Consider the following 144,179-nt stretch of genomic DNA (forward strand, 5'->3'; position numbering starts at 1 on the left):
GGACAAGGGGACCTGCCACTTCACTCACACTAGGAGACTGAGGGAGCAGTGATGTCCGGGGTCTCCCCTGGGCGGGGTCCGCCTGGCCGGCCCTCCTCCTCCAGCACCCTTGGCTTTGTCTCTCATTCTTGCACACTCACGCCACCAAGGAAGGTAATGAGGCAGCTGTTCACCCACTTGGGGAACCAGTGGCCACACCACTGTCTCCACTGGTTCATGCTGGTCTCCCCATGAAACAGCGAACTGGCAAACCTGAAGGACACCCTTCCGTCTGTTGTCCCCTCCCTGGCCCTGATGGCCACCTCTCCCCTCTGCTGTCCATGCCCCATGCCCCGCTCCATGGGGCCCCCTTGCTCTCCCCACCCCCACCTGCCCACCAGCTGCCCTCAGTCTGCACACTCCCAGGGGCCTCTGGACCTTCAGTGACCAGCTCACTGGGAACACTGCAATCACGGTGACTCCAGCTTGGGTCCCCCGCACTTCTGTCTCACCCAGTCAAGGACACCTCCTGTTCCATGGGTCCAACACAGAGCCAGCCAGCTCCCCTGGAGGAATGGATCCCCTCGACCCAGCCCTGGACACCCGAGCCGCACTCTGGGCAGGCCCTTGCCTCACCTCAACGCCCATTGGGTCCCTGAGTCCTTGATCTCGCCTCCTGCCTGCCTCCCCTTCCCCCACTGTGGCCGACTCAAGGGACTTTGACACCTGGCCTTGATCACCAGAAGCCTCCTGGCCGACCTCTGCCTCCCCCTGCCCGTCGTCCTTGAGTGCAGCCTCAGGACCTTCCAGAAGCACAGTCTGACCCCGTGGGCCCCCCACCAGTCTAACCTATTGGTGGCTCCACACCACACAAGGGCCCAGTTGAAGCTCCTGGGCATGTCTGTCACCCTCTGAGCTGGGCCTGCTTTCCCGGCCTCTCCTCTTATACCCACACCCTGCCTCCCAGCAGGGGGACCAACCATCCCATTTGGGCTTGGTTTTCTGGCCCGTGGGATTTTTATTGCTAAAACTAGGGAAGTCCTGGTCAGAGGGACGAGCTTTTCACTTTGCCCACCGTGTCCCTCACCTCCAGTCTTGTGCTGGCTGTCGCCTCAGCCTGGATCACCCTCTCCCCCTCGAGGTCAGCTCCTCCCTCTCTAGGGCTTACTTGGGGAGCCTGTCGCCCCCTGACCCCGATCCTGTGTGCTCCTGAAGTCCCCCAAGAACTTAATGCCTTAACCTCATAGGCTTTGGCTCCTGGAGAGAAGGGGCCACAGTTTTTAACTCTGCGTCCCCCATCCAGTTGGTGCCTGCAGGCATGGGCACGTATTCACTTACAGCTTGTTTAATAAGCATGAAAGATGGATTTGGTGTGTCTCTGACCTCAGCCCTCGGTCTCTCTTGGGGGAAGCAGAACCATGGAGAACATGGTAAGGCTCAGTGCCTGATTCTCATGACTCACATACACCTACAGGGAGAGGGGGACGTGGCAGGAGGGACAACAGGGATGCCCACGGAGGCATCTCTTAGGCTGGGCTGTGAATGCGATGGCGATCCCTTAGAGCCCAGAAAGGGGCGAGGCTACAGGGAGGGGCCCCAAATGCCTTAAGGGTTAGCCCTGGGTCCCTGGGTGTGGGGCAGACACACGGAGAGCCCTTGGTGACTAAGAGCTCCAGGAGGGAGGTGTAGGTGGCACAGGAAGGCCAGGCCGACTCCAGATCTCACTGTCCTCTGACATGAGCACGCCTCTGGCCTTGCGTCTCTGGCATAGCCCCATCCACCCCCGTTTCCAGCTGCCCAAGGGGCACTTCCAGCTGTCGCCACTTATGTAGTAACAGGGGTGGGGGCAGCGAGCAAAAGCTGCCCCACGAACCTGCCAGGAGTGACTGTGGGTGAGGCGTGGTCCAGTTCCCATGTGATGCTCACCAAGGTGGCGGAAGGGGCTCATCTCCAGGTACCATGCCAGCACCAGGGACTCTCAGCTCCCCATTGGCTGAGGCCATCCATCACTTACCAGGCCCTGTGCCATGCTCCTGACTCCTGCTAGGGGCCAGGAAGACTGCAGGTAACGCTGTGGAAAGACCAGGTGAAGGAGCGTGACAGGCCCTCTGAGCCTGGGCAGGAAGCATGACACTGTCACAAGGAGAGGAAAATAGAAGATGCCCCAGGGAGGGAGGCTGGAGCGGGATGCTCCAGATCCTCAGAGCCCAGCAAGGGCTGCGGCTCACGCCTCCCCTGCCCTGGGCAGTCTCTGCCTCAGTGCCTCCTGTAGGATGTAATGAAGACTGAAGATGCAGTCCGTCAGCCTGGCCAAGTGCCAGCTGCCTTGTCTGGGGTGGCTCCTGTGGGGGTTGGCAGCTCCCCAAGCCCCATGCTGCTCCACGGACCTGCTAAGCTTCTCCCACCTTCGCACCCGCACCCCCCCATGAGGCGGGTGGTGCCCACAGTGCTCTGTCCTCTACAGAGGCTGGCCATCCTCATGCGTCCCCCCAGCATTGCCATGGCCCTGCCGCTGCCGGCACAGGGTCCACCCTCTGCGCCTCTCTACTCATTCGCCAAGAACTCAAGCTCCATGAGGACAGACAGGCAGCTTGTCCATCCCTGGTTTCCTAGACCAGGGCCCAGCACAGTGTTTTTTGGATGAAGAAAAGGGAGCAATTCGTGCTTGGAAAGTTTTCCTACTTAATTCCAACAGGGATATTTCGTCTGTTTTGTTTTGTTTTTCATGGCTGGCTGGGCTGTTTTGATCGCCTTCATATCTATGTTAGTCAGGGTTCTTCAGAAAAAACAGAACTAATAGGAAATGATAGATAGATAGATTAGATAGAGAGAGAGATGACAGATGATAGGTAGAGAGAGAGATGGTAGATAGATAGATAGATAGATGATAGAGGATGATAGAGAGAGATAGATGATAGATAGATAGGTAGAGAGAGAGATGATAGATAGATAGAGAGATAGAGAGAGAGAGAGAGATAAGTGACTGACTTATTATGAGGAATTGGCTCCTGTGGCTATGGAGGCTAAGAAGCCCCAGGATCTGCAAGCTGGAGACTCAAGAGAGCCAGTGCTGTAATTCCAGCCTGAGTCCAAAGGCCTGAGAACTGGGGAGCTGATGATGTTAGCCCAAGTCCAAGGACAGGAGAAGACTGGTGTCCCAGCTCAATCAGACAGGCAGGAAGGGAACAAATCCCCCCTCCACTTTTTGTTCTATTCAGACCTTCAACTGATTATATGAGGCCCACCCACATGGGAGGGCAATCTGCTTTACTCAGTCTAATCTCATCCATAAACAGCCTCACAGACACACCCAGGAATCATGTTTAATCTGGGAGCCCCATCATCCAGTCAAGTTGACCCATAAAATTAGCCACAATATCTTAGTTATCCATACCTCACGCCTCATGGCTAGTGGAGTGTCCTGGTGCTGTCTTTGTCCTGTTGACAGAGGCTGCCAGAACTTCAGGAACATTGTCAAGCAAAAGGACCCCCATCCATCAGCATAAATGCCAGTCACAGCACCTCATGTTCCAGGCTCACGTGGCCCAAGGAGGACAGTGTTGAGAGGGTAGGCCACACAACTCACTAGTGCAGAGCTGCAATTTGAATGCTGGTCCAGCAGGCCTCAAAGCCAAAGCTCCCAACCATTGGTCCACTGACTATCAAGGGTCCTGCAACTCCGTGCTTCCACTGCAGGGGGCACGGGTTCAATCCCTGGTTGGGGAACTAAGATTCCCCCATGCCGTGATGCAGCCAAAAAAAGAAAAATAATTGAACATCACAGCTAGACAATGGTTGTGTGTGTGTGTGTTTATGGAACTGTATCATACAAATACCGATTTGTTGGCTCATGCAGGCACACGTGTGTGTATCATCCACAAGCCCACATGCATGCGGGTCTGCCTATTCTAGAAATGGAGCAGGCACAGCCTTCCGACCATCAGCAGCGGACTCGCCTTGCATTTGGAAAATGTATTTGATGGGAAAATCCAGGAAAAGAAAATGGCAGTGTGAGGCTGCAGTGATTTCTTAAGGACATGTTGCTAAATGATTTAATCCCTTCCTGAGACACTGCCCATGAACTGATGACCTCTGCTTTTCCTTTCTCCAGTCTGATGAGCGATGGCTTTTCTGACAGGCCAGTAAATTTCTCCCATTGCTTCTGTTAAGAAAAATTTTTTAAAAGATGATGAGGGGGAAGTGCTTTATTGCAAAGCACTCTGCACCCTGCCCCCATTTTTCACAGAAGCATAAAGCTACAGTAGAAGGAAGGACAAACCAGTGGCCGTGCTCCCAGAATGAGCCGAGTCCCGTTAAATTAAAACAAATGAGGGCGACTTCCAGATGGTGACTCATACACAAAGGAGGCCGGAGACAGGGGGAAGTCTGGCTGCCTTCCGGAACTGCGCCCAGGCTCTGCCGTGAGGCAGAAAAGGAGCACCTCCCAGCCTCCCACTCCACCCAGAGCACCCTGAACTCCACACTCCCATCTTAAGGGGCTGAGGGGATCCCACAGGGACCTGAAGGGAACCTCACTTGCCTGCCAGAACCTACCATCCAACAAACACATTAGTCTGATAACCACCTACTGTGCCTAGCTGTGGGCTGTGTACACTGCCAGCCTGTGCCTGCAGGGACACCTCTACCAGGAAGTCCTCCAGGATGCCACACCAAGGAAGTGCTGCACAGAGGCCTGGGGATCAACTGCAGCAGCCGGCAAGGGAAGGGTCGTGGGGAGAGGACAGTACGTGATCAGCGAGACTGTCTGCCAAGGAACCCCAAGGGAGGGCGAGGTGGGCAGGAGGCTGAGGAGATGCTGGGTCTGCAGAACGAGAAGAGCTAGGAGGGGTCTTGCTCAGTGCCTGTGACTCAGCCCCTCCCTGTTTCTGACTCTGCCGCACAAAACCATCCACTAGGGGTGCTCCCCACCCCACCCCTAGAGTGTCCTCCAGGGCTCATCCAGCACAGACCAGCATGGAGGGCCATGTGGCCCCTGAGGGTCATGGGACCTCCCTTCTCAGGTAGGGGTGGAGAGCCACACAGCGCAGGGAAGAATTCCTTTTCAGGGGCTTCCCTGATGGTGCAGTGGTTAAGCATCCGCCTGCCAATGCAGGGGACGCAGGTTCGAGCCCTGGTCTGGGAAGATCCCACATGCCGCAGAGCAACTAAGCCCGTGTGCCACAACTACTGAGCCTGAGCTCTAGAGCCTGCAAGCCACAACTACTAAGCCCACATGTCACAGCTACTAAAGCCTGTGCGCCTAGAGCCCGTGCTCCGCAACAAGAGAAGCCACTGCGTTGAGAAGCCCGCGCACCGCAACGAAGAGTAGCCCCCGCTCGCTGCAACTAGAGAAAGCTCGCGCACAGAAACGAAGACCCAACGCAGCCAAAAATTAATTAATTAATTAAAAAAAAAAAAAAAAAAAGAACTCCTGGGATTCCTTGGTGGCACAGTGGTTGGGAGTCCGCCTGCTGATGCAGGGGACGCGGGTTCATGCCCCGGTCCGGGAGGATCCCACATGCCGCGGAGCGGCTGGACCCGTGAGCCATGGCCGCTGAGCCTGCGCGTCCGGAGCCTGTGCTTCTCAACGGCAGAGGCCACAACAGTGAGAGGCCCGTGTATCACACACAAAAAAATAAAGAATTCCTTTGCAACCGCCCTCCCGGGGCTGAGTGAGGAGCTTACCCACCCTGGTCCTTCAGGAGGCACCGTGTGCCCCCAACCCCTGTCCGGGTGTCCACCTTGCCCCAGGTCCCAGGCCTCTGGGGCCCGAGTGGGAATAAAGGACGATGTGTCCAGGCCTCAGTTCCACAGGATGTGCCCCCCAAGACCTCTCCCAGCCAGGCTCAGTTGGCCCCCAGACTCGGGATGGGGAACTGCATCGGGACAGGGACGGTCCCCTCTCACCAGCAAAATCAGGGCCTTGACTTGAGTAGAAAACAATCTGAATTTCTAAGAAAAAACCTAAAATTGGAAGGAAACCAGCCTAGAAATGGTCTCTATCAAATATGACTGACCTATAGCTAGTTTTACAAAATATTCACTCAAATTTTAATGAATTCAGCAAGTCCTTGATTGATAAAGGTGTGATGGGTCTGAACAGATAGTTTGTGAGAATGAAAAACAAATAGAAAAAAAAAATCGCACGAGAACAAAAACTAGAGCAAACTGTCCAACCACATAGCAGCCAAAGAAATTCAGATTCAGTGCTACACCAAATTAGTGTCTTAATGCCAAACCCAGCAGTGACAAGTGTGGGGCACAAGAGCAAGCATCTGGGGGGGCGTGGCCTGGGAACTGGCCCCGTCCTTCAGGCTGGTCCCACACATTGCATGCATTCAAATGCTCCTCCTCGGGCACACTAATTCCACATTTGGGCGATTACCCCCAGAAATGACTGAAGAGAAGGGAAATGCTCTAGGCTCCAGCAGGCTCACTGTAGCACCATCTACATCAGGGGGAAAAAAATAGGGAAAATCTGGGTCTCAGCAAGACGTAAGAAGGCCACTGCCAGACACGAGCTGGTGTAAAGCCTGAGGCTTCTCTTTCTGCAACAAGGTTAGTGAGCAAAGCACAACACAGACACAGGCAATGTCGCCACAAGTACGAGCCAAGACAGTCAAGAAACAGGAAAGTAGTGACCACTGTGACCCAGTTTTCCCTCCTGTGCACAGTGAGTTTCAGTCATGCTCATTTGGAACACTTCTGTGTAACTCTAGTGTCCATGTCACATGACATGCCACAACGCCCCTGTAGGTGTGTGCTCCTTGACACCTGTTCCCGGGTTACCACCCCTGAGGCCTTCGGTCCCACTCCTTCCCAGCCCATAAGCCATAACCCATCTTGGGCAGAGAGCCCTTCAAGGACAAAGTCACCTGCTGTCATTTCTTACTCACTCTTTATGCCTGACCTCCTTCCAGAAAAGATGTCCCACAATCCGCAATAATGGGGGAAAATGTACGAAAATCGAGCAACAGCCTCATTCGATAGAGAGAGACCAGGGGCCGTACCAGAGAACCAGGCCAAGGAAAGTCGGTCTGGAGCTGAGCATAAAACTTGGCGCTGAGCTTCCTAGAAGCCAAGGTAAAAAGGAAAACAGGATATATTATAATTCTCATTACCCAGGACAAGCAGCCATAGTCATTTGTTCGGAAAGATCAGTATTTTCCCAACCCAGTGCAGGAGACCTGTCACTGCGTGTTTGCTCATACAAAGGCCTGAAGACATCGGAGGGTCCCCAGTGGTTGCCTGACTAATACAGGGGCGTTCTTCGTGTGACCAGATCTCACTCCAACCTCCTCAGAATGCCATGTTTTAAGTTCTGCTTCTGGACACATTTCTGTGGGAACTCAGTCATGTAATCAATGTAGGTCACTTTCCGAATTGATCCAAAAGTGAGTACTGTCAGAAACCAGTGGCAGGCAGAAAGCCAAACCATGGGGCTTTCCAGAGGGAAAAAAAAAAAAAAAATGAAATGGGTGGCAGTCTTGGCCACTGCCCCTGGTTCCCTGACACAGCCTTGCTTTTTGTTCTGTGACAGGCACGAACATTAAGGAGGAAGAAATGGCAGAGCAGCAAGTAGTGCTCGGGCTCCTGGGCCAGGAGATGGGAGGACGCCCGCCTCTCAGGGGTCCTGGTCCCCTTGGGGGCACAGAAAAGCTCGCCGCCATGTGGCCCGAAGGCACCCAGAGGACTCAGGCAGAAAGTAGGAAGGAGGGAGTGCCCGCCCTCCAAGCTCTCCCGCGGAGCCCAGCATGCGGTGGCTGGCAGGTCGTGGGGACCCAGCTCTCCCAAGGGAGCCAAGCCCACCGTCCACTGACACCCTTTCCTCTCACAGCGCTGCCTGTGGAGGGAGGGCCAGGGACCTGGACAAACCTGCCTCCAATCCCAGCCTCACTTCCACGTCGGCACTGTCATCTGGGCCAGGTTACCTGGACCCTCAGGGGAGGGTCACTGAGCCTCCAGGAGCCCCATTTCCTCCTGTGTCGCCAGGAGGATGATGGAGCATAACCTGCAAGATTGTTTTAGGGAATCTTAAAGCTCCTGGCATGTAGTAGGGTCTCAACACATGGTAACGGTACTTTTTTCTAATTTCCTGGGTTCCATCCTGACCCACAGAAAGAGCAACCATCCCAGCTCTCACTTCAGGCCTGGAGCCCTCAGAACTGTTAAACAGGAAAGGGAGAGAAATCACAGGTGGGACTGGATCAGGCTGGTGTGGAAATCAACGACGACGTGGCCGTGTCACCATCACCATCCTGTCCATGATTGCCTCCAGGTCCAAGGCCCCGTCTGTTCTCTGTCCAACCGGCAGCTACTCTGCGTGGTCAGAAAGCGGGGCCGTGGAGTGGGCTCGTGGGGACCTCTGCTGAAGCCAGCGGCATCTGTCGGGGGACCCTCAGCCCATGTGCAGATCCGGGCCCAGAGCCCAGGGCTAAGTAACCCCCAGGGGACAGCTAACATCACACCTCCTTCCTGACAGCTCCACCTCAGAAGCCACAGCGCGCTGCAGAGGTTGCAAGGAGTGAGGAGGCCAGGCCAGAGGGAATTCCACTCAGGTCACATGGAGAGGGCACATGGGACAGGCAGCACGTGCCCCTGGAGCCGGGCCCCGGCCACCCGATGCACCTGGAGAAGTGGCTCTTCCGGCCACCTCTTGGGAAACCTCCGCTGGTCCTGCATCATCCTCACCTTCATCCTCTAGTTCCTGCCGGGCTGGGAAAACCCAGACCCTCAACTCAGCCCCAGACCCTGACCACCACCTACCCTGCACTGCCCCCAAGGCCCCCGCTTGCCCAGCTGCAGCGCATACTCATCCCTGGAGGCTCTGTCCCCACGTTTTCAGATGGCACGACAGCGAGTTGCCTCTGAGGTCAGTCCTGGGTGCAGACTGGAGTGAGGAGGTAAGGGCACAGGGAAACCAAGAGCAAGGTGTGCCCCAGCCCTCCCCGTATCTGCTTCCTGGAATGTTTCACCCCATCAGTGCCCTCTCACCCCGACTCCCCGTGTCTGCTGACGCCACTCTGGGCCATCCCAGGAAGAGAACCCACGGGAATTAACACATCTCTTTGGTTCTGATTACAGATTATACTGGAGAGAATTTCTGGACTCTCCCCAATTTTCCTCTCTTCTTAAAATCTTCAATTAAGAGCCTAACCTTGATGGAAAATGGCCATTGCCTGGAAGGTCTAAGGTACTGATTCCTCATTGCTGAGTGCTTTCTCTAAACAGATAAAGACTCTCCATGATTCTGAATAAAACCAGAGCCAAGGACCTCAAAGGGTGGGAGGAGAGAGGAAAGCAACAACAAGACACTCTGGCGAGGCCGTGCCCCAGAGCCAGCCCCTCCCTGTGGGCACTGGTGTGGATGGTGGAGGGTCTCTTAGGCCCATCCAGCCTGGAGAGAAGCCGTGAGCCAAGGAGCAGCGTGGTCATCCAGGGAGCCAGGCCCGGCTGCCGGCAAAGCAGCTGAAGTCTTGAGGAAACTTCCTGATTGCATTAGCGAGGTGGCACCACCAGGACATAATCAAATCTCCCTGGAGGACATGGTTTCTAGAAGGGCTACTGCTCACGCGGGGCCGATTTAGGGCAACCAGTGCCAGAGAGAGCAGAAGGAGGGAAGGCCGGGGCTTGGGACCCAGGGCAGGAAGTTGGAGGGGCCGCCCCACCTGGGATCAGGGCCATCACAGGGCCAGCGGGTAGCGTTGGTTGCCAAGCCCCAGGCACCCTCCCCAGCGATCACGTGTGCAGACACCTGTCAGGCGAAGGCCCAGTTACCTGCCCAGCGGGCCCACATCCTAGGCCCTCCTAGTTTTACAGGTAAGGAGGGCTGCCTAGAAAACTTGTGTGCAGCAGGTAGGCGTGGATCTGAGTCCACCCCCTCACATCAGGGCCCCCTACTCAGGGGAACGAGCTCTGGACTCTCTTTCCAGCTCCACCATCCTCGCTCCAGCCTGCCTGCGCCTCAGTGGGGCAGGACCAATCACATCTGCTTGTCAAGACTGCTGTGAAGAGCCTGGCACAGAGATAATACGATGCGGCTTTGTGGGTATAAGCCCCGGAGCTCCGGGGGTGAAGCCAACTGTAGTGCTGCCACCTACTGGCTAAGAGACCTTGGGGGAATCTACTTAACCTCAATGGGGCTCAATATCCTTATCTGTGAAATGGGTATAAGTATAGGGTTGTTTTGAGGTTCAAAACAACAGAATATATATAAAGCACTAAACACAGAGCCCGGCCCAGAGAGCTTACTCAGTAGATGATAGTGGCTGTCTTTAGTTGATTGTTATTAGAAAGAGAAGACAGGGCCATCCCCCATGGAGTTAATGGCTGGGGTGGGATGGGGTGGGGGGGAGGGGATGATCTCAAAGTCTGCTTCTTCATTTTTGCAGTTCGGTATCCTGGGGACACAACTATTAACACAACCACAGAAGACTAAGGGATACACCCAAGGCCAACATCCTATAACGCCACCTCCTGGTTTCTTCTCTAAGAATACTTTATGTTAGCTGCCCAGAATAGCTAACTCTATAGTCCTATGTCCTGACCATGGTGAGAAAGTACATATGAGAGTTTCTCAACGTCAATTTGTTGAATAAATGTACAAATGCAGGCATGAAGGAACACACCTAGAGACTAGGACACAGACCTGCTGATGCACAAGGGGCAGCCCACCGTGGGACTCTAACATCGCACCTCCTTCCTGACAGCTCCACCCTCAGAAGCCACAGCGCACTGCAGAGGCTGCAAGGAGTGAGGAGGCCAGGCCAGGCCAAAGGAGCCTGGGCTCGGCACACAGATTGCACTTGGTAGCTGCACCTGACACAGGAGGGCCCGGCATTCACTAAGCACCTAATGAATGTTTGGTGACAGAGGACAGCATCACTTCTTCTATGAGGAAGGGAAGAAAAGAGAACCAGAGATGGTTGAGATGGGGTTTTGAGGGTGGTCCTGAAGGATGGGCAAGAATGGGCAAGGGAGGGTACAATTCAAGGTTCAGAGACAAGAGGGCATGGGGGTGCGTGTGTACATATGTGTGTACATGTGTGTGTGCACACGTGCAGGGTGGGGGGCTCATAGAACAAGATCTCTCCGGGACCCCATGCCAGGCCCTGTGGAGACCCTGATGGCAAGACGCGCACCTTCCCAGAGCTGGGAGAGACCAGTCAGCTCTGTACCTCAGGGAAGCTCAGGGACTGAGGGGCTGATGGAGCCCCCAGAGCCCCCTGACTGGACCCAGTGAGGCTCCTGATGGTATCTCTGTTAAGGTGGGAAGGGACGTGGACACAGGGAGGAGGGCTGGGCTGGTGGCAAACCAGATGGAAACAGTGATGCCCTTGGTCTTGTCACTTAACCTCTGCAAGCTCCAGCACATCGTCAGTAAAGGGAGTGACGACCGTGCCTCTGCTTCTAGTACAAGGGCTGAGAGAAAATTCCTGTAAAGCACCTGAAACTGGGCTTGGTGCATGGAAAGCTGTCCACCAGTGCTGGCAGTGATGGTGAGGATGGGGACAGCAACGCAGTGCAGAGCGTGGTCCACCCTGGAAAGTCCACGCCAGCTGGCCTCAGGGAAGCCCCGAGGCGGGAGAGCAGAATGCTGACGACAACCAGAGTGCCCAGCCACAGGGAGGTCTCAGCAACAGCAACAGCCGGACTAAGCAGTATCATAAGAGAGAGATCCAAGTCCTAAAATTAAGTGGACTGGGACTTCCCTGGCGGTCCAGTGGTTGGGGCTCTGCACTCTCACTGCAGGGGGGCTGGGTTCAATCCCTGGTTGGGGAACTAGAATCCCACAAGCTCTGTGGCCAAAAAATAAAAACTAAAAATAATAAAATAAAGTGGATAAGTCAAGACTGCTTAGCAGCGTACCTTTCCATGATTGCAACCATGGAAAAATATGTGGACCTAAAAAAGGCGTGGAAGGGTCTAAGCAAGTTCAAATAGGTCCTCAAGCCGCAGTCTCCAGGGTCGGGACTTTTCTCTCCTCCCCAAACCTACGGCAGCGGGTGCCCAGGACACTCTCCGCGGCCCCTGACTTCAGATGCTGCATCTCACCTAACGCTTCTCTTACCTGACTAAGGGAGACTGTGTGTGCGAGGCATCCAGACCTCAGAAGAACTTCTGGGGGGAGCAGTGGCAGGAGGAAGCCCGATGAAGCTGTCAGCCTCAAAGTCCCACAGTCAGTATCTGACCCACCTCCGCCCGTCTCCACTCGCTCACTCCTGCTTCCTGGGATAATCCCCCAATTAACCACCTTCTCACAAGTCTCTTCCTTTCAGTTTTCCTCTTTTTTTTACATTTAAAGTTTTAATCTATCTGGAATTTATGTTAACCATAGTGTAAGGAGTGACTTTATGTTTTTTCAGTGGATTAACTAGTTGTCCCAACCACACCTGTGGAATAACCCATCTCTCTCCTGCTTGTGGCACCGTCACTGCCTTATGCCCACTCGGCCATACTTCATGGGCCTCCTTCTAGGGCTTCTGTTCCAACCGGTGAGCACAGTCCCTACCGCAGCCTCCTTCCCAAGGGACAGCGTCAGCCCAGGTGCCGAGATGCCCTCCCGGCAGCCTGTGCATTTCTCCATGCCCCCTATTTCCACTCCCTTCTCTGACCACTCTCTCCATCTTCTCAGGCATGCTCTCCACCTCCCCTGAAGCACAGGACTGCCCTGGTCCAGCCCCCAGCACCCCTCTTTCCTTACTGTAAGCAGGCTCTGAGCCTCTCTCCCCAGAACACCACCCGCAGGATGCATGGGGATCGCTGCTTCTCTCCTGGGCACCAAATGCCTGGTGTCAACTGCCTTCCTGGCATGTCCTCTAGACTCCTCAAACTCCAACTCCAGGGTCTTTAATGTACACGTGCAAACACACACACACAGACACATCCATGAAAACACATGTGTGCATGCACACACGCACACACTTGCACACACCTGTGTGTATGTACACACACACAGGCAAAAAAAAATCTATTTTATGTAGAAGGATCTCAGGCTCAAACACGTGTCCAAAGTCACACAACTACTGAGTGGCAGAACTCGGGTCTCTATACTTTTAGCTCAACTCTGGGAGCTTTTTAATAACAGATTTACAAAAATACAGGGTTCCAAATATTGGCGAAATAACGCACGTTATGCAGTCAGCCCGGTGCCTGGGAGCATAAGCGCTAAATAAGCAGTAACTGTCGTGATTGATAATTATTATTCCCACTGTCAGCGGTAGGCAAGGATCCGAGTCGTGCGTTACCCCCTCCCTGGCAATCAGGCGGAGGCCCACCTGCCGTCGCCCTGCATTTGCTTGTCTGGGGCGCCCCCTCCCGGCCTCTGCGTGTAGCTCCCCGCGGAGCCCAAGCAGAGCGAGCGGCGAGCTTACTCACCGAAGACTTCGGAAACGGCCCCCCTCCTCTACGCTCCAGGGTCTGGAGAGGAAGAAAGCCTCCCGCTCTGCTGGGAGCTGGGGCCTTCCTCCGTCTGAACACACAAATATGCATATTTGCCCGCACGTACACGCGGCGCACTCGCACCCACGCACACGCACGCACACGTGTGCACGTACAATCTCTCTCACCTGGGTGGCCCCGCTAAACTTACACGGGCTTGACACCGCTCCCTGTCAGAAAGGCACACGGTATCAGAGCTACGATGACCTCGTTGGTTTAAATCACCGACGGGGAAAGTGAGGCCCCCAGAAGGGGACCAGTCCAGCCCACAGCATTTGCTGACGGGCAGCAGGGCCGGGTGTTAGGGCAGCAAAGAACGCGATATCTTGGTCAGTTCCCGGGAGGGGGCCGCACTGCCGAGCCCGGTAGGCAGGCAGGCTGCGGTAGCGGAGGACCCAAGAGGACCCCGCGGCCTCCGTCAATCATAGCCGAGCACCTTGTCCAGGACGTTAACGGCCAGTGGGGGAAGCAGGTGTCTCAACAAACAGATGCAATAAAGTGTTGGGAGAAATCAGATGGACGCCTGCGCCGAGCCCACGGGGAACCGAGACGCCAATGGTCAGGGGCTGGTGCCTGTCACTCTAGAGCTGAGCATGAACGAGATGTTATTAGAGGTCAATGAACAAGTAGGGCACGATGGGCAGGGGTGCTGAGGCTTGGGTGGGAGGAGAAGCATGGCCAAGCCCTCCTGGAAGAAGGCTGGGGATGAACAAGATGGTAAAAAGAGCTCCTTTCTCGCAATCCCAGCCCCATGGAGGCACCCCAGGGAAGGTGGCTGCAGTTGTCCCTAACACTGGGCCAGGCCGCTTTAACGACTCTGCCAGTGTTACCCACCAGAGCCACGCTTTAAACGCTAGGATTCCCATGTTACAGATGAGGAATGAGGAACAAGGAGATTTAGCAACCTGCTTAATGCCCAGCGACTTAATGGCCGAGGCAGGATTTGATACAGGCAGACTGGCTCCAAAATCCATGCGGTTTTTTTTTTAATTGTGATAAAATATGTATAAAACTTACATTTTAACGATTTTTAAGTATCCAGTTCAGTGGTATTAATTACATTCACAATGTTGTGCAAACGTCCCCACCATCCATCTCCAGAAAATTTTCACCTTCCCAACCTGAAACTCCAAACCCATGAAACAATTCCCCGTTCTCCCTCCCCCCAGCCCCTGTTCTATTTTCTATCCCTTCGAATTTGTCTTTTCTGGGTACCAATATAAGTGGCATCACATCGTTTTTGCCGTTTTGTGTCTGGCTTATTTTACTAAGCATATCTTCAAGGTTCATCCACCTCGTAGCATATGTCGGAATTTCCTTCCCTTTTTAAGGCTGAATAATAGTCCATTGTGTGGATACACCACATTTTGTTTATCCATTCATCCACTGACGGACAATTAGGTTGCTTCTAAGTTTTGGCTATTGGGAATAATGCTGCCTGGAACATGGGTGTGCAAATATCTGTTTGAGTCCCTGATTTCAGAAAGTCCAACTCTTAGCACCCTGCTAGAGCACCATGCTAGAGCTGTTTCTCATAAACCTCAGGGAAGACGTGAGTCAGTTTGGGAGAGCAGAGGATAAGGAGGTGACGGAGTGGGGTAAGACGGAGTGCAAGGCAGACAGCTGCAGGCTGAGGGGGGCACCCTGAGAATCACCACAGGAGGAGGACGGCCCGCTGGGGAAGACGTGTGAGGCTTCCCAGACACGCTGGTGTCAGAGCAGCTGTGGCCCTGGGAGGCCCTGATACTCTCCCAGGAGCCTGCATTCCTCTCCATCCCTGCGGGGACCATCTCCACACAGTGGGCCGGCCAGGAGCCCAGGCCAGGTGGGAGCCATCTGACCAACAATATCTGTCACGAGGCAAGGAAGTGGGCAGTGTCTCCCCTACAACAGCAGAGATGGCACACACACCCCCAACCCAGGAGAAATGCACCCCACCCTGCAACTCCTGCCTACTGTGCTCACTACGCTCTGAGACAGGGGAGCACTTACCTGGCAATACGCAAGGAGAGCAAATGAGAAGGTGCCAGTCCTGGACAACAGGTATCTGGCCTCTCTCCACTCTACCCCTTCAGCCTAAGCAGAGAAACATCCAGGATATGTTAAAAGATTCACCAGCGCCAGAGATTTCAGCAAACAAAACAAGTGAGGCTATTACAAAACAGTAAAATAGATCAGAATATCTGTAACTCGCTTTTTACAGAAAGATTTGAACCCAACAGAGAACATATGTTCCTGTCAGGCTCCCGTAGAGCATTTGGAAACATTGAGCAAGGAGCCCTCAGCACCTTTCACAGATCACATTCTGTCCCCAGGTTGCAATACAATTAGGGACAATAAGAATGTTAAAAATGCATTTTGGAAACAAAATTAATTTCCACAATGGGAATTATAAAATGTTTGGATCTCAATAGCCGTAAGGTATTCATGTAAAAATATGGAATTCAACAAAACTGGCATTTAGAGGGAAATCTATATCCTCAAATGAATTTGTAATAAACAGAATAAAAGGGGAAAAAAGAGAAAGGCAACTTATGTTAAAGAGAAAATGAAAAACTCTTTAGAAACAGACTATACAGATGGTCCCTGACTTAAAATGTTTTGACTTAACGATTTTTCAACATCACAATAGTGTGAAAGCAATGTGCATTCAGTAGGACTTACTTCAGATTTTGAATTTTGGTCTTTTCCTGCGCTAGCGAAATGCAATATGGTACCCTCTCGCAATGCTGGGCCACAGCTCCCAGTCAGCCACATGATCAAAAGGATAAACAACTGATAACTTTCAACCATTCTGTACCCAGACAACTGTTCTGTGTTTTACTTTCAGTACAGTACTCAATAAATTACATGAGCTGTTCAACACTTTATTATAAAATAGGCTTTGTGTTAACGTGATTTTGCCCAACTATAGGCTAATGTGAGTGTTCTAAGCGTGTTTAAGGTAGGCCAGGCTAAGCTATGACGTTTGGTAGATTAGGTATACTAAATACATTTTCAACTTATGATATTTTTTACTTACAATGGGTTTGTCAGGATGTAACCCTATTGTAAGTTGAGGAAGAGATGTACAATAAGAGCATGACCTATCAAAACCTATGGCATATGTCCAAAGGGACATTTTATAGCCTTGATATACACATGTATACTTAAATATAAGAAAGCTATAACTAAGCTTTTTTAAAAAGGATGAAATAAGAAGTAAGTTAATTTAATTTGAAAACAACAGTAATAAAAGTAGATTTGATAAATAAAACCAAAAACCAGTTCTTTGAAAAGACCATTAAAATAAGCAAACCTCTGGGAAGTCAAGCAAAAGAAAAAAGGGGAAAGGTACGAAACTGAAAATGTGAGGTTAAACAAAGGGACACGACTGCAGATATGAAGGAGATGATTTAAACCACAAGAAGATGGTAGGCACAGCTTCACTCTGGTCGGTTTTGTTGTATCTGGATGAAATGGAAGATTTTCCTGCAATATATAAATCACCAAAATAGGCTTAACAAGAGGCAGAAAACCTGAAAAGAACAATAAACATAGAATGAAAAAGGTAAAAAGGGATTAGAGGGGATCCATCAGCCTCCAGGGACAGGGGATGCTGTTATGGATGTCACCAAAACACAGGGGAAAACGCAAAGCTCCCAGTTCTCTACAGGATTAGCAAACCAAACAAGGATCACACACACACACACACACACACACACACACACACACACACACACACACTGCAATGATATAGAAAGATCCTCTGAGACACATACAGTAGTTAAAAATAGAAAGCTTCCAAAAGGAGTAAAATTGGGTCATTTGTAGACACGTGGATGGACCTAGAGACTGTCATACAGAGTGAAGTTAAGTCAGAAAGAGAAAAACAAATATTGTGTATTAATGCATTTATGTGGAATCTAGAAAAATGGTACAGATGAACCAGTTTGCAAGGCAGAGACAGAGACACAGATGTAGAGAACAAATGTATGGACACCAAGGGGGGAAGGGAGGATGGGATGAACTGGGAGATTGGGATTGACATATATACACTAATATGTATAAAACAGGTAACTAATGAGAATCTGCTGTATAGCACAGGGAACTCCACTTCGCTGTACAGTAGAAACTAACACAACATTGTAAAACAACTCTACCCCAATTAAAAAAAAAAAAAGTAGAAAGCTTCCAAACAAGACAATCCTATTTGTATTTTTTTTTAAAGATAACACATGGAGGAAAATAAATATACATGAATATAAGTGTCCAGAAAAGATCTGGAATATACACATCAATCAGATCACTGTGGCTAGCTGTGAAGCAGAGAGTTTGGAAGGAAGTTAAAGAGAAAAGCATTCTTTTTACACTATTCCTGTAACGCTGGAATGTTTACAAACTAAGTATGTGCATATATTACTTCAAAATAAACTAAATGAAAAACAAATCAATGAAAGTAAATTAAACCAATAATTAATAGCTTGATAATATTAATTTGAAGAGAAAAGTAATACTTTAATAATTGCGAGTTAAATATTTTAAGCTAAAAATAAAAAATTTAGAAAACAAATGGAAAGTTTTTTTTACAATAGGAGGATATTTAAAATAGAGGGTCATTTTTGTAATTAAATAGGTAGAAATGACTCACCCTGACAAGACACAAAACCTCAAAGCCATAAAGGAAAATACCAGATTTGATTGTTATGGACACTTAAAACCTCTATACAAAGAAAGGCATCATGGACTTGTCAAAAGACAAGTGTCAGGGCTTCCCTGGTGGCATAGTGGTTAAGAATCCGCCTGCCAATGCAGGGGACACGGGTTCAAGCCCTGGCCCGGGAAGATCCCACATGCTGTGGAGCAACTAAGCACGTGAGCCACAACTACTGAGCCTGTGCTCTAGAGCCCACGAGCCACAACTACTGAGCCCATGAGCCACAGCTACTGAGCCCATGCGCCTAGAGCCCGTGCTCTGCAACAGGAGAAGCCACCGCGATGAGAAGCCCGCACATCACAATGAAGACCCAACGCAACCAAAAATAAATAAATAATATATATGTGTGTGTGTATAAAAATCTTTAAAAAAACCCCAAAAGACAAGTGTCATATTAGGGAAAAAATACTTATAAGGTTTGTAAACAGCCACAGGGTTTACATCCAGAATATATAAGGAGATTTTGCAAGGTCACTAATGGCCAAGAACCCAACAGAAAAATGAGCAAAGGAGATGCACAAATTACAGAAGATATGAGAATGGCCGATAAACACTTGAAGAGATGCTAAAGCCCTCTAGTTATCTGATAAAAATGCAAATTTAAACAATAATGAAATATGTCTTGTACCCAGCAGACTGGCAAAAATTAAAAGCATTGAGCACATGCATCACTGGCAGGAATCGGAAATGGGAAAATTCTGTTACTTTACAAATATTTCCTCTTATCTGTTGATCTTTTCCTCCCCCTCTGGCACTCATAGGAGATGAATGTGAACAAGCTTTCCCTTCCCACCTCCGCCCCTCCTTAGCTCTCCATCTGGAGCCCTCAACCCCTTCATGTTCATTCGTTTGTTCTTCTGCCCTTTAACCTTCCCATTGAGTTAACCATTTCAGCACGTCCATTGTTCACAGCTATTTAAACCCAGCTGGTTCTTCTTCATAACTGCATCATCTAGCCTCGTATTTCCAACATCCTCCTGAGGATATGTATCATGCACATGTAAATGCTTTTCCTGTCTTGTTTACCTGTTCCCTCTGGTGTTCAGTTTGCTTGTGGTCTTTGTCTCTCGGAGTTTACTCTTCTCACAGTCTCGTTTTTCCCTACAGCGGCTCACTTGCCCTGAGGAAGGTGAGCCACCTTAGCTGGTCACTTGGGAGGAGAAGCCGGCAGCCTTAGCCCCAGGCAGCACCTTCCAGGGACGGCTAGGGAAGGTGGGCAGGATGCTCCTCAGGGCAGAGAGTAGGGTGAGATTACCTGGCTCAGTCTCCCCTATTTTACTCATTCCCAAGGGGCTAGTCTGGGCCTCAGGGAACTTCCCTGTCTTCCAGCCTGGGTGCTGTCTTTGTCCAGCGGCTGTCAACCTGCATCATAGCTGACTATCCGCTCAGGTGGGGACGTGCCATGGGGCAGCCCGCTAACCTGCCAAGGTGGTGTGGCACTCACTCCAGGTAGGTTCCGGGCTACTCTGGTATTGCCTAGATGCCTGTGTCTGGCACAGGATCTCCTCCTCACAAGAGCAGTGCTGGGCAGGCAGGGACCCCAGGGAGCGGGTAGGAAAGAAGCTGTCCCAGCCTGGCCCTGGTTAGCTAAGCAGCAGCTTCCAAACTGGAATGTGCCTCCCCTCCCCTCCCTCACCCCACTGCGCTCTGCCTCCACGGGATTTCTCCTGGGTTTTCATCTTCGTTCTGGGCTCTATCAATTAATTATCCCCCTTGTGGCATCTCCAAGGTTTGGATTCATAGACTAGAGCCAGCAGCCCATATTAATTAATCATCTTATTAGGGACAAGAAGCAAAATTTAAAAACAAAATCAGCATCAGATGCTTTTTCATGGAAGAAGAAAATGGATGCATGCAGACATTGCCAGTGGGAGTATGAATTGTTACACCTTTCCCAAGGGACAGACATTGTGACGATACGTTCCAAACCCTTGAAAGATTGACTGGGCATTCCACGACAAGATGGTGTACACCACTCACCACTCACTCCTTCTCTCTAAATATGACTAAATGCGCTGGAAATAATCTAAGAGACGATCGTAAAAGGAATCTGTAAGGTGGAAAGAGAAACTAACACAACCTTGTAAAGCAACTATACCCCAATAAAAATTAATAGATAAAAAATAAATAAATAAAATATAAGGTGGAAAGAGGAAAGCAGACTGGCTGGGAAGCAGAGGACTTGAGGGATGACACTGCACTGAACTCCTGGGTTTGCTTTTTATCTCCCATTGTCTTAGCCCATTTGGGCTCCTAGACCAAAAACACCATTCATCTGGGTGGCTTAAACAACCAAAGTTTCTCTCTTACAGTTCTGGAGGCTGAGAAGTCCAAGATCAAGGCGCTGGCAGAAGGGGAGGGGAAAGGAGAGACTAGGCAAAGAGTTCTTAGACTTGACACCAAAAGTATAATCCATAAAAGAAAAAGTTGATAAATCTGGACCACACTCCATCAAAATTAAAATTGTTTTTGCTCTGCAAAAGATCCTAAGATGATGAAAAGAGAAATTACAGGTGGGATAAAATACCTGCAAATCACATACCTAACAAAGAACTTGTGTCTAGAATTTATAAAGAACTCTCAGGAGTCAACATTAAATGAACAAAATAGAAAATGTACAAAAGATTTGAACAGATATTTGACCAAAGAGGCTATATAGATGGCAAATAAGCACATGAAGGGATGGCCAACATAATTAGTCATTAAGAAAGTTCAAATTAGAACCACAATGAATTATGACTACACACCTATTAGAATGGCTTTTAAAAAGCAATAACACTAAATGTTTGCAAGGATGCAGAGAGCTGGAGCATTCATACGTTCCTGGTGAGAATGTAAAATGGTACAGCCACTCTGGAAAATTGTTTGGAAGTTCCTTTCTTTTTCATTTTTTTTTTTGCGGTACGCGGGCCTCTCACTGTTGTGGCCTCTCCCGCTGGCGGAGCACAGGCTCCGGACGCGCAGGCCCAGCAGCCATGGCTCACGGGCCCAGCCGCTCCATGGCATGTGGGATCTTCCCGGACCGGGGCACGAACCTGCATCCCCTGCATCGGCAGGCGGACTCTCAACCACTGCGCCACCTGGGAAGCCCTCCACTATTTTCTTTTTAATTTTTGGCCACACTGTGCCACATGAGGGATCTTAGTTCCCCGACCAGGGATCAAACCTGTGGCCCTGGCAATGGAGGCACAGAGTCTTAACCACTGGACCACCAGGGAAGTCCCTGGAAGTACCTTTTAAAATTAAAAATGGACTTTCCAGTTGACCCAGAAAATACAATCTTGGGCGTTTTTACAGGAGAAATGGAAACTTACTTTTACAGAGAATCTTATACGGGTATATTCAATCATAGCAGCTTTGTTTGTAATAGCCCCAAACGGGAAACTACTCAAATGTCCTTCAATGGTGAATGCTGAACTGCAGAACATAATAGACATTATGGAATACTATCCAGCATTAAACAGGAAGAGACTATTAATACTAGCAACAACTTGGATGAACTCAAGGAAATTATGCTTAGTGAAATAAGCCAGTTTTAAAAGGACACAAACTACATGATTCCATAAAGTTGTGAAGTAACATAAATACAGAGATACAATACAGACTAATAGTTGTTAGAGGTTAGGGATGCGGTGAGGGTGTGTGGCTCTAAAGTGGTAGCATGAGGAAGCCTTGTAGTGATGGCGCAGTTTTGTATCACGATTGTGATCATCAAAGCTACACACATACAAAGCTACACGCATGATAATACCACAGAGTAACACACACACACAAATTAGTACATGAACAACTCATGAGATCTGAATAAGCTCTGTGGATTGTACCAAGGTCAATTTCCTGATTTTGATATTGTATTACAGTTATGCTAGATGATAGCATTGGAGGAATGGCACAAGGAACCTCCCTGTAATTTTTTGGCAACTTCCTGTGAATCTTTAATTATTTCAAAATAAAAAGGATTTTTTAAAAAATGGCCTCAGAATCTTACTTGTAGGAATTTAAGGAGAAAAACAAAGAGGATTTCAGATCAGGGAAAAACAGAGTAAGTAAGTAAGTACATTTTGCTCTGTTTCCCACCGAAACGCAAGTGTAAAAGCTGAATAGAATGCACGGAGAAGCTATTTGAGGACTTTTAAAGTCAAATAACAGCAGGAGAATTGGGACACGAGACCATAATTCAAAGTAACACTGAGCTGGTGGTGAGTTGTACCATTTTCCCTTCCCTAGTATCTCACAGTTATCCTCACTCTAGGCAGCCTGAACTCGGAGGTGGACGTAGGTGCAAACAGAGCGCTCAGGAAAGCACTCTGGTTCTGGCTGAGGAGCAGAAAAGTGTCTCCTAACACCCAGAGAGAGTGCAAGAAATACCCCCTCTTCTCTACTCCATTTTCTCCTGCCCCAGCCCCCTGCAGCCCACAGGCACACCCTTTTTTTTTGATCCAAGTAGGGTGGGTTTGTTTTTTTCTTTTAACCATTGTTTTCTTACTCTCTGTCCTTTGACTGCTTGACCCTGGATGTGGGCACAGTCATGGTAAGGAAGCTGCAGTGTCTTGGATGGAGGGCTAAAAAGGAGAGCCCAGGTGACTGGAAAGTACCAGGAAATCATGGAACGGGAGGAGTTCAGGACAGTGACCCCCCCATATTTGTTAATGATCTCCTGGGCTCCCTCCTGAGCTGTGCATGCATAGATCTGACTCTAAAGAGCGTATCATTGACTCTGAGAATGGGCCTAAGAGATAGATCAATGTCCCGGTCCTACCCAGGCTATGGGTAATCCACACGTGGGACTGACCCAAATAACACTGCAAGGACTTTGTAAAGGGAACTGACACTGTGACCACAGGCCACAGAAGTCTGGTTGGGACGTGCAGCTACACAGTGCTTACAGGGACATGTATGGCATTGAATGCTTATATTAAAAAAGAAGAAAGGTCTCAAATCATTAATCTAAGCTTCAACCTTAAGACATTAGGAAAAAAGAACAGAAAAAAATCAAGGCAAGTGCAAGAGAAGAAATAAAGAGCAGACACCAATGAAATTGAAAACAGCAAAAGAACAGAGAAAATCAATGAAACCCAAAGCTCATTCTTTGAAAATAAATCAATAAAATTAATAAACTTCTAGGAAGACTAAACAAAAGAACAAAAGTAGAGAAGACACAAATTACCGATATCAGAAACGAAAGAGGTGGTATCACTACAGACCCAAAAGATAGTAAGAGGGTAGTAAGGGAATCCTTCCTACAAATAACTTTATACTTATAAATTTGACAACTTAGGTGAAATAAATCAATTCCATTTCATAACCTACCATAATTCACTCAAGATAAAATAATCTGAATAGCCCTGTAACTATTAAAGATATTAAATTCATTGTTAAAAAAAATTTTTTTAATGTCCAAGCCTAGATGGTTTCATTGACAAATTGTTTTGTTTTGTTTTGTTTTTTTGGCTGTACCACGCAGCTTGCGGGATCTTATTTCCCTGACTAGGGATCAAACCCATACCCCCTGCAGTGGAAGCACAGAGTCCTAACCACTGGACCACCAGGGAATTCCCTCATTGACAAATTCTATCAAACATTTAATGAAGAAATAACAACAATTCTACCCAATCAATTCCAGAATATAAAAGGGGAGGGAACATTTCCCAAATCATCTTATAAGGTCAGCATTACCCTGATACCATCATCAGATAAAAGACAAAAGAACTCTACAGAACCATATCCCTTATAAATATAGATGCAAAAATCCTCAACAAAACATTAGTGCATGAAATCTAGCAAAATATTAAAATAATAATACACCATCCAGGGATACAATATTGGGATAAACGTCACTCAATTGTAAATATTATTTTTTAATATTTTGTTTGCTACACTTGATGCAATATCTATGTAGGTTCATCTATGTAGGTTCAAATATGGTTTGAAAAATAAATCAATGTAATCATCATATTAACAGTCGAAAGATGAAAAACCACATGATTATATAAATTGATGAAGAAAAAGCATTTGGCAAAATTCAACATTCATTCACGATAAAGATTCCCAGCTAACCAGGCACAGAAAGGAAATTCCTCAAACTGAGAAGGAGCATCTACAAAAAAATTGGGACCAAAGCAAGGATGCCCACATTGAACAGTCCAATTTCCCATTATACTGGAAGTCCTATCCAGTGTAACACATAAGAAAAAAAGGCATACAGTTGGAAAGGAAGGAATAAAAACTGTCTCTGCTTGCAGACAACATGATAGTCTAAGTATAAAATCCCAAGGAGTGTGTTCCCCTTCCCCACAAGAAAGATCTAGAACTAATAAATGGGCCTAGTAACGTCACAGAATGTAAGCTCAACATACAAAAATTAATCGTTTTTCTAAAAACTAGCAGTAAACAGTTTGAAGCCAAAAACAGTCCTAAATAAATGGGGAGATATGTCATGGACTGGAGGACCCAACAGAGTGAAAATGTCAGTGCTCTCCAAGTTGATCTACAGATTTAATGCAATCAAAATCACAGCAGGATATTTTGGTAAATGTAGGCAAGCTTATTAAAATTTATACCAAAAGGGAAAGGCCCTAGAACAGCTGAAACAATTTTGAAAAAGAGAAATAAATTTATTTAGAGGAATCACACTTCCCAATTTTAAGACTTACTGTAAAGCTACAATAATCAAGATCTTGCAGCAACGGTATAGACGCATCAATCAACGAACGGAACAGAACAGAGAGCCCAGGATATACCCTCACAAATATGCCCAAGTGATTTTTGACAAGGATGCAAATGTATCTCAATGGAGAAAGGATAGCCTTTCAACAAATGGTATTAGAACAATTTGTTGTCTGTAAGTTAAAAAAAAATACCCCAATCTAAATCTCACACCTTATACAAAAGTTAACTCAAAATGAAAATCGTAAAGCTATAAAGCTTTTAGAAGAAAACATAGAAAATCTTCACAATCTGTGGTTAGGAAAAGAGTTCTGAGCCATGACACCAAATGCACGATTCATAAAAGAAAAAAAGTAATAAATTAGTCTTGACAAATATTTTAAATTTTGCAAAAGACACGTTAAGAGAACGAAAAGACAGCAATAGACTAGGAGAAAGTATTTGCAAATCACATATGTGACAAAGGACTGCTTCCAAAATATATTAAAAACTCTCAAAATCAATAAGAAAACGATCCAGGGCTTCCCTGGTGGCGCAGTGGTTGAGAGTCCGCCTGCCGATGCAGGGGACACGGATTCGTGCCCCGGTCTGGGAAGATCCCGCATGCCGCAGAGCAGCTGGGCCCGTGAGCCATGGCCGCTGAGCCTGCGCATCCGGGGCCTGTGCTCCACAACAGGAGAGGCCACAACGGTGAGAGGCCCACATACCGCAAAAAAAAAAAAAAAAAGATCCAAATAAAAAGTAGGCAAAAGACTTGAACATAAACTTCACCAAAGAGAACATAGTATATGAAAGGCAAGTAAGCATATGCAAAGATGCTCAATATTATTGGTCATTAGGGAAATGCAAATTAAAACCAGTGAGATGGAATGCAAAATGGTACAGCCCCTCCAGAAGACAGTCTGACAGTTCTTTTAAACCATATGACCCAGAAGTGCTACTCCTGGGTATTTTTACCCTGGAGTAATGAAAACTTATGTTCACACGAAAACCTCTACACAGATATTTACAGCAGCCACATTCATAACTGCCCAAAACTAGAAACAACCACAATGCTCTTCCACTGGAGAATGGATAACCAACTGTGGCCTGCCTGTACAGCTGGTAACTAGTAATCAAAAGGAACGCACCATTGATACACAGGACAATTGGGATGAATCTCAAAGATATGATCCCAATTTCAAAAGATTACATACCGTATTGTTCCACTTACATGATATTCTTGAAATGACAAAGTTGTAGTGATGAAAAACACATCAGTTTTTTGGTAGTGGGGAGTGGGGAAGGCTTGGGTTGCATGGCATGAGGAAGTGCTTTGGAAAGATGGGACTGTTTGGTATCTTGATAGTCATGTTGATTACATGAATATATAGGTATGTTTTAAAACCTATATAAGTGTTCAAATTCACAGACCTATACAGCTCTTTAAAATGGGACCAGAAGGAGAAACAAAAAATTTAAAAATCTGTTCTGTACCAGTCACTTTGCATTTTGTCTCATTAAATCCTCACAGACTGCAAGATTAGTTTATCATCCCCATATTACTTGGGGATGATAAACTAATCCCCATAAGAAACTTGAAACTCCAAGATACTCAGGAACTTACCCAGTCACACCATGAAGAGTGGCAGAGCCTGGAGCCCTACCCAGACCCTCCTTGCACCTAGCACTGGGATGGTCAAGTCTGCAGGAAGTAGTTTAAGACACTGGGAAAGACAGGCTGTCCTCTTTGTTCATGTCAGTTACGTGTCTGGCTTCTGTGCACAGCCTTGCTAAGCTGGACCTGCTCAGCTTTTAGTCAAATGGACATCTCGGCAAGATCATCTGGGCTTCTTGGGCGCTGGCCTGCATATGCGGATTGGACTTGGTGATGTTCTTTGAGGTAGTGAAGATACTGAGGAAAGAACGCTGGACTAAGACCTGACTGTTTCATCTTGATCCCTTCCTATTCCTAAATGATTCTACCCACTCCCAGCAAGGTGTTGATGGCTCTCAAGCATGCATTTTAGACCCAGAGGGTATATCAACATGAACTTCAGAGAGAATGCTAACTACCTCCACAGATGTCATCCCTAGTCTAAAAGCATTAAAACAGTATTTAGTGTTAACTAGCTAGTATACTAACTTGAAAAACATGTGAAATAAGATGTAAAATGTCCATTAGGGTCAATAATCAAAGAATATAACATGTGACAGACAAAAAATTAAAGATAACTATATATCCTTCCCTAAAATTTTACCTTAATGCTGAGGATTCAAGTTAATATTTTTTCCCTTCTGGAAGACTCATCATGAAGGTGGTAGAGTAAGCAATTATCAAGCATTCATTCCCTAATGAAAACTACTAAGCCAAATTAACAAGAAAATATTTTAATGATACTTTTGTAGCACAAAATTAAACTGAGACAGGTAAGAGGAATGTGAGGGAATCTAGAAAACCATCAATTATATCGCTTTATTGTGACATAACCCAGGTGTTGAGAATGAACAGGTGTCCTATCGGCAGTCTCCATGTCTCCTCTCAAAGGCACAGTCTAGGCAATATATCCAACAAAGAGGTTGTGCTTAGGCTCCAGTCCCCTGACCTGTTATTTAAAAGTACTACAATATATGAAACCATTTATCACTGCAGATTCAAATGACTGTCTGTCTGTCTGCCTGTCTGGAGATCACTTCAATTGCTCCTCAGGCCCCTTCAGGCTGGACTTCTGATTTCTTCTTTCTTTCTGACCCTGAATTCGGTAGAGCTTCTTCCTGAGGTCCTTCTGTCGCTTCAGTTTCTCTTCTTCCTCCTTCTGCTTCACTTTGAAGTGTTCTTTGTTGTGTAGATGCCGTTGCTCCTTGGCTTTCTTCACCTTCTCACTGTGCACTGTACTCAGAGCATCCAGCAGCGCAAGGATCTGACGAGGGCAAAACCCAGAGAGCATCAGAATATTCTTACAGCTACAGCATGCTTTCCTTCTAAGTTTCAGGAGGCCTAAACACCACAGCTGATGGCATCAAAGTTACAATCAATTCATGATCCAAATGAATATTAACCTAGTGAAAATTTATCCTGAACTAGGAAATTATAATTTGCATGGAAATATAAGTAGGAGCATATTTACTTAGCAAAATACTTAAATAATGGCCTTGACCACAAAACCACCTTTGTTAAATCACTCTGTGGATACTCTGTACAACTAAGAGCGACTTGCCAGCTGTGTGCCTATTATTCCTCATTAAAATGCATAAGGCAGAGCATGACCAAACAAAAGAAGCGAAATGGACTCCGGCCTTTCTTCTAACTTCCAGATCAAGTGCCTTGAATAAGTCTGGCCCTTATCCTTTCCTAATGAAAAGTGAGAATGCAGTAAAAATGCCACGTGTGTTACTGAAAGCATTATTTTCACATCTAAATGCAACATGCTGGAAGCCGTCCATCAACAGTACCTTCCTTTCATGAGGCTCCCGTACGACAGCTGGTCTCAGTCTGTCCTTCGGAATCTTGCCTGCCTTTGCTTGGGTCTTGGGCTTGCTCTTAAATGGCAGGGCCTTCTGCAAGGCTTTTGGAATGTGCAGTGAATTAAAATGTTTCTTTTGCCTCACAACTGGCTGAAAAAGAAAAATAAAACAAAGACTGTGACATATTTATATTATGATCTATGTACATTTAAAACTTGCATAAAATCTTCTCAATGTGTTGATTTTTCCACAAGATCAGTAACACCACAGTTTGCTGACCATCAGAAATGAGGACTCAATCATCCATCAAATATATATTGCCTCAATGGGCATGCACAGCTGCAAGCAAAACAAAGGAATATATAGAATATACATATTTACAATTCTTCCAAGAAATCAACTGTGCCCATATCTACAGTATGGACGATAGGATCTCAACAGAGCAGATGAAAAGATCCAAAGTTTCTGTTAATGAAAAACTCTGGCCTTATCTTTGGGGCACTGAGATGGTTTTTTCTAGCCTAACAAGAATAACTAGCTTTTCATCTTGACTATAAACCTCTCTGGATTTAAGGACATAGTTATTCCGCCAATGAGCAGCTGAAATGCCCCCATCCCTGATTCTCATTAAGAAGTTTAACTTTATTCTGTTTCTAATAGAAGGCTGGTTGAGAAAAGTGACATTTAAATGACTAATGAAGGCAAAACTACTTCTACATTCAGTTTTCAAGCTAACCAAATTCTATGCTTAAATTGAGATGACCAAAATTCTTAACTGCCTCAGAAGTAGTTAATAAGTTGAAAGTTTTGCCCTAGACCTTTACCAAGGTCGACAACTATATAGAGAATATGTCTGCTGTATCTTTATAAATTTACTGTTAAAGACATCACCCACAATAATATTCAATACTCTCTGTTTAAGACACCAAAATATTTTAGAATGAAAGAAATCAGAGAAATCTGCTTCTCAAAAACAAGTAAGCACCACAGACTGGACAACAGGTACTATGTCCTGAAGTATATTTTAAGAGAAATTCATGGCAATGTGATTCAAATTTTATTAACTATTTTACAGAAAAACTAATGTCTGGAAAACTTCTGTTTCTAGCAGAATGGCAGACCGATACCCTGAATTACCCTCTTATTACAAAACAATTAAATATCCTGCATTAACACAAACAAATCTTGTCAAACGCATTGTTAACCTGTGAACAAAACAATGGACATTCTCAGAGACCAAAACTTGAATGAAAATGGGAATCCAGACAAGCACTGAGAACTTAACATTTTAAAATACTGATGAGGCCAACTACTGGAAAGGATGTGGAATAACTAGAACTCTGATAAGCTGTTCAAGTCTAACCTGGTATTTCAGTATACTACAGGGATCACACACTGATGTTGAACGCATGTACCCTGTAACCTGGCAATCCCACCCATGGAGATCTATAGAACGGAACTGTGTGCACATGCACACCAAACAAGTTGCATATAAGTGTTCAGGGCAGCATTTATAATAGCCAAAAATTGGAAACACTGTCCATCAATGGATAAAACCGACATTCTCATACAATGAAATTCTACTCAACAATAAAAACAAATAAATGTCTGCTATATACAAGAACATGGATGAATCTCATAATACTGAAGGAAAGAAACCAGGCAAAACAGTACATGGTATATTTTATAAAACTCAAAAAAAGGCAGAAGTAATTTCCGTGTCAGGGGTTGGGATAGCGGCTATCTCTGAGGTGGAGGTGGGGTAGTGACTGGGAGAGGTCACAAGGGGGACTTCTACTGTGCTGGTAATTCTATTGCTTGATCCAGGCGATGGCAACTTAGGTACGCTAAAATTCAATGAGCTGTATACACTTATTATTTGTGTACTTTTCTGTGTATATGTTAACACTTCAACAAAAAGTTTATTAAAACTCTCAAAAAAACCCTCCCCCTTGCTTCAATAAGAATCAGTACATTAATGTTTTTCAAATTAATACATGTATATAGTACAAAAAAAAGTTCAAAAGAGGTATATAGTTCAAAAGAGGTGAAAAGTTTAGGTCTCCTTTCCAATCCACAGAAAACCACTACTACCACTTGTCCTGTGTTCCTTCCAAAATAGTCTGAATATACAACATGTTCATTCAAATTTAATGTTAGACTTTCTACTTGAAAATTCAAACCACAAAAAACATTACATATGAAGCTTCTGGGTGACACCCATCTACAGAGCACATGGGTGACTGACTGTACCTTATACAGAGAATCCTTGCTGGCCTTTAGTTTGATGCCATGGGAGAGCCGGAGTTGACCAGTTGTCCGCATTCCTGACCAGGTGTCTTTCTCACCAGCTGGTTTCAACAAAGATGTTACTGGGTTATAGAAGGCTGGAACAGAGACAGGATACCAAGTTCTCATAAAGACAATGTCTGGAAAGAGAGGAAATTTACATTAACATTTTCAAAAGAAGATTCATATCCATCTCGGTAAACAAAAGAACAAAATATTCACTCCAAACTTCTCCAGCTGGCTGCACAGTATTTGAAGAGAGACTTCACAAAGTGAACTACTTTTGAATAACACAAAGCTTTTACTGGGTGTGGCTGGGCGTGCTACACAAGATGCTCCAACTGGGGAGAGCTACAGCTGACGCCTGTTTCTAAAGACATAAACTACCACCTATAGTTTTCACACTGGCTAGAAATCAATAGTGAATGGTAGGTAACATGCTGTTAAGAACACACCACAAAGGATATTTACCACTCATCAGCAGTTTATCCTCAAAGGTGGCCCGGAAAGCTCCTTCTGGAGCCCGGAGCGCCTTCTTGATCTGTCCCCTTATTCCACTGACAGTTCGAATCACAGCACCTTCAAATTTGGCCACTTCCAAAGCAGAATTAAACATTCCCTACAGGTATATATATACATATACATATATATATTAAAAAAATACATACACACAAAGTCAGGTATTTTACTTCTTAGTTCATAAATATATCCTTGGTTAAAAAACAAAAAATAATTCATTGAAAGGTGATAAAAAATCAACTCTATTTTTCCCCCTAAAGGTGGAATTACTAGGTCAAAAGGAATACAACTCTATCTTCCCTGAAATAACACTAATTAAGACTCTATTGTGGGCTCATTAACATGTTCATCACTGCTATCTTTGTAGAAGAGAAGATCAAAAAGATATTTATTGGTCTGAACTGGCCTAGATGGCCTTTGCTGTCATCTCACAGGGCTTGACTACAGTTCATATCCTATTACTTAGGTGCACACACTCAGAAAATAAAGAGACAGCAAGATAAATGCTGATGGTAGTATTACGTTATAAGAACATTTTATGATCATCTTAACTCTGTGTTTTTAATAGAAACAGCCTCTACTGATGAAATTTTCAATAAATGTTGCTCAAACTACCCTCCCATGTTATATTGCTCTGTGTTACTTAAATATGCTCAGAAATCTAAAGAAGTAAACTAAATATAAAGAATATAAAATATAAAGAAGTAAACTAAAAATATGAAAGACCAAGTTTATAAAAGATTTCAAATACTTTTCTGAAAACACTAGAACTATATCTTAGACCTATATGAGAATATTTCATTCCTCTTTTAACAATATACACATTTATAAGCATATGAATATACAGATATATATATATATACCTTAATGAATGAAGTGTTCTTGAAAATTTTATATGGAAAACCAGTTAGCTTTAATTTCTTCACAATTTTTATAGATTTATCCAGATCAAGGACAACTCCTGTGGCAGCTATCCGGAAATCAGCCTAAAAAGGAACCCCCAAAATGTGAATACAGGAATAATGTCAGCAAGAGAAGAACTACATTTCTCTGTAATGCAACAAATTACCAAAGTGCAATTCACTTACAATCACCTAAGAAAAAGTAAGAAAGAATATATGAACATGCAAAACAGTGTTTTAACAAAAGCTATCTGAAACTGTAATACATGTACGCCAAAATTGATGATATCTTGAGCATTTTCCTGAGGGTGATTTCACAGTAACACAGTTTCACAAAGATGAATGAATGAAAGGGAATATGAAGATTTGGCTACAACGTTTGAGAAATTAAATTTTGGACATTAAGGATGGATTCCATTTGCCCATTATTCTGTTTTCTTTTCTGTTAAATGAGGCCAATAAAACCTGCTCTGATTGGTCAAATGAAGACTGTGTGAACATACCTTGCTAAACCAGATTACTAGGGGGTAGTCTTATGTCTAGCTGGTATCCAATGTATGCCAGAACCTAGTCGAGTGGTTAGCTCATGGTGAGCACTGCTTAAATATTTTTAGAATAATATTAAAAAGCATAAAATATAAAACTATAAAATGTCATCAGTACCATTACAATTCTTCTATTTCCCTTTTCTCTACTCCCACACCTTACTTAAAAGGATGCAGGAAAGGGCTTCCCTGGTGGCACAGTGGTTGGGAGTCTGCCTGCCGGTGCAGGGGGCAGAGGTTCGTGCCCCGGTCTGGGAGGATCCCACGTACCGCAGAGGGGCTGGGCCCGTGGGCCATGGCCGCTGGGCCTGCGCGTCCGGAGCCTGTGCTCCGAGGCAGGAGAGGCCGCGGTGGTGGGAGGCCCGCGTACCGCAAAAAAAAAAAAAAAAAAGATGCAGGAAATTTAAAAGCAAAGAGAAGTTTACTATAAATACTTAAAATGAATAATTTTCAACTTAAAGTTTCAGGTACATATTCCATAGTCCAGACATTATAACTCAAACACAATCTATAAAATAAACGATCAAAGATAGTTACCATTATGCCACTGACAGACTGTATTGCCAAGAACCCAGTACCCTGCGGAGTGATAGGACCTTAAAGGAAACAGGAAAAAAAAAAAAAATACAGTGAACCACACATTCTGGATTCTGCTTTACATATATACTCCAATCCAAAAAAAAGAGAAAAATCTTATGAATTGGGATTTCATGAAAGGAAAAAAGCAAAATTACAATGATAAAGCTTAAAAGATTTAAATTAACCTACAAGCAAGTTTATTCTAATCCCCTTTTACCCCAAAAGGTTGCTCCACAATGCATGTGCTGTGGGGTGTATTTCAGAAGCCTCTGTCTTCCATTGTGGTCTTCAATATAATAAAGTGGGATGGTCTGAAACCTCCTCCACCCTACAGAAAAAATGACTGGATCTCGGGACTTGAGGATTTTCTTATACCAACGATGTTTCTTCAGACGCATCTGAAAGGAGAAGAGATTTCAGTAAGATTACTGGTACAAGTATGACCAAAGAACCTCAATTGTTAAGCATACAGTGAAGGGTACCTACTTGTACATATCCAACATTGCCCTCACTATTGCCCAAACCACCCAAAATAATTGGGTAATGTGGGTCAAAGTTAAGCACGAATTCACAGGGGACGTTTTCTATCTCAATTCGGACATACATCCCAGGTCGAAAACCCTCATACTGAACTCTGGCTTCATCATCTTGATCTTCAAATTCTGCCCGGTTAAGCTATACATGAGAGGGGAAAAATAAAACAAAAACAATTAAAAACCCATAATTCTGTTACTTTTAATAAATGTAAGATTAACATTTTAAAAAAAGAGCAATTTCTAAAGAAAGGAACCATGTACAGAATTATTTAGGCTTTATCCTAATTAAAAATAATATGTTTTATCTATACAGTTTGTTCAGGATATGCCCCAACTGTTTACTTCTCTGTTGCTCCAAGCTATATTATAGTAAATACAAATAACTCTGCAAGCAGCCCTTAATGTTGGTCGACACTCTGAACTTCCCCATCCACACTTTCTTTTCTTACTCTCCCAATTATTTCACACTTTTTCTCTTTTCATCAAACACCCAGTTATCTCCTCCCTCATCCTCACTCTCAGCTGTTGACTGTTTCCTAATTCACTCAAAATTTAAGCAGCCTAAAAGAACTTCCACAGTTAGCCCCTCTACCAGGGTTTACACCCATATTCAGCCTTTTATTACAGCTCTGCGCTGTTCAATATAGTAGCCACACATGGCTATTTAAGTTGAAATTAAATAAAATTTTAAAATTCAGTCATTTAATCACATTAACTGTATTTCAAGTGGTCAGTATCAACATGTGGCTAGGTGGCTACAATATAAGACAGTAAGATATACATTTCCTTAATCACAGCACGCTCTACTAGGCAGCTGTTAGAGATTATCCATGCCTCTATTTAATGCCAACCTTTACTTGCACCCTAGATCATCCACTCTTGTTGGACTTTATTCCAACAAATCTTTCCTGTTATTTCTCTCATCTTAAAACCTTTTGACTGCACTTCCTCTCACTATTGCCCCATTTCTCTGCTTATCTTTGAAGCAAAATGCCACAGAAGTTTTCTAAAGTCTGGTTCCAGTTATGCTGCTCATATTCTCATAAATCCCCTAAAATTGTACTTGAACCAATATTCCACTGAAATGCTTGCCAAAGTCACTAAAGGTCTCCATGTTCTTAATCCAGTGGTCAATTTTGTCTTCACTGTAGTTAACACATCAGCAGGATTTGAAACAATTTATCACTTCCTTCTACAGTGGTTTCCAGCATACTGCACGTCCTCTTACATTTCTTCTATCTCCTGGGAGCTGCTCAGCCTCCACTGCTGCTTTCTTGTCTCTGCCCAGTCTCCTGAAGCACCCAGTCCTGGTCCTCTCCTCTCCTGACTCCATGCTTACTCCCCAGGTCATTCCACCTATCTCATAGTTTTAAAAAGCACCCAGATCCTGAGTACATCACATTTAAGTCCCTGGCCTCAACAGCTCTCCAGAACTGACCACCTGACACTCCTCTTGTCTGAAAGGTATCTCAAACCTAACAGATCCAAACTTCATCTTCCCAGGTAGACTGACATCAATGAAAGGCTTTCCTATCTTACTGATGACAACCCAATCCCTCCAGTAAGTCATCCTTATCTTCCCTCTCGCACATCTCACATTCAATCCACCAGGAAATCCTATTGATCTACCTTTCAAAAAAAGTATAGCCAGAATTTGACTCTTTCTTTCCTCTCATCACTGCAACCCCCCACCCCCTCCCCAGTGTAAGTCATGTTAATCTTACTGAACTTGTGCCAGGGTAATCCTTTCAAGGGGTAAGCAGATCATGCATGTCTCTCCTCTACTCCAAACCCCTGATGCGGGCTTCCCTGGTGGCGCAGTGGTTGAGAGTCCACCTGCTGATGCAGGGGACAAGGGTTCGTGCCCCAGTCCGGGAAGATTCCACATGCCGCAGAGCGGCTGGGCCCGTGAGCCATGGCCGCTGAGCCTGCGCGTCTGGAGCCTGTGCTCCGCAACGGGAGAGGCCACAACAGTGAGAGGCCCGCATACCACAAACAAACAAAAAACCCGATGGACCCCCATTTCATTCACAGTAAAAAATTCGAAGTTCTTTACAATGACCCACAAGGTTTTAGGTGATTTTATTTTATTATTATTTTTTGGTTGCATTGGGTTTTCATTGCTGTGCACGCACAGGCTTTCTCTAGTTGCGGCGAGCGGGGGCTACTCTTCATTACGGTGCGCGGGCTTCTCATTGCAGTGGCTTCTCTTGTTGCAGAGCACGGGCTCTAGGTGCGCAGGCATCAGTAGTTGTGGCTCGTGGGCTATAGGGCACAGGCTCAGTAGTTGTGGCACACGGGCTTAGTTGCTCTGGAGCATGTGGGATCTTCCCGGATCAGGGATCGAACCCATGTCCCCTGCAGTGGCAGGTGGATTCTTAACCACTGCGCCACCAGGGAAGCCCCCTGGTGATTTTAAATTATAAATGGCCTAAAGCAAAGACTTCAGAACCAGCCTTACATTTCCTAGTCACTTCTATCAAAGGTCAGTACACACTTTGAATCACTATGTTAATGAATAACAAGGAGATACTTCTTTAACTAGATGAAGACCTAGGTTGAGCAAACCCTGTCAGCTGCATTTTCACAAATCATATACTTAATCTGCAGAAGACATGTTAAGGTATGCTCCCGTTTACAGGGATTCTTGGTGGCCCCACTTGTCAAAGCGCATCTCAAACACTTGCCATCAACTGTACACATCTTTGCCTCCTTCAGAGTCAGTTCATCAACTCAAACAGCCTGCTCAGCATCCCCGGACGGCAGGGCCCCACTATCTCCCTTTCAGCATTCCACACACTCCCTTTATCTTTGCATCTGACCTTACATTCGAAGTATCCTCTGAACTCTGACCAAGGTGGGTTTTCAGAAAAGCATCCCCAGAGAGCACTGGTATATGCATAAGCCACACAGGCCAAGAATCACGTACACATTCAAATTATTCAGTTATGGTTCCAGGGAGTGGCAATCAGAATACTAAGGCAATGCTTGCATGTAAATAAACACACTGTCTCAAATCACTACTCTGTAAGATCCTCAAAAATGGTGGCCGTGTCTCAGCCATTTCTGCTTCCGCAACATTTAATGCTTGGTACAAAACAGACACTGATATTTTTCTGGTGAATGTCTGACTGAAGAAACAATTAGATAACTGCATGAATAAACACACCTATTTGCATCTTGACCTAGGAGCCCAAACAGGAGGCCCAGAAGCAGGCAGGGAGCAAAGACCTAAACAAAGTTACGTATTCACAGCACTATTACAGCCCTGAAATGAGGCTGATAGGAACTGAGTTTTCTCACCTGTGCTTGTTTCTGCATTTCTCCTTTAAGATCATCAAAGTATGTGTTTTCTCCTTCATCATATTCTGCATCAAACATCTCTTTCAATTTTCTCTTTTTATCCAAATGCTTTTTCTTGGCACTTTCCTCTGCATTGGGGTCAATTTCGTCTTTAACTTCTTCCTCTACATCTTCAACCTTAAATTTCCAGAAGAGAAAATTTTGTAAAAATTTGTGGAGAACTTCTTCTTTAAACATTAAGGCAGATTTTAAAAGTTCTATTTGAGCTGCGAAAATCTTAGTTATGATCATCATGAAAACAAAATAAAACAGCCTTTGTCTCTAAATAACATGTACTGCAACAAGAGACATTTAGACATCTGCATTACAATTAGCCGCCATTCCTTAATATGGCTGGGAATGCCAAACATGAATAAAAACAATAGCAACTGTTCCCAACCCAGATGCTCCCAGATACTGTTCTAAAGAAATTTTAGGGAAAACAGGGAATTATTATTTTTTTAAAGCGGCACTTAAAATTAAGTGGAGGAGAATGATGGCAAGACAGTGACCCAGGAGCTAAAACTTTCAATGACTGAAGAATCATAACAAGAAGAGGTAATAGGTATCACTCAAGAAAATTAACAATAACAAATAAACCAACAACTTTTGGTCCGTTCCCACCCTCTTCACTTTTAGGAAGGAATCCATCCATCTCATATGGGGCCTCTTGCAGAACATACTGACCACAGATCAAGGACCAGTGGCTGATGGCTGGCCATGGCCAGGTCATACCTGAGTATCCGGGCCTGATTTTCCCTTGTGCACGTCCCCTGTTTCCAGGTCTTCAAAGTCACCATAGAGCTCCTCTGGGAAAAGAACATCCAAATGACTCCCCTGTAAGTAGGGCCTGCATGTGACACTCTAGCACCACCCAGCACCAAGTGGACTATGTGCTCGGCATCTCAAACTTCATTTTTACTGTGCTTATTGCTACACACCCCTAAAGAATCCCGCACTTACACAGCCTTCTTTTTCTTGTTAAATTTTGTCAGTATTTCATCACCTGTTTAGGTTAAGGAAATGGGTCCAATCCACTTTTCCATATTCTATTTCAAAATGCCACTTAGCCACAAGCTATTTTTCCAGGATAGGTGATGAACATTCTGTAGTACTGATGCATACAAAGGTGGCATGCATGGCCCTGCATGTCAGTCCCCAAACCAACAGTTCAAAGAGTGACTTGAAAAGTCATGGCATGATAACAGCACATATGAAAAAGAGTCTCAACAATGAGATCAACACAGCACAACCATGTGACATACCTAGGAAAGATCTGAGATTACATAAAATACATCATTTAGAGTAACAGTAGTATCCAAAACAATGTCAAGCCCATAAGAAGAGCTCATTAATTTGTTAAGTTTAGTTATGGATCCTACCCTTAAAAGAAACAGGCAAGTTAAAACCCTGGGAGGCAACATTTAGAAAGGTATCAAAACATTTTCATATAAGAAAGAGCCAAAGAACCAAAGGACGTATAAAAGATGGGAAGATTTCATTTGTAATAAAAAACAAAAAAGGATAAAGTACTTAGGAATAATCCTAACAAGAAATGTACTAGAACTTTAGTTTCAAAATTTTTTAAGTTTTAATTTTTTTTTTTTTTTTGCGGTACACGGGCTTCTCACTGTTGTGGCCTCTGCCGTTGCGGAGCACAGGCTCCGGATGCGCAGGCTCAGCGGCCATGGCTCACGGGCCCAGCCGCTCCGCGGCATGTGGGATCTTCCCGGACCAGGGAACGAACCCGTGTCCCCTGCATCGGCAGGCGGACTCTCAACCACTGCGCCACCAGGGAAGCCCTAATATGCTTTTTAAAGGACATATGGAGACACAACTAGGGTGCCAGTGGGACACTGGTGGGGGCCCTCAATGCCCAAGGTGACGGGAGGAACCCCAGAGCGTCTGGGTAGGACATGGGGGAGTGAGGGAGGAGGAGAAGTGGAGGTCGGACAGGAATGGCACCCCTGAGGGGTGGCTGGGATGGGGGATGGGTTCCCACACCTAGAGGGATCCTCAGGGGCTCGGAGGATCAGGCATTTCCCCTGTCCAATTGGGCCCCAGGAGGCCTGCGGGGCTCCCAGGCCAGGTCCTCCTCCCTCCAAGGCCCCCTCCAGTCCGCGTTGATCCCAGGGGCATAGGAAGGAGGTACAGGGAGGAGAGGTGGGATATTGGGGCCCTCCAAGACCAGAGGATCAGGGGAGGTGCCGTGGGCGTTTCCCCCACCCACTCGGCCCTGGGAAGTCTGCTGGGCTCTCAGCCTAGTCATCCGTGCTCGTTCTCCAGGGTCCCCTCTGGCCTCATGGGTCCTAGGGGTGTGGGAGGGAGGGAGGAGGGGGTAAGAGGAAAAGAGGTGGACAGTGCGGGGGAACCCTCTAAGACCAGGTCAGAGGAGGTGTCACTGGTGTTTCCCCAGCCCACTTGGGCCAGGAGGCCTGCTGGGCTCCCAGGCCAGGTCCCCAGCCCGCTGAGGCCCCCTCCAGGCTGCACTGGTCCTAGGGGCATAGGAGGAAGGGAGGAGGGGGGAAGAGGGAAAGAGGAGGAGAAGTGGACAGGGGAGACCCTCTGGGGCCGGGGGATCAGGGGAAGCACCGCGGGCATTTCCCCTGCCCACTCAGCTCCAGGAAGCCTGCTGGGGTCTGGTCCCCTGCCTTCCGGAGCCCTCTCCTGCTGTGTGGGTCCTAGGGGCATGGGGAGGGGTGGGGGTGGGGGGGACAAGAGAGGCCAATGGGGAGGGGTCCTCTGGGATCGGAGGACTAGGGGGAAGGCGTCTAGCATTTCCCCTGCCCACTCAGGCCCAGTGAGCCTGCTGGGGTCCTGGACCTGGTGCTCTGCCCTCCAGGGACAGAGGCACTCCTGGCACCTCCTGCTGTGTTGAGCCTAAGCCCCAACCCCCACCACCCCACAGGGCCTGTTCCAGCCCTGGGTTCTAAGCATAGGCCCCACCCACCACCTAAACCCTGTCCCTGCATAAGCCCCACCCCCATAGCCAAGGCCTTGTTTGGCTTTTTTTTTTTTTACTCCTCTTTTTTACTACTGCAGTTTTCTTTTACCTTCCGGTTGTTGTTTGATCTATATTTTTCTTTTTTTATTCTTTCTAACATATCTGTTAGTTTTCTAATCTTATTTTATTTTCTCTTTGTTATTGTTCTGCTCCTTTTTTCCTTTTCCTCTTTTTTTTTTTTTTGCCACCCCACATGGCTTGCAGGATCTTGGTTCACAAGCCAGGGGTTGGGCCAGAGCTCCTGTGGTGGGAACTCTGAGTCCGAACCACTGGAGTAACAGAAAACCTGATACCCCAGGGAGTAGTCATCAGAGTAAGGTCTCCCAGAGGTCCTCATCTCAGCACAAAGACTGAGCTCTACCCAACAGCCTACAAACTCCAGTGCTGGAAGCCTTAGGCCAAACAACCAATAAAATAGGAATACAAATCCCACCCATTAAAAAAAAAAAAGAGAGAGATGATAAAAAAATATGTCAAGTGTCAAGATGAAGGAACAAGGTAAAAACCTAAAAAACCAAGTAAATGAAGAGGAAATAGGGAAACTACCTGAAAAAGAATTCATAGTAATGATAGTAAAGATGATCCAGAACCTCGGAAATAGAATGGAGGCGCAGACTGAGAAAATTTAAGAAATGTTTAACAAAGAGCTAGAAGAACTAAAGAACAAACAGAGATGAACAACACAATAAATGAAATGAAACATACACTAGAAGGAATCAGTAACAGAATAACTGAGGCAGAAGAACGAATAAGTGACCTGGAAGACAAAATGGTGGAAATAACTGCCGAGGAGCAGAATAAAGAGAAAAGAATGAAAAGAATTGAAGACAATCTCAGAGACCTCTGGGACAATGCTAAATGCACCAACACTTGAATTATAGGGGCCCCAGAAGAAGAAGAGAAAAAGAAAGGGTCTAAGAAAATATTTGAAGACATTATAATGGAAAACTTCCTTAACATGGGAAAGGAAACATGGGAAACCACCCAAGTCCAGGAAGCACAGAGAGTCCCATAAAGGATAAACCCTAGGAGAAACACACCAAGACACATATTAATCAAACTAACAAAAATTAAATTCAAAGAAAAAATATTAAAAGCAGCAAGGGAAAAACAAAAAACAACATACAAAGGATACCCATAAGGTTATCAGCTGATTTTTCAGCAGAAACTCTGCAGGCCAGAAGGGAGTGGCAGGATATACTTAAAGTGATGAAAGAGAAAGAAAAACCTACAACCAAGATTACTCTACCCAGCAAGGATCTCATTCAGATTCGACAGAGATATCAAAAGCTTTTCAGACAAAGAAAAGCTAAGAATTCAGCACCACCAAACCAACAAGTGCTAAAGGAACTTCTCTAGGCGGGAAACACAAGAGAAGAAAAAGACCCACAAAAACAAACCCAAAACAATTAAGAAAATGGTAATAGGAACATACATATTGATAATAACTTTGAATGTAAATGGATTAAATACTCCAAACAAAAGACACAGGCTGGCTGAATGGATACAAAAACAAGACCCATATGTATGCTGTCTACAAGAGACCCAATTCAGACCTAGGGACACATACAGACTGAAAGTGAAGGGATGGAAAAAGATATTCCATGCAAATGGAAATCAAAAGAAAGCTAGAGTAGCAATACTTGTATCAGATAAAATAGACTTTAAAATAAAGACTGTTACAAGAGATAAAGAAGGACACTACATAATGATCAAGGGATCAATCCAAGAAGAAGATATAACAATTATAAATATTTATGCACCCAACACAGAAGCACCTCAATACATAAGGCAAATGCTATCAACCATAAAAGGGGACATCAACAGTAACACAATAATAGTAGGGGACTTCAACACCCCATTTACACCAAAGGACAGTTCATCAAAAAAGAAAATAAGTAAAGAAACACAAGCTTTAAATGACAAAATACACTAGATAGATTTAATTGATATCTATAGGACAATACACCCGTAATTGGCAGAATAGACGTTTTTCTCAAGTGCACGTGGAACATTTTCCAGGAAAGATCACACCTTGGGTCACAAATCAAGCCTCAGAAAATTTAAGAAAATTGAAATCGTACCAAGCATCTTTTCTGACCACAGTGCTATGAGACTGGAAATCAATTAAAGGAAAAAACCTGTAAAAAACAAATACATGGTAGCTAAACAGTGCACTACTATATGACCAAGAGATCGCTGAAGAAATCAAAGAAATAGAAAAAATACACAGAAACAAATGACAACAAAAACATGATGACCCAAAACCTATGGGATGCAGCAAAAGCAGTTCTAAGACGGAAGTTTATAGCAATACAATCCAACGTCAAGAAACAAGAAAAATCTCAAATAAACTATCTAACCTTATATCTAAAGCAACTAGAGAAAGAAGAACAAAGAAAACCCAAAGTCAGTAGAAGGAAAGAAATCATAAAGATCATAGCAGGGTGGGATAGGGAGGGTGGGAGGGAGGGAGATGCAAGAGGGAAGAGATATGGGAACATATGTATATATATAACTGATTCATTTTGTTGTAGGGCAGAAACTAACACACCATTGGAAAGCAATTATACTCCAATAAAGATGTGAAAAAAAAAAAGATCATAGCAGAAATAAATGAAATAGAAATGGAGAAAACAATAGCAAAGATCAATAAAACTAAAAGTTGGTTCTTTGAGAAGATAAACAAAACGGATAAACCTTTAGCCAGACTCACCAAGAAAAAAAGGGAGAGGACACAAATCAACAAAATTAGAAATGAAAAAGAAGAAATCACAACTGACAAAGCAGAAATACAAAGGATTTTAAGAGACTACTACAAACAACTATAACCCAATAAAATGAACAACCACAAAGAAATGTACAAATTCTTGGAAAGGTACAATTTACCAAGACCGAATCAGGAAGAACTAGAAAACATAAACAGACCTATCACAAGTAATGAAATTGAAACTGTAATTAAAAATCTTCTAACAAACAAAAGTCCAGGACCAGATGACTTCACAGGCGAATTCTATCAAACATTTAGAGAAAAGCTAACATCCATCCTTCTCAACCTCTTTCAAAAAATTGCAGAGGGAGGAATACGCCCAAATTCGTTCTATGAAACCACCATCACCCTGATATCAAAACCAGACAAAGATATCACAAAAAAAGAAAATTACAGACCAATATCACTGATGAATACAGATGCAAAAATCCTGAACAAAATACTAACAAACAGAATCCAACAATACATTAAAAGGATCATACACCATGATCGAGTGGGATTTATCCCAGGGATGCAAGGATTCTTCCATATGCACAAATCAATCAATGTGATACACCATATTAACAAATTAAGAAATAAAAACCATATGATAATCTCAACAGACGCAGAAAAAGCTTTTGACAAAATTCAACACCATTTATGATAAAAACCCTCCAGAAAATGGGCATAGAGGGAACCTACCTCAACATAATAAAGGCCATAAATGACAAACCCATAGCAAACATCACACTCAATGGTGAAAAACTGAAAGCATTTCCACCAGGATCAGGAAAAAGGCAAGGATGTCCACTCTCGCCACTCTTATCCAACATAGTTTTGGAAGTCCTAGCCACAGCAATCAGAAGAAAAAGAAATAAAAGGAATACAAATTGGAAAAGAGGAAGTAAAACTGTCACTGTCTGCAGATGACATGATACTATACATAGAAAATCCTAAAGATGCCACCAGAAAACTACTAGAACTAATCAATGAATTTAGTAAGGTTGCAGGATACAAAATTAATGCACAGAAATCTCTGGCATTCCAATACACTAACAGTGAAAAATCAGAAAGAGAAATTAAGGAAACATTCCCATTTACCAATGCAACAAAAAGAATAAAATACCTAGGAATAAACCTACCTAAAGAGGTGAAAGACTTGTACTCAGAAAACTAAAAAACACTGATGAAAGAAATCAAAGATGACATAAACAGATGGAGAAATATACATGTTCTTGGATTGGAAGAATCAACATTGTGAAAATGACTATACTGCCCAAAGCAATCTACAGATTCAATGCAATCCCTACCAAACTACCAATGGCATTCTTCACAGAATTAGAACAAAAAAATTTTACAATTCGTATGGAAACAAATGACTCCAAATAGCCACAGCAATGTTGAGAAAGAAAAACAGAGCTGGAGGAATCAGGCTCCCTGACTTCAAACTATACTACAAAGCTACAGTCATCAAGACAGTATGGTACTGGCACAAAAACAGAAATATAAATCAATAGTACAGGATAGAAAGCACAGAGATAAACCCACACAGACTAGTCACCTAATTTACGACCAAGTAGGCAAGAACATACGATGGAGAAAAGACAGCCTCTTTAATAACTGAAGCTGGGAAAAGTGGACAGCTACATGTAAAAGAATGAACTTAGAACACTACCTAACACCATACACAAAAATAAACCCCAAATGGATTAAAGACCTAAATGTAAGACCAGACACTATAAAACTCCTACAGGAAAACATAGGAAAACACTCTTTGATATAAACCACAGCAAGTTCTTTTTTGACCCACCTCCTAAAGTAATGAAAATAAAAACAAAAATAAACAAATGGGACCTAATGAAAGTTAAAAGCTTTTGCACAGCAAAGGAAACCGTAAGCAAGACGAAAAGACAACCCTCAGAATGGGAGAAAATATTTGCAAGTGAAGCAACAAAGGATTAATCTCCAAAATATACAAACAGCTCATGGAGCTCAATATCAAAAAAAACCCAAACAACCCAATGAAAAATGGGCGGAAGACCTAAATAGACATTTCACCAAAGAAGACATACAGATGGCCAAGAGGCACATGAAAAGCTGCTCAGCATCACTAATTATTAGAGAAATGAAAATCAAAACTAAAATGAGGTATATCACCTCACACCAGTCAGAATGGCCATCATCAAAAAGTCTACAAACAATAAATGCTGGAGAGGGTGTGGAGAAAAGGGGACCCTGTTGCACTGTTTGTGGGAATGTAAATTGATACAGCCACTATGGAGAACAGTATGGGGAGGTTCCTTAAAAAACTAAAAATAGAACTACCATATGACCCAGTAATCCCAGTACTGGGCATATAGCCTGAGAAAACCATAATTCAGAAGGACATATGTATCCCAATGTTCACTGCAGCACTACTTCCAATAGCCAGGACATGAAACAACCTAAATGTCCAATGATAGATGAATAGATAAAGAAGATGTGGTACATATATACAATGGAATATTACTCAGCCATAAAAAGGAATGAAATTGGGTCATTTGTAGAGATGTGGATGGACCTAGAGTCTGTCATCCAGAGTGAAGTAAGCCAGAAAGAGAAAAACAAATATCGTATATTAACACATATATGTGGAATCTAGAAAAAGGGTACAGATGAACCTATTTGTAGGGCAGGAATAGAGACGTAGACATAGAGAACAGACATGTGGACACATTGGGAGACGGAGAGGGTGGGACGAATTGGGAGATTAGGTTTGACATAATTACACTACCATGTGTAAAACAGATAGCTACTGGGAACCTGCTGTATAACACAGGGAGCTCAGCTTGGTGTTCTGTGACAACCTAGATGGGTGGGATGGGGGAGGGTGGGAGGCCAAGAGGGAGAGCATATAGGTATACATATAGCTGATTCACTTCACTGTACAGCAGAAGCTAACACAACACTGTAAAGCAATTTTACTCCAATAAAAAAATAAAATAAAATAAAGGACACATGGAATAACCTTAGCTAATGCTTTTAAGTGCTTCACATACCAGGCAGGCACTGCTCTAAGTGTTTTACGTGCCTTAACTATATTCTTCAACATGACTCAATGAAGGAGGTATTATTAATGTTATCTACTGAACAAGTAAAACCATCATGTGTTTGGAAAGGAAGCCTCAATATCATGAAGACTCTAATTCTCTCTTTTACATAGTAACTGATTCACTTTGTTATAAAGCAGAAACTAACACACCATTGTAAAGCAATTATACCCCAATAAAGATGTTAAAAAAAAAAAAAAAGAAAGAAAATAAAATAACCACCAAGGAGTTCCAGTCTGGAAAAGATGGTGTAGACATATCTCCTCTGTTCGTCCTGACTGTGTATAACCATCAACTCCAGAAACGATGCAAGAGCACAAGAGACAACCAAAGGAGAACTCTGAAAGGTGGAAAGACAAAGATGGGCTGATGAGCGTCCCCATGACCAGAGGAATGACATAGTGGCCTATGTCTCACTATACCACAACCCACAGAAAGGCAACTTAGGGCCACCATTTCCCAATCCGCAAGTGGCAACAGAAGGCAGCCGCAGAATGAGATAGGCCCATTCTTCCTTCAGATTGAACCAGATCTCACCAGCAATCCAGGTAAACTGGGTATCCCACTGACAGCAAGTGATGAAGGAAAGTGCTAGCCTTCCCAACGAGCTTGAATCTCCTTTCCTCCACCAAGATGTACCAGGTGCCCAAGGGTTATCAGCAAGGAGGGATTCCACCAGGCGTGAGACTCTCCTCTTCCACCTTAAAAACAATATGCGGGGCTTCCCTGGTGGCGCAGTGGTTGAGAGTCCGCCTGCCGATGCAGGGGACGCGAGTTCGTGCCCCGGTCCGGGAAGATCCCACACGCCGCGGAGCGGCTGGGCCCGTGAGCCGTGGCCGCTGAGCCTGCGCATCCGGAGCCTGTGCTCCACGACGGGAGAGGCCACAACAGTGAGAGGTCCGCATACCGCAAAAAACAAAAACAAACAAACAAACAAAAAAAACAATATGCGTCCAGGCAGGACCAAGCAAAGGAGATGCCCCCAGAACAAGCAAACTGGCCCCAGAGGCCAAAACAACTTTCCCCAACCTAGCCACACTAGGTGGCCCAGCCTAGGGAAGCTCCTCTGTTCCCCCCAGGTAGCACCAGCAGGAACCAGCAGCACCAGCAGGAACAAGTAGCACCAGATAAACCAAGTACAGCAAAACAGTACCACAAAGGCTCTGAAATTAAATTGTCATTGGAACCACAGCCCATGAAGTAGACCAGGGCCTGTACATTAAACCTAAACAGGATGATCGCCTGCTAAAATTTAAAAATTACATAGGACCCAGGGTCACCAAATAAAATGTGTGGCTACAATAGAAAATCACCTGTCATACCCAGAACCAAGAAAATCATCATTTGAATGTGAAAAGACAACTGAAAACAACACTGAAATGAATCAGATGTTGGAACTATCTGACTTGTACCTTGAAGCAGCCATTATAAATAAAATTATAAAATCCGAAAAAAAAAATCCTTCAACAAGCAACTATAAATCTTACAGCAACAACCAAAAAACTGAAAACCTCAACAAGAAATTGAAGAACAAAATGGAAATTATAGAACTGAAAAATACAGTAACAGAAATTTAAAAACTGGCTACATGAGCTCAATAGTAAGAGTAGAGATGAAAGAGGATGGACTTAGAGAACTTGAGGCCACATAATAGAATTCATTCAGTCTGAACAACATAGAGCAAAAAAAACAAGTGAAGAGCACCTCAAAGACCTGTGGGACAGAAACAAAAAAATCCCAACATCTGTATCATCAGAGTCTCATAAGGAGTCTGGAGCTGAAACAAATAATGACTGCAGATTCCTAAATCTGTTGAAAGACACAAACTTACAGATTCAAGAAGATGAGTTAATCTCAAACAGAGTAAACCCAACAAAATTCACACCAATCAAACTTCTGAAAACTAAAAACAAATAAAAAATATCTGAAAGCAGCCAGAAAGAAATGACAGATTACCTGTAGGCGCACACCAAGTAAAATGACAGCCTATGTATCTATTCTTTATAAATGAAGAAGGAAACAGACATTCTCAGATGAAGGAAAGCTACAGGAATTTGTAGCTACCATACTTACCCTTAAAAAATGGCTAAAGGAAGTTCTTAGGCAGAAAGGAAATTATAAAAGGAGAAATCTGAGACCATCAGAAACAAAAGAAAAAGAACAGAAATATGGATACACAGAACAGACTATCCAGCTTATGAATTTGTAAAATCATATTTAATAGTCAAAAAAATTATACCACTATCTAATATTCAAGCCAATATTTAAAAGTGGGGAAACTACAACAAACTACTAAATATAACAAAAAAAAAAAGCAAACTCATAGATACAGAGAACAAACTAGTGGTTATCAGTGGGAAGAGGGAAGTGGGGAGGGCCAATAGAGGGGTAGGGAATTAAGAAGTACAAACTATTAGGTATAAAATAAGCTACAAGGATATATTCCCCGTACAACACAGGGAATATAGCCAATATTTTATAATAACTATAATGGAGTATAACCTGTTAAAAGTGTGGATCACTATATTGTACATCTGTAACTTACATAATAATAAAAAAAAACCTTTTTAAGTGGGGAAGATAAAAGGGCCTAAATGGAAGAAAAGTTTCCACATGTTACTCAAAGTGGTAAAATGATGGTTAACAGTAGGTGTAATATTACAATATGTATATAGTCTATTTTGACCACTTCTAATCAACATTGTACTGGAAGTTTAAGCCAGTGTACTAAGACAAGAAAAATAAGTCATCTAGATGGCACAGAAAGAAGTATAACTGTCTTCATTCACAGATCATATATGATGGTCTTTGTTACACAATGGGCAAAAATTGCAAATTCCATGTGATAAAGGATTGTATCAAAAGTAATTTAGAATTAAACTTCAATAATAACACACAACCAAAGTAAAATAATGGGCAAAAGATTTGACACTTCACTGAAGAAACACAGATGGCAAATACACATGTGAAAAAAGGCTCATTATCATTAATCATCAGGAAAATAAAATGAGATACCACTCTAAACCTTAAAAAGTGTCTAAAATTAAAAAGACCAACATATCAAGCACTGGCAAGGATGTGGAGCAACTGGAAGTCTCATAAAGGGCTAGTGGCAATGCAAAATGGTACAACCACTAAGGAAAACAATTTGGCTATTTCTTAAAAAAAATTAGAACTACATCTACCATATGATTCATTTAGTCCACTCTGAGATATGTACCCAAGAGAAATGAATGCAGTTGTTCATACAAAGACTTGTAGAAGAATGTTCACAGTAGCTTTATTTGCAATAGCCCCAAACTGGAAATAACATAAATGTCGATCAAAAGGTGAACAGATAAACAAACTGTATTGCATTATACAATGGAATACTACTCACCAATAAAAAGAAATTAACTACACAGCAATAAAAAGGAATGAAGATGCAACAGCATAGATGAATCTCAAAATGATTATGCTGAGTACAATAAGTTAGAAAAGACTGCATACCGTATGATTCCATTTATATCAAATTACAGAGGATACAAACTCTTGTATAGTGACAGAAAGCAGAAGAGTGGTTACCTGGTAATAGGGAAAGGACAGAAGGGAGGGATAACAAGTGGCATGAGGAAACTTTTGGGGTGAAAAGTATGTTCATTATCTTGATTGTGGTGACTGTATACTCATGTCAAAGCTTATCAAACTGGACACTTTAAATATGTGCAGTTTACTGTATATCCATTAAACCTCAATACAGCTACTATAAAGACACAAATCCACCACACTTTCTTTTGGCAACGGAAAAGATGATTCTTAAGTTTCTGTGGAAAAATAAGTAAGAGAATAGTCGGAAGAATTCTAAAAAACCTAGCAGAGACAGGGAGAGATAGGAACCAGTCATACCAGTTTTAATAGTTGGTGTCTTAATAGCATACTATAAAGCTATATAAGGGTTTTAAACATAGCAATGATGAATGAACCAACAGAAATCAATGACATAAACTAGAAAAGTCCAAAAACTTTTTTCTATATCTATCAATTAAGAATATGACAAAAAGAGCATTTTAATCAGTTGGGAAAAGAACAAATAGTATTGGAAAGAACCTGGTGGCCACCTGGGAAAAACTCTATCTATGCCTCTCAACTCACACTAAAATAAACAGCAGATGAGTCGGTGATTTAAATGCTAAAAAAAAAAAAGGAAATCAGGAAGCACTAGAAAAAACAATGGAAGATTTTTCTTCTCCTTTTTCAGATTTTTTTTTTTTTTTTTTTTTACAAAAGACCTTTTTAAGTATAAGACAAATCTCAAAAGTCATTTAAGGCAAAACTGATAAATCTAACTTCATTAAAAAAAAAATTCCACATGAAAGAATCATAAAGTTAAAATACAAATGTTAAAATAAGGGGGTTAAATGTGGCACCTCATATCACAAAAGACTTATTTCTCTAATATATAAAAAATTCTTGTAAGTATGAAAAAATATCAACAATAACCCAATAGAAAATGGGCAAAGCATATTCAAAGACAGTCATGGAAGGAAATACAAATGGCCCCCTAACACACAGAAAGGTGCTCAAACTGGCAGAGACCCAAGATTTTGTTAGTGCTCTGTTCATTAATTGTGACAAATGTACCATCCATATGTAAGATGATAATAATCGGGCAAACTGGGTGTGAGGTATGTGGGAACTCTGTACTATATTCACAATTTTTCTCTAAATGTAAACTATTATAAACTTTAAAAAAATAAGCAAAAGACTTAAATGGATACCTCACAAAGGAAGATATTAAATTGGCCAATATGCACATGAAAAGATACGCAACGTCCTTAGTCATCAGGGAATTATAAATTAAAACCACGAGATACTATTTCACACCCACTAGGATGTGAACTGAAATTGTCATCCACTGCTGGAGTTCTCTTTGAAGAACTGTGGGGCAGTTTACTTTGTAATCAACCCACAGAGACAGGATGAACCTCCCACCCAAAATATGGTTTGCATATTGAGACAGATGACACACACATGAATCAAGAGGATATGGAAAGATTTATAATTCACATAATGAGACTTTTTGGGGAGAGTTGGGCAGACCTCCCAAGCTAGTTCAAATACAGCTTGGGAGAGCGGGCGGAAAAGGAGAATAGCTTGAGCTATTGGTAGTTAGGAGGTGGTGGGGCTTTGGTGACAGCTGGAGTGTATATGGTTTGAACTCCCTCCTGATGCCAAAAGAGGAGGAACTTGGCTTTTTTATCAGCTTGTCCAGATGTAGGACAGAAAGGGGGACAGAACAGGTGGGGCTTAAGAGCTGTCATCAGTCTAACATTAAAAATGGAGTCAAACTCTGTTAGTTTCTTATCAAGTTGGTTGTCCATCTACCCACCCCATAGCTCTGCCATTCTACTCCTAGGTATTACCAAGGAGAAATGAAAACCAATTTCCACAAAAAAAGACCTATACGTGAATGTTCAGAGCAGCCTTAATTGTAATAGTCAACTACTGGAAACAACCTAAATGGCCATCAAGAGAAAAATGGATAAACAATTGGCATACCCATGCAACAGAATACTTATTCAGCAATAAGAAGAAACAAATTATAATATGAATGAACCTCAAAAACAGTATGCTAAGTAAAAGAATCTACAGACAAAAGAGAGTATTTTTAATATGTAATTCTAGAAAAGGGAAAACTAATTTATAGTGAGGGAAAGCAGATCATTGGTTGCCTTGGGACTGCTGTGATGGTGGGAGTAGGGACTGACTGCAAAGGGGCATGAGGGTTCTTTCTGTGGTGATGGAAATACTTTATTTCTTGACTGTAATGGTAGTACATGAACATATACAATTGTCTAAACTAGCCAAATAAGAATATTCTTAAAACAGGTATACTTAACTGTATGTAAAACATATCTCAACAAGGTTGATTTATCAAAAAGTAAAACATTGTGTTGAGGGAAAGAACCCAAACACTAAAAAATACATACTGTCTGACTACATCTGTATGAAGTCCAAGATCAGGCAAAACAAATCTATGGTGACAGAAATCCAAAAGTGGCTGCCTGGGGTAGGGGGTGGGTGCTGACTGCAAAGGACACAGACAAACATTTAGGGTGTGACAGAAATGTTCTTATTCTCATTTTGGGTGATGGATATAAATGTATGTAATTGTCAAAATATATTAGGTTGAACATTAAGCTATACCTTAATTTTTAAAAGTGCTTTCCTTGAAAACAAAACCAAAAAATTCCTTTTCTAATCCTACAACTAACAAAGACAAGAAAAAAAATCAAAACTTTAAATTTTTTAATCATGAGAAAAATAGTAAAATGAAAACTCAATCCAAAAGTTATGGATCTAACAAAATAGAGAATGTGCAAATCTAACTAAAACACACAAAAAAGGAACAATGTTAGAAATGAGAAAGTGCAAATAACAGATGAGCGCTTTATTCTGTTATAAATTCAAAATTTCACTGAAAGTCTTGTCAGAAAATATTATGAAGAATATCTCATGGGCTTCCCTGGCGGCGCAGTGGTTGAGAGTCCGCCTGCCGATGCAGGGGACACGGGTTCGTGCCCCGGTCCGGGAAGATCCCACATGCCACAGAGCGGCTGGGCCTGTGAGCCGTGGCCGCTGAGCCTGCGCATCCGGAGCCTGTGCTCCGCAACGGGAGAGGCCACAGCAGTGAGAGGCCAGCGTACCAAAAAAAAAAAAAAAAAAAAAAAAATCTCATGAAAATGTCAAAATATAAACACAAAAACCACAACCACCACTACAAGAAAACCAAATTTGACCAATGATCATAGAAGAAACTGAAAATGTTTCTTAGGAAGCCTCTACATACCTATGCATGCCTGCCAAAAATGCGTAACCTGAATCTTAACGTGAATCTAACCACAGCACATAAACAAGAATGACTATTTTTAACAATGCATGATAAAATTTATGGAGAGCTTCCCACTCTTCTTCAATGTCCATATCTAATAAGTCAACTAACCAGAGGGAGAAAATAAGACCATCATGAAAGGAGGAACTAGAATGTTACTCCTGTCAGAACTCTTGTCAGAGTTCCCCAAGCCACTTCACAAGTGACTAATATTTTCAAGTTGACTATTAAAGATATGGAAGAAAATAATATAGAGAGAAGGCAGCCTTCTCTGAAGAATACAGCCATTTACTTACCATCTTCTGCTAAGATCTTGGCTGCATCTTTATCCTCTTCCCACTTCCCAGTCACGAAGCAATCTCTGATACTGTTCATAACCTTATACAGAAAAGTCAGCTTAGTTGACAGGCTCCAATCATTCAATAAATAACTGCTTTGAGAAACAGCAGGTGACAATTTGCCTTTAAATACTTTTCAAGACAGTTCTATGGATATTTTCATTCCAAGTGGGCCTATGAAATAACTTTGATGTATATAGTATAACAACAGATATAAAAACATAAATATTATAGCATTAACCAGTGGATAGGGAAAATAACATCAGCCCAGTGACTTCATAAGTAAACAAACAGATATTTACTAATTCGTTAATCCAGACTTATCATGGCTGTTTGAAAACGTAATTCCTCTGCCAAAGACAAAATGTCTTGTATGAGCCCAACAGTACAAATAGTATTGATGAGGCTCCCAGTTCCAGATCTGCCAGATCATCCAGTACACACATGTAGTGGATGCTGGATGCACCTCTCAAATACAGGCTAAAACTTGTACACAACTCTCTATTTCAGACTGCTTCCTGGGGAACCTGACTTAGGACAGCACATGTCAGTCACTGCCAAGGGCTCAAAAGCACACATAAAGAAATCTTCACATGGGTCCCGGCTTTCAATCACATTTTGATCATGATTCACATTTTTCAGATATAACCTCACTCTCAAAGAGTAGCCTTGAAGCTAGCATGATTACAATGGATGCAAAAGCAAATCTGCTCATTTATTCATTCCTTCATGCCTACAATCACTCAGTATTTACTGAACATCTACTCTGTGCCAAGAAGCTTTGCAGGCACTGAATGGCAAACTGTTCCAAAAGATCCTTGCTTTCATGAAGTTTAACAATTGACTTAGGGGAACCAGAGACCAAATAAATTTTAAAAAATAGACCCTCCAAGATAAAAACCCTCAACAAACTTAGAAGGGAACTTCTTAAATCTGATAAAAGGCATCCATAAAAAACCCCACAGTTCACATCACACTTAATGGTGAAAGACTGGGAGCTTTCCCCTTAAGATCAGGAGTAAGACAAGGATGTCTCCTCTCATCACTTGTATTCAACATTGTACTAGGCGTTCTAGTCAGGGCCATTAGGCAAGAAGATAAAATAAAAGGCATCCAGTTTAGACGGGGCTTCCCTGGTGGCGCAGTGGTTGAGAGTCCGCCTGCCGATGCAGGGGACACGGGTTAGTGCCCCGGTCCAGGAAGATCCCACATGCCGCGGAGCGGCTGGGCCCGTGAGCCATGGCCGCTGGGCCTGTGTGTCCAGAGCCTGGCCTGTGCTCCGCAACGGGAGAGGCCACAACAGTGAGAGGCCCACGTATCGCAAAAAAAAAAAAAAAAAAAGGCATCCAGTTTAGAAAGAAAAACTATCTCTATTCACAGGTGGTATGATCTTGTGTATAGAAAACCCTAAGGAATCTACTGAAAAACTATCAGAATAAATGACTTCAGCAAGATTGCAAGATACTAGATCAATATACAACAGTAGGGCTTCCCTGGTGGCGCAGTGGTTGAGAGTCCCCCTGCCGATGCAGGGGACACGGGTTCGTGCCCTGGTCTGGGAGGATCCCGCGTGCCGCGGAGTGGCTGGGCCCGTGAGCCATGGCTGCTGAGCCTGCGCGTCCGGAGGCTGTGCTCCGCAACGGGAGAAGCCACAACAGTGAGAGGCCCGCATACCGCAAAAACAAACAACAACAACAACAACAAAAAAAATATATATATATATACAACAGTAAACTTTATTTCTATACACTAGGAATGAATATCCAAAAATGAAATGCAAAAAACAGTTCCTTTTACAATCACATCAAAAAGAATACTAGGAATAAATCCAACAAAAGACGTGCAAAGCTTATACTCTGATAACTATAAAACATTCTTGAAAGATCTAAATAAATGGAAAGGCATCCCATGTTAACAGATTAGAAGACTTGGTATTGTTAAGGTCTCAATACTACCCAAGTCAATGCAATCCCTATCAGAATCCCAGTTGGTTTCTTTGCAGAAGATTCTGCAAAGAATTCTTTGATTCTAAAATATAGAAAACCCAAGGGATCCAAAAAAGACAAAACAATCTTGAAAAAGAACAAAGTTGGAGGATTCACACTTCGTGATTTCAAAACTTATTACAAAACAATAGTAATCAAAATAGTATGGTACTAGCATAAGGACAGATGTATAGATCAATGGAATATAATTAAGAGTCCATAAATAAACCCATGTATCTACGGTCAAGTGATTTTCACCCAGGGTGCCAAGACAAGGCAATAGGGGAAAGAACAGACTTTTCAACAGGTGCTAGGACAACTAGATATCCACATGCAAAAGAATGAAGTTGGACTCATCTCACACCAAATACAAAAATTAACTCAAAGTGTATCAAAGACCTAAACGTAAGAGCTAAATTATAAAACCCTTACACAAACCATAGGAGTAAATCTTCATGATTTTGGATTTGGCAATGGTTTCTTAGATATGATACTAACAACAAAAAAATACAGAGAAATTGGACTTCATCAAAATTTAAAACTTCGTGCTTCAAAGGGCACAGAAAAGATAACCTACAGAATAGGAGAAAATACTTGCAAATCATATACCTGATAAGGGACTTGGATCCTGAATACATACTCAATGATAAAAAGACAAATAACCCAATTTTTTAAATGGGAAAATAGTATGAATAGATATTTCTTCAAATAATATATACAAATAGAAAACAAGCACATGAAAAGATGTCTAACATCATTAGCCATCAGGAAAAGGCAAATCAAAACTGCAATGAGATATTACATCACAACTCCTAGAATGGTTATAACAATAAAAAACAAGAAAAACAACAGGTAATAACAAGTGTTGGTGATGTTATTCCAATGCGGAGGACTCAAAAGCTATATATACTGCTGGTGGGAATGCAAAATGGTATAGCCACTTTTGAAAAAACAAAAGGGAGAACATATAAGATAAAAACTTCAGGGGACTTCCCTGGTGGTCCAGCAATTATGACTCCGTGCTCCCAATGCAGGGGGCCCGGGTTTGATCCCTGGTCAGGGAACTAGATCCCGCATGCTGCAACTAAAAGATACCACACACGGCAACGAAGATCCCGCGTGCCACAACTAAGACCCTGCACAGCCAAATGAATAAATATATTTTTTTAAAATAAAGGAAAAAACTTTAACTGTTTTTAGTAATCATATTAATAGAAACACGTGTAATGTTATTCTGACACTTCTATGTATAACTGGGATAAAGCAAATAATTACACAATTTTCTAATTTAATCATCTTCAAGTTCAAACAGGAACTAATTCTACAGTGGAAAAACAAGAGATATAAACAGGAGATAAAAGAGATTAAGTAAGAAGCCTGTAGTCCTGACTCTGAATTGAAAATGTATGTATGAATTTTCCTAGCTCTGGTCACTGAAAAGGCCTAGAAACAATGACCAACCCATAGCAATGAGTATACATAGACCTAGACTGTGATGTTGAAATACCATTTTGTACTAAGGAAAATCAGGACTTCTTATGGCTGTTTCCAAGTCTGGCATCAGAAATGTACAAGACGATACTGGAACACCTTATCATATCAGACAGCAATGAAGCAATCTAAGGACTACTAGGATCACGTCAAAAGGACTCAGGAGCCAATTTGAAGAGACTCTCACTGGTCACAGATGCGATAAATATGATCATCAGCAAGGATAACAAGTGCAGTGAAAGGAAACACATCAACTATATTTAAATTCATGAGTTAAAAAAAAAACTTAAAAAAAAAAAAGAGTCACCTTTGGGGAATCGTTCTGAAAACTGATAAAAATAATCAAGCATTTATACTGCTTATATGGAACTGGGTAACCAAATAGTGGATGAGAAGTTTCTCTTTATAGAAGCATTCCAGCTAACAAGAGGAATTTGAACAAAATATCACCATTTTACACCCTTAACAAATTAATGGATCTAGGCATTGAGCATCAATAGCTAACATCACAAGATGATTTTATGTGCCTCCTAATGAAAAATCACCACCACCTAGGAAGCAGTCTTGCCAAAAAATCTGAAAACAAAAAACGAAAACCTCAAACCTAAATCTAATCAAACTTCTAGATGCATTGTCCAGAGGGTAGCTACAACATGTGGTTATTTAAATTCTAATTAAAATTAAACAAAACTTAAATAAAATTAAAATTTTAGTTCTTCTGTCTCACTAGCCACATTTAAAGCGCTCAATAGCCACAAGTAGCCACATAAGCCAATTCTTTACCCATCACCATAGACAATTCTATTGGTATTGCTCTGTACCAATTTATAGGAAATACAGAGAAGAATGAAGTCTGACAGACAGCACATAGGGATGCAACGCGCCCAGGAAATCCAGAATATGAGAAACTCTACACATCAAATACTTGGTTTCTTAAACAAGTGAAAAGGTAAGGAAAAAAGAGATGGGTGGAGGGGAATATTGTAGATTGAGAGATTTACAAGGCATGGAGAAAAATAAACAAAAATAACCTGGTAAAACTAAACTTTGGTGTTCACTGATACACACTTGAAGGATGAAATTATAAAGAAAAGAAGGAAATGATTACCATAAGAGTCGTGATTCCTTCTGCAGGGAGGATAGGCCTATGACTAGGATGGACACATGGTGGTTACAGAGGTACTCACCTAGTAATCCATTAAGTTACACAATTACTTTTATGTGGTTTTCTATAATCTGTATTAAATTTTACCCAAAAAATGCTTACATAAAAATCTCGTAAAGTGCACAAGTGCTACCCAGTGAATTAAAATACATAATATGATAGTCATTGGGCCTCCCTGAGGAGTGACATTTCAGCTAAACCAAATGATCAAAAGAAGTCAGCCTTGGGAAGATCAGAAGAACATTTCAGAAAAGAAAACAGAAGACAAGAGGTCTAAGATGGGATTAAACCTGGCAAGTTTAAGAACTGAATGAATTCTCTAGTGTGACTACAGGGTGATGAGTGGGGGAAGAAAATTTACCAGTGTCATGGATTCCTGTTTGCTTACAAATAGTAGAAATTATAAATGTTAACTCAGGGATACTACGTATCTCCTAGTTATAAAACACAAAGTATCTCAAATGTATGAAAACCTACGTGCAATGCTTCAAAATAAAGATTAACAATACTATTCACACTAAGAGTTGAAAACTAACACACCATTGTAAAGCAATTATACTCCAATGAAGATGTTAAAAAAAAACACAAAAAATAAGAAGCAAATAACAGGTAGGCAATACTGAAATCACATAATCTTTTAAAAATATTCCCTAATTTTCTCATAAGTCAAACACACTGTTTCTATTCAGCCTCACCTCCTCTAAATCCCAATCATGGGGCACCTCCACATGAAATCTGGAGCAGTCCAAAGAGTCAGCCTTGTGCTTACACTCGCTGGCAGACTGGCTGACACGAAACAACCCTCCGAGCTCTTCCTTGGTATCACCATCTTCTTCTTCGTTATCCTCTGTCACTAAAGAGACCACCATGATAGAAAAGTGAGAATAAATCCACCCACTAGAGGACTAGGGACTGAGGGTCTCTGTTTGCAGTAGGTACGGTGTGTGCCCCTGAGCACATCAGCCAGACACAGAAAGGCCATGGAACTACTGCTGAGCAGGTCTGGAGGACATCTGCCCTCCTGCAAGGCAGCAGCAAAGTGTCCATTGAGGAGGGAGAATACTGGGGGATGGGGCAGGGAGGGGACATTTAAAGACAGAGCTTTCAATTATAATAAAGAGTTTCTCTTGAAGAGTGCTAAGTCTCTAATCACTAAGAGTACTTAGACAAAACCTGAATGGAAGTCAGTAAATACCAACCCCCGATTCCACGCTCCTACCTCACATATACTCCTTGGCCTTGTTCTAACCATACAGTAAATAGGGACCACAATATCAGGTTCACCACTTTATTTTTTGCATTACTGAGTCAAGTTCTTTCCAAAAAGAACATATAGACAAATTTAATAAAATATAAAATCAGAGGAGAAAGGCGAAAGGAAAAAACAGAAGGAGTAATACAGAGCACTCATTCTCAGAGAGGAAAAAACACCTTTTCAGGCAGAATTATTTTTCTGGTACTAAATTCTACAAAAAAATTCATGAAGGATTTTCTACAGGGGGTACAAAACGGCATAATGAAGACTATTCTTACCAAAAGTTTTATGGCAAACCCATAAATCTACTTCGTACAACTGATTTACGGTCCTCATGAGCTGATGATTAAAAACATCTGCCAAATATAAACTATGACGCCCAGGAATATCTTATGGATATCAAAAGTACCACCCAAATCCTCTAACCAATTTCTTCATCTCCTTTTCAGAAAATAGTCTAAGAAACTAAAATATTTCTAGATCTGAACCAGAGCTCCTTTACCTGTCCCATAAATGAGCTTTCGAAGGTTTGGAGTTGTTTGTTGCTGCCTCAGAAAGGCCTCAGCTGCCTTCCTGGAAAGGTCTTCCTTCCACTTGAGGGCACCTGAAAGGACCAACACAGACATCAGTTAAGTCTGCTTGTCTGTCCTCTCTGCTTCAAGCTCATCACTCATTCATCCTGAAATCCTTTAATGAGGTGTAATACTTGAACAGTTAACAAAGTCTCCAAAACAGCAGACCCCCAATGGTAGACATTCTATTTGTAGAACATTTTCAGTGCCAAGTTTGTAACGGCAGTTAAATTAAATTTAAGCATACCTGAAGTTTCTGTGGAATAGTCATTTTCTTCCTTATAATCTTCCTCTCTGAGTAAGTCTTCTATATCACTGGTCTCATCAATTAAGTTCTCTGACCCCAGTTTCTGACTACTGACCACTTGAGAAGGCTCTGGAAACTTTTTCCTAATAACCTCTTCATTTTCTGAGTCCTCCTCCTCTGTACTGAGAGAGTTTTCTTCAGATTCATCTTCAGATGCAAATGCCTCTTCAGCTGTGCAATGACCTGAATCTGAAGTGGTGAGGGTTGCTTTTTTCATTGTCAAAGACTTCTCCAGATTCAAACTATCACTCAGATCATTAGTTTGTAACAGTCCTGGCTTACCACCTTCTCTAACAGCTTTTGATTCTAAAATATCTCTCTCTTCCTCTGCAGTGGAATCCTCTTCTTCAATGCTTTCATCAGCTTCCTCTGTTGCTTCTTCTACTGAGCTTCTCTCAAGGTCATCATCACTGTCAGCAAACGCTGGCAAATCCACCTCAACGTCTTCTTCCATCTCAAGTTTTTGCCGTTTGATACCTTTACCAGACATATACTGTTTACCAGTCATTTCAGCATCTTCCCCCTCTTCTGTTTCATCATCACTAGAGCTATTTTCCAACCTGTCACCTTCAGACATTTCTTTATCATCTTCATCATCACTATCTCCGGAATCATCTTCTTCATCTCCAAAAATGGCTTTCCGACGCACTCGACCAGTTTTTAAATCCACCTGCTTTTCCTCTTTTGGCATCCACAGCCTATATTAAAGAGAAAATGCAAAATAATTCTGTTTGTACAATAACAAGCTAATCTGCAAGTCAATAAATATGCAAAGAAATAGAAAATAATGTCAAGGAATGGTTTTAAATGACATAGCATATAAAGGAATGATGTGATAAATACTGGAATAGTTAATAAGCAAATTCATGCATATTTCCATAACACCACTCTACAAAAGAACTTATAGAGAAAATAAAGAGATAACCTTTATTAAAAAACGTCTAATTTTAGAAAGAAACTGCTCAAAAGGGAAGTGAGTGCTTAATAGATCTTTTAGAAGACCCATTAGTTCCAAGCTTGAAACAGATGATCCTTAGAGAAATGGCTGACTGCAGGTCCAAGACAGGGAAAGTACAAAATAAGCCTGGAACATCCTGCTGTCAGAAAGCAAAAAGTGCTCAAGCACTAACAGGGACACGCCAAAAGGACACAGAAGACAGACTGAAGGGACAATATAAGCATCACAAAGACTAATGATAGTAATGGGATAATAACAAATATTTTTTAAAAACTCCATTCGTCAACAGTGATACTAAAATAAAGGGGTGAAAGCTCTTTGTTAAAGAATGCCAGCTAACGAATGGAGAAGGAATAACTAAGAATATTCCCATTTTGAAATCACCAATGCAATGCTTGATGAAGAAGAATCATCAAGATGCCAAAAATAGGGCTTCCCTGGTGGCACAGTGGTTGAGGGTCCGCCTGCCGATGCAGGGGACACGGGTTCGTGCCCCGGTCCGGGAAGATCCCACATGCCGCGGAGCGGCTGGGCCCGTGAGCCATGGCCGCTGAGCCTGCGCGTCCGGAGCCTGTGCCCCGCAATGGGAGAGGCCACAACAGTGAGAGGCCCGCGTACCGAAAAAAAAAAAAAAAAAAAAAAAAGATGCCAAAAATATGGGATGAAATAAAAAACTATCAAGCTATTTAATGTAACAGTATTATATAAAACTGCAAAAAAAAATTAGAAAAATACTAAAAATTGTACTAAAAGAGAATGGATAAGTTTGAATACATCAATAATAACAAAATGATGACTATATATGAGGAACTATATAGAAAAAGGAAATGTTCACAATATAGAAATAAAAATTTTACCTGTATTATAACTGTAACTATGTTAGAGTACCCATGTACACAAGGATAATTACAGGAATGCTCAAAAATGAAAAGAGCTAATAATAATGATCGTAATAACAGGGATCTTTTAGTGATACTTCTTATCTGTCAGGCACCATGATAAGTAGCTTATGTGCACTATTGTGTTTAATCATCACAACTCCTGTGAGGTATCAGGAAATTAACTGATTTCCTCAAACTAGTAGGCCCACTGCACTTAATTACCATGCTATACCATCTGCTAGTTAGAGGGCAGCAGATGATTTTTTCCAAAAAATTTTTCCTGCTTTTGCATATACTTATAATAAATGATAAATCAGATGATCTCAATCATTTTCAGACTAATTTTTATTGGCAGTCATAAACCACTACAATAAAACCAAAATACCCACTATGTATAAATATACAAATTCCCAACCCAGACTGATAATAATTCACATAAGCCCTATATTAGTGGAAATTAAGCCACAGGAGATATTACAACACAATCTAAGTAAAAATTTTAGAGACAAGGTATGTGGCTTCTGGACAGCAACCTGAAAAAGTTCCCTGACTCTGCTTGTTATTTTGGCCATTAAAATAAAGCCAAGTGGCCTCAAGACTCCTAAGAAACAAAAGCAACCTATGGAAAAGGTTTTGTGAAATTTAAGGAATATTCTGAGTTTGTTAAAAAACTGAATCCTTCATATGATTTCAAGAAAATACTTCCATGTAATGTCACGTAAGTAAAGAGCCCTCAGAAATACAAGCATGTACAAAGCAAAAAGCAAAACCAAACAACCTGGAATGAATCCCACCAAAACGTTTTATGATGGCTGAATGATGTATGACATAACCTTATGTAATATAATTTTTTTTTTAAGAACACAAAAACAGCACACTTACCCTTGATTATCTATATCCTCTGACACCAGTGGTTTGGAATCAGAAAACAGTGTCACTCTACTTGAAGCCATCTTGGCATCAATAGTGGAATGGGTGGAAATGAGACTCTGGACCAGTTCATGGGTGGGTCTCACCTCCTCCTGTCAAGGCCACCAAGAAAGGGAAAGTGAGAAATGCACAAGGATTCTGAAGAAAAATACACTGGTTTCAATCAGTTTCCCAAAATTACCTTAAACACAGTTCCTGAGAACCTTTCTTACTGCCTCAAAAAAAAAAAAAAAAAAAGAAGACTTAGAAAAAGAAGAATTCTTACAAGGCCTAAAATTGATCTCTGTCCTCATTAAACTTTTCCAAAGTGCATGGGGTATACAGTCTGATAACCTAAATACTGTGCTGCCAATGCTACAGAAAGCATTTACAGAAAAATCCCATTTCAGAACAGTCAAAGAAATAAAAATCTGGAGTCTATTTTTTAAAAATCTGTTACCCTTGATACAAAAATTGCACTTCAAGGAATTTACTGCATAAAAAGACCCCTCCCAGTGGGCAAAGCTGCATGTGCGAAGGCACTCACTATAGTACTTGCTCAAACCAGGGGAAACTGGGACTGAGCCCCATAGCCCTCCAAGGATTGGTTCAGTAAACAAAGTTTATCTATACGATGAAATACTACACAGCTATGAAAAAACTGAAGCAGTTCTATGAATACTAACAGGGGAAAAACAGATTCACATATTCTTAGGTGCCCTCAAAAAGTTGCAAAAGCATTTACAGTTGGATCCTATATAGCAAATACTATTTCTAACACACAAATACCATATATATGGTATCTGCAAATAATATATAATAATTTAGATATATAATCTAAATAAATATGTATATGTTTAGAGAAAAACAGAAAAAAAAAAGAGAATGACCAAAGAGAGCTAGAAAACATATTGATTTTATATGATGAGAAATGGGAAGTACAGGAACCAAACTGCTTCCAAAGCTCACATTGGGGACATGGGATCCCCTGTGTGTCTCGGCAGCAGGGAGGTATGGAGGCTGTGACTTTTACTTTCTGCTTGGTGCAATTTAAGTATTTTGAACATTTACAATATGCACTGTGGCCTTTATCATAAATATGACTAAAGAGAAAAAGCTTCAGTAAATAAAAGGTGACTACATAACTTCCCGTGACTTCCCTCTCACCGATTCCTGGAAGCCATGGCTGCCCCCAAGATCGACATAGACCGCATCTTTGTCATACAGCACACCACCAACTCCAGAGAAAGGTGCATACACCAACTTCTCCTTCTCATTTAAACAGCGCTTCTTTTGCTGTTCAGGAAGGGCACAGGGGTCTGGGAGGAAACTGACGTCACTCACAGCAAAATCTCCTACACCTGGAAGACAGACACAGGAAGATAGCTTCAGCTGACAAGTGACTGGTGGCAGAAATGGCCCACGGTCGGAAGGCTTCAACCGCAACAAGGGCACGGTTTGACACTAGCACTGTATCTCTTTAGCTAAACACCATCAGAGCAGAGGAAATTTGGTCAACTCAACACCCTGGGTGGCCAATGCAGAGCTGAGTTAACTCTTAAAACCTCCAGGAAGATGGCTCTATCTTGTTTGGCCATTTTTCAGTTTTCCTGAGAAATGAAGTCATCCCAAGAGTTTTACAAATATAGTATATTTTACAACAAAAGGATACCTGGTATGTGAATTTGGCTTTTATTTTTCAAGTGTCCTCCTCTTAGATAACCATAAAGAGACACCTTTCGGTCACACTTGATATTTGTTCGAATATCTTCTGGGTTTGTCAAATCTTCCATCCTAGAAAAATAAAACCCAATTATATGGCAGAAATAAATGTCATAGTTCTTGTACCTCTCTTCACATTTCAGTGATTCATCACATTCAGTAATCCACTACACATATTGTTTAGGAAAGTATAGAAAATACAGAAATAAGGGAGCAGAGTTCACCATCTACCAGGGGCAAAGGGAAAAACACATGACTGCATCTCTCTCAGGCTCTACAGGATACACATTCCACAAGCAAGACACCAAAAATGGGAAACAACATGGCCCTGGAGTTGAGGAAAAGTAGAGAACATATCCAGAAAAACCATTTATGGAAGAAGATTAAGCTTTGACCTGGATTTTTTAGTGTGGCTTGGATTTTGGCAGGTGGAGAAAGGGTTTTCCAGACTGACAAAATATATGAAAAAAGCATAAAGGAAGGAAAGCAAAGGGCACATCTGAGTGACTGGAGCACTACAGTCCAAAGGCAGCATCACTGAAAATTAAGGATAAAAATGCAGGATGGGGCCCACATCCTGTAGCCTTAAATGCTTCAGAATCCTCACATTTTTCTAAACATTTCGTACTTTACTCCTGAAGCCACAGCATCTTTAAGTAATGATACAAAAAAAGTAGATATTTTCCATCAAGTACATTTCTCTCACCACTATTCAATAATAAGACAAAATAAGCTCTATTATTGTTCTTTTCCAAACTTTTTAGCCTTGAAACATATGGGTCAGGAAGAAAAAGTGTGCATTCACTTTTTACCTGTCTGCCAGAATATAAGGGTGAGAAGTCTGCCATGTAAGAGGCCTAAACTTCATAACGGTAATAAAACGGCCCAGATTGTGAATTTCTTGGTTTTGATATTCTCCGTGTACCATTCCAGAAAGGTAAAATAGCTTGGCACCCTAAATATTAAGAAAAACAAAAAATTAAATTTCAATGAAATTCTTGTCAACACTGCACCAAAATAAAGGGCTTTAAATAAGAAGCAATCCTAAGAAAGGGAGACTTCTATTGACCCACTGTGCCAATGCTTCCAGAACTTCTCTGGCTTCTTTCAGGACTCATATTTTTAGGGCTTTGTATGGACAGAACTGCAAATATATTTAGTTTCAAGTCAAGCAGTGGCATCTATCTGGAGTATGGATACATAAGGAACAGTGAGGCTCCAGGGCACAGAAAATATTTTATGACCGATGGGACACAACACAGTAGTATGGGGGAGAGTAAGGAGTGGCAGTATGTGTGTGCTACAGTTCCTGGTCCTGTAACAAGGAAAAACTTTGGACAAATTCTATTAAATTACAAATCCAAAATACTTAGAGCCAGACACTGCCTGGTGCTGGGGGATGCAGAGACAAATGAGACACATCAAGAGGCCCAGAATAAAGACTATCTCAAGGAAATATTCTAGGGACTATGAACAGATATAATAAGGAAACTAAGGAGGTGATCCTGTAAAGATGTTTGTTAATCTCTCCCACTCATTCTATTTTTAAAGGATTAGAGTGTTAGTATTCAATAACTAATTCGCTTCCTACCGGGTAGACTTCTGTCCAGAACCTGTGTTTTAGTCGCTTCTTTGTCTTCTTCAGTTGCTTATTATATTTAAAGGAATCTAGGTGAGTGAGAACACCCATAATTTTAGGAAAGCCATGTACTTGACAGATGTTTAGGAACTCGAATGTTTCCATTTCAAACCCAAAGCTGGCATCTATAAGCATCAGAACCTAAAAACAGAAGACACAATTTCTCAAGGAGGCTACCCAAAATAGACCATCACCAAACTATGGCTCATGAGCCAAATCTGGTCCATCACTTGTTTTATAACTAAAGTTCTCTTGGAACGCAGCCATGTTGACTTGTTTACATATTGTCTACACCTACATTTGTGCTACAACCACAGTTCAGTGATTGCAATAGAAACTGGGACCTACAAAGCCTAAAATATCTACTATCTGGCCCTTTATAGAAAAAGTTCACCAACTCCTGCTCTAGACTAAATCAAATGATTATTTAGGGAATCACCATGATAGAGAAAACACTATCCTTTGACTTGCTCTAAAAGGCAACCTTGACACAGTCTCAACCATGTTTCAAGAATGTGCATATATGAGAAATAACTCAGAAAGGACCAGATCTAATTTGGCCCTTACCTGAAAAGTCCTCACTTCAAGAAATGAAATTTGTTTGTTTGTTTGTTTTTTGTGGTACACGGGCCTCTCACTGTTGTGGCCTCTCCCGTTGCAGAGCACAGGCCCCGGATGCACAGGCTCAGCGGCCATGGCTCACGGGCCCAGCTGCTCCACAGCATGTGGGATCTTCCCGGACCGGGGCACGAACCCACGTCCCCTGCATCGGCAGGCAGACTCCCAAACACTACACCACCAGGGAAGCCCAAGAAATAAAGTTTTTTGTAAGGTGTTCTTAAGCCAAATAACAGATCTCTAACAAGGAAACCAAATAACAGATCTCTGATATCCAAAAGAATGGGAGGAAGTGGTAATCAATGAAAAAAAGCATCAAAAACATGAAGAAAGCCAAACATTTTTGTTGCAATCTCCTCAGGGGAAAAAAAGTTTTCCACTGGGAGTATGTAGTAAGAAAGCTCTACCTTAGAAGTTAATTGGTAACATGCAATTGCTCAGAAACTAAAAAAGTCTACCAGTTTAGAACTGAGTCAAAGAATAGTCATGGATGGTAATCTGTAAGAAAATATAAGTACATAAGACCAATTTTTAAAATTTATACTCTTCAAACATGCAAAACAATTTCATAGTTGATTCCTAGCGACTTAAGACATCTCTGTCCTCATCTTTCTGTAGCTAACTAAAAATAATTGAAAAAAAAGAAAAGAAAAACTTAATCTTTGATTAAACTAGGGAACATTCATAATCCTAAACCACAAAAGACATGAAGGTGGACCACTGAGCATCGTGAGGAAGCATAGATGTGTGGGCTGGCTGTGGAGTATTCCTACACCCCATTTGATACCATGGCGTGACAAGTTGCAAGCAATCGGTTGTAGAGTCAGAAGAACAGGTGGGTGGCAAACAGTCCCTGAGCTGACAATCTTTGTCGACTGAAGATAAGTAAAGCCTCTATTACTCCTCCAATGTTCATACATGTGCATGCGTGCACACACACGCGCGAATCCATGTACTGTGTGCCTTCACTGTGACTTAGGAAGCTTTATGACCCAGAACAGAGCAATCAACATTAAGCTAGGCTGGGCTTCCCTGGTGGTGCAGTGGTTAAGAATCTGCCTGCCAACGCAGGGGACACAGGTTCGAGCCCTGGTCTGGGAAAACCCCACATGCTGTGGAGCAACTGGGCCCGTGAGCCACAACTACTGAGCGTGCGCTCTAGAGCCCACGCGCCTAGAGCCCACGCGCCTAGAGCCCACGCACCTGGAGCCCATGCTCCACAACAGAAGCCACCGCAATGAGAGGCCCGCACACCGCAACCAAGAGTAGCCCCCACTCGCTGCAACTAGAGAAAGCCCGCACACAGCAACAAAGACCCATTGCAGCCAAAAATAAATAAAATAAAAATAAAAAAACATTAAGCTAGGCTAAATAAATAATGGTACATACAACAGAATACTTAAAAATAATGAGGTTGAACTTAGTGCTTATTTTACACCTCCAAGACATACTAAGTGAAAGAAAGCAAAGCACAGAACACTGTGTATGATAAACAGTGTGTGCTTTAAAAGGGTTATATGTCTATTTATATATGTATCTGGAAAATACTGCTGAGGGGGACTGAGAGACTAGGGGTCAGAGCAAGGAAAGCAAAATCATGCATCATGCATACCCTGTAGCACAGTTTGAATATCTTACCAAACGCATGTGCTCCTTTTTAAATCTTAAAAAGATGTATATGAAAGGCATCTTTCTTAATATGTGTATGCTTTTAAGATTAGTATACAATATATGTTACATAAAAGAGAAACTAATGACATGCTGAACTATTTCAATCATTTCAAGTACACAAGATTTAATAAGTTTATACTATTTTGTGTTGGCAATAACACACTTATTTTTATTAATGGCAGCATTACATATTCAAAATTTGAATGGTACTTATTTTCTGATATTAAGATGGTACAACTGTAACATCTATATTAAATTACTTTTTATTTTAGTTTTAGGAGACTTCCTGAGTCAAAGGGTAAAATCTGTAGCTCATTGTCCCAAACAGCTCTTCAAAGGTGTTAAATAAAAAAAAAAAAAAACCAACGAGGTATCCGTTACCCCACACTTCCTAATCAATACGGTTTAATTTTTTTTTCCTTTTTGGCTTATTTTTGCTAGTTTTTTTTTTTTTTTGCGGTACGCGGGCCTCTCACTGTTGTGGCCTCTCCCGGAGCACAGGCTCCGGACGTGCAGGCTCAGCGGCCATGGCCCACGTGCCCAGCCGCTCCGGGCACGTGGGATCTTCCCGGACCGGGGCACAAACCCATGTCCCCCGCATCGGCAGGCGGACTCTCAACCCCTGCGCCACCAGGGAAGCCCTATTTTTGCTAGTTTTAAAGGTAATTAACAGACATTAACATTTCTGTAAATGCAATCAAGGCTGTACAATTTCCAGATGCTGAGTGCAGTATAGATTTTCTATTATAAACTCTGACAACTTCTCAAGGGTAATCCATGAGATTTTTTACCCAATATGGTAAAAAGATCCATATTTTATCATAATCATTAAGAACAGAGTTTCTGGCACCATCAAGAGCAGAATTCTCATCCTCAGAAAAACTGCTTAACTCCTGGGAGCCTCGACTTCATCATACGTAAACTAGAGCTAACACCTACTTACCTCTAAGGCATACTGGGGAATTAGATGAGCTAAATTTGTAGAAAGCTGTTAGCACAGTGCCTACTAAGGGTCCAAGAAATGGTACTATTATAAACTTGTATGTATGTATGCATATCTTAATGAGTTTTTATTAGCTACATTCATTAAAGGTTTTCTGTGACCTACGGTCTACTTTTAGATTTCAGAATACATTTCATTATGCACATTCTATTTTTACTATAACAATTATTGTCATCATCAATTCAAACACATCTTTTGTATCCCTGATGATACTCATCATTTTTTTAATAATCTTAAATCTTTCTTCCCTTCAACATGGGATAAATAACCTACCACATTGCTGTAAATCCCCATCAGAAACCCATGCTGCCCCCAATGACTTACCAAATCTGCTACTTTAGCCAGATCAATCATCATGTTAATGTCACATCCACATTCAATAATGGTGAGTCTGCGCTTTTTACCTATAAGTGAAAAGATGAAAATTTTACTTTTAAAAAGCCTTGGAAAAAATCTGTTAACTCTAATTATTATTTTTAATTGCATCTAGTAAAGCACCTTGTACATTCACAAGAGTATGCCAGAAGTTCATTTTTATAGGAGAAAACTGATCAAATAAAGTAAATATCAAATAAAGTAAACTAGTTTTCTTGTTATGTTCTCTAATTTTAAAATAATATCAAAAGCCTACCCATAAGAATCAAGTGCTCAAATAGGTAAAATTCCAACTGGAATGGGCAGACAAGTAGGCTTCATGATGGCTGTGATCCTACCGTTCGGCAGTGGGCCAAAGCTTCTATCTCTATCAAAGCTTCCCCTGTTCTCACTACAGCGAAAAAACCCTCAAACCTAATGCAACAGAATGTTCATGGAGCAATCATTATTTCTAAATTAAGCTAAAAGAAATCAGTCAAAATGATGGGAATGCCTTAAAGAAAAAAAAAAGCCTCAATCCAACTATATTATTACTATGAGAAGAGATTTCAGATTCTACCACTGCCATCTAGGAATTTGTTTCATCCTCCCTCAGACTTTAGAAACATCACCATTTCCCAGAGCAGACAAGTTCTCACAGGAAAAAGAAAGGAAAAACTCCCTCACTTCCACAAGAACGTGGCTTCAGGAGGGCAAACAGGTGCACCTGGTACATAGCAGGTACTCACTATCTGTTAAATGAAGGTGCTCACCATAATCAAGCCAGCCTGCCCAGGCCTGCCGCTGGCAAATCCATACAACAGTTACAATAGGTATACATCTACACCATTATTGTCTCTGGGAATCTATCCTTTTCTGAAGCTACAGCCACCTTAATAAAAGTACAAGAGCAGTAACATGGAGTGACAATATTACTTTACCATTTACCAGTGAAGAAAATGTTAAACAAAGACATGCATGTCCCACAGATGACAACACCTGCCATATCAGTCTGTGACAGCACCTCCTACCTGACACGATTGTTACGGGGCCTCTGATCTCTGTCAGCTTCTGCCTGGTAAAGTTCCGAATGAGGCACTGGATCAAAGTGCTCTTTCCAACTTTTGGGGGCCCCATCACCACTACCACTATTGGTGGGGGCTCTAGTGGAGTTCGATCAACCACTGGAATGTGATGCTTTTTTGTCTTCAAATCCTGAGTCCTATTTTTAAAAAAAAAAAAAAGTAAATTCACTTTCAAAATATAAAAGGCATCATCTCTAGAAGCACAAACTTTAAAGAGAGCAGAACAGACAATATGTGAATACAATTAGCTTGTTAACTTCTGGCGCCAATCCAAATAACCACTTCAGTAAATACATACAACACAATAGCAGAGCTGAAAACTATACACACCTTAAATCTGATTGCCTTATTAGTTGACTTTAATAGTTTAAAAAGAAAACAAGAGGCAAACATGGAGGCAGTGTACCATAATAAATAAAAGGAGAGGCTATTGGGTTAAATTTGGCTCTCCTACTAGGAGAAGTTAATTCAATAATGTTTAAAGTACACTGCCTTTAAAGTACATATAATAAGGACCCATTAAATAAAGCTGTTTAATACTACATACTCCAATTATATGAAACATATCCAGAAAATAACACAAGCACACCTGTTACCATAGAGATTGTTTAAAGTTTACAAACAAAACAAATTCTATAAAGAAAAACTCTTTTTCTCTTGGACAAAAGAACCCAATCAGTGTGCAGATGCTGGAGGCAAAGTGACGTCCACAGCAAAGACTTCTCACATTTCAGTAAAAGAAATACGACTTGCATCTCCATGTCCTTCAGAGTTGGAACAGACTCGTGAACCCAAACCTCTGGAGAGGCTCCTACTATTTACAAAGAATAATTGGAAGAACCACTAGACTCCAGCTAAACATACCTGTGAAAGGATCTCGCCATCCGCACAGCAGACTGGACTGCAAATGCTTTGGGGTTTCGCTTCCGGGCATCTTCCTCATCTCCAAGTTGGAGATCCTGCAGATGACGTTTCTTCTTCTTTTCAGCTTTGGGCCCACTGTTTTTCTTTCTATGTTTCTTCTGGTCCTTCGTCTCCATAGTAGCTTTTTACCAATCCACAACTAACTCTAACCTACAGTGAGTTGGGTGGGGGCAGGGGAAGCATTTTACAATCCAGAAAACACCCAGAGAAAAACAGTAAATTTCATTTACTTCTTTACAAAGAGATATATATTTATTTACCCAACAGGTGTGGAAACTGCTTAACGTTATCCCGGCTTTTGGCACTTCCCTGGTGGCGCAGTGGTTAAGAATCCACCTGCCAATGCAGGGGACACGGGTTCGAGCCCTGATCTGGGAAGATCCCACGCGCCGCGGAGCAGCTAAGCCCGTGCGCCACAACTACTGAACCTGAGCTCTAGACCTCGCGAGCCACAACTACTGAGCCCTCGTGCCACAACTACTGAAGCCGGCATGCCTAGAACCCGTGGTCCGCAACAACAGAAGCCACCGCAACGAGAAGCCCGTGCACTGCAACGAAGAGCAGCCCTCGCTCACTGCAACTAAAGAAAGCCCGGGCGCAGCGACGAAGACCCAACACAGCCAAAGACAAACAATATAAAATAATTATCACCAATTTCACTTATCTCTATTATGCTATCAATTAGTTACCTCTGCTTAAGTTACTTTTTATTTGTCTTAAATGTCTACATTAGCACTGTCCATTTCTGCAATGATGAAAATATTCTATATTTTCAGCACAGTAGCCACCAGCCACATGTAGCTACTGAGAACTTAAAATGTACCTAGTGAAACTGAGAAACTGAATTTTAAATTTTATTTAATTTTAATTAATTCAACTCTAAATTTAAATAGCCATATGTGACTAGTGGTTATCATACTAACTCAGCCCTAAATATCAACTGGACTAATGAAGTGGCCTCCAAACTTACACTATTTTTAAGATATTTTATTCTGAAAAACTAAATCATTTTAACAACCCTCCAACATAATAGCAGTATTACTTTTACAACTGTTGAATATGTAAAATTTTCAAGTTCTAATACTCATCTATATGCCTTAAAAAAACAGCAGTATCTCCGTGCGTGAGATCTGACTGACTCTGGATGATGCCTGGACACCACATGGATTTGTAGAAACCCTTACAATGATTTCTGAGAGGGCCAGGAATTTATGGCCCATAAGTGGGAAACCACTGGATTAGAGTTCTTTAGAAAATTGGGTCGCATACAATCTGCTGCGCTTGCTTGAAAAAAAGAAGGGGTGGGGGGGGTCACTTCATTCAATTAAGGTACTGAATTCATTTCAGTTCGATATATATTTGCATCGGCCTATAATGCACTAGGCATTGTGCATGGAGATGGCTACAGCTGCGATCTGAACTAACGGAAGAAATACAAACCCATGTCTTCTGTACCATGCTATAAGGGCCGCATCAGAAGTCTGCACAACCGCTGGAGGTCAGCCAGAGGTTTCCCACGGACACACACCAGAGGAAACAGAAAGTCCACATATACCAGCATAATGTCAAAAAATCCTAGCCGGGAGTCAGGAGAGCTGGGTTCTAGGCATGCTTTCACTAAACAGCTGTAAAATTCCAGAGACATTATTTTTCATCTCCACTATATTTGGGTTCCGACATGTACTGATGCCTTCCTCCTTTTTTCGGGGTATAGGGGTGGGAAAAGCACAATTTGGAGTCCACAGATCTGGCTCCGGTTTAAGTCACCTGCTAGGATTACCCCGGTAGGAAACGACCTCTCACCTCTCCCTGTCACCTCTCCTCCCGGTACCGGCTCTCTGCGTGAATTCATTCAGCACTTCTCCGGCAGGTACCAAATATGTCTGCCCGGGCCACGAGGCGCTGCCCGGGGGCAGACTGTCCGGGAGAACCGAGCGAGGACCTTACCACGCGCGCGACTCGCGACCCTCCCGGAGTCCCAGCCCCGAAGACCCCTCCGCCGCCGCCTAACCCAGCACGCGACCGTTACCGGGAACGCAACTGCGGCTCCTCCTCAGGCCTGCACAGACAGCGCCGGAAACGGAAATGCAACGTACCCGAGGACTCTACACGCCGGCGGGAAACAAGGAGGCCAAAGAAAGAGAACTGCGGAGGGACGACTTTCAGGGGAAAGCCGAAGGACGGCTCGTGATTGGCTGAGGGCGGACGCCGGCAAACTCTGCGCGGTGCTCTCCACCTGGAGCCCCGCCCCACCCCGCCCCGCCCCGCCCCGCCGCTTCGCAGCGCAGCATCCGCACTGCACTGGTGATACCCTGAGTCTCCGAGCCCCGGGTGCAGCGCACGACCGAGTTCACCCGGAGGCCGTGGTGACGGTGCGGCATGGTACCCGCTCCCTGGTTCGGGACAAAAGCCAGAAATAACACATTTATCCTGGTCATCCCGGAGTCACTGCGCCGGCCCACTCCCAAAGCCCCAGGCACTGCGTCCTCCGACTGGCCCAATGGAATAGCACTCGGCTGGGAGTCTCAATGGCTGGTCCGCTTGCTCATCCTTAAAGATGACAGAGCTGGAGATTTTCCGGACGTCTTTAGTGCTAGGACCCTCTTTTGCTGGGACCAACAGACTCTTAGGGCAGGGACAGACTCTGACCCAGCACGAAATGCTTTGGCCTTTCTCTGTTGCAGGAAAAGCTTTCCCTGGGAGATGCCCGTCTTGCCGTTTTCTTGAAGCACAGCTTTGCCTTCCCAGGGCTCTGCCCATTCCCACCTCTCGGGTGAGCTGGAATGCCCTAGTGCCTACAAAGCTAGGTACATTTTCAGAGTTTGAATCTCCCTCTTGTCTTGGAGGCTTTCTTTTCAATATGATCCCACCAAAGCACCCGAGGCTCAGTTCTTCTACCTCACAAAACTAGGCTCATGTATGCTTCATGCCTTTTCACAGCGGACCTGTTCTCTTCCTCAGCATCCCACAGGTATTCACTCTGCCTACACTACACATTCTGTGCTGTGCTTGGGAGGCTACTGTATAGGGCACACACTTCTCTCATCTGTGAAGAGCTTATAATTTTGTGACACCCTGCAACACTGTTCCCCTCACTTCTTGGAGATTTCAGTGTACAGGTACGTAATCCTTCTAACAACCTCTTGGCTCCATGAATCCCACTCTTATCCTCTTTCTTACCTCAGACTCTCACTCTCCCTGTGATCACACATCCTAGACTTTGTCCCGTTCAAGGAATGGAAACCTGGAAGCATCCCACTATAACCACCACCTGCTTTCTTTATAGGTTATAATGCCCTCTAATGCCTGTTATAATGCCCTCTATAACCTGTTATAATACAGGTTATAATGCCCTCTAATGCCCTGAAATCAAGACTTCGTAACCCTGCCCACACCTCCAACCCACATCGTACTACCTTATTCCCTTATGACTTCTCCCTCCCTAGTAACCTAGCTTAAACTCCATGGTCAATCATTATCAGCAGTGTCTTGCATCCTCAACTCCCTCACCTCCCTGTCGCCTCATCATACCTGTTTGGTAAATTGAGAGCCCTGGATAAAGCCAATTGCCCATCTACTCCATACTACAGCAGTGCATGGCTGGAGGAAAACCCAGAACCATGCTGACTACCCTCACTTTAATAATTCTAACTTTGCCTGGTCTATGCCATTCTTCTAAATGTGTATTTCACACCTCCTCTTCTCTCTTCAATCCTTCTCACCACCTCCCCCTTCCTTGCTTTCTACTTCACTGAGAAAATGGAAGTGGAGACTCCCGCCACCAAAGACTTCCACCACATCCAGCTGTGTCCCTCTCTGCTGCCTGCCTGTTACTGTAGATGAACTACCCCTGTGTCCACCTAAAGGAATTCTGTACTTGAGTGCTGGATCCCATCATCCCTTACTACTCCAGGGCGTCACTCCAGCCCGTCTATTCTCTCCCCAGCATCATCAGTCTTTATTGAACTATTCCCATCACACAGCACGTAGTTATTTCTCTCATCTTCAAAACGAACTCCACTTGACCCCATTTCCTCTGTCTGTTACTGCACCTTTCCCCTGCTCCCCTTTGAGGCAAAATTTCACAAAAGAACTGTCAATATGTTTTCTGGTTCCTCTCCTCCTATTCTTTGATTCACTTTGCTCCCAGAATACCACCTACCACCCTGGCTGCTCCTCCACGGTGGCCTTTGCTGGTTCTCCCACTCCTGCCTGACCTATTAAAGTGACAGCCCACAGGGCTCAGCCTTTGGTCTTCTTCTGTGTCTATACTTATTCCCTTGGTGATTTCATTCTGTCTTTTAGTTTTATATCCTATCTGTATCAGTCACTGATTGACTGTAACTGTGCTACAAACTCATCCTTCATTACCCACTCTGCAAAAATGGAGTTAGGGCCTTTATATTTACTTTGACACTGGTATGATGTTAGGTTTTGTCAATAGAGGGTGACGGAGAGACTTTGCAGGAGGAAGCAGTCTTTCTTCCTGGTTCTGCTGTGCTTCATGGCTGGGCTTCTGAAGGTGGGTACTTCTCCAGGGCCAGCTCTTCCGGTATGTGGTGGCCAGCAGCCCCCCATTCCCCCATCCCAACTTCCCAGCAGTTCTGTCGTGGCGTGACTCTCCCAAGACACCGCCCCTTTCCCCAGCACCTAAAGAGGGATTTCCAACAAGTTCCAGTGATGCAGCACCACAGGGACTCCCCTGACACTGGTAGGCCATGGCCACACCCCTCCAATGAGGTCTGGATCTCAGCGGTTGGGGGGCAAGTATGGGGCTGGGGGAGGGACCTCTTCCTGGGCCCTCCACATCCACCCTAGGGTAGCGGCTGCTCCTCACATCTGCTCTTCTTATAGGCTTTAGAGTTCTCTTTACTTCTTACTAAGTCCATTACTCATTTCTCTAATTCCCTGTTGTAGTTAATAATTCTTGGGGTTTTTTGCACAGTTAATTCAGTAATTTTATATTCTCCTTTTATCATTTGTTATAAGTTTCTTAAATAAGAGAATTTCATAGGCTATGATATGTCACCAATGACATGTACAAAATAAGTTATAGGAAGAGATTATGTTTACACACACTTCAGCAATAGTGATATGGATGATTTATTTTGGAACACACTACAAGCCTTAAAATTCAGTAATTGGGAAATTAAAGGCCAAAAATATGCAGATTTGTAGCAAAACACACTGCAGAATAAATCAAATATCTCTCAGCAATGGAAAATAATAACCACTATTTAATTGTTAAACAGTAAAAATAGCTAACATTTATTTAGCATGTGAAAGACACCTTAGTAAGCATTTTACATTTCATCTCATTTATTCCTCACAAAACCACTGTCAGTAAGGTATATTTTTATTGTCAATTTATTACTAAGGAAAATGAGGCAAAGAGAGCTTTAGTAGCTGGTGATTTCTTAACAGTGTCAGGATCAAGACTTAAACCAGGTAGTTTGACACCAAGGCTAATACAGGAGAAGTGAGAAACTAATATTTCTCAAGAAAATACTTCAAACACACTGAAAACTAAGCATCTGTATTATAACTCTTCCTGTAGTATTAGAAAATAGAATCCAAACTGGATTGGGCAAATGGAGAATGTATTGGTTAATAGAGCTGACAGGCCCAAGAGTATAAATTACTTCAAGAAAAGCTTGATTCAAGGGCACACATAATGGCACATCTCTCCATTTGCGGTTATGTTTTCCTTTATCATGGATTCTGTATTTAGGCTTCATTTGGTATCAAGATGGATCTCAGCAGCAATGAGTCCACATCCACCAGGTTAAATTTCAAAGAGGAAAGGGAAGGAGAGGGTTGAGGAAGAAGGGAAATGAGAAAGAGATACTTCCACAGAAGTCCTAGCTTGTAACTGTTGAATTGTAAAATACCATCCTGTAATAATTCTTAACATAAACTTTGCCTGTTCAAATTACAGTGTGGTTTCTTTTTCCCAATTGGACCCTGATCAATATATCATTTGCCAGCGACTCCCAAATTTGTATCAATGACTCAGACCTCTCTCCTGAACTCCAGCCACCTCCCTGACAATCCAGCTGGATGTCAAATAGACATCTCAAACGTAACAGGCCCTAATGGAACTAATGATCTTCTCTCTAACCGGCTGCCCAGCTTTTATCTCAGGTGATGACAGTTCTGTCCATAAACATGATTAGGCCAAACGCCGTGAACACATCCTGGCCTCCTCTCTTTTTCTATCCTCCATATCCAACCTGTCAGGAAATTCCTGTTGATCCTACCTTTAAAATATAACCAGTATCCAACCACGTATCACCATCTCCAATACTCCTGCTCTGGGCTGAGCCCCATCTTACCACACATGGGTTACTGCACGACCTCTTAGTCCTCCTCCAACCACCCTTACCCTTGCACAGTCACTTCACAATGCAGCAGCCAGAGTGATCCTGTAAAAACGTAAGGCATCAATCGCAATTTAAACTGGTATAAACACCTTGGAAGATGGTTTGGCATATTTATCATTACTGAGCATACACCTACTCTACAAGCCAGCAACAGAAATATATACTGAAAGACATGTACAAGAATGTTCATAGCACTGTCCAAACTTGGAAAACCCCAAAAGTCCATCAATAGAAGCAGGAATAAACTATAGTATATTCATACAATGGAATAATACATAACGATGAAAATAAGCTGCCTTGAGCAACAACACAGATGATATTTAGCAAAAGAAGCAAGACACAAGAGAATATATTGTATGACTCCATTTATATAAAATTTGAAACTAGGCAATAGAAGTCAAGATAATTTACTTTTGTAGAGGAGGGGATGTATGACTAGGTTGGGTCCTGGGGACAGCTTCTCGAATGCCAGTGACGTTCTCTTTCCTCATCTGGTGCTAACTGATGGGTATGTTTACTTTGTAAATATTTATTGGGCTGTACACTTGTGCTTTGTGTGCTTTTTTTTTTAACATCTTTATTGGGGTATAATTGCTTTACAATGGTGTGTTAGTTTCTGCTTTATAACAAAGTGAATCAGTTATACATATACATATGTTCCCATATCTCTTCCCTCTTGCGTTTCCCTCCCTCCCACCCTCCCTATTCCACCCCTCCAGGCTGTCACAAAGCACCGAGCCAATATCCCTGTGCCATGCGGCTGCTTCCCACTAGCTATCTACCTTACTACGTTTGTTAGTGTGTATATGTCCATGACTCTCTCTCGTCCTGTCACAGCTCACCCTTCCCCCTCCCCATATCCTCAAGTCCGTTCTCCAGTAGGTCTGCGTCTTTATTCCTGTCTTACCCCTAGGTTCTTCATGACATTTTTTTTCTTAAATTCCATATATATGTGTTAGCATACGGTATTTGTCTTTTTCTTTCTGACTTACTTCACTCTGTATGACAGACTCTAGGTCTATCCACCTCATTACAAATAGCTCAATTTCGTTTCTTTTTATGGCTGAGTAATATACCATTGTATATATGTGCCACATCTTCTTTATCCATTCATCCGATGATGGGCACTTAGGTTGTTTCCATCTCCGGGCTATTGTAAATAGAGCTGCAATGAACATTTTGGTACATGACTCTTTTTGAATTTTGGTTTTTTCAGGGTATATGCCCAGTAGTGGGATTGCTGGGTCATATGGTAGTTCTATCTGTAGTTTTTTAAGGAACCTCCATACTATTCTCCATAGTGGCTGAACCAATTCACATTCCCACCAGCAGTGCAAGAGTGTTCCCTTTTCTCCACACCCTCTCCAGCATTTATTGTTTCTAGATTTTTTGATGATGGCCATTCTGACTGGTGTGAGATGATATCTCATTGTAGTTTTGATTTGCATTTCTCTAATGATTAATGATGTTGAGCATTCTTTCATGTGTTTGTTGGCAGTCTGTATATCTCCTTTGGAGAAATGTCTATTTAGGTCTTCTGCCCATTTTTGGATTGGGTTGTTTGTTTTTATGATATTGAGCTGCATGAGCTGCTTGTAAATTTTGGAGATTAATCCTTTGTCAGTTGCTTCATTTGCAAATATTTTCTCCCATTCTGAGGGTTGTCTTTTGGTCTTGTTTATGGTTTCCTTTGCTGTGCAAAAGCTTTGAAGTTTCATTAGGTCCCATTTGTTTATTTTTGTTTTTATTTCCATTACTCTAGGAGGTGGGTCAGAAAGGATCTTGCTGTGATTTATGTCATAGAGTGTTCTCCCTATGTTTTCCTTTAAGAGTTTGATAGTTTCTGGCCTTACATTTAGGTCTTTAATCCATTTTGAGTTTATTTTTGTGTATGGTGTTAGGGAGTGATCTAATCTCATACTCTTACATGTACCTGTCCAGTTTTCCCAGCTGTGTGCTTTCTGAGTGTATATTATATTTAATTTTCAAGTTTATAAAACAAGTAAGATCATGTCATTCATCTGCTCAAAGCCCTTCAACGGCATCCATTTCACTTCAGGAAAAAGTCAAAATCCTTACAATAACCTCCCAGCTCTGCAGACTTCGGTCCCATCTTCTCAGACCTCATTTCCTATTACACTCTCCTTTGCTCACTGGACTTCAGTGCCACTGGCCTCCTTGCTCTTCCTTGAAGATGCAGGCATGTTCCTGCCTTTGAGTCTCTGCACTGGTTTCCCTTCCTTCAGATATTCATGTAGCCAGTTCCTTCACCTCCTTTAAGCTTTTGCTCAACTGTCCCCTCTCTCTGAAGCCTTTTCTGACTTCCCACCCTCACTCCTAGTGCTCTTATCCTGACCTAATTTTTATAGCATTTATCATCTTGAAACATACAAACATGTAATTAACTATCTCTCTCTGCTAAAGGCAGGGAATTTTGTGTTTTATTCACTGGTACAAGTGGCTAGAACAGTGCCTGGCATATATAATACCTGTCTGTTGAATAATGAATGGATTTAAATGAAAATGTGGTGGCATCTTCTGACATGATCCCAATGACCCCCATCCCCTGGTATTCACACCTTTGAATTCACCCTGGAGTTCGAAGCCGGACCTGCTGACTCGCTTCTAATGAATGGAATCTAACAAAAGTGATTGGATGTCACTTCCGTGGTTACGTTATAAATGACTGTGACTTCCTTCCTGTGGGTATACTCTCTCCTGCCATCTCAGATTGCACACTTTCATGAAGCAGGCTGAGGACAGCCTCCAAGTGTTCCTCTCAAGTGAGGGACTGAGGCCCTCAGGCTAAGAGCCTGCACAGACCTGAATCCTGCCAACAACCATGGTGAGTGAGCCTTGAAGCTTATCTTTCCCCAGTCGACCTTTGAGATGATAACAGCCAAGACTGTGGTCTGTCAGAGACCCTAGGCCAGAGGGACCCATCTAAGCTGTGCCCAGATCCTGACCCACAGAAACTGTGAGATAAAAGTGTTGCTGTAAGCCACTAAGTATTGGGGTAATTTGTTACACAGCAATAAACAACTAATACAGGAAAACAAAACATGAACCTGTTAAACAATAAAGATAGAAAGCAGAAGTCAGAGAAAAAACATGAATGCGTATAGGTACCTACAATTTGACAGGCACTTCCAGATGCTTTTAATATGTTATCTCAAAAATGGATATACAGTAGGTGACATGTTAGAGTTCTCCAGAGAAACAGAATAGGGGTGTGTGTGTGTATGTAGAGAGAGAGAGAGAGAGAGAGAGAGTGAGAGAGAGATCTATTTTAAGGGACTGGCACACATGATTGTGGGAATGGCAAGTCTGAAACGTGCAGGGTAAGCCACCAGTCTGAGACCTAGGGAAGAATTAATGTTGCAGCCTGAGTCTCTAGAGACAGAATTCCCTCTCTTAAGGCCTTCAACTGATAGGATGAGGCCCACCCACGTTATGGAACGTAATCTGGTTAACAAAGTCTACTTATTTAAATGTTCATCTCATCTCAAAAAAAAAAAAACAACCCTGCAGAGCAACATCAGAACTGGTGTTTGATGAATTATATGTGACCTACTCAAGTTGACACATAAAATTGACTATCACAAATGGCAAAGCTATCGGATTTTAGGTAAGGGAAAGAACATCATGGGCTAGAGCTGTCAGGGCATTTTTCAGAAGATTCATCAAAAATGGGTTAACAGGGACTTCCCTGGAGGCGCAGTAGTTAAGAATCCACCTGCCAATGCAGGGGATACGGGTTCCAGCCCTGGTCCAGGAAGATCCCACATGCCACAGAGCAACTAAGCCTGTGTGCCACAACTGCTGAGCCTGCGCTCTAGAGCCCACGAGCCACAACTACTGAGCCTGCGTGCCACAACTACTGAAGCCCGCATACCTAGAGCCCCTGCTCTGCAACAAGAGAAGCCACCACAATGAGAAGCCCAAGCATTGCAACGAAGAGTAGTCCCCGGTCGCCGCAACTAGGGAAAGCCCACACGCAGCAACGAAGACCCAACGCAGCCAAAAATAAAAATTAATTAATTAATTAATTTTTAAAAATGGGTTAACATAGGGACTTCCCTGGCGGTCCAGTGGTTAAGACTCTGCACTCCCAATGCAGGGTGCATGGGTTCGATCCCTGGTCAGGGAACCAAGATCCCACATGTCGCAGCCCCCCCCTCAAAAAAAAACGGTTAACATGGTTGAAGAAGATAAGGAAGAGGTTTACATATGAGAAAAAGACACATGAGCAAAGACTGCAAGCATTTAGGGTAAAGAGAATTAATATTTTTGTCTATCAAGTACTTATTTCTTTGCATTATGAAACAGTGCAATGCCCCTGGCCACCAGTATAAGAAAATGCAATGTAAAAAATACATATATGGGGCTTCCCTGGTGGCACAGTGGTTGATTGTCCGCCTGCCGATGCAGGGGACATGGGTTCGTGCCCCGGTCTGGGAGGATCCCACATGCCGCGGAGCGGCTGGGCCCGTGAGCCATGGCCGCTGAGCCTGCGCGTCCGGAGCCTGTGCTCCGCAATGGGAGAGGCCACAACAGTGAGAGGCCCGCGTACCGCAATAAAAAAAAAAAATATATATATATATGATACAAAGAATGAAACACTGGCATACACATTACCCAACTTAAGGAATATAATATAACCAATAACCTTAAAGCTCCCTGTGTGCCCTCCTCAATGAGATCCTGAAAAAAGCAACCCTTATTAATAATTTTATCATTATGAATATCATATCATTATAGTTTTATTGCTATGTACACTTCCATAAATTATGTATTAAGTTAAATATTTTTAGACTGCTACATAGTATTCTATTATATGAATATAATATTATAAATTTATTCACTCTTCTGTCTACTATATGTTTGGGTTGCTACTAGCTTTGGGTTTTGCTCTTATAAACAATGTCTCTTGGTACCTATGTGAAATTGCCGATCAGAGGAGCTCACGTGATACTGCCAAACGATTCTCAAAGTAAGTCTACCACAACGATGAGCTAATGCTACACGCACATTAGAATGACTAAATTTTTTAAAAAATCTACAAGACTAAATGGTGGTGAGGCCGTGGAGCAACAGGAATGCTCATTCATTGCTGGTGGAAATGCAAAATGGTGCAGCCCCTTCGGAAGATAGTTCGGCTATTTCTTACAAAGCTAAATATACTCTTACCACACAATATGGCAATCATGCTCCTAGGTATTTGGCCAACTTACTTGAAATTTATCTCCGTGCAAAAACGTATTCATAATAACCCAAAAGTGAAGCAATCAAGATGTCCTTCCACAGGTGAATGTATAAGTATGATACATCCAGACATTGCAATATTATTCAGTGTTGAAAGGGAATCACACAACAATATGAATGAATTTTAAATGCCTTTTGCTAAGTGAAAGCAGTTAGCCTCCAAAATATGACATTGCAGAAAAGGCAAAACTCTAAGGATGGAGAACAGATCAGTAGTTGCCTTATTATTGTCAGTAACCCTTATTTCAACAAAAGGACAGTGGGGTCAAAAGAACACAGGAGTCATTTTGAAAGGACTCCCAGTGACCAAAGATGGGACCATTTAAGCATAGAATAGACTGCAATTGATTGAAAACCTTTAAATATGTAAAAGTCCAAGAATTCAAATAATACACAGGAGATAGATGGAGAGGTAGCAGAAGAAAAACAGAACTTCATTGGTCAGCATTGGAGATAGCTAGAAAATCAACCCTTTACTCTGAAATTAATGATGGAGAATTTTCCTTTAAATAACTCCAACCATAAATACGGAAATGATCTAATTAGAAAAATACATTTTTGACCCTCATGAAACAATTGTTTCATGCAATAATTATTAATGATGATATAAGGATTAGAAGAAAGTTGATGGGGAACTTTACAAAACCACCAAGCTGTCATCACCTAAAACCAGTGATCAATCTTAGGGTCACTATAAGTGTGAGTGTCAAAGATTATACGAGTGTCTACTCATATGATGATGACGACGTATACGGCACCACCTATCAAGTATTTGGGCCCTCAAAAGCTGAACCTGAATCTAGTCAAGCCTTCAGTTCTAACTTCCCACTTATAGGAAATACAAGGGATTTGAGAACAATTTCAAATGCCACCACCAGGAAGCAATCAGCCAAATCAACAATCAAGCAATATATTACAGGGCAATGGACCTGTTTTCTTCAAGTCAATGGCATAAAAAAGAGGGTGGGAGACAGCATTCAATTTAAAAAAGACTTGAGAGACCTAACCACCAAATGCATAGTGTGGACTGTGTTTGAATCCCGATTTGAACACACCAACTATAAAAAGATATTTTTGAGACCATCAGGAATTCTGAATGTAGACTGGACATTAAATAACATTAAAGAATTACTAAAGTTATTGGGTTTGATAACAGCACTGTGGTGTTATACAAGAAAATGTCTATTTTTTAGGATCCATACTGGAGTATGTAGGAGTAACATGACATGGTATCAGAGATTTGCTTTAAAAGTTGACAAGAAAACATAAAAGAAAAAAAGATAAAAGAAGTGTATCAAAATGTTGATATTTGTTGAGCCAAGTGAAGGGTATCATCCAATCCCCCCTACTTTTGTATATATTTTTTTAAACTTCTATAATAAAAAGCTTTTTAAATGGCCTCTCTCCTTTGGCCTCACATTATCCAGCAGCCACATACTTTTTCCTTCTTCCCTCATAAAGAGATGCTTCTTAAAAGTGTTGTCAATTTCCAGTCTCCATTTTCTCACTTTACCTTACTTTTCAATGCACTACAATTTTGATTTCACACCCACGGCTCTAAATTACCTTCAGTAAATTCCCCAGTGATTTCTGTGTCATCACATTGCAAAGTTTCAATTTTTATTTCATTAGATGTCCAAGGACCATTGAAGAGTTACACATTTTGCTCAAAAGTGACTTCCTTGGGCTTCACGTATATATATATATATATATATATATATATATATATATATATATCTCCTCCTGATTCTGATTCTCTGGAGAACCCTATCATCTTTTTTTACTATATTGAATACCTTCTGTGCTTACTGGCTGCTTCCACCACAAGAATGCAAGCTCTGTTCAGATTAGAACTTTGTCTCGTTTGCTCACTTTGTGCCTAAACCATAGAACAGGATCTGGCACACAGTTGACGCTCAGTAAATAATTACAAAAGCGACAGAACATTTTATTAATATTTTAAAATACTTTTGACAGGTCAGTTTTTAAATTCTAAATCTTGCATCCATGTGAAACTTTTTGTTACATGCTAAAGATCTAGCCTTACCGAGATAGTTAGCAGTACTTTTTAAAGCCACTAGTATTTGGTATCCCAGGAGCTAGGAAACCCATCCCAAGAAACTCCACCAAATTTCATCACATTTTTGGTACCTAGACATTGGGTGAATTGCTCTTTCTCAAAATCCTCTACATCTGCGAATGTTCCTGGCGTTCCAGAAAATCATCTTTCTGACTGCAAGGTAAGGCTGGAATTCAGTAAGACACTATCAGGCTAGTTTTCCTTCGAGGGCTTTGTAGGCACTGGCTTCATAAATAGACCTTGTTCCTTAAAAATGACATCATACCCAGGACTTCCCTGGCAGTCCAGGGAACTGGACTGTTTTAATGTTTCAGTTTCAGTTTACAAAAGCAGAGTCTACTAAATTGTTTTGGATTATAAATAGAAAAGTTTCCTCATAAATCCAGTGAATTATTTTGCTAGGCTGCTGTAACAAAATACCAAAGGCTGAGTGGCTTAAACAACAGAAATGTATTTTCTCACCATTCTGAAGGCTAGAAGTCCAAGATCAAGGTGTCAGTAGGTTTGGTTTCTCAAGAGGCCTCTCTCCCTTGGCTTGCAGATGGCAACCTTCTTGCTGTGTCCTCATGTGGACTTTCCCGTGTGTGTGTGTTTGTGTGTGCTCCTAATGTCTCTTTGTGTGTCCAAATTTCCTCTTCTTATAAAGACATCAGTCAGATTCATTAAGGCCACCCTAAAGACCTCATTTTAACTTAATCATATCTTTAAAGATCTTATGTCCAAATACTGTCATGTTTGGGGTACTGGGTGTTGGGACTTCAATATATGAATTTTGGGGGAACACGATTCATCCCATAACATACAGGAAATAGAAAATTAAAACAACATAAAATATTCCTATGAACAGCAATAATAAAATTTTTCTCATCAATTCATTTGATCCAGTGTAATATATTCTTGTTCCTCTGGGTCTTGGGTTACTAGCCTGCTCTCCTGAAGCCATCTACTTTTGGGCTGAAGAGTCTTGGAAATCCCGAGTCCACTGGTAAAGTCTGAAAGTTGTCCAAGTGATGTTATCTCAGAAGCTGTAACCAGGGTCTATTCTTTGAAGTATCCATCATTGAAGTACTTTGGACAGTACTATACCATGAGGCTCCATGACTGTCCTTTGCTGAAGACAGAAACTCTGATCTGTTGAGCTTATAGCAGAGTGCTCAGGCAAGCCTCAGAATGAAAAACTACCTGCAGATGACAGACACTTGGTGGCTGTGGTAAATTTATATCTGTAGCAAATAATAACAGAATGAGAATACACTTCTCTGTTGAAGAATTGTACGTAACTACTTCATAAGAATTTTATTCCTAAGGTTATAAACATGTTATCAACAGAGAGGGCACTGACAAATCTCCAGAGATATCCATAAAGTATAAAATTTCTGAAATATTTATATTAATAACACTTTACCTTTACAAATTTAACCTAGGGCAGATTGAGGAGTATCTCTTCTGATTTGTTAACTCTTCGCATGCAACTTTTACAATAGTAACTCATCAAACAAGCCTAGTTGTTACTAGCATCTCTCCTAAGTTGAAGGAACAGATCTTTGTGATTTTTATTTGAAAAAAACCTCAGACAGTTCTAGGTGTTAAAGCTATCCTGCCCACACAAAGATCATTGTCCTTACCTATCCTCAAGCAGAAAGAGACCTGATATCTTGTCCTTTATCCCTCACTTCAGAGGAAAAGGGCTCTGATTGAGCCAACGAGGGAAAGCTCCTTGTTCTGTACTAAGAAAGATCACAAGACAAGGAAGGATCAGATGGATTCCCTTGAACCTCTCTTGGAGCCATCTACATGATTTTTCATGGCCACTTAAGTTGTCATAAGAGCAATTGCTGAGTCCACACATTTGATCACAAAATTCCAAATGAAGCTCTGACACTCAGCTCCAACTCTTTAACCTTGCTCTCCAGGCAGACTGAACCAGTGACATGGTGATTGGGGGGCATAGTCTAGGACATCTGAGAGCTTCCTGGGGGTCTCATTTGAACTGCATTCTTGAGTTATCAACTTTTCAGAGTATATGATGGAAGCTACTGACACTCCCAAGGAACATGCAGTTCGTGTATGAACAAGATTATAAAAATCTGGGGTTGCTGGTTAGGAAGTATGCTGAATTAACAATGTCAGTTTCCTCATACCTGCTTATGAAACCCTGAATATATTCCAAAGGGGAGATGGTGGGAGCTCCAGAACCCACTGACCTCCAAACCCAACATCATTGCATGGAACTGAAATTCCAGGAGTGTAAAGTGACCAGATGAGGCAAACCATTTTTTATGCACGATTCTGGTGCTCAAGCTGAAAAAAGAATTCTTATTTACACAACTTATGACAATATTCACTATATCAGTGCCAGTACAAGATTCACTGATGGCATCTTCAAGATGACACCAACACATGTCAATTATTTACTGTCCACAGTCTAGTACTGGGTTATACTATGCCACTGATTTATGCACTGACAATGAAAGGATGAGAAGACACAGATAAACATGTATGAGAAAGTACCTGAATTTGCATGGGAAAGAAACCTCAACATTAACCCTTCGTCACGCATGATGAATTTCAAGATTGCAAATATCAGTAAGATTCAATTACCCCTACCAAGTGCATAAGTAAAAGGATGCTTGTTACACAATCACTGTGGTAAAAAACGTCTTCTTTGGATCTAACGCCAGGGTATATGACAATGTACAGTAACACCTGTACATCCCTGTTGCTTGAACTTCCATTTGCCTATGGAAGTTATAAATGAAACTTTTGAGTACACTGTGGAGACTGCAAAAGAAAATTTAGATACCTAATGGATTATGTAGAGAGGGTGTTTGTTCATGGAAGGCATGGCAGAAGCAGAAAACCAGAAACTGCAAGATTTCCACCAGAAACTTGGAATGTGTATATATCAGTACTAACTGGTGATCAGAGGACAAACAACACAGTGAGAGGCTGGCATAACACATTTCCAAAGCTGATGGTAGTGCATCATCCTTCAATTTGGAGATTTACCGAAGTGTTAAAGGATGAATAGCAAAGCAATGAATAAGTTATCACCCAGTTCTTGGTGGTCACATTCAAAGAGGGCCACCAATTTCACAACGATACTAACAAAATCAAATTCATATAACCAAAATTGTTAGCAGATATAACGAACATGAAACCAATAATCAGGTCAATATATACTCAGGAGCAGTTGGTCATCGACTGAAGAGTAACCCTGCCAAACTTCACGACGAGGAAGAATAAATGTGAAATCCAAAATCCATCATGAATTACAACAAAAATTACATAAATTTTTAATGAAGTTAAATGTTTGCATTATTTAATGGATCAGGGACCAAATGTCTCAATGGATGTTTTGGACAGGACCAAATGTCCTGAAAGGGTTCCAGGACCCACATCAGATACCAAAATTCGTGGATGCTGAAATCCCTTATATAAAATGGTGTATTACTTGCATATAATTTATGCATACCTTCTCATGTACTTTAAACCAACTCCAGATTAAATACTACCCAATACAATGCAAATAATATGTAAATAGTTGTAAACACAATGTAAATGGTATGTAAACAGTGCTGGCATGCAGTAAATTCAAGTTTTGCTTTTAGGAACTTTCCAGAATTTATTTTTCAAATATTTTCAATTCGTGGTTGGCTGAATGCATAGATGTAGAACCCTCGGGTATGGAGGGCCAGCTGTATCTTACAATTTTATTTAACAGTCATAGTCAAAAAGCTGAAAATAAATTAGGTTAGATCATTATCTCCTGTATCATACAAAGGAAAGGTGGACAGTGAAACAAAAACAACATTCTGCTGGCATGGAACAAGTGAGAGACAGCTGGTGAATAACTAATCCCAAGTCTGTAAAAGCTCCTACAAATCTGTTGCAAGGAAATTATGCTACTCATAGAAAAGCTAACACTACACTCTACCCAATGGTCTAAGTACCTTACATTTACTAACTTACCTAATCTCCACTAGAACCCTATGGGGTAGGTAATATCATTATCATCATTTTGCAAATAAGGAACTGTAGAACAGATAAGGGATTTGGCCCAGGTCACACAGCTAATATGCAGTAGAACTGGGATTTGAGTCTAGTAACTCTGGTTCCAGAGTCCATGCTCTTAACTGCTACATCAGAGGTTAGAAAACTTTGGCCCACAGGCCAAACCTGGCCAACAACCTGTTTTCCAATGGGCCATGAGCTAAGAATGGTTTTCACAGGTTGTAAAAAAAAAAGTGACAGAAAGCACATGTGGCCTACAAGGTTAAAATATTTACTATATGGCCTTTTACAGAAAACGTCTGCCAACTTCTACACCATACCATGGTTGCTAATACTAGGAAGTAAAGACAACAATATATAGCATGTTACTATACAAATAATTCCTAATTCCATCTAAACTGGGCTGGTACACTCAAACCTACTTAGGGTCCCCATTTAAACATTTCAGGATATTGAAAGAGGGGGTTGTTTTCTCAAGCATTACTGTTCACAGCTGCTTTCTTAAATTCAGGCTTATGCTAGAGGTAAAAATTGTGAACTTAGCCTCTATTTTGTATGTAAATAATTGTTATTAGAGAAACATGTGGCTGGCAAAAATACTGTTAGCTTCTTTACTGAACAGACCATTCAGTAACAATGGCCATACCCATTAATATACACCAGGACATAGTAGAGAAGATGTGTGTACAGTTGACCTTTGAACAACACAGGTTTGAGCTGTGTGGTTCTACTTATATGTGGATATTTTTCAATAGTAAATACTACAGGACTATATGATATATGGTTGGTTGAATCTGTGAATGTGGAACCATGATACAGAGGCCAACTATAATTTATACTATTATTTTCAACTGCACGGAGGTTCAGTGTCCCTAACCCCTGCGTTATTCAAGGGTCAACTGTAGCATGATACTTTAAATGTGTCACATATAATCTCACATAAAATATATATTGTGTTTGGACTTCCCTGGTGACACAGTGGTTAAGAATCCATCTTCCAACGCACGGGACACGGGTTCAAGCCCTGGTCTGGGAAGATCCCACATGCCACGAAGCAACTGAGCCCATGCGCCACAACTACTGAGCCTGCACTCTAGAGCCTGTGAGCCACAACTACGGAGCCCATGTGCCACAACTACTGAAGCCCACGCGCCTACAGCCCGTGCTCCACAACAAGAGAAGCCACCACAATGAGAAGCCCACACGCGCACCGCAACAAAGAGTAGCCCCTGCTCTCCACACCTAGAGAAAAGCCCACATGCAGCAATGAAGACCCAACGCAGCCAAAAATAAACTAATTAATTAAAAAATATATATATAGTGTTAAAATATAAAAGACTGCAGTGACATTTACAATGATAATTATGTCATAATGGTCATTAAATTAAGGATCTTGATGTTTTAGTTTGATTCTATTGGGTTCCAGTGAAAATTTTAAACACAGAAAATATTATACAATACACTCACATATAAAAGTCTCCCACAGTTCAAGGACTTTTCACACATACATAACGCTGTATACATGATTCATTCAAAATATTTGTGATATTTTACAAAAACACATGTACTACAGCGGCTACATACATATCAATATTTTATTATATTTAGCAAAAGTTTTGTTACCAAAACAAACATTTTTCTAAAAAAAAAATTTCTGTTTTCTAAATTGTTTCCCTCAGTAAAAATTCTCTGAAATATAATAAAGTATGTTTTACTGAAAACTTTCAGAAAGCCAAACGTTTATAAAGTTTTACTGTACTCTGATTTACCTGAGGTTCAGTGAAATATCACACCTTTTAGTAAAGCCTTTCTACATTTGTTGTAACCAATAGATTTCTTGACTCTGATTTTTCCCATTACAGTGAGTTTGATTCATGGATGAGGCTTCTAAGCATTCAGGATTTTGACAGGAGTCTCCACCCTTGTGTGAGTTCACCGAGATACAGTGCATACAGACCTCTCAATGGAAGGCAACTACATTCCTACCCCGCAGAGAACACAGAACACAAAGGACTGCCACGGAGCCCATTATGTCTCAGACCTAGAAGTGAATGACATCATTACGCTCACATTCCATTGGCCAGTTCTCATTCACATTGTCCCACGTGGATGCAAGAGAAACTCAGAAATACAGACTAGCAATGTGCTCAGTAACAAAATGAAATGTATCTTGATAAAAACACTGCCAGGGTTTCTTCCGTGTGAGTTCTCTGATATAAACTGAAGGCTAACTTCTGGCAGAAGGACTTCTCACATTCATTACATGCATAGAGTTTCTTCCCCAGATATAGTTTCTGTCATACCAAAGGCTCTGAATTGTGGGAGGAGTGTTTTGTATAAATGTCTTTACATTGTTTCTCTGTGTGTATTCCCTGATGTGTGGCAAGAGTGGGTCTGTGGCTGAAGGTCTTCCCACACTCATTACAATTATAGGGTTTCTCCCCTGAGTGAATTCTCTTATGTTTAACGAGGGATGAACTATTATAGAAAGATTTTCCACATTCGTTACAATCATAGGGCTTCTCTCCTGTGTGTGTTCTCTGATGTACATTGAGGGAGGCCTTCTGGCAAAACATTCTCCCACGTTCGTTACATTCAAAAGGTCTCTCCCCTGTATGAATTCTCTGATGTTGAATGAGTTGTGACTTTTGGCAGAAAGCTTTCTTGCATTTGTTACATTCAAAGGGTTTCTCCCCGGTATGAATCCTCTGATGTTTACTGAGGGTTGACTTCTCAGAAAAGGTTTTCCTATATTCAACACATTCGTAAGGTTTCTCCCCTGTATGAGTTCTCTGGTGTTTAAGGAGAACTGACTTCCCACAGAAGGTCTTCCTACATTCACTGCATTCATATATTTTCTTCCCGTGTGAAGTCTTTGATGTTTATTGAGGGCTGACTTCATATAATACATCTTCCCACATTCACTACATTCGTAGAGCTTCTCCCCTGAGCCTATTCTCTGATGTATAGTAAGTTTTGACTTTATACTGAAGAATTTCTCAAACTCATAACATTTACAAGGTTCTTCTCCTGTGTGAGACCTCTGATGCACAGTCAAGTCTGACTTTTGGGAGAAAGATTTTCCACACTAACTACATTTATAAGGCCTCTCCCCTGTGTGTGTTCTTTGATGTTGAAGATGGAGAGCTGACTTCTGATAGAAGGTTTTCTCACACTTAGTACATTCATAGGGTCTCTCTCCTGTATGAATTCTTTGATATACAGTGAGGGCTGGCTTATGGTAAAAAGATTTCCCACATTCATTACATTGATAGGGTTTTTCTCCTGTGTGTGTTTTCTGGTGTACTGTGAGGTTTGACTTCTGGAAGAAGGCTTTCCCACATACGTTACGCTCGTGGTATTTCTCACCCATGTGAAGTCTATGACGTTTCTTCCAGAGGACTGACTTATCACAGGTTTCCCCACATTCATTAAGTTTATAGTGATTCTTCCTTGAGTAAATTACCTGATGTAACATGAGGTTTGACTCATCCTTGACCGTTTTCTCACATTCACCATAATCACAGAGTTTCTCTCTCGTGTGAGTTCCTTCTTGAGTAATGAAGAGGGCATTACCATGGAACGCTTTAATGTGTTCATTATATTCAAATAGTTACTCCACACTGTGACTCTCCTGTTGCTGAAAAAAATCCTCATTATGATAGCAAGTGCTCTCATTTTTATTAAAATCATTAAGTTTCTCTCCAATATGAGTTTTCTCATGATTAATTTCAGGAATCAATTTCTCACACCCATCGGTATCATCAGATTTCTTTCCTGAGTAGTTTCTATTATTATTGGCTAACTCTGATGTATTTTCTAAACTGATTCCATCTAGGTTATATTTACTGGGCATTCTTCTGGAAGGAATACAGTCTATGCAAAAATTAAATGGTTTTCTTAATACATTCTCTTTCACAGTAACTGCTTTTTTGTTATTGATAAATGCAGCCTGCCATAAATGTCTGTCTTGGTTTACTTTGCTCTTTATCATGCCATCAACTTTCAATTCATCTAAAAATAAGAAAAATTAAACATACATTATGAATTAAACTACTTATTAAATTGGGCTAATACACAAATACTATTTATCTGACTCTTTGGTTTCAGAATCATTCTTTTGAGATAAAAGTTCCAAATAAATTTTTCCATTTCCTCCACTTTTCCGAGGAGCTGAGGGGACGGGGTGACAGTGAACCAACTAATCAAAGCTACCAGGGTAGAAAAGGGGAGAGTAAAGTTGGCAATGAATGTACATATATTTATGTGGTCCTTCACGAACATACCTTCCAAAATGGATAGAAGGGGTGAAAGAAACATCAGGAATAGAGAATTAAAGGTTCAATAAGAATGGATTACAAAGAGTGGAATTCACAGTAAAATATGCCCTATCAAGAGAATTACGCAGTAAATGTGACAGGGAGCACAAGTAGACAAGGATGTTGTTCTAAGAAATTACCAGAGGAATGAAGTATTTAGAGGAGGTAGATTAGAGTCCATGTGCCAATTTTGTTAACCCCACTGTCAACATACACCCAGAACTCCATCACTTTATACACTCTGTCCCCCTAAACCTAGTCAATGGCCATTATCTCTTTTCCTGACTGGTCTCCTTGCTTCTACTCTTGCCACCCCTGTACATCATTTTCTCACAGGGCAGTCAGGTTCCTGTGTCTGTTTCCTGCTAATAAGTAAATTCCCTGAGAGCAAGGGACTTATTTCACCCACTGCTGTATCTCTTTCATTTAGAGTATGATTGGCATGGACCAAGTGCTCAAGCAGTATTGGTTAAGTTAATTAATTAATTAACTCCTGAAAACAAAAGGAGTCCTTGATAGAAGGGAATGTGGGCAACTGAGAATGCTTAGAGGAAAGGGGACTAACTAAGATAAAATATTTATTATGAGATAGGAATGAAACTCAAGGTACAGGTAATAGGGATTAAACTCCTAAAAAGCCAAGCGAAAAAGAAAACATTTATGTGTGAGACTATATCTGGTGGTGAATTTAGGTACCTGAGGCATGTAGGCTAAATATCCTTAGTCAATTCCAAACAGATGGAGCCTCTAAATAGATTTGTTCAAAATGCTCCAAAGATGCTTATATCTAAAACAACCACCTGGGATCTAATTTCCCCTGGATTACTCACCTGGGTAACAATGGCTTGCAAATTCTTCCTCTAATATCCATGGTGCTTCTTGCTCTAACTTGAAGATCTCCTCCGGTTTGGTAATGCAATGCCCTGATAGTGGAAAGTGATACAGGACATAGAGAACACTGCCTGGCTTCAGGAACTCAGAAGAAAAACCAAGGCCCAGCTTCAGGAACTGCACAATGAAGGAGCCCACTGGAATCTTTCAATGGGGAGGTGAAAACACAAACAATATTCCTAGTGTCCAAACCTAAATATCATTAAACTCTACAAAAGATCCATATGCTTTGGTAACAAAGAAAAGATAGGTCTGATGTTGTTACTCAGAGAAGCTCTGCTTACCCAATGAGATGAGGATTCTGTAGTTCTCCAGCGTCACATCCCTGCACAAAGTCCTCTGATCAGGGTCCAGCTGACCCCACTCCTCCTGGGTGAAGTTCACAGTCACATCCTCAAATGAAATTGAGCCCTGTTAGAGCATATATCTGATCAATCTGAAATATTCACAACTGTACAACAGAGAAAAGATATTTAGGAACTAATTCCTCACCATGTTCACTGTTGAGTTTATTAGAAAAAGTTTATATGTTTACCATATTCCCTGTTTTGTGTATATGTGGTGGGACAAAGAGAAACATAGTGAAAATACCCAACTAATCTATTAGTTCATGCGTAATGTTGTCAGAGAGGAAGAAATTTTCCTCCACCCTTCTGGGTTCTTCTGGCTGCTCTAAGAATTAAATTGACATGAGCGTTTTACCTCTTCATTTCCAATTTGGATACCACAGAGATATAAAAAAAATCGTAAGAGAGGCTTTGACACAGTTATATGCCAACAAATTGGACAACCTAGAAGAAATGGACAAATTTCTAGAAACACAGAGCCTGCCAAGACTGAGTCAAGAGGAAACAGACAATTTGAACAGAACAACCACTAGAAGTGAAACTGAATCTGTAATTTTAAAACTCCCTTCAGGAATTCCCTGGCAGACCAGTGGTTAGGACTCAGTGCTTCCACTGTAGGGGGCACGGGTTTGACCCCTGGTCAGGGGATCACAGGGGAATTCTACCAGATACATATCTCAAACTATTCCAAAAAACTGAAGAGGACGGAACACTCCCAAATTTATTCTATGAGGCCACCATTACCTTGATACCAAAACCAGACAAAGACACTACAAAAAAAGAAAATTACAAGCCAATATCTTTGATGAATACAGGTGCAAAAATCCTCAACAAAATATTAGCAAACCGAATCCAACGATATGTAAAGAGGATCATACAACATGACCAAGTTGGATTTATTCCAGGGTCACAAGAATAGTTCCACATTTGCAAATCAATCAATGTGCTACACCACATGGATAAAAGGAAGGATGATATTCTCTAGGTCAAGCTTGTTTTCTGTATCTGTGAGTCTGTTTCAGTTTTGCATATGCATTCATTTGTATTATTTTTTAGATTCTGCATAAAAGCGACGTCCTACAGTACTTGTCTTTCTCTGCCTGACTTATTTCACTAAGCAAATATTCTGTAGGTCCATCCACATTGCTGCAAATGGCAGAATTTCATTCTTTTTTATGACTGAGTAACACACAGCTTCTTAATCCAATCATCTGTTGGTGGGCTCGTGGGTTGCCTCCATGTCTTGGCTATTATATATAAAGTTGCTATAAACATTGAGGTGCATGTACCTTTTTTTTTTTTTAAAGATTTTTTTGATGTGGACCATTTTTAAAGTCCTTATTGAATTTGTTACAACATCGCTTCTGTTTCTCATGCTTCGGTTTTTTTCGCCACGAGGCATGTGGGACAGCTCCCCGACCAGGGATCGAACCCATTGGAAGGCGAAATCTTAACCACTGGACCACCAGGGAAGCCCTGGATGTACCTTTTTGAATTAGTGTTTTCATTTTTCTCTGAGTCTACACCCAGGCGTGGAATTCCTTGGATAGTATGACAATTCTATTTTTGGGTTTTTGAAGAACTTCTATACTGTTTTCCATAGTGGCTGCACCAATTTACATTTCTACCAAGGGGAGAGGGAAAGAAGGAGGGGTATGGGATTAACATATACAAATTACTATGTATAAAATAGGTAAGTAACAAGGATATACTGTATAGCACAGGAAATTATAGCCATTATCTTGTAATAATCTATAATGGAGTATAATCTGCAAAAATACTGAATCACTATGCTATATAACTGAAACTAATATAATATTGTAAATTAACTATACTTCCATAAAAAAAAATAAACTGACATGAGAGAGATTAACAAAAGAAAATCAAACAAAAGTTTAATAAAATGTATACAGCGGAGAGACCCAGGAAAGCTAAGTAACTTGCAAAAATGGCCAAAACCCTCACTTTAAATACCATCTTGAGCAAAAGATAAAAAAGAATGTTGGTGGTAGTGATTTGGGACTTCAAAGAGGAGGAAGGCAATTTACATGGAAATGGAAAAGCAAAAGTTTGGTGAACAAAGGTTTACTAGGCCTGCAGAGACAATGGGACACAGAATAGACTCTGATCTCTAGGCCCTGTAGAGCAGAGGTCCCCAAACCCCGGGCCTTGGACCCGCACAGCAGGAGGTGAGTGGTGGGCAAGGAAGCAAAGCTTTATCTGCCTCTCCCCATTGCTCCCCATCACTCACATTACCGCCTGAACCATCCCCGAACACCGTCCCCGTCCCATGGAAAAACTGTCTTCCACAAAACTGGTCCCTGGTGCCAAAAAGGCTGGGGACCGCTGCTGTAGAGTTTCCCCAACCACATGTAGCCTTCATTCTTTGCAGCTTCTCTGGTGACAGCTCTACTCCAGGAAAAGGCCCTATATCTAAATTCTTTAGGTAAAAAGAAAGACTTCCTGAGTCTTCTGTTTCTTAAAAATAATCAGCCTAATGTATATACAGTGGAATATTACTCAGCCATAGAATGGAAAGAAATTGAGTTGTTGGTCATGAGGTGGATGGACCTAGAGTCTGTCATACAGAGTGAAGTAAGTCAGAAAGAGAAAAATAAATACCTTATGTTAACACATATATATGGAATCTAAAAAAAAAAAAAACCGTACTGATGAACCCAGTGGCAGGGCAAGAATAAAGATGCAGACGTAGAGAATGGACTTGAGGACATGGGGAGTGGGAAGGGTAAGCTAGGAAGAAGTGAGAGAGTGGCATGGACATATATACACTACCAGATGTAAAATAGATAGCTAGTGGGAAGCAGCCACATAGCACAGGGAGATCAGCTCGGTGCTTTGTGACCACCTAGATGGGTGGGATAGGGAGGGTGGGAGGGAGACACAAGAGGGAGGAGGTATGTGGATATATGTATACAAAGTCGATTCACTTTGTTATACAGCAGAAACTAACACAACATTGTAAAGCAATTATACTCCAATGAAGATGTAAAAAACTAATAATAATAATCAGCCTAAATTAATCCTCATGCCAAAGAGACACATTTTGGTGTGGCAAATTTTGCTCCCTTACAGTGTATATACATACATAGATGTCTACACAAGCATAAAATACATTATATGTATGAAAGTGTCCTAGTTTCTGTGGATATATAAAGTACATAAAACACTGTTTCTACCCTCAGAAAGCTTAGAAACTGGTATGGATGCAAACTGGATTAACAAATAGCATAAAATCAGGAGAGCACTGAGTTTGGGGCTTCAGTGATATAAAATGCCCTGGTCTAGGGACTTCCCTGGCGGTCCAGTGGTTAAGACTCCACGCTTCCACTTCAGCGGGCACGGGTTCGATCCCTGGTTGGGGAATTAAGATCCTGCATGCCGCATGGCATGGCCAAAAAATAAATAAATTTTTTAAAATGCCCTGGTCTGTTCAGGGAATAGATGATGTGTAATCTTGGGATTATTCCTTTACACAAGAGTTCTCCTAAGTCTCTGATAACCTACACTGCCAGGAAAAACTTTTAAGCATCTATAAATTTGTGTTAATAGATAGGTATGTATGAATGTTTATGTCTATACAGATAGTCCAACTTTGCATGGTTCTAATAGGCACAAATTTCAGTCACCACAATTTAGTTAAATAACACCAGCCCAACAACACGGGTCAGATTTTTAGTTACTAGGATAACTGTAATTGCACAAAGTAGAAACTTCACTGCTTGTTTTTCAGTCCACAAATCACTACGAAATAACAGACACACATCATGAACAATGATCAATCATGTCAGTTTTTCCAAAGTCTGCCAGTGACTGGTTGCTGTGCATTCACCACACACAGCAAAGCATGTAGTTGTGTTGCCTCCTTGTCTCTCAGCAATAAGACATTTGCAAAAACAGTTAACTGCAACAGGGAACTGGCCAACAAAGATGAAGGAGCAATAAAGAAATGAAAAGGGTTTTAGAAATGAAATTCAAATTGAATATAAATGGTGTTTTAGAAGAAATAGCTGTGGGACTGCTGATATTGCTCCCACTGGAGACATTCTAGACCTGCAGCTAGAGGAACTCAGGGAAGGAGAACTCGGTACTAAATATTAGCTGTATTATTTTTCAACTTCCATATATATTTATAACTGACAATTTCCAGCCTACCAATTTGCCCTACAAATTCTAGACTTGCCAGTCTCCACAATCACGTGAGCCAATTCCTTAAAATGGATGAATATATACATGTATGAATATATATGGGTATGTGTACATGCGTTATATGCATATATGTGTACACACACACACACACACACACACACACACAAACACACACTATTGGTTCTGTTTCTCTGGAAAACCCTGACTGATACAGGGTTTAAGGAATATTTTTCTTCATCTTGGTTTTCTTTCCATTCCATCTCCTCCCTCTCTCCCAACAGCCACCAGAAGCCAAAAGAGATGGGGAACAGAGTCTTCTCTAGAACCTTAGGCAGGAGAGCGGCCCTGACAACAGCTTCATTTCAGACTTCTGGCATCCAGAACTGCGAGGCAATAAATTTCTGTTGTTCTAGGCCGCCAAATTTGCAGTAACTTGTTACAGCAGCCATAGGAAACTAATATACTAACTCTTTGCAAAAACCCTATAGGAAATCAACAGTTTGCTGTGAAAATACGTCTGGCCAGTGATAGGTCTTACTTACTTAACGAGGCACAAAATTCAGCTTTTGAATTTCAGATTTGGAGTGGCTGTCTCATCCTCGGATATAGTTAAAAATCCAAATGGTATGAAATTAGTCAAGAACAGTAGTAAGGTAAGAATTATAATGGACCGAGGAGGAATGCGTGGGGATAAGCTTTGCTAAAAGGCAACAGGAAGAAGACCATACCAAGAAGCAGACAGAAGAAATCATCAACTTACATCAACTGAGTCATGCTTTGGCTCTCTGCCTCCTGTGCCCACTAAAGAACAGTCAGAGAAGAGAAACAGAGGTAGCATTCACTTCAGGCTTGTTAAGTGAGGTTGTCAACTACCACACTTTCATTAAGACAAAGAAATTTTTTTCAGACTTCAGGCCAGAAAGTCTTTATGTTCCATGAAGAGTTACTTTTGTTTATTCTTAGAGTCAAAGCAAAGCATTTTCCTTTTGTACAAAGTATCAGAGATAAATCCGCACATAATTATTATTGTAAAAATGAGAGTTATACAATATGTGTAATATATATACTAACAAAGCAACTATGATTATCTCCATGTAATTAAATGTTGACTTTTCCTTGTTTTAGATCTGTTAACTCTATATATTCCTTAATAATTTTTATCATTTTAATCTTGAATCATTTTTGCAATGGAAGACAATGTGAGAAATGAATAAACAAACAACTCACCGGGGACTTGTTCTTCTTCTGTTCCTTTTGGGAAAGTACAGAGAAGGCTGTATGTACAGCTATAGGAAAAGAAAACAGGAGTGGGTCATGTGAGACCTGGCTGCTAGGAATCTTTGAGCTTCCTAAGAACTTCTGCCTACCAGCTGGTTAAACACCCCTCTGTGTGAAAAAGTTTCTCTGGCCTCTGAGGAGTCAGCAAGAACTATATGGAGGGAGAATTCACATGTGCAACTCTGACGGCCAAGTTACAGAGCTTGGCTGAGCAATTTAACCCTGGGTTTACTTCCTAATGATTTATTAATTTCATTTTTCCTTTAGAACCAATTCAGGACTAATTGAAGAAATAATATTACATCAGAAGACAAACCGTTATTTTCATCATCAATGTTGTAGGAAAAGTACTCAAGATATGTTTGCTTATATCCTACTGAGTTGCCTACCCTCTGAGTCAGAGAAATCACCCTGCAGAAAGGGATGGGGGAGTTCCTTCAGGAAAAGGTCTATTTAAAAACTTGTTTGTTTCTAACTGAGTTGTAATAAAACCTGGTGGGTGACTTACCCGTTATAACATGGACAGCCTTTTTCTACTCCGGGCTCCACCACTAACAAACTGGGTGTATATGGGCAGGTTACTTGCACACTCACAGTCAAGGTTTCTCAGCTTTGAAATGAAGCAGACACAGATGACCCTATTCTATGATGTCAGGGTAGATGCAGCAGCCAGCATCCCTCTAGAGGGCACACATCATGACGGATGTCACAGGAGAGCAGCTCAGAATTTGGAGAAAGTGAGTGGAGGCTGAAGGCATGGTATGCTTATTAAAAGCTGGGCCTAGTGATCTCTCTCTGCAGACCATGCCACGTGAACCATCCAAAGAATGAACACTTCCTTGCCCACCACTCTCAGGGCCCCACTCACCTATCTTTCCTGAAACTTGGTCCAGACCTTTCACCATCATGGTGAGGTCTTCTGGATGTAGTGATATTAGCGAAGCATTGCTCATTCTAAGCAGGATAAAGACTGCTACTTGCAAAGGAATAGGAACCTAGGCTTCAAGGACAAAATCATCTTATTTAGAAGTTTCATTCCGGGCTCCAAATGTCACAGAACTTACTTGTCTAAACTCCAAGGCCACTGAGGATGCTGAAGACTGGACAGTGTAGCAGTCCAAGCAACACATTATGTAGTCTGCCCCAAGGGTTCTGAGATGGCAAGAAATCCCAGAATACCTGACCACAAGGTGAGATTCACTCCACACACTTTGGGATTGTTTCCCTGTGCCCCGCGGGAAGTGCTGTGAGGAATACAGGGCTGGTTTTAGGCTGGATATCTACCGTGGCTGTGTGACCTGGTGTATTTCACTTGAACCCTCTGAGCCTCAGTTTTCCTTTTTTGTCAAAATAGAAAACAGTTACATAAAGGCTGTTGTGAAGATTAAACAAAACAGCTAATGAAAACAGCAAAGTATCTTCCAAACACCTTATCAGCTAATATCAACTATACGTTCTGTGCTATATGTAAAAACTTTACGTCCGTATTTTCAAAACGTATGTAAAAACTTAATCCTCAGAACAACCCCGTGTGGTACATATCAATACTCTCGTTTTACAGATGAGAAAACCTCGTCTCAGGTAGATCAATCATCTTGCCAGCAGTAATTAATTTACATCTGGCTCCGCCTGGATACAAAACTCACGCCCCCCCTCCCGCAGTCGCGTGGATTCGGCAGCCTCTCGGGGCTCCGTACGTCCGCATCCCCTGACAGAGGCGCCCCGACCTCGCCATCCCTCCTCGCAGCCGAGGCCGCCCCCATCCTTCCTCGCAGGCTCTCTCACCGGGGGTCACACCGCGGGGTTCCTTCCCACTGCCACCTCCCACCAGTCCTCAAGCCGCACCGCAACCCCTCGGCCCTCACCCAACTCGGGCTCACCCGCAGCTCTGACTCAGGCAGCACCCGCTCCCTGAGCGCGCGCAGACCTGGACGGTCCAGGATTTTCTCCGCAAGACCGGAAAAGCGAGACACCGGGGCTAGTGAACTGCACGTGCGCAGGACGAGCCGCGGCAGAGGGGCTTACTGAACCACGCGCAGTGTGAGCCAGGGAAAGTAAGACTACATTTCCCATAAGCCCTGGTGACACACCCTCCCGGAGGGTTTAAAGGGTTATGCACGAAAGAGGAGGCTTCTCTACCCCGCGTGGCTTGGCTCTGTAGCTCACTGAGGCTAGTTCTTTCAGGACTGCAAGAGACTGCAAAACACCGCAGTGGGATGCGGAGCTGTTGAGTGAATCTGTTTAAAAGAATAACCTTTAGTGCTTCCCTGGTGGCGCAGTGGTTGAGCGTCCGCCTGCTGATTTAGGGGACACGGGTTCGTTCCCCGGTCCGGGAAGATCCCACATGCAGCGGGGCGGCTGGGCCCGTGAGCCATGGCCGCTGAGCTTGCATGTCTGGAGCCTGTGCCCCGCAACGGGAGAGGCCAGAACAGTGAGAGGCTCGCGTACCGCAAAAATATAAATAAATAAATAAAAATTCAAAAAAATAATAATTATTATTATTATGGCAAAAAATGTTCAAGAGGAGCTACAGAGGACTTGAGATGGTACAGGGCCCAATTGTAAGCTTTCTTAAAAGTGATGGGCAGGTGGATTCTTAACCACTGTGCCACCAGGGAAGTCCTCAGCACCAGAATTTTTTCCTTTTTGCTTTTTTACCTCTTTACTGGTATTTCAATTTTGTTTATACATTGTTTTCTTGACTTTGTCCATATCATCATTTAGCTCTTAGAGCATGTTTCAGACCGTTTTAAAGTCTTTATCTACTACACCCACCATCTGGTGTTTCTCAGAGACATTTTCTTTAAATTCTTTTTTACCTCTTTCTTTGTATGCCTCGTGGTTTTTTCTTTTTTTTTTTTTTCTTGAAACCTGGACATTTGAATCGTACAACGTCGTGTCTCTGAAGATCAGATTTTCTCCCTTCCCTGGCTTTTAAGTGTGTTATGTTTGTTTAATTGTTATAGGATGTCTTTGGGCTGGGATCAGTGTGAGGTGAAAACTTAAGGTCTTCTCAAGTCTTTTCTGAGCCTGCACCTCTCCTTGGGCATGTGTGGTACTTTCTAAATTTTCCTGTATTTGTGGTTGCTTTTGAATATCCTCGTCTTTAAATGTATGACTCCCAAAGGGTGAAAAAGAGAAAAATGAAGGAGAAAAGAGTGCCAGCCCTTTAAATCCTAAGAAGTCAGTTTATTCAGAGGGGGACTGGCTTACAGCAGTGGTATGGGGGGTGCAACAGTGGCTGCCTGTCTCTGTGTCTGCCTCTCCACAATCAGAAGCAGCAGTGAGCAAACAGAGCACAAATCCCTCATATTTAGAGGACAGGGTTCTTAATGTCCACGCTGTCTCCTGCAAGCTGCATGCAAGGCTCCTGCAACCTGCATGCTCCAGGAACATGTGAATAGCTGACTGCCACAGGACTAGGAAGTGGGGAATGGATAACCACTACTATGCTAATAACTAAAATTGACTTAAATTAACTGCAATTTACTACCAAAGCCTTTCTGTGAAAAGTTTTTGAGGTATTTGGGGCTCATTTTGATCTCAGGTAGACTCTTACTCATCTTTTCCTTGCTTCTGTCTAGTAAACTACCTGTTCTGTGGTTTAGCTTAGATCTCTCATGAAACTACCAGCCTCTTTTTAATTGCTTTTCACCATACCTTCACTGATTTTTGAGTGCCTTTAGGCTTAACCATCCTGTACACTCTTTTAAATAAAGTCAGTACCTTGGAGAGAGCTTTGGACCTCTTGATTCTATGACCTGCCTTTCCCCCTTGGCAAAAATCTCTGAGGCATGCCCCAGATATAGGAGTGGATACAGCGGCATTCTTCTCTCTGTAACACCGGTATTTTAGGAGAATAGTGCCGTATGGGCATAGTAGCCTGTGGTCTTCTCATTTCCCTTTTGGCCTGGAACCTCTACCCTACTTGGTCAAAATGAGGGTGACTGGGACCTCAGTATTCTCAGCATGGTACACCTGAAACAGGAGTGGGGTCTGGAGGAACAGGAGCTCTTGACATCTCTTTAAATGGCACTCGCCTACAAGGCAGCCTCTAAAAGAGGCTGCTGGGGCTTCCCTGGTGGCGCAGTGGTTGAGAGTCCGCCTGCCGATGCAAGGGACATGGGTTCGTGCCCCGGTCTGGGAAGATCCTACGTGCCACGGAGCGGCTGGCCCCGTGAGCCATGGCTGCTGAGCCTGTGCGTCCGCTCCGCAACAGGAGACGCCATTGCATGCATCTGGGAGCTGGGAGGCAAGACAGCTGTTCTTTTGGCTGCACGTTACTGGAGTTACTGTCACACTGAGCTGGGGGGCAGGGGAGCTAGTTGAGGTTCAAATATGACAAACTCTTGCTGTTCTTAATGAGTTTTAAGTAGATTTTCTTGAATGTTTCTTTTTTGCCATATGCCTTTAGGACAATTTCCAGAGAATTTACTTAAAAAAATTTTTTTTTCATCAGTTTTGCTTGCTTCATGTGGGAGTGGATCTGTGGAGTGAGTCATAAGTACCTGTTTGTACTTTTGTTGTCCCCATTAGAAAATAAGCTCTATAAGAAGACAGAGGTTTTTCCGAGCTTTATTGAGATATAATTGACATATAACATTGTGTACGATTAAGGTGTACAATATGATGATTTGATACACTTGTATATTACAAAATGTATACCACAGTAAGGTTAGTTAACACATTCTTCACTTAACATTAATTACCATTTTGTTGTTATGGTGAGAACAATGAAGCTATGCTCTCATAGCAACTTTCAATTATACAGTACAATATGGTTGACTATAAAGTCCCCATGCTCTTCCTTAGATTCATGGAACTTATCTTACAAATGAGTTTGTACCCTTTGCCCAACATCTCCCCATTTCCCCCACCTTTCAGCCCCTGGCAACCACCATTCTACACTGTTTCTATGAGTTTTTATTTTTATTTTATTTTATTTTTTTTGCGGTACGCGGGCCTCTCACCGTTGTGGCCTCTCCCGTTGCGGAGCACAGGCTCCGGACGCGCAGGCTCAGCGGCCATGGCTCACGGGCCCAGCTGCTCCGCGGCATGTGGGAACTTCCCGGACCGGGGCACGAACCCGTGTCCCCTACATCGGCAGGCGGACTCTCAACCACTGCACCGCCAGGGAAGCCCTCTATGAGTTTTTAGATTCCACATATAGGTGAGAACATACAGTATTTGTCCTTCACTGCCGACTTATTTCACTTAGCCTAATGCCCTCAAGGTCTATCAGTGTTGTTTCAGTGGCAGGATTTTCTTCTTTTTTAATGGTTGAATAATACCTCATTGTATGTATGTATAGATATATATATATAATATGTATAAATTATTTCTGTATTTTCTGTTTATTCATCTGTCAGTGGACACCTAGGTTGTTTGTGTATTTTGGCTATTGTGAATAATGCTGCAACGAACATGGGAGTGCAAGTATCTCTTTGAGATAGTGATTTCATTTCCTCTGGATATACAATGAGTGGGGTTTATGGATCATATGGTAGTTCTATTTTTAACACTTTGAGGAATCTCTGTACTGTTTTCCTTAGTAGCCTTATTTATATTCCCACCAGCAGTGCACCAGACTACCCTTTCCTCCACATCCTCACCAGCATCATTTGTTAACTGTCTTTTTGATAAGATTCATTCTAACAAGTGTGAGGTGATATGCCATTGTCATTTTGTCTTGATTTTCCCTGATGATTAGTGAGTCTGAGCACCTTTTCGACATCATTTGTATGTCTTTTTTGGAGAAATGTCTATTCAGTTCCTCTGCCCATTTTAAAATCGAATTGTTTGGGGTTTTTTTTTTGTTTGTTTGTTTTTTGGCCATTGTGTTGTGTGAGTTCCTAATATATTTTGGATATGAACCCCTTACCAGATATATGATTTGCAAATATTTCCCCCCATTCCATAGTTTGCTGGTTCATTTTGTTTCTTTGGTTGTGCAGAAGCTTCTTAGCTTGATGCGGTCCTACTTGTTGATTTTTTCTTTTGTTGCTTGTGCTTCAGGTGTCTTATCCAAAGAATCATTGCCAGTGCCAAGGAGCTCTTTCTCCATGCATTCATCTGGGAGTTTTACAGTTTCATGTCTTATGTTTAAGACTTTAATCCATTTCTATTTTTGTGAGTGATGTAAGATAGGGGTCTAGTTTCATTCTTTTGCATATACACAGCCCAATTTCATTCTTTTGCATAAAGTATACTTTGATTCCCTTTTCTTTATCTTGAGTGTATCTACTATAGGTTTCTGTTTTGTGGTTCCCATGAGGCTTACTTGAAACATTTTATTGACATGACAGTTTATTTTAAGCTCAAAACAACTGAACTTCCATCGCATATAAAAGCTATACTTCTTTATCCGTCCCATTTTATGTTGTTGTCAATTTACATTTTTGTACTGTATATCCATTTACTATTATAGCTATAGCTATTTTCAATGCTGTTGTCCTTTAAGCTTTATACTAGAGTTAAATGTTTAACACACCACCATATTATAGCGTTAGAGTATTCTAAGTGTGACTTAGAATACTTATATTTACCAGTGTGTTGTATATTTTCATGTTATTAATTAGCACCTTTTGTTTGTACTTGAATAACTCCTTCTATTGGTAATGAATTCCCTCAGCTTTTGTTTGGGAGAGTATCGTGCCTTCATTTCTGAAGGACAGTTTTGCTGGGTAAAGTATTCCTGATTGGCAGCTTTTTTTTTTCAGCACTTCAAGTGTACCATCCTACTCAGTCCTGGCTTGCAAGGTTTCTGTTGAAAGATACACTGATAGCTTTATGATGGTTTCCTTGTATGAGAGAAAATTTTTTTCTCTTGTTGCTTTTTAAATTATCTCTTTGGCTTTGATTTTTGGCAGTTTTATTATAATGTGTCTTGGAAAACATTATTTTGGATTGAAATTATGGGGTGATCTATTAGCTTCATGTAACTGGCTGTCCAAATATCTCTCTTGGTTTGGGAAGTTTCCAGCCATTATTTCTTTTTTTAAAAAATAAATAGATAAATAAATAAATAAATTTATTTATTTATATTTGGCTGCGTGGGGTCTTCGTTGCTGTGCGTGGGCTTTCTCTAGTTGCAGTGAGCGGGGTCTATTCTTCATTGCGGTACACAGTCTTCTCATTGTGGTGGCTTTTCTTGCTGCGGAGCACAGGCTCTAGGCGTGTGGGCTTCAGTAGTTGCGGCTAGCAGGATCTAGATCACAGCTCAGTAGTTGTGGCGCATGGGCTTCGTTGCTCCACAGCATGTGGGATCTTCCTGGACCAGGGCTTGAACCCATGTCTCCTGCATTGGCAGGCAGATTCTTAACCACTGCACCACCAAGGAAGTCCTGCCATTATTTCCTTCCTTCCTTCCTCCCTCCCTTCCATTCATTTATTTTATTTATTTTTGGCTGCGTTGGGTCCTCGTTGCTGCGCACAGGCTTTCTGTAGTTGTGGCTTGTGGGCTCTAGAGTGCAGGCTCAGCAGTTGTGGCACATGGGCTTAGTTGCTCCATGGCATGTGGGATCTTCCCAGACCAGGGATCGAACCCATGTCACCTGCATTGGCAGGCAGATTCTTAACCGCTGCACCACCGGGGAAGCCCTATTATTTCTTTAAATAAGCTTTCTGTCTCTTTCTCCCTCTCCTCCTGGGTCTCCAGTGATGTATACATTGTTTCACTTAATGGTGTCCCATTAGTCCCATAGTCTTTCTTTACTCTTTTTTTGTTTTCTCCTCTGACTGGATAAATTACAAGTGATATTTTTTCTTTTTGGGGGGTTCATTTATTCTTTCTTCTTTAAAATCCAGTCTGCTGGTGAAGCTATTCAATTCTTCAGTCATTGTGTTGTTCAACTAAAATCTTGTTGTGTTTTTTTTTCATGTTTTCTCTTCATTGAACTTCTCAATTTGATTTTGTATTATTTTCCTGATTTCACTAAATTCTTAATCTGTGTTCTCTTACAGCTCTCTGAGGATATTTAGAACAATTATTTTGAATAATCAAGCAATTCATGAATCTCTATTTCTTTGGGGTCAGTTACTGTAAGTTTACTGTGTTCCTTTGGTATTGTCATATTTCCCTAATTTTTCCTGATTCCTGTATCCTTGCATAGGTGTTTGTACATATGAACAAGCAGTCACCTCTCGCAGATGTTATGGACTGACTTTAGTAAGGAAAGATTATCACCTGTGAGTGGGGACATGCCAGAATGTTCTGTGATGCAGGTTTACTGGTGCAGGGTGCCAAGTGCTAGAGTGTGTGGCAGCTCTGGCTTGGTGGAGGGGAGGTGTGATGTCTCACTGGCTCAGGCCACTGGGGGCAGGGCACTGGCAACTATGTGGCCCTTGGTGAGTGCTGTGGGGGTCCCCAGTGGCTGCAAGGACTGATAGGGCTCTCAGCAGCACCTCCAGGTCCAGCAGCTAAGGATCAGGGCAGGCAGCAGTGGTGGCCAGAGCCAGTGGCACGCATACACTCAGCTCTGGGGCCGGCCGCAGTTGCTGTGAAGTGGCAGGGGTTGGTTGCAGACACAGAGTGGTGAGGACCAGGGCCAGAAACAAGGACCTCGGCCAACTGTGGGCACACTGGCTGCCATGGGGCCCCTGGCTGTTGGTGTGCACTCCTGGGGCTGCAGCGTGTCTCCACAGGCACTTGCATGGCAATGAGGCCAATGAAGGGAGTCAGGCCAGGAGCGTGCAGGTGCACAGCTGCAGGGGTAGCTGCAGGTGAGCCCAGTGGTGCAGACCAGTGGCGAGAGAAGGCCGAATCTGGGCCCCGATGCAGTTAATGGGGCCCTGTTGCCGTGCACCCTTGTGGCTGTAAGGTATTGCCACAGGCACACAGCAGCGGATGTTAGTGACAAAGTTCAGGCCAGGGAAGTGCAGGTGCACAGCTGGCAGTGGGCCTAGCTGCCTGTGAGCCCAGTGTTGCAGGCCAGTGACTTGAGATACGGCTGAATCCAGGCCCACCAGCATTTATGGGGACCTTGGCTGACAACATGCACTTCCATGGCCGCGGGACGGCATACCAGGTGTGCACATGGCAGTGGAAGCTGCTGACAAGAGTCGGGCTGGCAGCATGCAAATGCACAGCTGGAGGAGGTAACCCCAAGGGTGCATATGGTGGTGGGGGTTAGCTGTGAGGGCTAGGCTGGTGCCTTGCACTCCTGCAGCTGCGGAGGCCTTCACTAGCTGCTGCTGTGGATCTCAGGCTCTGGTGGACGGTGGTGGAGCAGAAGGGCCTTGAGGCGGACTCAGGCAGCTGGTGTCTGTAAATGCAAATACCTGTTGGGCAAAAACTGGTGACACCTGCAGGGAGTCTGTGGCTGTGCTGCCTATTGGTTTCTTCAGTGGGAAAGCTGCAGGGATCCTCTGCTGAACAGGTCACTGGGAACCGTGGTTGCTACTGCTGTGTGGGTGATACTGGTAGCCTCTGTTCTTCTTCCGTGTTCCTAGCTACCTCTATACATCTCACCTGTGCCGGTCTCTGGGCGGAGTGAAACTGAAGTGGGTCCTTCCTCTGGAACCCTGAAACGCTGGGGAGGCTGGTTGCTCACCTGCTCCTCCTTTTCCAGTGAGAGCTCTTTCTAGCTGGGTTGGTCCGTCTGGCATTGAGCAGCGCGGGCCAGCGGGGTGGGATGATGCAGGCAAAATGAAGTGGTTCTTCCATCCCTTTTTGAGTAGTTCTTCTCAGGTTTTTTGTTCTACTCTGTTGCTGAAGTTTGTTAAGTGGATTCCTGAGCTCTCCCACAGCTGTCTTTGTTCCTGGATAACTTGTCTAATTGTTGACCTTTGTTGGGGAAGGCTGGGGTCTCCTACTTCGCGGTCTTGGTGATGTAACTCTCCACAGAGTTTTTTCTGTTTGATTTTCAAATAACTCCTAATCAACTGAGAAACTGACTCATATCTATTGAATTGAATAAATATATTTAGAATTTACTTGCTTTTCTTATTTAAGTCCTACAACTCTATAAAGTAGGTACCGCCGTCATTCACATTTTAGGCAGGGATGAACTAAGGTTTTCAGTGGTTAAACTGCCTATCTAGACTCACAAATGTATTAAGTAATAGAATCTGGACGTGTATGCAGACAATAACTCCAAACTCTATGCTCTTGAACCGTGTGCTTTACTACAGACCACTAACACCCCACAGCCCCAGCTCTTACCGGACAGCCTTTAACAACCCTTCTCAATCACACTCACGGACCTCACGCCCTGGCGTACACAGCTTCAGAAAGATCTTCTGGAATAGAGACGTATACCTTTTACTGCACACATCTGGCCACCGACATAGGGAGCTTTCCTCAAAGAAAGTAACAAATGCAACCATAGCTGATCCCCTGCTCAATTCCAGTCCTCACCCTCTCTCCTCTGCACCCTCCCCTTCAGTCTAAAACACAGACCCTGGAGCACAGCCTATCCTCAAAGGCCTTTATCTGAAGGTAAGTCCAGGGTAGGCACAAAAATATTATGGACACAAATTAAAACATTAATGGGCCCAATTCAGAGGCATTTGGAGAAATTTTGGATCCTACCCACTGTAAGCCAGTCTCAACTCCTTGTCTCTCTGCCAAATTCCACAGAACCCAAAAGTGCACAAACTTCCTTTCCCGTTCTCTGTCCTGAACCAGGTCTCCAGAAGACAAAGGTTGGAGCCTTAGGAGGCTGGAGACAGTGAACTGTACATGTGCTGAGCAAAGGGCTGCACCTTCCTTCCCCAGTGTCATCAGAGGCCCAATATGTCACATTTCTGAATTCAGCATCCATTAGCCTCAATGATCCCTCCTTTAGTGCTCCCCAAAATAATCTCTTCTCTCTGGAGGTATTGCTCTTTTACAATCCCAAGGACATAGTTTAAAAATGGGCTATAATCACACCCTGACTCTATACTAACATAAAACTACCGCAAATATATGCCACAAATATATCCATTTCAATTATGGATATACGTAAAACATTTAAATAAAGCTGAAAACAGAGGCCAACGATTAAAAAGTGTCATATCCATGATCATCAGGGTTTCTCCTGGGTTGCAAAATATGTTAGATTCGAAAAATTATACAATTATTAAACAAAAATGGAAAAAAATCCAAAAAAGAAATACAATCCAAAAGAAGACCCCTGCTCTCAAAGTTAAGCACCAACTCTGACTTTTTTTACAAAGGGTATAATGCTGTGTGACTGTCTTTTCATTAAATATATAGTGAAAATCTTTATTGGTAAATATATATATATATATATATATATATATATATATATATATATATATATATTGTGTGTGTGTGTGTGTGTGGTACGCGGGCCTCTCACCGCGGTGGCCTCTCCCGCGGCAGAGCACAGGCTCCGGACGCGCAGGCTCAGCGGCCATGGCTCACGGGCCCAGCCGCTCCGCGGCATGTGGGACCCTCCCGGACCGGGGCACGAACCCGTGTCCCCTGCATCGGCAGGTGGACTCTCAACCACTGCGCCACCAGGGAAGCCCCAGTAAATATATTTTAAGAATATAAAGTGTCCCCCTTCTGTCCATGATGATAATATAGTCAAGAGGTATACAAGTTCAAAGAAAATAATATCTAGACATAAATAAAAAATATGTAGAGTCTATATGAAGGGAACGAACTTTACTGAACAATAGTTTAAAAGATTTGAGTAATAAGAGGTACAAATCATTTTCCTGACTACAAAATGAAGTATGTTACGGCACAACATTCCAAACAAAATCTCAACGAAGTTATGTGTCTTCACATTTTTTTTGTTCCATTGCTAGAACAAATGTAAATTTTATGTGGAATAATGGGAAGAACCAAACATTTTGTGAAAATAAAGACTAACGCTTATCTAAAGATGTGTCGTTAATGGCTATTATAATCTAAATATTTTAGTTTTGAGTCAGGTAAAAAAACATGTGAAGTCCTAAGATTGTCATAGGAATTCAGTATATGATATTGGTAGTGTTTTTATAAAAGTGAAGAGAAATGGGCCTATTTAATAGTGTTGGGGTGGCAGACGATTAAGTGAAAATAACGGATTCAACAGGATAAGCCTTCCCCAGAAAAACACAGATAAAGGGGTAGGTTCAGGGCAACTACAGCTGCAGTCTCCAACTGGGGGCAATAAACAGGGGTAGTGGCTGAGGACATCTAGGATACCCATGAATTAAACCCTCCCAGAGGCTATGGCTCCACCTTTCCCTGCCAAGCATAGGCATGATGCAAGCAAGGGGAGGTCAAGTTCAAGACAGAAAACGGGCCCAATTAAAAAAAAAAAAAACAAAAAACAAAAACAGGTTACACATGTGTATGTATTACACACATATACACACAACTTCCTCCAGATATCCAAGTGGCTCTTTTCCTCCACTTTGGCCTCCCCAATGAGGTCTTTCCCTCTCCACACTACATAAAATCAAACCATCTTTCTGACAACTTTTCCCATTTTATTTTTATAACACTTGTCACCATCACCTTCTCCCTTGCAGATATATTTTCTTGATATGGCTGCTGGTAACAACTATCTGGTCACGATGACTTCTCAATAAAAATATTCTAGGATGGGTTCTCATTGGCCTATTTTAACAAAGGATCATTCCTGGATGAATACAGATGTGGAGCCAGGAATAGATGGTGCCATCTGGAGTAAATGCCAACTCCATGCTCACAAGAATAGGTTACATTACTAGAACAATGTAGAAAAGTTGCAATAGCCACTACATAATCTTGAGGAACTGACGTCTACTCTTACACACCACTGTTTGAGAGCAAGTTCCCCTCAGATGCTTGAGGAGGTAGAGAAGTGATGCTTAATATCCTGCATGCCCCACATTGAGCATGTCTGGAGTCCACAGGATGGAATTGTTGATGCTCTCTGGGCTCAGTATCCTCAACTACAAAATAGGGGTAGTTATCCCTAAGTGAAAGAGCAGATCTAACCCTGAACTTACTTCCAATAACACACAGCCAAAAATTCTCAGTTGTCTAACCCCCTGCAAAGAAGCCCAAGTCCTTGAAGAATAAGACGGGGTTCAGAATTCCTTGAAGCCCCTTGTGAAGACATGCTCTGCTCTTGTCAGTCTTTAATCACATTCCTTAAAATAGAAGAGGAACTTGGAGAAGCATGGTGGCCATGACTGGTGCCCAAGGAGGTAGCAAAATTTCCTAAGCTTTCCTAGGGCTGTGCTGATTAACCAGGGCCCATACTGAGAGAAGAGGGCATAAATACTCTTTGGAGTATAACGGATGACTATTCTTCAGACTCTACCCCAACAGTTACCTCCCCTGAAGTAACTATTGGCTTTTAGTTCAGCAGGTATCCTGGGCCTTTTGCCATGTATTTTAATCCATATATATCTACCTATAGAGAATTTATAATACACTGGAGTCTTATTTTATGGGCATTTGAATTTTGTCAATCAGAAATATTGTCAAAATACTATATTTCAATTAAAAATCCACACAAAAATGTACTCATTATAATATGTGAGGTAAACACCTAGTCTTATTATGCTCTCGAGGGGGGTAACCAGTTATTCCAACTGGTCATATCAAGCCAACAAGAAAAAGGATGAATTAATCAAACAGTGCAGAGAGGACTGGCTATTTGGAAGAACAGAGAGCTGCTAACCTCACACCACATATAACAAGAAACACCATGTAGGGCTATATGAATAATCAGTTTAACATGTCTGCTTCACATATACCAAAGGAAAGACAAACCTGCCACAGTGCTCAGTTCCAAAAGGAATTTACTTTATGACAACGTAACAGCACAATGAGGCAGAAACACTTAACTTTCAACTAGTAGAATAACTTTATTTCTAATACTGAGCCTTTATATAGGAATTTACAGGAATAAAAAACATTGTGATGCTTATTCTCCAATAGCTCCACCCAGACCTTCCCTTCTACATCCTCTGAGCCCACTTGTGCTCACCTGCACGTGGCACCTGAGGGCTCTGGAGATTTGGTGCCAAAATTTTGGTAGTGACAATACCTCCTGTGAGGAGGCCCCTCCTTCATAAGAGCAGCTCTTATTGGGCTCTGGTAACACTTGCTTCCATCCTTTGCCCCTTAAGGACTTAGAATGGTAATGGCTTCCTGGTGACACTAGTCTCTAGGTGCTTTAATAGCCCTTGTTTTTGGCCCAAACTACTGTACTGTAATAAGTCTGCCACTAAAGTCTTCTTAGTTGAAGCAGAATTCTGTTTTTCACCAGAACCATGGCTGATACTAACAGCCATCCCTATACTAACTTGTCAAAAGAAGTAATTCTTCCCTAAAATTGCTGTATAGAACATTAACACTTAGACAAGAATTCATCTGTATCAGGGGACTGCCTTCAGGTCTAAGTAACAGACATCCCTGAGAATAAATAAGAAGCCACTATAGCCACAGTAATACAAACTCCTAGTAGAGAGCAGGTCCAAAAAGAGCTGGGCAGCTTAGTGACACCATCTCTGAGCCAGGCTTTTCCCGTCTTGTGTACTGTTATCTTCAAGCTATTGTCCTTCAGGGTCATAACTATAATCTAGTGTAACATACAGACATGAAAATGTCCAGCAGAAGAGAGACAATCTCTTCCCATGTCATGACAATACTTTATCACTGAGATCTTTCCCCAAAGCACTGCAGAATATTTTCCAAATATCTCACTGCTCACATGTCCATCCCAACAAAATCATTAGAATAGAATCTTCACGATTAACTTAGACTAATGTGGATTTACCCCTAAATCATCTGGGGGAAGGACGGACAAAGAGACAAAACAGTCCAGCAACTAAGGAGTAGGGATTGGCTGTTGGGTGGGCAGTATCTCTTGGCACTGCTTTCAATGTGTTCCAAGGAAGCAAAGGAAACACTAAGACAAAGGAGAGAGAGACAGTATATTACAGTCCATTAAATTAAATACATAGTTCCTTTGTTACATACAACTTGGGTTACACACATCATGCCTAAATAGATACAGCAACGAAGCACCAAGAATATGACAGAGGCATTTCATTATATACCACTACTTTTTATTTGTAGAATGCAGTGAGCATTACTGTTCATAACTGATGTTAACCTTTGCGAAATTTATGTAAATATCATTGTTATTAATAGCATTTGCATTATTGACTGACCCAAGGTAGCTGAGTAACCTCAGAAAAATATTGTTTGGCTCTTTTATGGAAGTGGAAGCTCAGTAAAAATGGCCATACTCATTCACATATGCCAGCAAAGTCAGAAGAAAGGTAAGCAATATGGTTGTAAAATAGCATATACTGGCCATACTACAGAGAGACTCTGGTAGTATTTAGAATAGCATTGATGCAGAGGTAGTTAAAAACCTCACAAAAACATATTTTGGCTTCTTTATTCAAGAGGCCATTCAGTAATAATGGCCATAGCCATTTATTTATATCAGAAAATGGAAAAAGGGGTATGTGGCTTGTACTTTAAATTTTCCAAATGTATTTTCATAAATACACAGTGATGTGCTACTGTAAATATGTGACTACAGGTTCTCTGAGAAAACAAAACCCTGATTTGTAGAGTTTGCCAATTATCATGGTGTAAATACTCGCACTAAAGCCAAGCTACCAACATGATGGCACAGAATGTAGAGTTGGGAAGAGATGTCCAGTAGCACATCATTATACAGTATTCACCATGCAGATTCAACAATACAAATAACCTAAAGAACAAAGATAACAGCAAAATACTGTAAAATAATTAGGAAGTAATGAGTGTTGAGTACTTATTACCTTGTTTTAATATTTAACTGTAAGTTTATATAGTTTAATTTTTAAATAATGACTCTTTTTAACAACTGGCTCACAAAATTCCTGAAAATTTAACAATCAGCAGTACTTGCAAGCCAGTATAAGCTTACTGCAGTACACCACTGTGTGTTGGTATGTGTGTATAAACATATTTACATATACATATGTACATAATTGTGTCAACCTATAAAGACACTGATGATATCTAGTGTGGGAAATATTAATATAGACCATAATAGTTACTTAACTAAGGGTTCAGAGTTTCTCTTCACAAGCATGTTGGGCTCTAATATACATATCAAGAATATCTCAAATTTCTATGATATTAGCATACTCACATAAGGCCTGCAAACATCAAGGACTCTTCACATAAATGTTTAATGCTGTTGTCATTTAACTTTTTTAAGCTTATGATTCTGTGAATATGACTGTAAAAGAGTATCATCCATTAGATTTACAATACAATTTCGGCATCACATCCAGAATATGGCACTACACAACATAAATTTGAGATAAAGGTTTTTGCCATATTATTTAAATGAATTTCCCCTCAATATAAATTTTCTGATGGAAAGTTTTAATTTTTCTTAAAAGCTTTCACATATTCAAAACATTATAAGGTTTTATTCTAGTACTAATTATCTGAAGCACAACAAAACTTCACTTTCTAATAATTTGTGGCATTCTTTGGGTTTCATTAATCTCATTTTAAAAACCTGTATAACGAATTTGAAAGAGTGGATAAAGGCTTCAGAATGTTCAGGATGCTGAAAGAGCTTTCACCCTTGTGTGAATTCTCTGATGTTTAGTGAGTACTGACCTCTGACTAAAGGTTTTCCCACATCCATTACACTCATAGGGTTTCTCCCCTGTGTGAGTCCTCTGATGTTTAGTGAGAGCTGATTTCTCACAGAAGGTTTTCCCACATTCGTTACATTTATAAGGTTTCTCTCCTGTGTGAGTTCTTTGATGTACAATGAGGTTTGATTTCACACAGAAGGATTTCCCACATTCATTACATATAAAGGGTTTCTCTCCTGTGTGTGTTCTCTGATGCACAGTTAGGGCTGACCTGTGGCAGAAGGATTTTCCACATGCATTACATTCATAGGGTTTCTCCCCTGTGTGTGTTCTCTGATGTTCAGTGAGGTTTGACTTCACACAGAACGTTTTTCCACATTGCTTACATTCATAGGGTTTTTCTCCTGTATGTGTTCGCTGATGGTTGGTAAGATGCGGTTTCTGACAAAAGGACTTCCCACATTCAGTACATTCATAGGGTTTCTCTCCTGTGTGTGTTCTCTGATGTTGAGTAAGGTTTGACTTCTCCCAGAATGTTTTCCCACATTCACCACATTCAAAGGTTTTTTCTCCTGAGTGAGCTCTTCGAAGTTGGGTGAGATGTGACTTCTTGTTGAAAGTATTTCCATTTTCATTGTGCTCATAAGGTTTTTCCCCCAAGTGTACTATCTGATGTCTAAAGAGGGTTGACTTTTCCCACATTTTGTGACTTACTTTATATTCATGGGGGATCTTTCTTGTGTAATTTCCCTGATGGATAATGAAAGCTGAACTGTCACAGAAAATCTGCCCATATTCATTATAAGGATTTTCCCCTGTAAGAGCTCTCTGATGCCCCAATCTTAAATCCATATAGAAGGACTTCCCACAAATACTGCATTCATATGGCTCCATTTCCAAATGAGTTCTCTGAGATAAATTAAGCTTTAAACTTTGGATGAAAGTTCTTCCACATTCATTATACTTACAGTGTGTCTCTCCTATCTGAGCTTTCTTGTTTGTGAAAGAATCTGCCTCCCCATGGCAGCCTTGTCCATTTTCATTATATTCAAAAGGTGGGTCAAAAATTGGCTGAGTGAGATCCTGGCTACGATCCTTTTTCTGATTATATTTATAAGGTTTCCCTCCAGTAGGAGTTTTCTCATGCCGAATGTCAAGGAGCAATTTCTCATATACATTAAACTCATCAGGCTTCTTTCCAGAATAGTTCTTTCTATTAATAATTAAGCCTGAAATATTTTTCAAACTCATTTCACATGTGTCACATATCTTATAGAGAAAATTTCTTGAAGGAACAGAGTCTGTACCTAGATTTAAAGTTTTCCTTACTCTGTCACCACTATCTGTACTTAACGTTTGGTTGGTGAAAGCAAGTTGCCAAAAATGTTCATCTTCATTTTCCTGGCTGCTCTCTATCAGGTCATCAACTTTCCAGTCTTCTAGAAATGAGAAAAATAACCACGTCTTATAAATCCTAGTACATTTCTAATGGAATTGGATTTTTACACTAATGCCCTATTATGCAGTCGATTCTTTTGTTTTAGGCTCAGTTTTCTGGTGTAAACTAAATCCAAGTATACATTTCCTTTACCCTTCTAGTTTGAGTGGAAAATAAATACATGCTGCAGTGGAATACTTTATTAATATAACCTTTAAAACTGGACAGAAAAAGGTGAAATAAATTCAAAGCACAAGGAACCGGTGAGTGGCTGATTCAGAAATCAGGAAGCTCAAGAGAATGGAGTGAGCCCAACAGAGACACTGAACACTGAATAAAGTGACACTGAAGATCAGCAGACAAGGGCTTTCAGGGGATGAACTATGTTTGGTGGAGACAGAACAGTCTAGTCCTAATCCCCTCAGACACTGATTGCTGGGTGGGATTCCTACTAGAGTACTTGCTTCTACTCTACACATCAACACCAGCCTAAAGTTCTGAAAACACCAACTTCCTCAGGTTCAGAAGAATTGTCCGCTAGCCCAGGATCTAGCTTTTCATTTAATTCACAAGGAATAATTATTTTTTTAAATGCTGTAAGAGCAGCAGGCTAAAGAAGGTGAAATGAACTCAAGACACGGTGAGCAAGGGATGGAGATTTTCTGAGCATTGTTCATGTAGGGAGCAGGAAACTCCAAGAACTGGATGAGTTCAACAAAGGAGGTTTTTTGTTTTTGTTTTGTTTTTTTAAAGGAAAATAGACTGTCTGAGAAACATATTAGAGGAAGCACTCAGTTTGACAGAGACAGATTATGGTTTCTTGTCCTTATCTTCCCACACCTTGATTACTGTGGTAGGATCCTCACTAATATGCATGTTGCCATTCCTCTTTTTCCCATCTGATATAGCAACATCAAAATAAATTTCTGAAAGCACCTATTTCCTCATGTTTTAAGGGACAGTGCTTTAACCCAGACTCTAACTCTCTATCTAGCTGTGATTCACAACAACACAAATGCCCAACAGGAAATATAAAATAGAGGAGGGGCAGACCATCTCTGCAAAACGACCAGGTTCATTTGGTTTTTCTCACAGCTGTTAATGAAGTTGTCCCAACCATCAAGTCATATGTTTCTTTACTTCAGTCTGCTAGTCTACTTTTCCCCAAAACAATTTTGTTTCTGAAGCAATACTGATTTTTAAGTCTGCTTTTATATCTAGGTTTATCTTTACAGTGAGGTTTTCTGCTTTCATATCTAGCCTCATCTGTGGCTTTTACTTACTGGTGAGACCCATAATGATCACATTTTTCTATATGGTTCTGAGACCTTCAACAAACTTTATCATAAAAAATTCTTGTCTATACTTTACTGTTGGTACCCAGTGCAACAACGTTAATTACGTGTTAAAAAAAAATCTAGAACAGTCCTGAGCCCACTGCTCCAAAGACTAACTGATAATAGTTTTTATACTGGCAAACACAAATCAAAACAAAAACTAGATTCACAGTAAGAGCTCAAATCACAATTCCACAAATCCATTAAAAACTATCTGTGCAACTCTAGCTGGAGCGCTCATAAACTGTTCATTCCTAACAACACACATTTCACTTAATTAGCTACACTCCAGCCTTGGCTATCCTTGGGACCTGGACATCCTTCAGGAAATGCTACTTACTTTAATTTAAAACAACAAACCACAAAAATATTAATAAAAGAACAAAAGCCAACAACCTCTACAACATCCCTACCATGTTTAGCTTCCACTTGCTGCCTTAGAAGAAGTTACTGTCTGTTTAATTCACTGTAAAATAAAACAAATTCAGTGCTCAATGCTAAATTCTTTGTCATGACCACAGTCTAGCTCTTGACAGGTGTTACCAAAATCCTGTTTCCTCTGACTTCATTGAGGACACGGTACATTAATCATTCTTAGAAAGTAATGTGCATATGAATTACTTCCAACCTGTACATGAGGACAAAATAAGGAAATGTGCATTTAGGAAGAGTACTATAGAATGCTTTCTGAATGGATGAAAAAGAGTGATCTCTTCTAAATTTGGCTCAACAAAGTAATTATTAAAATATCAGAATCAGGAAAAATATGAAAGGGCCTTCTCTTTGGGAAAACAAAATCTCAACAATGATAGAAACCCCAAGCAGCAGTCATATGGTCAGGTCTGAGTTTTGGGGATACAGATACTAGTGGGTTAGGGTTACAAAATACGGACTATTTAAGTTGCAGCAAAAAATTGATCTCTAACTTAAAATAAGTGAAATAATAACAAGCCATTACTATATACCATGCAATGTTTAAACACTTTACATTTACAATTTTAATTAAGTTTCTGAAAAGGCAAAATAAAAGTAAAAGTTATAGAAAAAGGATAAAATATTTATAAGTGAAATTTAAGACATAAGATAGTATGAGTTTTAGTATAAACTCTGAAGAGCAGAAAGAAAGACTCTGAGATATATAGAACAGGACCACATTGTGACAGTCAATGGAAGGAGACTGTAAATTCATTTATTAATAAGGAGCAATTTTGTCAGGCTAGTGAAAGATAAATTGGATGCTTTAGGTAAAAAAATAAAAACCAATTAGGAATTAGATCAAGTCAGGAACGACAGAACAGAGACACAGTTATGGTTTTGAGTGACATCAGTGAAAAGTGAGAAAATGAAGACATGAAGAAGATAGAAAGGAAAACAATATCAGGAGTATTTGAAAAAACTAGCAATAGGGGATAATGGGTTCTATACCCTGATCCCATGGTTGCCATTTAAGGCAGTAATGGATGGTTGAATGTTCCTTATTTGACCCCTAGGAAACCAGGCTCTCTAATTTTCTTGTACCTCAGACTGTTCCTCTCAGTCTCCTCTAATGACGAGATTTAATGGATTTACACACCTTGTAAAAGTGGTACCATCCCAGGACTACCTCTCTCATTTACAATCACTCTCTAGAAAAGGAGACAGCAAACTATGATTGTAAGACAGTAGTCCTAGAACTCAGGATGTTTTTTATGTTTTTAGAGGGAAAACAACAGAAGAGGCAGCAGAGAGGAGTGAGGAGGAAGAGGAAGAGGTAAGAGGAGGAGGAAGAGCAGCAGCAGCAACTGAGACCATGTGTGGCCCACGAAGCCTAAAATATTTACTCCCTGGTTTTTTACAAAAAAGTTTGCCAATCTCTAATCTAAAACTCTTCATCTAGCCCCAACATTTAACACCACCTAAAGCTGATGCCTTTCGAATGGACACTTCTAGGTCTGGCCTCATTATGTACTTCACACGATGTATATATGAAATCGCCTTTTCAATACCAGATTCTAACAGTTACCTCAGCTTCTTGTGTCCAAATGTAAAATTTGTAGTAACTCCCCTATAATCTCTCCTCCAAATTTTCTCTATCTCAGTAAATGGTACGCTAAGTTATCAGGTGCTTGAGACAAATCACTGGAATCATGATCAACTCCTCTCTCTCTCACACTCTGTATCCAACCCAATAGCAAATCCTCTTGGCCTCATCTCCAAGATATATGTACAAATCCACCATTTCTCAGCACTTTCAACATAGCCTTAGCCACTAGTCTCTCTCCTCCCGAGTACATAGTAGTGTCCTGTTATTCCTTCCTTGCTCATGCCTAAGCATCATCTACCCACCACATGTTCACCACACAGAAGTCAGAGAGATCCTTTAAAACTGTAAATCCAATCTTATAGCTTAATCTGATTTATGTTTACTCAAAAAAGCCTGAGGATTTCCCACCTCACTCAAAATAAAATTAATGGGTCTCCCATGGTACATGCTACTTATGACATCATCTACTACCAATCTCCCCCAGGCCTTCTCACCTCCAGCCACACTGACATCCTTGCCATTCCTCAAACACCCTAAGAGCACACCTGTCTGAGAAGTTCAGCACCTGATGTTCCCTCTGTCTGGAATACTCAGAATCCACAGAGCTCACATTTTAATTTATTAGAGACTTGTCTATTGTGGACCTCATCAAAAAGGTTTTCTCTTGACTTCCATACCAAATAGCACATGCCATCATTCTCCAACCCCCTTTTCACTGCTTTAACTCTCTACAGTATTTATCACCACCCAACATGTGTGTGTATACAAGCATGTATAACTCCGTACACGTACACACACCTACACCTATACACACACGTATGCTTTTCTGTCCCTCATTGTAATAGACACTCTGTGATAATAGGGACATTCTTTTAATTACCTATAAACATAGTTGGGTCATATTGGGAGCTCAGCATATATTTGTTAAATGAATATATGGAAGTATTGCATGAATACATACTACCTAACAAGAGATGTCCAAAGACAATACAGAGAAGGTAAACAATTTTAAAAGATAAAGTAACCAAGAAAAATTATCTCAGATGAAGCCAAATGAGTTTGGATTATGGATATAGGTAAATCACTCGAAAATGTCAAATAACAAAGGGAAGCATTTATGAGTGAAAGTGACATATGGAGGAATGTGATTAAGGTAACAAAGGGATGTGGGCCAACTGTCCTTAATCACTTCCAAAGGTCTGGGGCTAAAAAATGTTTTTTTGGAAAAATAGTTCAAAGTTAATAAACCATAAACCAGTGCCCTAAGATCTCATTTCCTCTGGCTTCCATCTGCCTGTGAACTCACTAACTCACCTGAGCGGCACTGTTTTGGGAATCTTTCCTCTAATATCCAAGGTTCTTCTCCTTGCTCGATCTTGAAGATCACTTCTGGCTTAGTAATGCAATTCCCTGTAAAGAAAATAACACAGGACTATGGCTGAACAGCCTGGCTTCGGGGACTCTGAAAAAATGATAGGGAAGAAATGTATAGCTTCAGGAGCTACCTAAAAGAGGTGCCTAAATGAACCAATCCTTAAAGAGGTAAGAATATAGCATTCTTTATAGTGGCCAAAAGGGATCAGTCATCTGATCCCTTGAATCTCCAACAGAAAATTCCACAGGGAGTTCTTATGTTTCATCAACTAAGAAATGCATGCTCCTCGTTCACATGGAGAAAAAATTCTTACCTACTGAGACAAGATGGCTGTAATTTTCCAGGATCACGTCTCTGTATAGTATCTTCTGAGCAGGATCCAGCAGGTACCACTCTTCCTGGGTGAAGTCCACACACACATCTTTGAATGACACTTGTTCCTGTAACAGTATATTCCTTTTATATAATGAAATTGTCAGAGCTCTATGAGTGGTAAATATTTAAAAGAACTAATCTCTTTAGAGTTTATTAAAAATTGGTATATAGGATTGCCTTTTTTTATGCTATCCTATGTAGGAAAAAAGTAATATCTTGTACAAATTGAGTTTCCACTAAGGGGGTGGAACTAGTTGCTACAACTGTTATTCCTGATAAGGAGACATACACATTAACATTTATTAAATTAGACATTGTAGGAGCTAGCATTATGCACAAAGTAGACTGGGGTTACCAAGAAAATGTTCTTTCATATTATCTTTTATATTATACAGTTAACTGTCACTAAGGAAGTAAAACTTTCCGTTGTTAAAATGAACAGAGGGATTAAAATTAATATGGTACAGGCCCTAACCAAGCTCAACCCGTGACTGATTAAAGTGACCAGTCCTGTACTCTACCTGCCCAACAGAGAAACGGATGAATCCTCTCTGCTAAAAGAGATCATTTTCTGGAGCCTCTACCAATATTTGTGTTGTTAAATACAATGTTTGGCATCCAATAAAAAATTTCATGTTATATGAAGAGACAAAGACCAAGGAAAAAAAGAAAATGAAAGCGTACCCACAGGACACTCAGATATTGGAACAAACAAGAACTTCAAAATGAGTTATGATTAATAGGTTCAATAAAATAGAGGAAAATATGAAAAAAATAAATGAAAGGATGGGAGAAGTTCAACAGATATGTGGTATGTGTGTTGTGGAGAAAGAATTAACAGAGCAGGCCTGAGACTGCTATCCTCTGAATGATCTGCTACAAGGGTGTTCCCTGGCTGGCATCTGGGAAGTCGGATTTCAGGAGGGTTCTTACCAGTCCTTAATAAGAATGGTTCACTGAGCCTAAACTGTTTGTGTAAACAATATGGTTTTTGCTGCACACATACATTCCTTCTGGAGTCTGGAATTCTGTTATATGCTAAGCAGAAAGCACCTATGTGACTAGCCCCTGATAAACATGCTGAACACTGAGTGTCTGCTGAGCTTCCTGGCAGACATTTCACATCAGTTGCCACATCTCACTGCTAGAGGACTTAGGTGTATCCTGGGAGAAGACTCTTAGAAGCTTGTGCCTGGTGTCCCCTGGACTATGCCCCATGTGCCTTTTCCCTTTGCTGATTGTGCTTTGTACCCTTTCACTTCAATAAGTGATAGCAGTAAGTACAACTACATACTGAGTCATCTTAGCAAATCACTGAACCTGGTAATGGTTCCTGGGGACCTCTGATACATGTGTATACAAACACACAGAGATACATACATACGTGCATAAAATGGGCATTCCAAAGTTGAAAATTACAATATCTGAAATTAAGAACCATTAGATGGGTTCAAATCATATTAGAGAAAGAAGACACAATCTGAAACATATTCATCTAACAAAAGAGTATCAAAATACATATAGCAAAAACTGATAGAAATGAAAGGAGAAATAGACAAATCTAAAACCATAGTTGGAGTCTTCTATCTTGAGCAATTGAGCAGGCAGAAAATCAGTAAGTATACAGATGACCTACACAGCACTATCAATCAACATGATCTAACTGGCATCTGTAGAATATTCCATCCAAAAAAATAAAACACACATTCTATCATTCTATTCTAGCTCATATGGTCCATTCACCTAGATAGACCATAGTCCTGGCCACAAAACACACCTTAACAAATTTAAAACAATAGCTATCATACAAAATATGTTCTCAGACCACAATGGAATTAAATAGAAGTCAATAAGCAGGAGATAACTGAAAAATCCCAAAGAGTTGAAAATTAAACAACATACTTATAAATAACCTGTAAGTCATACTTATAAATAACCTATAAATCTAACCTATAAGCTTTAAATAACCTATAAGTCAACTTATAATAACCTGTAAGTCAAAGAAGTCTCAAAAGAAATTTTAAAATATTTTAAATGAAATGGAATAAAAATGAAAATACCATGTATCAAAATTTGTGCGATGCAGTGAAAGCAGTGCACAGAGGACATTTATAGCATCAAATGTATACATTAGAAAAGATTAAAAATCAAAAACCTAAGCTTCTGTCTTAGTAAACTAGAGAAAAAAGGCAAATTAAGCCTAAACCAAGCAAAGTAAAGGAGATAATAAAAATTAGAATAAATCAATTAAATTGAAACTGTGAAAAAAATACAAAAAGCCAATGAAACTCAAAGTTGCTTCTTTGAAAAGATCAATAAAATTAATAAACCTCCAACCTAACCAAGAAAAAAGAGGCAAATTGGAAATCTCAGAAATGAAAGATAGGTTGACACTACTAAGCCTAATGACATTTAAAAAATAATAAGAGAATACTACAAGTAATTCTATTCCTGAAAAATTGGTAACATAGATGAAATTGACAAATTCCTTAAAAGACACAACTACCAAATTCACACAAGGAGATACAGATAACCAGCATAGACTCATTTCTGTTAAAAAAAAAAACTGAATCAATAATTAAAACACTTCCAAAATAGAAAGAACCAAACCCAGATGGCGTCACTGGTGAATTCTACTGTACATTTAAGGAAAAAATAATAACAATTCTCCATAATCTCCTCTGGTAAATAACATCTCCAAACTCATTACATGAGGCCAACATTACCCTAATACCAAAACTAGATAAAGACATTATGAAAAAAATAAAGACTAATGTCTCTCAATAACATAGATGCAAAAATTCCCAAATATTGGCAAATCAAATCTGACAATGTATAAAAAGAAATACAAACCACAACCAAGTGGAATTTATTGCAGGTATGGAAGGCTGGGTCAGCATTAAAAAAAAAATCAATCAATATAATCCAACATATCAATAAGCCAAAGAAGAAAAATTACATGATCATATCAATTAATGAAGAAAAAGCATTTGACAGAATCCTACAGTCATTCATGATAAAAACTCTCAGCAAACTAGGAATAGAGGGGAACTTTCCCGACTTAATGAAGAAGCTAACATCATACTTAATGTTACGAGACTGGACACTTTTCCCCTAAGTGCAGGAACAGGGCAAGGATGTCCTGTCTTAATACTCCTATTCAAGTCCTAGCTAGTACAGAAAGACCTACAACAAGACAAAACAAACAAAAAGGGCTTCCCTGGTGGCGCAGTGGTTGAGAGTCTGCCTGCTGATGCAAGGGACGTGGGTTTGTGCCCCGGTCCGGGAAGATCCCACATGCCGCGGAGCGGCTGGGCCCGTGAGCCATGGCTGCTGAGCCTGCGCGTCCGGAGCCTGTGCTCCGCAATGGGAGAGGCCACAACAGTGAGAGGCCCGCATATCGCAAAAAAAAAAAAAAAAAAAAAACTGAAATAAAATAAAAAACTGAAATGTGATTAGAAAGAAAAAATAAAACTGTCTTTATTTGAAGTCAACATTGTCTATGTAGAAAGTCCCAAAGAATCTACAAAAAGAAAAAGCAAAAAAATCCTGGAAGTAATAAGCAAATATAGCAACATCATAGGATATAAGGTCAATATTAAAAAGTCAACTGTTTTCCCATATCAGAATAAACAATTGGAATTTCAAATTTTTGAATGAAAAAAATACCATTTACAATATGACTACCAAAAACAAAGTATTCAAATATAAATCTAACACAATATATTTCAGGGATATGCAGAAAAACAAAAACTGATGGAAGAAATCGAAGATCTAAATAAATGGAGAGATATTCCACATTCATCAATCAGAAGACAGTATTGTTAACATGTCAATTCCTTCCAACTTAATCTATAAATTCAGTGAAATTCAAATAAAAATCCCAGCTATTTTGTAGACACTGAAAAAATGTTCTAAAATTTAAACAGGAAGGTAAAGGACCTAGAACAGCCAACGTAATATGGAAGAAGGAAAAAGAGGATATACGTTACCTGATTTCAAGACACATAAAGCTACAAGTAACCAAGACAGTGTGTTATTGTTGAAAGAAACACATAGATCTGTGAAACAGAACAGAGGTCCCAGGAACAGATCCACTGATATATAGTGAACTGATTTTTTTTTTTTTGTAATTGAAGTATAGCTGATGTACACTACTATATAAGTTTTAGGTGTACAACATAGTGATTCACAATTTGTAAAGATTATATTCCATTTATAGTTATTATATAATATTGGCTATATTTCCTATGTTGTACAGTATACCTTTGTAGCTTATTTATTTTATACATACTAGTTTCTACTTCTTAATTCCCTACCCCATCTTGCCCCTCCCCCTTCCCTCTCTCCACTGGTAACCACTAGTTTGTTCTCTATATCTGTGAGTCTGTTTCTTTTTTGTTATATTCACTAGTTTGTTTTATATAGTCAACTGATTTTTGACAAAGGCACAATGGCATTTAAATGGAGAAAAGATAGTCTTTCAACAAATGATTCTTCAACAACTGTACATCTATGCAAAAAAATGAACCTAGACACAGACCTTACACCTTATACAAATATTAACTAAAAATGAATCACAGACCTAGAAGTAAAATGCAAAACTATTAAATTTCTAGAAGACAATATAGAACATAGGAAATCTATGTGATCTTGGATTTGGTGATGAGTTTTTAAATACAACAGAAAAAAGCACATTCCATTAAAAAAATACATGGGTTGGGCTTCATTTAAAATAAAATATTTTGCCCTGCAAAAGCCATTTGTAAGAAAATGAAAGGTCAAGCCACAGACTGGAAGAAAATATTTGCAACATATATATCTAATAAAGAAGTTACATTCAAAATACGCAAAAGAACTCTGAAAACTCAATAGTAAGAAAACAAATCACCTAATAGAAAAATGGACCAAAGATATGAATAAACATGTCAAGCAAAGACATATGGATAGCAGATAAATTTATGAACAAATGCTCAATATCATCTGTCATTAGGGAAATATAAATTAAAACAAAAATGAGATACCATGACACACCTACTGGAACAGTTAAATCCAAAACGATGACAACATCAATTTCAGTTCCAGATGCAGAAGAGGAGTTCTGATTGGTAGGAATGTAAAATGATACAGCACTTTTGTAAAATTGGCTGGCAGTTTCTCACAAAGCTAAACAGTCTTAACATATGATCAAGCAGTTTCACACCCTAGCTATTTAAAAATGTATGTCTATGTAAAAACCTACATGTTGGGGCTTCCCTGGTGGCGCAGTGGTTGAGAGTCCACCTGCCGATGCAGGGGACGCGGGTTCGTGCCCCAGTCTAGGAAGATCCCACATGCCGTGGAGCGGCTGGGCCCGTGAGCCATGGCCGCTGAGCCTGCGCTTCCGGAGCCTGTGCTCCGCAGCAGGAGAGGCCACAACAGTGAGAGGCCCGCGTACCGCAAAAAAAAACAAAAAAAACCAAAAAAAACCCTACATGTTTCTAGCAGCTTAATTCATAATGACCAAAAACTGGAAGGAACCAAGAGTCCATGGGTTAATGACTCAGAAATCACTTATACATGTATGCTGGAACTGAACAATTAAGTAAAGGAAGTGCGGATGGTGGTAGCCAGATTGCTAAAATGGGAGTTACAGACAAGCAAGGAGAGAACGCTAGAATGTTCCATGTAATAATGATTACAGCAGGGGACATCAGTGTGAAATAATACTTAGCTTAATACAAACACAGATGGTTACATACTGAAATATTTATAGATATGTGTATACATGTGAGTTAGTATACATATATATTTTCTTGTTCAGTCAGCTGAGAGGGTCTCTAAGGATTTAGAAACCAGTAGCAATCCAGCCCCCTAATCTTGGTTTCTAATACCATGCTCCAATAAAAGGAACCAGAGCTCTTCAGGGAAAAATGGCTAATTCTAGGGCAGGAAATATAAGATAAGCCTGGAATATCTTCTACTACCAGAAAGTATAGAAGAAGTACTCAAACAAAAACACAATAATGGGGTACATCAGAAAGACCCTGGAACCAGTTGAAAGTGCTCTATTTAATAACCAAGCTGAAACAATTTGAGCAACAAAATGACCAAGGTAGTACTGGACTATAAACAAGGTAAAAAATAACCAGCCGTGAGTTCATATTGATATTAAACACTGACTGAGTTAATAAATACACAAGTCTCCTGTGCAGAACTCCTAATAATTTATGTGGATACTCCACCATGAAGGAGGTGTAGCATAAACTCCCCACTTTCTTCCAAAGGGTACAGTATGAAAACAGACAAAAAAAGAATAACTTTGCAGTGGAGAAAGTTGACCACATGACCTCAGCCACGTGATCAAAAGTGATTCATCATCTGTTGAAAAGTGAAAAGTCATGTGAAGAGCATTTACCCTGATAAGATGTTACCAAATGGCACTCTACCTCTGTGGTCTTTCTACACGAAAACAATTACCCCAATATAATAATGAGAAAAACAGCAGACAATTCCCAAGAGAGGGACATTCTACAAAACACCTGTCTTGTACTCCTCAAAAACTGACAAGGCCATCAAAAACAAGGAAAGTCTGAGAAACTGTCACAGCCAAGGGGAGCCTAAGGAAACATGATGACTAAGTGAAATGTGGTATCCTGAAGCAGAATACCTGCACGGGGAAAAAAAAGCATGAACAATCATCAAAAGACAAATGATATACCAGAAAATAACTCACATAAAAGACAAGCATTAGTATCCCTAATATACAAAGAGCTAACCAGACACTGAAAAAAAGAAAAAAGCCAGAAACCTAAGAGCAAAATGGGCAAAAGATATGAACAGACAGTTCACAGAAATATAAAAATAAGACACCTTTTAGATGCATGAAAAAAATCTTCAACCTCTCTCATAGTTAAGATAATTACAGATGTAAAGTACATAAAATACTAATTTTTACCTATCAGTTGCCAAAATCCAAAAGTGAACCACGTATTTCTATGGGAGAAGCTATGGAAAAAAAGCACTATCATGCAGTACCAATGGAAATACAAAATGATACTATCTATAATCCCACCAAAAGGATCAAGTTTATCAATTGTATTCAATCCTTTGACCTGGCAATCTCACTTCTGGGAATTTATCTGGTAGAATAAACCTACATGTACAAGGCTATTAATTAAAACATGGTTTGTAGTAGCAAAAGGTTGGAAATAGTTAATAACTAGTTTAATAAACTATGGAACATTCGCAATTGAATTACCATGTGATTGTTAACAAAGAAAGATGTTCTATTACAGAAAGATCCCTGGGAACAGGCTGAAAAAAGAAGTGAAAAAAGGAAAAAAAAAGAAGAAGAAGAAAAAGAATGGGAAATAGTGTATACACTCATTACTCAAGTGTGGTTCCCTGAGCAGCAGAATCAACTCCATCTGGGAGCTGATTAGAAATGCAGACTCCAGGGCCCCACCCAGATATACTAAATCAAAATCTGCATTTTAACACGTTGCCAGGGATGTACAGGTGCATCTAAATTTAAGAAGCTCTAATAATAGATTCCCTTTTAAATAAAGGCCGGGAGCACATATTTTCTTTCAACTGAATAAAGAAACGCTGGGAGGACAAACAAGAAATAGAAATAATGTATACCTATAGTAGGGTGACAGTACACTGCAGTTCACCTGGGACTGTCCCAATATATGCCAGCTGTCTCAGCATAATTGTTAATAAAATTTCTTTCACTCTCAGTGAAAGTGTCACAGTTTAGATGAGAAATAAATGTCACCCTACCTGGAGGAAGCATCAGCTACAGAGAGGATGGGGTGTGAATTTTTACTTACTTTTTTTTTTTAGCCGCACCAAGCAGCATGCGGGATCTCAGCTCCCCGACCAGGGATCGAACCCACATCCCCCCACAGTAGAAGCACGGAGTCTTAACCACTAGACCAGCAGGGAAGTCCCTATACTTACTTTTTTTGTATCACTTACGTTTTTTTAAAACCATGTTAATATACTAACAATTTTTAATTATTTCATTTTTTTAAATAAAACAAAAGCAGTCAGGAAAAATAGGTATACTGGGAAGGGCAGTTGGCTAAGGATAGATAAGCAGGGGATAAGCAATAAACCCAGGGATAAGCAATGTTGGGGCAAAAGGCAAAGCCAACTTCATGAGGGACAGAAGTTAGGAAAAGGAGAGCTAGGAGGGTAGTATCATAGACAACAACAGAGGAGAATTCCAAAACAAAGAGACTATGGATAATAGTACCAAATGCTGCAAAAGGGTCAAGTAAGACAAAGACAAAAACTGGATTTGATTACAGTTTGGTGGTCTTTTCCAGAACTGATTCAGGTGAGTGGTGGTAAAGAAGCAAGACTGCATGTATTAGGTAGAAATGGAAATGGAAATGCAGAAACAAAAGCCAGGACTACCTGCTACTTAAGCTAGAAATACAAATGAGCTAACATGAGGTTTTATAAACCTTTAGAAACTTTAGAAAACGCATTTTCATACAAAATGGCAATAAACAAAAAAAAAAAACTCACCTGGGATTTGTTCATTTTTCACTCTTAGTGGAGGAGGGAGAGCTGAAGGAGAAGGAAGAAGGAAGTAAGAACTTGGCCTGCCTTATAGTTCCTGGATTCACCTGCCTACACAGCTCCACACACAAGATACTTACTTGTCCATGTGTGGCTCCAATTTATGTTGAGCTTAGACATGATACTTTTCACTGAGTGAATGTAAACATTTGTTTCTTATTGATTTATTACCAATTTAGGTTCTGTGACACAGAAAAATTAAAAACATGAGATGAGTTTAACATTGAACAGTAATCTAAAGGAAGGAACACTATGGATCTGCCAAAACTGATGTTGTAGGGGGAGAAAAACACCTCAAACCATATTGTTCATCTGGTTATCTGCTAACACCATTAATCCTATGAGGTCAGATAATCCAAGAAACCTCTGAAAAAAGGGATGGGAGTGTTTAAGGCAAGATTCTTTTTTTTTTTAATGTTCTCACCTGCTTACAATTTTCAGAAGGATCTTTTAATAAAAAAACTAACTTTGACCTAACAGTCACAAAATGGGCAGTGGCCCACGAATCTGCAGACCTGACTTTCAACCTCGATTCTACCACTAACAAATTGCATGACGTCAGGCACTCACCTTCGAGAAGGCTCAATTCTTTTTTTTTTTTTTTCATTTTTCAAGTAAGCAACAGATAACCCAAAAAGGACCTGCCTGCACTACCATCCTGCGCGTCTATCCAGCCAGGGGAGCAGGAACCTCAGCATTTCTCTAGATGCCATGAAAAATGGGACACTGAGGGTGGCTCACCTCAGGAAAGAGCGACTGGAGAATGAGGGGAGGAGGAGGTGTTAGGGACAGACAATGACAGAATTTCCTTAGCTATGGCTGGTAAGCCTTTCAACCCCGACCATGCCTTCACAAACTCTCCAAACAGGTGACATTTCCTGTGCAGCCTGCATGCCCACCCATCTCAGCTCCAGCTCACCTCTCTCTTCTTAAATTTGTCTCAGACCTTCCACCGTCACACAGCCTTCGATGGCTTCAGGATACCGTGTCATGATTATACACAACAAATAACAAATGAATACATAATAAATAATAACTTGGGATCTGGGTGATGTTAGAGCCAGGAAAAGGCCTTGGTGGCTAGCTGGTTTAGCCCCCTCCAATCCCATTTCACAAATGAATTAACTGAGGAATGGAGGCCCTGGAGACTTATCCAAGCTCCAGCCGCCTGTATTACATACAAAACAATTAAATACAACAGCAGCCAACGAAACGTGAGCGCTCAAAACAACACAGTGCGGCGAGCTCTCTAGATATCCGCATTTTACAGCTAAGCAAGACAAATCTCCCAGCGGCTATTTGGTCCAGGAAATTCATGTATTTCCAAGCCCCTTCCTGGGGCAGTCGTTCTCTCCCACATCCTCCCTGCGCCCCGTAATCCCAGCACGTCACTACGTAAAGCGCACACACACACACAGACAGACACACACACAGAGACACATACACACACAGACAGACACACACACACACACAGACACACAGACAGACAGACACACACACACACACACACACACACACACACACACACACGTCGCGCACGCGCACTCGCTCTTCCCCGCATTCCTCGCCCCTCCCCGCAGGCCCAGATCACACGTCACGCACGCGCTCTCCCCTTGACAACCCCGCTCCCTCCCCGCGGGCCTAGCGCACACGTCACGCACGCGCACTCCCCACGGGCGGCCACACGACGGCGCCGCCCGCTCAGCTCAAGGGCTGAAGAGCTGAGGACCGAGCAAGCCCGAGAGTCCGCGTTCCCGCGCGGGACTCCGGCCTCTCCAGGCAGAGGCGCCGCCGCCTGCAGTCCCTTCAGTTCTGCAGGCGCCGCAGACTCCTGGGGTCCTGCAGATGTTCGCGGGGCTCCAACCTACCACCCGGCACCGCTGCCTCCGCCGGCTCCCCGAGCCGCACGGGGTCCCCTTGGCCCTTGCCCCCACCCTCTGGGGCTCACCCGCAGCTCCCTCGCCGCGTGGACCTGGAGGCCAGGGATTGTTTCCCACGAGGGGCTGGAGGCCGGGGAAGGACGAGCCGGGAGGAGAAGGCGGGGATGCACATGCGCAGAGGGAGGGAGCGGCGTGGCGCGGTGGCGGCGAGTTGGAAGTTGGCTTCTGGCAGCTTGGGTTGGAAAAGTGGCTCTACCTTTAGAAGCAATGCCTCACTCCTAAATTGTACAAAAGTAAGCTAATAGTAATACAGTACCTAGCTAACGGTTTTTATGAAGATTAAGGGCGTTTACATTGTAAAAGCACTTAGGATGGCGTCTGGCACATAAATTGTTCAGTACGTTTCTTAAGATTACCTTGCCCAGTATACGCCATGCGCACTCCTTTAGAAATCAGCTGCAGAGTTTCTGCCTTGTTGACTGGATTGAGATATTACTATCTGATATATTCACTCCTGCTACCTGGACCCTGGATTCTGTCTGTGTCCCAGAGATGTATGTCAAAGCAGTGTGCGTTTTCGACTAGACACAAACCAAGAGAAGCAAAGTGGTACATGAATTTAATTTATGAACGTGGACAGATGTTATTTTAGTTTTGATAAATTTATCTTCTATAGTTTAGACAATAAATCTATGTAAACTAAAATAATATCTGTGAGCAGCCTAGTTATTCTCCGGAATGAGGAAAAAAGCAACCTAGCAATTCAGTATTAATAATAAAAACTGTTCCTATGTAAGAAACTGTTCACACACCAAACTTACGAAGAAAGCACTTTATCATCTCTCAGAAATGCTTTACCTGGAACCAAATATACATTCTTTTATGTGGGCATCCTCATGATATTTTTAGCACAGTATGAGCATATGGGTGTATTATTTTATGATGAACTTTTCATAAAAGAATATGTAGTTAACTCTTTTTGATCAATGTCGTTTAACTTTTTTTTACTAACTTCAGATTTACAGAAGAGTTGCAAAGATAGTTCCCATATACTCTTCACCCAGTTTCACCTAATTGTTAACATTTATTTATTTATTTTTATTCGGCTGCATCAGGTCTTAGTTGCGGCACACATGGGACCTTCGTTGCAGCGTGAGGATTTCTCTAGTTGCGCGCGTATGCGGGCTCAGTTGCCCTGTGGCATGTGGGATCTCAGTTCCCCCACCAGGGATCAAACCTAAGTCTCGTACATTGGAAGGCGTATTCTTAACCACTGGACCACCAGGGAAGTTCCTTTAATTGTTAACATTTTACATAACCATGGTACATTTACCAAAACTAAGAAAGTGATAAGGGTACAATTGTATCAACTAAACTACAGAGTTTATTCAGAGTTCATCAGTTTTTTCATTAATGCGCTTTTACTGATCCAGGATTCAATCCAGGATACCACAGTACGTTTAATCATCAAGTCTGTTTGGTCTCGTCCCATCTGCAATAGTTTCGTGGTCTTTCCTTGTCTTTCATTACCTTCAGATGTTTGAAGAATAGTGGTCAGATATTATGAAGAATGTCCCTGACTTTGAGTTTGTCTGATGTTTTCTCCTGATTGGACTGAGGTTATAAATTTTTAGAAAGAATACCACAGAGAGGATGTGTCCTACCTATATATGAGGGGACACATGATATCAACACAACTTATATTAACCTTGGTTACTTGGTGAAGGTGGTGTCTGACAGGTTTCTCCACTATATCTTTAGGATTTTTCCCTTTCCAATCTATGCTTAGGGGTGGGTTACTAAGTCCAGTGCACTCAGTGGGAGCAGAATAAGCTCCATCTCAAATTTAGGGTCATATTTTTAAATCACCACATTTAGTAGTAAATTTGGGGCGAGAACCTTTAAGGCTATGCAAATATACTATTCCTACTTAGAGTTTTGGCCACTAATTTTAGCTTTCACTGGTAGATCTTGCCTGCAACAGTTATTACTGTGGTGTTCCAATTGGTGATTTTATATTTCACCTCTTTCTTCTATATTTATTAACTGGGAATCCCCTGTAAGGGAAAACTTTCATTTCCAGCATTTATTTATTACATCATTTATTTATATCAGTATGGATATTTATTTTATTCCCAACCATGGTTATTCAACCCACCTTCTTACTCAACCATTGGCACTCTCTGATCTGTCTTCTGTTCTATAATTTTACCCTTTTCAGAATGTCAAATGGAATTATATGTATCTCCTGGGTTTGGCTTAGCAAAATTCATTTAAGATTCATTCATGTGGTTGCTCCCTTTTTTTTTTAGGTCAGTTCCTTTACCCTCACTCTTTTAATTTCATCCAATACTATTATGTTATTATGTTGCTCAAATTGTTTTGTGTTTGGGCATTGAGAGCTATCATAGGTTAACTTTTGGATCCTCTTAAAGTATTCTTATCATTTTTAAGAAATAACAGTTTTATTGAGATATAATTCATATAACATACAACTCACTCATTTAAAGTGTACAATTCAGTCGTTTTTAGTGTATGCACAGATAAGAGTGATCATCACCACAGTCAGTTTTAGAGCACTTTCATCAACTCAAAAGAAACCCCATATGCTTTAGCTATCATCCCCCATACCTTCATCTCCCCAATGCCATGCAACTACTAATCTATAGTTGTCTCCATATAAATGGAATCAAACAATATGTGACTGATTTCTTTCACTTTACATAATGTTTTTCAAAGTTCTTCCATGGGCTTCCCTGGTGGCACAGTGGTTAAGAGTCCATCTGCCGTGCAGGGGACACGGGTTCAAGGCTTGGTCCAGGAAAATCCCACATGCTGCGGAGCAACTAAGCCTGTGCACCACAACTACTGCGCCTGTGCTCTAGAACCCACGAGCCACAACTACTGAAGCCGGCACACCTAGAGCCTGTGCTCCACAACAAGAGAAGCCACCGCAATGAGAAGCCCACACACCGCAACGAAGAGTAGCCCCCCCTCGCTGCAACTAGAGAAAGCCCGCACGCAGCAATGAAGACCCAACGCAGCCAAATATAAATAAATGAAATAAGTTTATTTTAAAAAGTTCTTCCATGTTTTAGCACGTATTAATACTTCATTCTTTTTTATGACTGAATAATATTCCCTTGTATGGAATATTTTTGTTTTGTATCAATTTTCTTTATCCCTTCATCAGGTGATGGACATTTGAATTGTTTCCACCGTTTAGATATTGTGAATAACGTTGCAAAAAACATTCATGTATAACTTTTGCTTGGACATGTTTTCGTTACTCTTGGGTATTTACCTAGGAATTAAATTGGTGATTCACATGGTAACTCTATGTTTAATATTTTGAAGAACTGCCAGACTTTTTTCCACAGTGGCTTCACAATTTTTCATCCTCACCAGAAGTGTATGATGGTTCCTATTTTTACACATCCTTACACACACTTTTTTTTTTGGCCATGCCACGTGGCTTACAGGAGCTCAGTTCCCCGACCAGGGATTGAACCCGGACCATGGCAGTGAAAGTGCCAAATCCTAACCACTAGACCACCTGGGAACTCCCCTACACAGACTTGCTTTTATCTGATTTTTTATTCTAGTCATCCTAGTGTTATGAACTACAACTGCACTGTAGTCTTGATTTGCATTTCCCTGATGAATAATGAGGATAAACCTCTTTTCATAAGTTTATAGGCCATTTGTATATCTTCTCGGGAGAAATTTCTATTCAGATCAGTTGCCAATTTTTAAATTGTGTTATTTTATTGTCCTTTTAGTATTGAGATGTAAAAGTTTTTGGTGTAGTCTAGATGCACGTCTCTTATCAGATATATGATTTGCAAATATGTAATCCAATTCTTTTTTATAAAAACCGATCAAGGCAAATATTTATTTATTTATTGGCTGTGTTGGGTCTTAGTTGCAGCACGCGGGATTTTTCATTGCGGTATGCAGGCTTCTCTCTGGTTGTGGCGCCCAGGCTCCAGAGCGGGTGGGTTCTGTAGTCTCAGCACGCAGGCTCTCCAGTTGGCGTGCGAGCTCAGTAGTTGTGGCACGCGGGCTTAGTTGTCCCGCCGCATGTGGGATCTTAGTTCCCTTACCAGGAATCAAACCCGCGTCCTCTGCATTGTAAGGTGGATTCTTTACAACTGGACGACCAGGGAAGTCCTTGTAATCCAGTTCTGTAGGTTGTCTTTTCACTCTCTTGATACTGTCCTTTCAAGCACAAAAGTTTTGCATTTCAATGAAGTACAGTTTATATTTTGCTTAGTTGCTTGTACTTTTGGTATCATGTCTAAGAATTCATTGCCAAATCCAAGGTCATGCAGATATACCCCTATGTTTTCTTCTAAGAATTTTATACTTTTAGCTCTTACATTTAGGTCTTTGATCTGTTTTGAGTTAATCTTTTCCTATAGTATGAAATAAGGGTTTAACTTTATTCATTTGTAAGTGGCTATCTGGTTGTACTAACACCAGTTTTTTAAACTTTATTGGAGTATAATTGCTTTACAATGTTGTGTTAGTTTCTGCTGTATAACAAAGTGAATCAGCTATACGTATACATATATCACCATATCCCCTCCCTCTTGCATCTCCCTCCCACCCCCCACTACCCCACCCCTCTAGGTGGTCACAAAGCACAGAGCTGATCTCCCTGTGCTATGCAGCTGCTTCCCACTAGCTAGCTATTTTACATTTGGTAGTGTATATATGTCAATGCCACTCTCTCACTTCATCACAGCTTACCCTTCCCCCTCTCTGTGTCCTCAAGTTCATTCTCTATATCTGCATCTTTATTCCCATCCTTCCCCTAGCATCTTCAGAACCATATATATTTTTTAGATTCCATATATATGTGTTAGCATATGGTATTTGTTTTTCTCTTTCTGACTTACTCTAAGTCCATCCACGTCACTACAAATAACTCAATTTTGTTTCTTTTTATGGTTGAGTAATATTCCATTGCATATATGTGCCACATCTTCTTTATCCATTCATCTGTTGATGGACACTTAGGTTGCTTCCATGTCCTGGCTATTGTAAATAGTGCCGCAGTGAACATTGTGGTACATGACTCTTTTTGAACTATGGTTTTCTCAGGGTATATGCCCAGTAGTGGGATTGCTGGGTCGTATGGTAGTTCTGTTTTTAGTTTTCTAAGGAACCTCCATACTGTCTTCCACAGTGGCTGTTTCAATTTACATTGCTACCAACAGCCAGCACCATTTATTTTTAAATTATTCTTTCCCTATTGAATATTCTTGACACACTTGCCAAAAATCAGTTGCCCACAGATGTATGAGTTTATTTCTGGACTCTTAATTCTATTCTGTTGATCTGTATTTCTATACTTATGACCATACTTCACTGTCTTTGATGCTGCTTCTCTACAGTAAGTTTTAAAATTCATAAGTGTGAGTCTTCCAACTTGTTTTCTTCTTCAAGATTGTTATGGCTGTTCTATGTCCCTTGTTAATCTATATAAATTTTAGAATCAATTGTCAATTTTTATGAAGAAGCCAGCTGGGATTATGGTAGGAATTGCATCAAATCTGTAGACTAATTTGGGGAGTATTGACATCTTAACAATACTAAGACCTGTGATCTAAAACTTTGGGCTTTTTTGGAACTTCCCTGGTGGTCCAGTGGTTAAAGCTCCACACTTCCACTGCAGGGGGCACAGGTTCAATCCCTGGTCGGGGAACTAAGATCCCACATGCTGCGTGGCCAAAAAAATAAAATAGAATAGTTTCTTTCCTTTAATTAGATTTTTATTTCCTTTGATCAGTGTCTTGCAGTTTTTAGGTGCAAGTTTTGTAATTCTTTTGTTAAAGTTATCCCTAAGTATTTTATTCTTTTGGTACTATTGTTAAGTAGTATTGTTTCTTTACTTTTGTTTTTAGATTGTTCATTACAAGTGTATAGAAATAGAATTATTTTTTTATATTGACCTAGTATCCTGGCACCTGGTTGAACTCAAGTATTCTTTAGGATTTTATATATACAGGGTAATGTCATGTGCAAATAGAGATTTACTTCTTCCTTTCTTTTCCTCTCTTTTCTTTATTTTTTTTTTGATCACACCCCTTGGCTTATGGGATTTTAGTTCCCCTACCGGGGATCAAACCTGGGGCCCTGCCAGTGCGAGTGCTAAGTCTTAACCACTGGACCACCAAGGAATTCCTACTTCTTCCTTTCTAATCTGTATGATTTTTATTTATTTTTCTGGCCTAATTGCCCTGGCTAAGGCGTCTAGTACAGGGGCCCCCAAGCCCCAGGCCACGGCCTGGTAGGAACTGGGCTGCACAGCAGGAGGTGAGCGGTGCGCGAGTGAACGAAGCTTCATCTGCTGCTCCCCATCACTCCCCATCACTCGCATTACCGCCTGAACCATCCCTCCCCACCCCCCAACCGTCTGTGGAAAAATTTTCTTCCATGAAACCGGTCCCTGGTGACAAAAAGGTTGGGGACAACTGCTCTAGTAAACAGTTGAATAAAAGTGGAAATAATTGGCATCCTTGAATTATTATTGATCCTAGGGGAAAAGCATCCAGTGTTTCATCATTAAGTATAGTATTAGCTGTAGGTTTATATAGATGCTCTTTACCAGGTTGAGGAAGTTTCCTTTTATTCCTAACTTGTTGAGAGCTTTTATTATAAAAGCGTGTTGAATTTTGTCAAGTGCTTTTTCTGTGTGTGCTGAGATGGTCATGTGGTTTTTAGTTTTATATTATTGATATGATATATGACATAGATTATTAAATGTTAAACCAACCTTGCTTCCTGGGGAAAATTTCATCGTGATTTATAATTTTTTGTATGTTATGTAAGATTTAGTTTGCTATTCTTTTGTTGGGGATTATTGTGCCTATATTCGTAGGAGATACTTGTCTCTTGTTTTTATTTTTATTTTTTGTCATGCCTTTGGTTTTGTTTTCAGCATAATACTGACCTCACAGAATGAGTTGGGAAATGTACCATCCTTTTCTATTTTTTTGGAAGTGTTTGTGAAGAATTGTTATTGAGTCTTCTATAAATGTTTGGTAGAATTCATAGTGAAACCACCTGGGCCTAGGCTTTTCTTGCTGGTAATTACTGATTAGTGACTTGATCTCTTTACACGTCGTAGGTCTGTTCAGATTGTCCATTTATTCTTCAGTCAGTTTGGATCCTTTGGGTCTTTCTAGGAATTTTTCTATTTGTAGTAAGATACCTAATTTACTGGCATACAATTGTTCATAGTATTTCTTATAATCTATTTTTATTTGTTTCTATAAGGCGGATAGTAAATTCCTCTTTTTTATTTCTGATTCTAGTCATCTGAGTCTCCCCTATCTCACTTCCTCCCTTCTCCCCTCATCCCCCCATCTATCTAGCTAAGGGTTTCTCAGTTTTATTGATCTTATCAAAGAACTGGCTTTTTGTTTCATTGATTTTCTCTATTGTTTTTCTATTCTGTTTTATTAATTTGTGCTCTAATCTTTTATTATCAGTTCTTTCTACTTGCTTCAAGTTTATTTTGCTCTTGCTTTTTAAATGTCTTAATTTAGAAGGTTGGATTACTGATTTTACACCCATCGAGGGGCCCATGGAGGAGCCAACCCAGAGTTGCCTCATCAGAACAAAAGGAAATATCACCCAGGAAATTCCCAGAGTTTCATAAGCACTGTCAGGAACCAGGGTCAAAGACCAAATATTAGAAGAGAAATGCTTCTGGTGCTCTTATCACTTAGGAATCTTCAAGTGTTTTAGGAGCCCTGTGCCAGGAACTGGGGGCAGAGACCAAAATATGTTTTCCATTATCTCACAGGCCCGAATAAACAAGTCTCATGATGCAGCCCAAGAGATCTTGATAAATTAGGCTAATTGACTCTCTTCTTCCTGCATTCAACTAGAACTTTAATTTAGTTACCTCCAGATTTATGAGCATTTCTTCTGTGTTGGAGGGGTTGTTACGGAAAAATTTTGTATGTATATATATATATTTTTAAAATAAATTATTTATTTTTGGCTGCATTGGGTCTTCGTTGCTGTGCGTGGGCTTTCTCTAGTTGCAGTGAGCGGGGGCCACTCTTCGTTGTGGTTCACGGGCTTCTCATTGCAGTGGCTTCTCTTGTTGCAGAGCACGGGCTCTAGGCATGCAGGCTTCAGTAGTTGTGGCACGTGGGCTCAGTAGTTGTGGCTCGCGGGCTCTAGAGCACAGGCTCAGTAGTTGTGGTGCACAGGCTTAGTTGCTCTGTGACACGTGGGATCTTCCTGGACCAGGGCTCGAACCCATGTTCCCTGTACTGGCAGGCAGATTCTTAACCACTGTGCCACCAGGGAAGTCCCCATATGTACATATTTTTGAATTTTTCAAATATATTGAGCCTAGAATAGGGGTAAAGAAAGAAAGGATAAGGTCCTGGATTGTTCTTGAAACCCAGGTTGCTGTCTTGTGCTCAAGTAGGTCAACTTGGTGACCTCAAGGATGAACCCTTAGGGTCATAGTAACCTGCTATCCTAAGGGAGAGGCTCATAACATTGTGTGAGTGACCATCACAACTATATTCAACATGAGCCAAGACATAATTAAAAACACTATTGTTGAGAATATTTGTAAATATATGCATGTGAATCAAGAATGGCACCACCTTGGCCCTACTGCTCCTACTACATTTACTTTAAGGGGGAAAACTTGTATGGGCCCTGAGGCCTGGAGTCTCCTCAGGCTTGAGGATTCTCTGAGTTTCTAAGACCCCTGAGGCCCCAAAATCTTGTGGACTAGCATGTGAAGGTATATTAAAAACTCTCTCATTGATTTGGTAGTACCAAGAATGCTCCATGGGTGCTGGGAGCCTAGCAACCATGGGGAAAGTGGCAGTGGCTTATGCTTACTTAAAAGCATATACTACATTCCTGAAGACACTATCTATCCTCTCAGGATATTGTCTTCCAATTGGCAACATAATTGAGTCTTTAGTAAGCCATTCCACCTTTCAAGTTAGGCCAGCTCCTTCTGGGTAATAGAGTATGTTGTAAGACCAGTTAATTCCAGGGGCATGAGCCTTTGCTGTGAAATGAGTTTCTTGACCAGATGCAATGCTATGAGGAATACTATGAGGTTGATAAGACATTCTTTGAGACCACAAGGGGTGGTGCTGACAGAAGCATTACACGTAGGGAAGGCAAATCCATATCCAGAATGTGTATCTATTCCAGTAAGAATGAATCTCTGCCCCCTCCATAATGGAAGAGGTCAAATATAATCAACCTGCCAGGAGGTAGCTTGCTGGTCCTCCCAGATAACGGTGCCACATCAGGAGTTAGTGTTGATGTCTGTTGTTGATGACAGATCAGACACTTAGCAGTAGCATTAGCCAAGTCAGCCTTGGTAAGAAGTCCATGTTGTTGAGCCCATTCTTTTTTTGCCACCCCATGCAGCCTGCAGGATCTTGGTTCACGAGCCAGGTCAGGCTGAAGCTCCTGCGTTGGGAGCTCCAAGTCCGAACCACTGGACTAACAACAGAGAACCTCAGATCCCAGGGAATATTCATCAGGGTGAGGTGTCACGGAGGTCCTCATCTCAGCACCAGGACCCAGCTCTACCCAACAGCCTACAGTCTCCAGTGTTGGAAGCCTCAGGCCAAACAACCAGTGAGACGGGAACACAATCCCACTCAGAAAAAAAAAAAAAAAAAAAAAAAAAGGAGGAGTTACTAACAAAGAAACACAACAGTACTTGTTTTTATATTTGCCTATGTAGTTATCTTTACTGGTATTCTTTATTTGTTAATACGGCTTTAAGTTTCTGTCTAGTGTTGAGTATCCTTCCTTTTCAGGCTAACAGAAATAGTTTAGAATTTCTTGTAGGGTAGGTCTACACTGACTTAGCTTGGACCAAACTTTAATCAGGCTTCTCTCGCCCTCACAAGCCCCAAACTTTGGCTGTCCCCCAGTGTGACCAAGCACAGAAATACAGAATATATCCTCCCATCCCTTAACAGCTCATTCCAAAAAGGGCTTAACAGAGTCAGACAAATTTCCAGTCAGACTACCCCATCACGCTGTTTGTTCACCTCCTCCACTCACTCAATTTCCTCTCGAGTTCCCGCTAATCCTTCTTATTCCTCCCTAGAAAAGAAAAGCCTTTTTCTATTTAATTTTGAGACGCTTTCCGATCCTTAAGTCAGGGCATTATTTCTATTGCAGTAGTCTTTTTTAGAGGCTTCTCTTTACCCGAAGCCTGGATTTATTTTTGAAATACAACGCGCCATCTTGCTTATCTTTTTCACTGCTGAGAGAAATGCTACCATATACTGTTTACTTTTAAACAGTATCATCTTATTGCTAGTATT

General features: G+C 41.5%; 3 protein-coding genes across 4 annotated transcripts; all 3 read right to left on the reverse strand.

The window, feature by feature from the left end:
* Positions 1 to 27,450: 27,450 nt before the first annotated feature.
* BMS1 (BMS1 ribosome biogenesis factor) lies at positions 27,451 to 71,643 on the reverse strand. Its single transcript, XM_065894562.1, has 22 exons — positions 71,468 to 71,643; positions 70,550 to 70,740; positions 69,489 to 69,568; positions 65,825 to 66,013; positions 65,046 to 65,188; positions 64,184 to 64,305; positions 63,679 to 63,872; positions 62,485 to 62,618; positions 59,704 to 60,461; positions 59,387 to 59,488; positions 58,325 to 58,482; positions 52,947 to 53,028; positions 37,673 to 37,746; positions 36,899 to 37,075; positions 33,546 to 33,734; positions 33,277 to 33,457; positions 33,018 to 33,076; positions 31,897 to 32,019; positions 30,986 to 31,133; positions 30,479 to 30,654; positions 28,214 to 28,375; positions 27,451 to 27,681 (listed from the first exon to the last, which is right to left on the reverse strand). Exons 1-22 carry the CDS (start codon positions 71,641 to 71,643, stop codon positions 27,451 to 27,453), a joined length of 3,849 nt encoding a protein of 1,282 aa, XP_065750634.1.
* Positions 71,644 to 91,416: 19,773 nt separating this feature from the next.
* LOC136136060 (zinc finger protein 33B-like) lies at positions 91,417 to 92,747 on the reverse strand. The gene is given in 3 exon segments (XM_065893930.1): positions 91,417 to 91,552; positions 91,631 to 92,144; positions 92,147 to 92,747. Coding segments are annotated over 3 exon segments (1,251 nt in total).
* Positions 92,748 to 116,786: 24,039 nt separating this feature from the next.
* On the reverse strand, positions 116,787 to 131,914 carry ZNF248 (zinc finger protein 248). Of its 2 annotated transcripts, XM_065894699.1 has the most exons (5): positions 131,900 to 131,914; positions 123,315 to 123,441; positions 122,941 to 123,036; positions 121,739 to 121,744; positions 116,787 to 118,264 (listed from the first exon to the last, which is right to left on the reverse strand). In XM_065894699.1, exons 1-5 carry the CDS (start codon positions 131,912 to 131,914, stop codon positions 116,787 to 116,789), a joined length of 1,722 nt encoding a protein of 573 aa, XP_065750771.1. The 2 variants fall into 2 exon arrangements, with proteins under 2 accessions (XP_065750771.1, XP_065750773.1); XM_065894701.1 differs by lacking the exon at positions 121,739 to 121,744 and having other exon boundaries at positions 116,787 to 118,267.
* Positions 131,915 to 144,179: the final 12,265 nt, after the last annotated feature.

Source organism: Phocoena phocoena, chromosome 16 (assembly GCF_963924675.1).
Source record: "Phocoena phocoena chromosome 16, mPhoPho1.1, whole genome shotgun sequence".
NCBI lineage: Eukaryota > Metazoa > Chordata > Mammalia > Artiodactyla > Phocoenidae > Phocoena > Phocoena phocoena.

What these genes read in the sequence shown, in the direction of transcription:
- ZNF248 (XM_065894699.1), bottom strand. An exon ending in CAGCCATCTTGTCTCAGTAG is followed by an intron (nt 123,037 to 123,314) that starts GTAAGAATTTTT and finishes TTTTCTTTACAG; the next exon opens with GGAATTGCATTACTAAGCCA.
- BMS1 (XM_065894562.1), bottom strand. Translation starts at nt 71,643, where the DNA reads ATGGAGACGAAGGACCAGAAGAAACATAGAAAGAAAAACAGTGGGCCC. An exon ending in GAGGATATAGATAATCAAGG is followed by an intron (nt 60,462 to 62,484) that starts GTAAGTGTGCTG and finishes TCTTTAATATAG; the next exon opens with GCTGTGGATGCCAAAAGAGG. An exon ending in AGTCTGTCAGTGGCATAATG is followed by an intron (nt 32,020 to 33,017) that starts GTAACTATCTTT and finishes GTTCCTTTTTAG; the next exon opens with GCTGATTTCCGGATAGCTGC.